General features: G+C 41.6%; 2 protein-coding genes across 3 annotated transcripts; both read right to left on the reverse strand.

The window, feature by feature from the left end:
• Window positions 1-4,641: 4,641 nt before the first annotated feature.
• Msmo1 (methylsterol monooxygenase 1) lies at window positions 4,642-17,418 on the reverse strand. Its single transcript, XM_042701812.1, has 6 exons — window positions 17,333-17,418; window positions 12,265-12,549; window positions 10,581-10,729; window positions 9,220-9,346; window positions 7,327-7,481; window positions 4,642-5,650 (listed from the first exon to the last, which is right to left on the reverse strand). The coding sequence occupies exons 2-6, from the start codon at window positions 12,517-12,519 to the stop codon at window positions 5,458-5,460; spliced, it is 879 nt and encodes a 292-aa protein (XP_042557746.1). The 5' UTR covers window positions 12,520-12,549; window positions 17,333-17,418; the 3' UTR covers window positions 4,642-5,457.
• Window positions 17,419-21,392: 3,974 nt separating this feature from the next.
• On the reverse strand, window positions 21,393-100,069 carry Klhl2 (kelch like family member 2). Of its 2 annotated transcripts, XM_042700713.1 has the most exons (15): window positions 99,757-100,069; window positions 85,295-85,420; window positions 76,206-76,312; window positions 71,816-71,937; window positions 52,824-52,986; window positions 46,280-46,389; window positions 43,123-43,239; window positions 41,779-41,928; window positions 35,872-35,989; window positions 33,152-33,349; window positions 32,616-32,717; window positions 31,309-31,437; window positions 30,291-30,431; window positions 24,092-24,235; window positions 21,393-22,507 (listed from the first exon to the last, which is right to left on the reverse strand). In XM_042700713.1, the coding sequence occupies exons 1-15, from the start codon at window positions 99,780-99,782 to the stop codon at window positions 22,479-22,481; spliced, it is 1,782 nt and encodes a 593-aa protein (XP_042556647.1). In that variant the 5' UTR covers window positions 99,783-100,069; the 3' UTR covers window positions 21,393-22,478. The 2 variants fall into 2 exon arrangements, with proteins under 2 accessions (XP_042556647.1, XP_042556657.1); XM_042700723.1 differs by lacking the exons at window positions 71,816-71,937; window positions 85,295-85,420; window positions 99,757-100,069 and having other exon boundaries at window positions 76,206-76,295.
• Window positions 100,070-125,770: the final 25,701 nt, after the last annotated feature.

Consider the following 125,770-nt stretch of genomic DNA (forward strand, 5'->3'; position numbering starts at 1 on the left):
CCATTAAAAAATAGTGGATGGGGCTGGTAATGTGGCTTAGTGGTGGAGTGCTTGCCTAGCATGCATGAAGCCCTGGGTTCGATTCCTCAGTACCACATAGCCAGAAAAAGCTGGAAGTGGCGCTGTGGCTCAAGTGGTAGAGTGCTAGCCTTGAGCAAAAGTTCAAGGGCAGTGCCCAGGCCCTGAATTCAAGCCCCAGGACTGGCTAAATAAATAAATAAATAAATTCTGTCATGTGCAAAAGCATGAAATTAGAAGTTGGAAGACAATTTTTTTTTGTTGCTTTTGTTTTGATTTTTGGTGCCTCCTTTAGTATCTGGTATGTTCTATCCTCTCTCTCTCTCTCTCTCTCTCTCTCTCTCTCTCTCTCTCTCTCTCTCTCTCTCTCCCCCTGACCTTAGCATGAGTTGTTTGCTTTGCTGGGATGACTCTGTCACATTCATTTCTCAGTACGCTTTGTCATTCTCATCTCACATACACATTACCTCCTCAGGGAAGCTTCCCAGACAGCCCCCACTACGTAAGAAATACCCTGCTGCTATGTGTTCCCAAAGCAACTTATGCCTCTCTCCTCTTTAATAAATACTTTCAATAAGTACTAACTTAAGAAGCCACACTCTTACACCACACATTGTGTCAAGGCAGAAATATCATCTCTCACGCCCCCTAGTGTAGCTACATAGAATTTGATACAAAAATGAAAAGTATTCATTGACTAAATGAATATTTAACTATTGAAATTTGTGAAGAGATCAAGCTATTCCCTCAATTGAAATCTGTTTCTCTGCCATTTAAATTACTCCAGCAATCCCCAGGGGCTGGGTAGATAGCTCTGTGGTAGCTAAACTGAATTCAAAAGGTGGTGGTGGGGAGGAAGGAAGGGAGGAAGGAAGGAAGGAAGGAAGGAAGGAAGGAAGGAAGGAAGGAAGGAAGGAAGGAAGGAAGGAAGGAAGGAAGGAAGGAAGGAAGGAAAGAAGGGAGGGAGGGAGCAAAGGAGGGAAGGAGGGAAGGATGGAAGGAAGGAAGGAGGGAAGGAAGGAAAGGAAGGGAGGGAGGGAGGGAGGAAGGAAAAGGGGGAGAGGGGAGGAAGGGAGGGAAAGGGAGGGGAGGAAGGACAACTCTATCTCAGCAAAGGCCAAGAAATGTGCTGTGACATCCCTCATGTGCTCCTTATTTCTGGAAAAGAACCTCCTTCTCCTCACAGCTCTTGGCCAGAATCGGGTGGTAACCACTGCCAAGTTCTCAGTCTTGGACTGTTCAGGCTGTAACAATTAAAGCCGCCAAAGCAGCAGGCGTGGCGCCACACTGCTGGGGATATATCTTAATAGTGGTTCTCACGACACAGTTGCCATCCTTTTGCTTGTCTTCACTGCTGAGTGAGCGCTTGCAAGAACGCTTACTCAACGTTCCTGGTCTCACAGCCTTTCCTATCTGGGCTGCCTTGGAGTATCAGTCCTCAAATCTCAGCCTCCTGCGTAGCTAGGATTACAGGTGTGAGCCACCAGTGTCCAATTTCAATTTCTTTTTAAAATATGAAATGACTTCATTTTAGCAGGGCTTGGTCCTGTAATCCCAGCATATCTATAATCCTTGAAGGATTATATAGCGAGATCAGTCTGAAAAATAAAGGCAAAAAAGTCCCCTGGATAAAGTAACAATCACCTAGACCACTTAATTCCAGTTATCTTACTCTCTCAAACCACTATAGAAAAAATAACTTTCATTTTAGATGTGTTATAAGAGATGCTAGACAGACAGAAAGGGGTTAAAGATATGTTTACAAACATGTTTTTAAAAGTAAGATATGATTCATTCAGACTAAAATTGGGAAGATGAATAAAAATTGTGAACATAATTTTGTTTTTTGTCAGTCATGGGGCTGAACTCGGCCTGGGCACTGTCCCTCAGCTCTTCAGCTCAAGGCTAGCGCTCTACCACTTGAACCACAGCACCACTTCTGGTTTTCTGACTAGTTTATATGGACTTTTCCTGGCCAGGTTGGCTTTGAATTGTGATCCTCAGATCTCAGCCTCCTGAGTAGCTAGGATTACAGGTGTGAGCCACCTACGCCTGGCTTGAACAGAATTTTAATGTAAATTTTCCAGTTGAGCCGAAAATAAAATGGACCAAGTATTTATCTCTAAGCAAAACTACTAAATTATCTGCTATGAACTAACAGATAGCTTAAATATGCAATTGTACCCATCACATTTTATATGAAAGGTTTTCAAAAGCTATATGTATAAAAACTATGTCCACAGTGAAATACTATCACACAACAAAAAGGCTCTGCGGGGCTTATTTTCTTGGACCAACATTTTGAAGTAATTAAAAAAATTAAGCCTCAGCTGCTTTCCTTACTTTTTGCCACTCTGTTTCTGAGTTGGGTACTCTGCTAAGATTTTTTTTTTTTTAAGTTAACTGTGTTTAATTCTTAAAACCTTTTTTTTTTTTTTGGTTGGTCGTGGGGCTTGAACTTTGGGCCTGAGCGCTGTCCCTCAGCTCTTCAGCTCAAGGTGAGTGCTCTACCACCTGAGCCAAAGTGGAGGTAAGTTGCAGGGACTTTCCTGCCTGGGCTGGCTTTGAACTGTAATCCTCAGATCTTAGCCTAAGTAGCTAGGATTATAGGCGTGAGTCACTGGCACCCAGCTAATTCTGAAAATCTTTTGAGATAAGCATTATTTCCACTTGACTGAAACAGATTCAGTTGGAGAAACTAAGGCAATTCACACGGTAATTCACAATAAATGTAGTTCCCGCATCCTTTGGGAACCATAGCTCCAGAGAAAATATTGTCACCCGTGGACAAACAGCTGCTAGGTGCTGTTTCTCCTCAGTGCTTTCAGTATGTCTTTTTCTACATTCGGAATATAGACTACTACAGTTATTTAGCATATTCAGTGTCTTCTAATATATTCATAAGGTGTGCCCACATTGCTGCAATCTAGTTTTATTTATCAATTTTGTGTCTGTGTGCCAGTACTGGGGCTTGAACTCAGGGACTGGGATACAGTCCTTTAACTTTTTCACTCCAGGCTGCCTCTACTTTTGGTTCCCCATTTCCTCATCTATGCAATAAGGACCTCAACCCTTAAGGAGTTTGTGAGGGATATGATGTTCATGTATGTGGCATAAAGAAAAGTTAGCTGTGAATGCTCAACCTCTCTAGCCATAAAAGAAATGCAAATCAAAACATTGGGGAACCCTACTGCATTGTTGCTGGGAGTGTAAACTTGTTCAACCACTTTGGAAAGTAGAATGGAGGTTCCTCAAAAGACTTCACATAGAGCTTCCCTGACCCAGCAATCCCTCTTTGGGGCATTTACCCAAATGATCACAAGCAAGACCCTACTAAAGCTACCAGGACCAACCCAGCTATCAACCCAGATGCCCCTCAGAAGATGAATGGATCAAGAAAATGTGGTATATATACACAATGGAATTCTGTGCCTCCATCAGAAAGAATGACATTGCCCCATTTGTTAGGAAATGTAAAGACATGGAAAAAAATTCTATGAAGTGAAGTAAGCCAGGCCCAAAGAAACATAGGCTCCATGGTTTCCCTTATTTGTAATAACTAATGTATGTCTGAGACAAGCAGAAAAGGTCAGATATGTTGATGCTAGGTGAAATGAACCTCAAGATAAGTATTCAAATGTTTTTTACTTTCATGAGTTTCTAACGTATTTATAAGATGATTTCTTTGTTGCTTTGTATGTCCTTCCCTCCTCCCCCTCCATATAACCCATGCTTTCACTGTATTTGATGTTGGTATAATTCGTGGAGAAGGGAAAAAACAAATCGTTTAAATAGGGATACAGGTGGACCCATTGCAACAATGAGATGTACAAGTCATTATGTCAAAAAAACGAACTTTACAACTTTGGCAGGGCGGGATATGGGAAGGGATAGGAAGGGGAAACAAAGGAGGAGGCTACAATGCTTGATAAGAAATGTACTCACTATCTTGCCCATGTAATTGTAACTCCTCTGTACGGTATTTTCAGAAAGAAAGAAGAAAGGAGGGAGGGAGGGAGGGAGGGAAAAGTTAGCAGTGACTCAAAACTCCCTGCATTTCTTCATGGTGCTCACCTGGGCCTGTCATTCTTGTCTTTCTTCCCAAGGTCTTCCTCTTCTTTCAGATGAGAGAAATCACTTCCGCTCTCCAGCATATACCACTTCAGATTGCTACCTCTCCAACAAAGATCCAATGGGCAGCTGAACTGCCACTCCCACCCTAAGATGCTATTACAAACATTGACTTTCGCCAGGTTCACTGGCTCACAACTGTAATCATTCTTCTATCTGGAAAACATTCAAAGACGTATCTTCTATCTTCACTGGCTCAATGAAATGTCCCAAAACATAACCCTGATGGCTGGGTGTGATGGTGAGGCCTGAAATCCCCTTTCTCAAGAGGCGGCTGGGAATCTACAGTGGGAAGACAGTCTGGGCTCCAAGGTTATGATCTGGTCTCAAACAAAACTAAAAGCAAACTCTGATAACCACACAATGAGACCACCATCAGAGTAACAAAGGAAGCATCAAAATCAGAATCATTCCTTTTATAGAATAATTTAATGACCTGCATTTTTCCTTATAAGAATAAAACATGACAAGCTTACGTTTCAAAACTGGAAATCAGATAGACAAAAATCACATTTATTTCAAGAGCTCAAAGTGCAAATACAGGACACCAGTTCACAAATGTTCAAGTTCTAGCTCTAAGTTTTACTGAAAACCTGATATACAAAAATGAAAGGGTAAATAGCAGAAAGCGCCTTAATTACAAAAAAAAAAAAAAAAAAATCAAAAGTCTGAAAAACTTTTAGACTAAAATACTCCATTTTTATTAAGTCAGAAATCTTGAATTTGTAGATGCCAGTGGTGGACCTGAAAATGACTCTCCAGAGAGGTCATCCCAACTTTCATTGGGTCAGCTCCAGACACGAGTGGAAGGTTTTGGCATTGATGATTCCTGACCTCATAGCTCCAATCACCCACTGAATTGGCTGATGGGGTTTAATTCATGATATTTTTGTTTTAGGCAAATTGTAAAAATCTTTAAGGCCAAATAAAAGGCCAATGTAATTACTGCCAGTTTTCCAAAATGACCAGTGCATACATATCTAGAAGATTTAAGGACTAATGCCAATCTCAGGCCTCTGGCAGTACTGGGGAAAAGACAGATAAATACTTTTTCTGTTGCTTCAAACCTTTTGTAAGGTTAGAAGCACGGCCTTCAAGACTCCCTCACGAAAACCGTACTTAAATGGACTCCTACACATACAGACCTCGTAGAAGTAGGAAAGGTCCCAGGAAGACAATTGAAGGTGGTTAATGTTCCCTATCACTTAGCAGCCAAGACACATGGTGATTTCTGCTCTCCAGAAGCAATGTTAGCTACTAGCTTCAATTCAGGGGAATGTGTGTCTTTGGAAAGGCCTGAGAAAAGAGTTATTCCATCTTCTTCCTAGACTTCATCTTTTCATTATAGGCGTTATACTGAGCGTCAGTTCCGAAGATGGAATCCCACCAGGTAAACGTGGATGCGTAATTTCCGATGAAGTTCATATGGTGGAAATCGTGGTGCCGGGAGCCCGTGTAGAACGGGATGAGGTGGAGTGGGTTGAGAGGAATATCATAGCCACTGCAAGATTGTCAAAGTGATGAAGATTACTGAACTGTGGAACAGATCAATGCATCTCAGCTAATTGACATTTTAATTCACAGTCATGTGCTCACTAACTAGTTCAAGTAATGTTCCACCATGCCTGCCTAACTTCACTTATTTCTGACATGGTTATGAAAGGCCTTATGGAAAAAGGTGAATGTTCCACAAACCACTCTAAGAAAATTGTGCTTAGAAACCTAAAACAATCTATGCAAATGGAACATCAGGAAATGAAAGAGAGGGGGCTAAAGTAATAAATCTTGAGATCACTTTTGTGTGGCTGGGAAGTGGCTCAGTGGTAGAGTGCTTGCGCCTTGCATGTATGAGGCCCTGGGTTCAATTCCTCAGCACTACATAAACAGAAAAAGCTGGAAATGGTGCTGTGGCTCACTCAAGTGGTAGAGTACTAGCCTTGAGCTGAAGCGCTGAAGGGCAGTGCCCAGGCCCAGAGTTCAGGTCCCATAACCAGCAAAAAAAAAAAAAAAAAAAAAAGAATCACTTTTGTTTTAGAGGAGCTATTCTACCACAATCTAGAATAACACAACTTACATGTTTCAGGAAAAGGTATGTAAAATTAGCATCAAGTCTGAAAAAAAATTTCTGCTTAAGAATCATTGAGAAGTTATCGTACCAAACCCATTAAAATACCATTGTGCCTTACATAGCTGGGAAAAACACATGATTTAAAAGAATCCCACTGCCGGGCACCAGTGGCTCACGCCTATAATCCTAGCTACTCAGTAGGCTGAGATCTGAGGATCATGGTTCAAAGCCAGCCCGGGCAGGAAAGTCTGTGAGACTCTTATCTCCAATAAACCACTAGAAAACCAGAAGTGGTGCTGTGGCTCCAGCGGTAAAGCGCTCGCCTTGAGCTGAAGAGCGCAGGGACAGCGCCCAAGCCCAGAGTTCAAGCCCCACGACCAACAAAATAAATAAATAAATAAAAGAATCCCACTGAAGAGTACTCCTTTGAGATCTAAATTTGGAGTATAACACTTAGAACTTGAAATTTTTGCATTCCTGAGTATACTTCAGTTCAAGCCAAATTGCAGTAAAAACAATTTTGTAACAATGAAAAATTAAGAGTATTGAGTCATTCAATATAATATAAACAATTTACAAGTTGTCTTCCAATCAACAGAAGGATTGCCTATGGTAAGTGCTTTTATTCGTGCTAGACTATACAAACTAGAAATAGTATTATTCTGTGAGAGCTGAAGGCTTCAATGTATTTTCAATCAAGAGTTAGGTTCAGCCAGGCACTGGTAACTCATGACTGCAGAGTACAAGCCTTGAACTCAAAAGCTCAGGGACAGCACCCAGATCTCAAGCCCCAGACCAGAACAACAATAACAACAAAAAAAAAAACCAAACTGGAAGTGGCACTGTGGCTTAAAGTGGTAGAGCACTAGCCTTGAGCAAAAAGACAGGGACAGCACTCAGGCCGAGTTCAAGCCCCATGACCGACAAAAAAAAAAAAAAATCCATTATTTGACTTTTTCTGTAATGATTATCTCCTATTCTCTTAAAAGTAGCTATGTGAAAAAGGTTAACTTTTCCTAGTAGTCTACTTAGAAATACAAATAATCTTATAACTATGAAAATAAAGATATTCAATGATACCTCCCACCCAAACAGAAATTAAAACTCACCTGTGCACATCAATGGTTTCTATCAAGCGAACGGTTACCCATGCCCACAGGAGAATCACATGATCGCACAGCAGCACAATCCCAATGAAGAAGCCAGTTCCCAGAATCAGCGTTTCCAGAGGGTGTGCGTACTCAGCTTCCATGCCAAAGGGAGCCTAAAGCAGAGCAAAGCAGTCCTCAGCACACTGCTGGGGTTATGGTCACCTTGCTGGGTTACCCTCACGCCCAACTGTGTGCCATGACATGTTTCCATGTTGCAGCCAAGGTATTTTCTAGATGCGCTTGTATTTACTCCATAGACTTTGAGTAAGGGAGACTCCACACATTTACTTATCCTCACACATTTACTTATCCTATTTTACAGCTTTACAAAATTATTGCATTGGCAATGTTATCTAGTCATATGTATATAGTAGTTTTCAATAAATGTATCTCTTTAACAAAAAAAAAAAGTCTAGGGATATAAAGGACATCTTTAGTGTTTCAGAAGGTGGTAAGTAATTGACATGAATGTTCATTTTTTTTATTTATGTTTGTGGTTTGTATGTCAAGAGATCCTTGATTGTTACATGTTCAATAAGTTGTGCCTCTTTATACATGGTTGTTTCCTGAGACTATATTTATCCACTGTCATCTACTGTCTGAAAATTTAAATGGAAATTCCAGAAACAATCCATATGGTTCAAATTGCGTGTCATTCTGGGTAATGTAATAAAATATGATCTGACCTCCCAGGGAGTGAACATGGCCTGCACAATGTATCCACACCTTATACACTAACCAGGCCATTAGTTATTTAGCAGATATCACAGTGATTACTGGGGCGCTCAGGAGCTATCCCCTGGCATACGAACAGAATTGAGCTGGGTGTTGGTGGCTCATGCCTGTAGTCCTGGCTTCTCAGGAGGCTTGAGATTTGAGGATCACAGTTCAAAGTCAGGCTAGGCTCTTTTGTTGTTGTTGTTTCCTTTGGGTCCGGTCGTGGGGCCTGAACTCTGGGCCTGGGCACTGTCCCTCAGCTCTTCAGCTCAAGGCTAGCGCTCTACCACTTGAGCCACAGTGCCATTTCCAAGTCTATGAGACTCTTATCTCCAATTAGCCACCAGAAAACTAGCTGTGGCATTGCAGCTGAAAGTGATAGAGTGCTCCCCTTAAGCTGAAGAGCTGAGGGGCAGTGCCCAGGCCCAGGCCCAGAGTTCATGGCCCAGGACTGACAAAAAAAAAAAAAAAGTGGTAAGAGCACTGGTGTTGAACAAAAGAGCTGAGGGACAGTGAGTAGGACCTGAGTTCAAGCCACACAGCTGACCAACCAAAATAAAAAAGAAGGGAATCAAGAGCAGAACATACTGGCACAGCCCGTTTTACAACATCAAAGCAGTTCTGATTTCCAAAACAACTAAAATTGTTTCTTAAAAGAAGTCTGTTTGTATGAAGAGTTTGCTTTGGTGATAAAACTATGCTAAAAATCATTTTAGGGTCTCATTTCAGTGACTCTAACACTGAGACCTAGAGCCACCACCAATCTGCCAATAGAGCACTCTGGCCAAAGGATGAGTGAGTGTGAATTATTCCCTGTGATATTTTTCTCTGTGGTGTCAACTTATCTTCAAATTTAGATAATGGGAGTGGTACCAGTGGCTCACATCTGTAACCCTAGCTACTCAGGAGGCTGAGATCTGAGGATCACAATTCGAAGCCAGCCCGGGGAAGAAAAGTCTATGTGAGACTCTTATCTCCAATTAACCACTCAAAAACTGGATGCTGTGTGGCTGAAGTGGTAGAGCACTAGCCTTGAACACAAAGAGGTTCAGGGATAGTGCCCAGGCCCTGAGTTCAAGCCCCAAAATCCCATTTCAGTAGTGGAAGTCTGAAATACAATCCTCACTCACATACCTGAAATTCATGATGAACCTTATGAATGTATTTGTATATCTTTTTGTGATGTAGGAGCCTGTGTAGGAAGTAATGCCAAGTATCTTCAATGACTGCACAGCCAAAGCACCTTGCCAAGATCATATACCTATAAGAGAAGGCAGCAAGCATTCATTAAGCAATCTAGACTCTGCACAGCAATGCTGGAGATGCTACAGAATCAATTACCCACGTATCAGCTTGACCTGATACATTTATCAACAAAAATTCTCAAAATACAGATATGGCCATAGGACAGAACCTGACATGAGGGGATACAGACCATTATTTGTTTTCCCAAAACCCATACACATAAACTCATAGTTAAGTGGGGGAAAAAAACTCTTCCAAGACAATAATTATAGAGAACAGACTAGGTGCCCCTCAAATCCAGAGCTTTATACAAAGCTATACAGCCCTTGCATATAGCCCAACACATCTTATGCAACGTTCTGCGTGTCTATGTGTGTGCCAGCATGGGGGTTGAACTCAGGCCCTTTAGTTCATACTGAGCTTTGTAGTTTTTTCCACTCACAGCTATGGAGATAAAGAGTCGCTTGGATTTATCTGTTCAGGCTGACTTTGAATTGTGATACTCACCTCTCAGCACAAGCCACCATCACCTAGCAAGATACAAGATTTTTTTTTTTTTTTTAAAAATAACTTCAATCTGTAGCTGGTTGAATATGGGTATAGAATTCAAGGATACGGAAGGACAACTGCATCTGTACATTGGATATCTATATTCAGTTTTGCAAGGATATAATTTTATCAACTAACTATTGTCTTATATTTTTTATTCATTTTCACCTTAAATGTCATGCTTTTTTTTCTTACAACAAGCACATATATCTATAGGCAATCATAGAAAGGTTGTTACGGAAATTTCTGAAGACACACTTTAGTAAAACAGTGCGCTGAAATCCGGAAAATAACGGGGACATTTTAAGTTCTCACGGTGGCTTCCAAACTTTGCAATAAACACGAACCAAATGCAGAAGATACACATTAAAAATAACTAAAATTGCCAGGCACAGGGAGGGGAGGGGAGGGAGAGGGGGGTAAGGGGTACTCATGTCTGTCTTCCTACTCAGAAGGCTGAGCTCTGAGGATCACAGTTTGAAGCCAGCCTGGACAGGAAAGCCTATACAACTCTTACAAAAGGCAGAAGTGGAACCATGGTTCAAGTGGTAGAGCTCCAGACTTGAAAAAAAAAAAAAAAAAAACAAAAACCTCAGGGAGTGCCCAGAACCTTTGTTCAAGCCCCAGGATTGGCACAAAACAAATAAACAAACAAAATCATGACTGATTATAAAAGTCAAGTCAAATTGTTCTCAACATACCATCTTGGCATTTCTTGCCAACCATAAGGAATGTTGAAATATTCTGTAAAATAATAGGTTCCACAAATCAGGGGCAGCTGGATACAGAAGTGGTTAAAGACAAGTACTTTAAAGCATTTCCATTGGCCTTTGAATGTTTCTGGTTTATCCTACAAAGAAAAATAATATTCAACATTAGTCTGTTATCCTCTACAGTTTGGCTTGACAACTGTAAGAGAACACTGACTTTTTCTCCAGTATGTCTAACAGACCTTAATTCTGTGTTATGCTGATTTGATGTTATGGTCAGGCTAAGGTTTAGACTTACAGCATCTTCCGTTCTAAATTCTTGACAGCACCTTTTCGGACAGGGGAAGAGACAGCTGGCTCACCAACCCAGATAGGACTCAAAAACAACCAAAGCTTTTCAGAATAGGTTTCTGGTCTCTGCTGCCTAACGATCACTCGCTGTCCACAAGCTTCAGAGTGATTATGTGTCTCTAAGACTACAGGTGAGGGTCCCTGTGGTGTGGTTACACACCAGCTAAGCTTCACTACCCAGACCCATCAATTCTTCCAGCAGTTGGTGGCACCATTACAAGAAATCAGTATATATTGTTCACGTTCACTGGCAGAATTATGAAGCTTCTGAGCTGGAGGAACTTCAAAGACAAATAGGGCCTTGTGCTTTTGCCCTAATCAGCCTGACCTACATAGCAAGACACTTGAGTCAAAAAAACAAATCCATGGGCTGGGAATGTGGCTCAGTGGTAGAGTGCTTGCCTCACATGCATGAAGCCCTGGGTTCAATTCCTCAGCACCACATAAGCAGAAAAAGCTCGAAGTGGCGCTGTGGCTCAAGTGGTAGAGTGCTAAGAAGCTCAGGGATATTGCCCAGACCCTGAGTTCAGGGACCCAGGACCAGCAAAAACAAAAAACAAATCTGTAATACTTGGAAGGTAGAGATTGGAAGTTAACAATGTCACAACATACTTCATCAGTCAACAGTTGACCATTCCAGCATCTTAAAGTAACCACCACATGTATGAGAGAGGTAAAACAGAATCCTCACTAGTCCTGGCCAAAGTCTTTGCGTATGAATCCTATTAGTATCCACTCAGGTTTGTTGGGACATTAACAAGGGGGAGAATGGCAAGATAATACCCACAAACCCCCACATTTTTCACTTCCAGCTAGTTTTTCTTTATGTATGTGAGGGTAGGGGTGTGTGTGTACAAGCTGAGGATGGACCCCAGGGTCTCACACATGTGCACACATTCTACCGTGAATTCAATTTAAATCCATAAACACATGTTAACAAACACATCCTCTTCAAGTTCAGAAAACAGTTCTCAAGACATTATCAATAATGGTCTGAGGCCATGTTGTCCAGCACAGCACAAACTAACACATAGCTACTACCCACGTTTATGAGATGGGCTAAGATCAGCACAAAATACACTGAATCCAAAGACTTCACCGTTTAGATACATTGGGTTCAATAAAACCACTTTTGAAAGAATTCCATTTCTTTCTTACTTGGGGAAAAATATTCTATTTTAAAATTTAAAATGATGTATGTGGCTTTGTTACATTTCTATTGATTGGATAATACTAATTTCAAGGGTCCCCAAACCAATCTACATTGCCTTTAACAATATTCAACAACATTACTTAGAATCAATTTCAAATCTATCAGACTCACCTTTTGAATTTTATATTTTTTCATAAAAGGTAAAAATTGAAATAAAAATCCAGGCAAAGAGAACAAAAAATAAAGGGCTTCATGAACTATCAGGGACCCCCACGTGGCAATCTGGAACTTGGTGTAGTTATCCAGCATGTAATTCCACGCATTTTTAAAGGGGGCTTGCAGAGGATTCCCGGGCAACAGTGAATCCACATACTCCACCGCCAAAGCCGCAGAGCCAAAGACTGCAACACTGGCATTCACCGCCATGCTTCAAGTCTCCAAGGGAGCCTTACGGTTCTGCAAGAGCAAGCAGACACACAAGCCAAGCCAGGTAACTCTAAGGAACAGTTCTTGAAAGAATTTTTTTATTGTAAAGGTGATGATCCACAGAGGGGTTACAGTTACATAAGTCAGGCATAGAGAACACTTCTTTACAAGCAGTCTCATCTTTTCCCTTTTTTTCTCCCAGATTTTTCCCTCCTGACCCTCCTCTCCCCCAAGTTATGTAGTTCATTTCCAACATAGCATGTCTGAGTATCAGTGCTGAGTATCATCCTCTGGGCCACCATTTCTGTGCTGCCCTTTCCCCTCCCAAAATCAGATAAACATATACAGGACAAAGGGTACAGGGGGAAAAAAACCAGTAACAGAAGGGAATAAACTAAAGAAAAAAGGAAAGAAGAAAAAAAATCACAAACAGTACAATTAAAAAAAAAAAAAAACATCTTGTTTCCATTTCTTGAAGTTCATTGAAGTTCTCGCATCCTTTTATATGATCATATGCACATAGCTATTAAGCCTTCGAATGGTCCTCTCCTAAGAATATCCTCCTTTGGTCTGACTATGTAAATGTTTAGAGTCCTGCTTAATTTATCACGTCAAGTGTAATTTTTTTTTTTTTGTCGGTGGTAGAGCTTGAACTCTGCCTGAGAGCTGTCCCTCAGCTCTTCAGCTCAAGGCTAGCACTCTACCATTTGAGCCATAGCACCACTAAGTGTAATTGTTTGTAAAGAACAGTTTTAAAATACATCCTCAGTTAGCTCTTAAGAATTATAAACTAGTGCCAATTTCTCAGTTGCTAAATACATGACTGACAGAAAAGTTTGTTGAATGTCGTCACCATCTTAACTAGTAGATACTGAAGTAAAACTGTAAAAAAAATATAGCCTAGGCCGCCCAATGACACCCCATCTCAAAAATCAAGTAAGCATTTAAGAGAGAAAAGGTCAAAAAGAAAGTAACTTCCTGAAAATGTTCACTGCTGTACCTTTTTTTTTTTTTTTCTTTTTTCCGGTCGTGGGGCCTGAACTCTGGGCCTGGGCTCTGTCCCTCAGCTCTTCAGCTCAAGGCTAGAGCTCTACCACTTGAGCCACAGCACACTTCCTGCTTTTTCTGTTTATATGGTGCTGAGGAATTGAACCCAGGGCTTCATGCATGCAAGGCAAGCATTCTACCACTGAACCACCTTCCCAGCCCCTGTACCTAATTTATGAATTAACAATGATCCATTTGAGTCAGACGCAGGTGGCTCACACTGTCTGACAGCACTCAAGGAGACAGTGTGCAGAGAAAAAAAAATCTGAACATTCCTTTCCAGAGAAAAACTGTTCTATCCCAGCACTAAGGAGGCTGAAGAAGGATTAGGAGTTTGAGGCCAGTCTGGGTTACACAGTGAGACCCTGTCTCAAAAGAAAAAAACAAAAAGAAAGTCTCTTAATTTCTAACCACTGTTGAGTCAAGATGGCAAAGCCTCATCTCACTAACCCTAACCCACCAACTTCTTGGTCATCAAGTGCCAATTCCTGCCAAATACTGGCAGCTCACACCTGTAATCCTAGCTACTCAGAAGGCTAATCTGAACATTGCCATTTGAAGCAAATTGAGGCAGGAAAGTTGATGAGACTCTTATCTCCAATAAACTACCAAAAAAAAAAAAAAAGCTGGAAGCTAGCTGGTAAAGCGCTAGTCTGGAGCACAAATGCTCAATGACAGTGCCCAGGTCCTGAGTTCAAGCTCCAGGACCAACAAAGAAAAGGGGTGACTCCTCCCCTACGTCCTCACCCACACTAATTGGCCTTCAAAGTTGCAAAACCTGACAACTGCTCCAATTTTCATTTTTCTTGAGATTATCACAGATTTGGCAATGTTGACTCACACCTATCAGTCACGTATCCTGGAGCAAATTATATAACCCAAGTGGCAGTTCTATAAATAGAAATTCCTCCATATAAAGTACAAGACATCACAGGTGGCTCACACCTGTAATCCTAGCAACTCACTAGGCGGAGATCTGAAAACTATGTTTCAAAGCCAGCCTTGGCAAGAAAGTCTGTGAGACTCACCTCCAATAAACTAGCAAAATGCCAAGTGTGGCAAATAAGCCAAGAGAAGGCCCCGAGTTCAAGCTCCAGGAATGGTTTAATTTATTTATTAAAAAGTAAAATCAAAATAAAGGAGTACTCCCTGAGCACTATTTCCCGAGCTTTTTTCTTAAGGCTAGCACTCTACCACTTGAACCACAGCTCCACTTCCAGCTTTTTTGGTCGTTAATTGGAAATAAAGGGTCTCACTGACTTTCTTGTCCGGGCTAGCTTCAAACTGCGATCCTCAGATCTCAGCTTTTTGAGTAGCTAGGATTAGAGGTGTGAGCCACCAGTGTGTGGCCTCTGAAGAGTATGCTATAGAGCTGTCTCCATCTTCGCCCATATATATATTTTTGAGGGGGGGTGGGGTGGGGCCGGTCGTGGGGCTTGAACTCTGGGCCTGGACGCTGTCCCTCAGCTCTTCAGCTCAAGGCAAGGACTCTACCACTTGAGCCACATCACCACTTGCCATTTTCTATGGTTTATTGGAGATAAGTGTCTCATGGACTTTCCTGCCCAGTATGGCTTTGAACCGTGATCCTCAGAGTAGCTAGGATTACAGGCATGAGCCACCAGTGCCTGGCTATAGTTCTTTTCTAGAACTGCAATCTGTTTTCCTTCCCATCACCCAGCTGCAGTTACTCTCATCGAAACTCAACAGATGTTTTTGCATCTGTCTTGGGTCCTGGGAATTAACTAAAAACCCTCCAACTTTTTATCTGTGCCTCCTGCTCTGAGCTATTCTCTGCTGTGGTCCCTTTGCAACCACCTTGTCTGCAGAATAAAAGAGAAGATTCAGTGATAACCATTTTGTGTGGATAGCAAACCATCCCTCAAGCAAGTAATGCCTTCCTGTCATGTTAAATCAAACAGCCCCAAGCGCGGGACCATCTTGTTCCTGTTCTGTTCCAGTAATAAAATCACTAACTTCTCAAAACTCAACCAAGCCACACAGCTCTGACCAGGGACTGTTTTAACCACAATACCTTTCCCACTCCCTGTCCTCAATTCTCCTTATTTAACCTAAGACCAAAGACAACGAAAGATGTACTAGTGCTGTCTTCCCATCATCATTTTGTAATTTTTTTTTTTGAGACTTCTCTTTATTTAGCATACAGGGGAACGTGGCTGGACCTAACTTGGAACTCCTGGATTTAGAGCCCGGGGTTTAAAGACCAAAACCACTAAGGATCACCTAAATGCCAAATCCAGCAAACATTACTCCTTCCTCTCTCTCTCCTTGTCTATTATCTTCCCTTCTCTTCCTTTCTTCCACTCTCTTTAGCTTAATACAAGGAAGGATTTCCACACATTATACATAACCAATATTCTTGAGAATCCATTTTACCTAAACCATCTCGAAGACTTGATACTTCTTTCCTTGATATTCCTTCTTGGTTCCTGGACATTATATGACCTCTGTCACTAGTTACTACTCTCTACTCCTCAAGTAGCTGTCCTTACCCCGACTTCCCCAAACAGAAAAGGTAGTGAGGAACACAGACATAACCAAACCACCATTCTATGATGGGACAAGAATTATAGAGGAAAGAATACCAGGACTCCAGGGCACAGGGGAGCAGAGAAATTGTTGAGAAACATGCTAACTACACAGGAGCTCTGAAACCTGGAGCCTGAGGGTACCGTAATCAGATTACAACAGTCACTGGGGAGTTACTGGAGAAGTTGTGACCCAGGCAGCACTAAATCAAAGACTAAACCAGGAAGACCTGCCAACTGAATCTGTTAAGTTTTCAAGGGACACTTTCCCTTACTCCCTTCTAATTATTGTACATGACCTATTTCCTGTTTTAAAGTAAGCGGACGGCCAGCTTGCTTCCACTCAGGTTCTCGCTGGGTGATGGTGGTGGCTCAGGCCTGTAATCCTAGCTACTCAGGAGGTTGAGATCTGAGGATCACAGTTCAAAACCCGCCCAGGCAGGAAAGTCCATGAGACTCTTACCTCCAATGAAAACATCACTGTGGCTCAAGTGGTAGAGAGCCAACTTTGGGGGTGGGGGGGAGGTCAGGGGCGGCACCCAGGCCCAGAGTTCAAGCTTCGGGCCTGGCTCCTCCGGCGCGCGCACACACACACACGCTTCCAGAGTGTTCAACACTGACCCTCTCCGCCCAGTACACACCAGGCCCAACTTCAACCCCACCCGGGACGTTCCAGCGAGCGCGTCCCCCAGGCCCGTCCCGAATACTCCCGCAGCCCACCCGCGTCGCCATGCCCGACACCGTCCCCGCTCCCCGGAGGAAAGTCTCCCGGCTCTCCCTCCGGGCGGAGACGCCCAGGGCTGCGGGACCGATGCGCCTGCCTCTAAGACCCACCTCCCCGGCAGGACCGGCCTGGTCCGCGGTAAAACAGTCAGTCCAGGGCCAAGGGTCCGACTCCCGTCCCGGTTCCGCGATGCCCCAGAGGCCCGGCCAGGCCTCCCTCACCCCGCGTCCCCCACCCGCCATCCTTCCGAGGCCCAGGCTTCCAGCAATCCCGCGCGGGCTAAGCAACTCCTATTCTTCCCTCAGGAACCTCGGGCTCCCGGCCCCGGCCCATCCCCGGCCCAGGCAGCAGTCACACGCCTCCTCCCCTCCCCCGCCCCGGCAGGGCCAACCCGAGTCCCACCACTGAGTGTGACGGCCGAGACTTCAAAGCAGTCTGCAACCTCCGCCGCCCGGCCCGCCCGCCGGCTTCCCCGCGCCCCAAGTCCACTCACCTGCACGGCCGCGAGGCCACCTCACCCACGGTCACCCACCACGAGCAGGTGCTGCCGCCTCAGACCCTACTTACCCCGGACCGGGGGTGGAGTCTAGAGGCCACGGCCGGTTCGTTTTTCCGTTATTGGCCAGCCTTGTCTCCAGCCCCGCCCTCTCGACTCGGTGATTGGTCAGCACCGTACCGGCAGCGTGTGACTCAGGTTAACTAATCCCTGGCGGTGCCAGCGATTGGTTCCGCGGATGGAGTGAGGATAGTGAGACCCTGGAATCCGACCAATGGTCGGCGCTGTCGCACATCTGGAGGAGGGGACAGCACGAGCGCGCGTGACGGCGCGAGGGGGCTGGACGGACACCGCCTCGGGCATCACCCCGCGTCGCCTAGGCAACCGCGGTCCTCACCCCACGGAGGCCCGGACCCACCGGGTCTTTGATGAACCCTCCTAATGGAAGATGGATTTCAGAGGCCCGGCGAATTCTGGCGGGAGAGAACCGCGAGCGCGCAGGCCCGGCCCCGAGGCGGGACGCGCGTGCTCGGTGGCCCCAGGCCCGCTCCGCCCCCTCTCGGGGCGTGCACGGGTGTGCTCCTCCCGCGGATGAGAGCATCGCGGGTGGATCGAAGCCTTTGATACCATCTCTTAAGAGATGTTTTTAATTGCATTGTTAGGCAGATGAAGCCGGCAGCCGAGGAAACGAGCACCGCGGGTGTTCAGTCCCCGACTGCGGGCCGCCCAGGCCAAGCCCGCACTGGATGTGGGGGTGCACCACCCCGGACGAGCCTCCAGACCCCCTCCTCCCCAGCACGACGTCGGCGGCGGGCCAAGGCAAGGATGTGAAAGCCCAACCTTTCACTCCCGTCGAGGACTCTGCTTGACTACCTCAGCTACGACTCTCACTTCCTGATGGTACAGGTGACTCACTGTGCTGAAGGCCGATTTCCTCCCCACCCCCGCCCCAAACCTGCTGTCCTATCAAATGTGCACCAGGAAGAACTTGGCGGGGGGGGGGGGGGGGGGGGGGAGGGGACCTGGTGGCTCACACCTGTAAACCTAGCTACCCAGGAGGCTGAATGAGGATCACGATTTGAAGTCAGCTTAGGAAGAAAAATCGGCGAGACATCTCCAATTAACCACCACCAAAAAGCTACAAATGGAGCTGCGGCTCAAGTTGGTAGAGTTCCAGCTTTGAGCTAAAAAGCTAAGGGACAGTGCCCAGGTCCTTAGTTCAAGCCCTAGTACCAACACTGTGCACACACACACACAAAATGAACAAACATCGTGATCAGACTTACCAGGCTTAGCCATTTACTAGTACTATCTGATACGTGAGTGTTCCTTGTAAGCTAAAGGTGTAGCTTCACAGTACAGCACTTGCCTACCATCCCTAGCAACTCTCACACACACACATACATCTGCTCAACCTGCTCAGTGCATGTTGGTTACTATTGCTCATTTAGAATTCTACCGGGATTGTATTTTCTAAATCAAAGCAGGCGAGTCTGTGTGGAAGGGTCCCACACCTTGAAGATGTGGAGCTGGACAGGAATGCAGGCAGAGATCCTCCACATTTACAGCAGTGAAGAACTGGTAGGCTCAGAAAACAGCAACACTGTAACTTAGAGGGCTCTGACTTTCAATCACATTTCACAAGCAGTATTTTTTCCCCTTGTCTCTTGATAACGTTGTAAGAGGTATAACACTACTGTTGTCATTTTAGTGGTGACAAAATAGGTTAAAGGGTTGACTAATACACTGAAGAAGCCACAGCTAACAACTAGTACTCAAGAGCAGAACACAGATGACTTTCCCAATACTGCAGTTTTTCCTTCTTTTAAACTGTTCAAAACCCAGGATTTCCCAGAACCTTTGTGTGTGTGTGTGTGTGTGTGTGTGTGTGTGTGTGTGCCAGGACTGAGGCTTGAACCCAGGCCTTGGTACTGTCCCTTAGCTTGTAGATTATTTGGAGATAAGTCATATACCTCATATCTGTGTGGGCTAACTTCAAGCCAGGACTCAGATCTCCACCTAAGTAGCTAGCATTCCGGGCCTAATATGCCACTGGCACTCAGCTAGAACCCCAGAATCTTGAGGGTTAAGTTTTCCCATGTAGACTTCTCTCCAGAACAAAGAATTAGCAGTCATGAAAGTCAGTAAGAGGCAATTTTCTTAGGACAAATCTTGAACAAGACAGTGTTCCTGCTATGCAGCTGAGATCATGAATATCAAGGGCCTCCATAGTAACACAATGCATGGAGATAAATACTGGGAATTGTACACCAGAGGCATATGGAACAGGAAAGAATGGGAACTCTTGGCAGCCCACACGCCAGGTACCTGACCCCAGATTCAAGCAAAGGAAGGCAGCAGGGATCCAGCCTTGAGCCCTGCTTCTATCTGTTTTCTTGACAAATACTCTTTGCCTTAACATATGATCTCTTTTTAATACAATAAGAAAATTAGCTGCTAGGAAGACCTCATTTTGCCACAAAAACATAAGACATTTCAAACTTGACCAACTGCCATAGGGTTAGGAAGATTGTATGTCCAAAGCACGTAAAATCAAAGTTATGTGTCCGGCTATTGACAAGCCTTGGCAAAGCACGGCATGGCTATTTCCGCTTCAAGGAGATTAAGACGCGTGTTTGATGTGTCAAGTAGTTCAGATTTTGTTACCCTAGACTGAAATTTTATTTCAAGAAAATCTTTGTAGATACATCTTGATAAGGTTGTTTTTCCTGGAAAATTAAGTGTTTGTAAGTGTGAAATGAAGTACACTTGGTCTTGACCCAACACCCCCCGGAATTTCCTGCTAACAGGAGTGTCCTGTTTCTCACTGAGCCTCCTTTGATCAGAGGAGTTCATGCTAATAATTTGGACTGGGGTCCTTGCCACCCTCAGAAAGACCAAGTGCATGTGGATCTGAGGTTAGAACTCTGAGCGCCACCCAGAAACTTCAGGGAAGTGGGAGATTACAAAGGCAAGCTCTATGAAAATTCTGGAGTAAGACAAGATAACCTTCTGGCTTGTAAGCATGTGAAGGTGGTGGAAAGGTGGCGTGAAATTAAAACCAGAGAGGAAAAAATAAATAAATAAAACCAGAGAGGATGGGCACAGAATCTGGCGTGGTACCCATCGGTCACAAGTACCAATGGCTTTAATACCCCGCCCAGCCAAGTACAAATGAGCCAGTGGTACACATCTGCAAATGGCACGCTTGGTGAGGCTGAGCCCACAATCCAAGGGATCTGATACTCTCCAGGTAGGTTTCCCAGGAAGATAGCGCCAGAACCAAGTCCACACACACCTAGTCCTGAAAGTGCTGTATGTTGTGAGAACACAGCATGGCCAAGGAGAGATGAGGACCTCACGTTCCAACAATAGCTGAGAGAACTCCAATGAAGTGACCTATTTCATAATGGAGGTGACCTATTCCAAACTGACCAGCCAATCTGTTAACAATGGATGTGTGGTGCAGCCACATGAATGAGAAATTCGTTTTTCAAATGAAGTTGGGTTTTCATTTACAATGAAAAAGTCAACTGCGTGACATGGTTCTGTTTCAATTTGAACAATCTATACTAAAATGTTAGCATACATTTCTTTTTTTATTTTAAGGATTTCTTTTTTCTTTTTTGTTGGTCCTGGAGCCTGTACTCTGGGGCCTGGGCACTGTCCTTCAGCTCTTCAGCTCAAGGCTAGCGCTCTACCGCTTGAGCCACAGCACCACTTCCGGGCTTTTTTTGTTTTTGCTTATGTGGTGCTGAGGAATTAAACCCATGGCCTCATGTTTGCTAGGCAAGCGCTCTACCACTGAGCCACCTTCTCATCCTAGCATACATTTCTTAACTCATGATCATCAACTGTTTTGTGAACAACTCATGCTAACCATTTAAATCCCTCTCCTAAGGAACGCCACATCTCATTGATTATTAAGACAAGAAACTCAATCTATAGATTTGTGAAGTTAGGCAATGCACACTTAACACAAGAACAAAAATATTGAACAGGCAGCTTTCTGAATAGTAAGCTAACTAGAAAAGAATAAAGAACATTGTGGAACAAATAATATACAAACTTTTATTCAAAGAGAATTCAAGAAAGACATGTTTTGGTCATCTTTAAAGTGAGATTCGTTGATCTCAGAAAAACTGTATCTGATCAGCATATGGCTACTCACAGAAAGCTCTCGTCTGTTAATAGCAGCTAAATTTATACACACAGAAAAATTCTTAAGACCATGCAAATTCAGTTAAATTCCATACATTCATTATATTCATCAAAAACCTGCAGGTATGTTCATGCCAAAGTGTTACTTTAAGAAAATAAACATAAAAACACACATTAAAACATGACCAAGAATAAAGTAAAGAAAATAATAAATAAGCATAATTTATATTTTATTTTAAAAAGTTTGGCATCACACATATTCAAGTGTGTTACACCAGATCCATTCCTCAGAAGTGGCATGTTAAAGTGTTAAGCATTGTTAAATATCAAAAAATACAACTCTGTTTTACAATGTGGTACTGGCATAATTCAAAGTACTGTGCCGATTATAAATAGTATAATCAAGTTTCAAACATGTTTTCAACATATTTAAAGGAAAGCATATAGACACACATTTATATGCACACAATTTATTATATTCATGTAATCAAAGATATTTAGAAAAGCAAACAGTTTTATCCCTCCACAACTTCATATACTTACGCTGATTCTCAGTATCTGTTTAAAGATTTTTCAGTTCCTGGGTATGCAGATTTTTCAGGAGAGGGAATAAAGGTAAAACTCAATTTTACAAGAACACACATTAGCTTTATTCTCCTTCACAAAAGAATCCATAGTCTTTCAGAGCTGATAAGGAATGGTCTTTATGAAAGCGACTGTTGGCTAAAGACTACAGAGTCAGTACTGCAGTCCAGATTTCTTATGAAAATTCAGTCAGCTGCTGCTCCTTGCAGAAAAAGCCTACACGGTGCTTCTGCCAAAATTAATCTTCAGGATCCGAGGCCTCTAAAGGCAGACGATCATAGCTTCTGCTGAGACTCAAAGTGCAGCGACAAGTGGAGAAGTGCTAGATTCTCAGTCACTTCAGAAATACTTGAAGCCTGCTTCTCATGTATAAATGTGCCAAAAATGTCCTTCAGGCTCATAATGGTTTATCAATAACTGTGACCCCTGAAAAGGAGAAGAAATTAAGTAGGCATCACAGGTAGCATTCTGCACCTCTGAGAAAATACTGAATTCTGTATTACTAAAGCTGTAGGGACTGAGCACACGTTCCTTCTTGGGAATCGCTGCCTTACGGTCATACAAGAGCACCAGCACTGATGTCTATGTGATCTCTGCTTAGTTCTGAACCAAGTCTACATCAACTGTTTAATCCAGGCTCGTCTTTTGCTCTTTGTAGTTACTATTTGGAGAAAGTAATTTTATTCACAAAATACTAAGGTTCACCTAATAACGAGGCAAAAAAAAAAATGGTGGGGTGGGGATAATGGCTATGTTCATTGCCTTGATTGTGACAATGGTTTCATGGATAATGTATATGCTCAAAGTATAAAACTGGGCTGGGAACAATGGCTCTTGTCTGTAATCCTAGACACCCAGGAAGCTGATATCAGGAGAAATGAGGTTCAAGGCTAGCCTGGGCAAAAAGCTCATGGTAGCTCATATTAATCAACAGCTAGGCAGAGTGTGGTACCCCTGTCATCCCAGCTACACAAGAAGGTGAAGTAGGGGTAGAGGGAATCACAGTTTCAGGCCAGCCCTAGCAAAAAGTTTGTGAAACTCCATTTTAATGGAGGAAGCCTGGGCATGGTAGACATGCCAGTCATCCCAGCTACGGCAAAAAAAAAAAAGTACAAAACAACATGAATGCAGTCCATGTACTGGGCAAGTCACACAGTAAAATCCCACCTAAAAACAACCAAAAAGGCTGTATAGTACCTGTGTAGCAAGCATGAGTACCTGGAGTTCAAACCACAGCACTGACAAAACAACTTCACCCAAAACTGAGTTATGTTATTCAGGTTCTACTATGTGTAGTTCTTCTATGAACTATTGTTTTGGATAATACATAAACAAGGAGGACTTATTAGTATAAACTTTTTTTTTTTTTTTTGGGGGGGGGGGGTCGGTCGTGGAGCTTGAACCCAGTTCCTGAGTTCTTTTACTCCAGGTTACTTTGAGCCACTGTACCACTTCCTAGTATAAACTTCTTTTTCCACTGTTGGATCAGTTTTGTTAAACATTCTAACATTGTAAATATCGGATTATATGCAGCATGCAGTTTTAAAGACTGACTGTTATGTAACTAAAGATTATTTCTCTTATTAAGAGAAACATACCAAAAATTATGTAATTCAAACCAACACTATGCTTCAGGAAGAAAACTCATGCTGATCCTGTGTCAGGGGCATTCCCCAGCCAGGAAGGACGCAGGTCACACTTGCTGGCTCCCTGAGGAGTTCAACTCTTGCCACACAGTGAATTCCTTTCACTGCACACAGATTTGAATCTACAGATAATAATTTATTACTCAATTCTATACTGCAAAGATTTGGGATTTTAACTAACAACTGTGTAATGACAAGTTAATACTAAAGCTTGATTTCAGGATCTAAACAGCAAATGTAGATTAAAAATATGCTGAAGGAAAGGACTTCCTTCTTGTAATGAAGGAAGCTGTCAACAGTCATGAGGTCTCTGCTGCATGGTAGGAGAAGCATGGGGAATGGGAGCCGTGGGCGGCGTTATCACCTGCATAGCTTCTCCCCGTGCTCATACAGGATGACACAACCGTCCACTTATCCGTGGTTGGGTTGTAATATTCTACTGACGCCAGGTTACAGGAGCCGTCGTCCCCTCCAACAACATATAACAGACCATTCACGGCACAAACTCCTTGAAAAGAATTACACGGAGAGACAAGTTATTTCAAACCTTTGGGTGACTATGAAAAGGCTGCGCATGCTTGCTGAGGTGATGCAGGGAGATTTCTTTCCTTGAAAGAGGAAACAGAGATGAAGGATATGTAAAGAATCATTTCATGTAATCTTACTTTATAGGTTAGGACCTATGCTCATCTCTTTTTTTATTTAAGAATCAGAAAATTAAAAGTCAAAGTAGTAACTCCACCAAAGCCAGCTTCTTAGGGAAAATGAAAAGAAAAAAAAATATATTAATAGAAAGTAAACATTATTTTTAGTTTTTATTTTAGACTAGTTATTTCATTTCTTTAGAAAGAGAAAACAGTCCAGGCACAGGTGGCTCACACCATAATATACAGACCACAGTGGGGAGGGAAGACAGAGAGATTTATTTGCTAGAAAAACTCATTTGCTTTCGCAAAAGTTAAAAATCTTCTAGAAGAGCTGAGGGACAGTGCCCATGCCTAGAATTCAAGCCCCATGACTGACAAAAAAAAAACCTTCTGGAGTAATCAACATTAAAATTTGGCTCTACTTTGGTTAACTGTTCCGTGCATATATACCTAAGAACTTCCAGCTTTAACCTCAAGACAGCAGATACCACACCCCTCCTGACAACATTTCCTCCAGTTAATAAATATCTATCTCATACATTTAACATTCTAATTTATACTTTTACTGATGGATAGTTAGTTGTTTTCAGATTTTTTTCTTCTTGTCAATGGCAATAAGTAAGAATCCCACTTCATACTCATTTGAGCATTTGGTAATTGTTTCTTAATATAAGTATTTAGAAAGAAACTGCTGGATCAAAAGGTAAACATCTCAGGGCTGGGAAGGTGGCTCAGTGGTAGAATGCTTGTCTCACATGCATGAGGCCCTGGGGTCGATTCCTCAGCACCACATAAGCAGAAAAAAAGCTCGAAGGAGTACAATGGCTCAAGTGGTAGAGCGAACTGGAGTTGAGGAACAGCGCCCAGGCCCAGAGTTCAGACCCCATGGCCAACAACAACAGAAAGTAAACATCTGGGTGAGAATCACAGCACACCCCTATCATCCTAACGCTCAGGTTGCTGAGGCAGGAGGATTATAAATTCTAGGCCGGTCTGGTCACTATGGTGGGACTGTCAGAAAACAAAAAACAAACCAACAAAAAACCCACTTCAGCCTTCTAAAACAAAAAGCACCTTCTAACTAGCTCCTTGTTTCAAAATCTTTTTTGTTGTTGTTTAAAGTGTATTTAGTGTCCTAATAAAACTTCCTGTATGAGCTGGTACTGGGGGCAGAGCCAGCAGGAGGATGTTGCTCACACCTCTCTAGTCTGGGGATGTCTTGCTCACCTATATGAAGAGATGCTTGCAGATTTTTTTTTTTGGTTTTCTTTTTGGGGTCCGGTCATGGGGCCTGAATTCTGGGTCTGGGCACTATCCCTCAGCTCTTCAGCTCAAGGATAGCACTCTACCACCTGAGCCACAGCACCACTTCCGGCTTTTTTTCTTTTTGCTTATGTGGTGCTGAGGAATCGAACCCAGTGCCTCAGGCATGCAAGGCAAGCGCTCTACCACTGAGCCACCTTCCCAGCCCTGCTTGCAGATTTTTAATGTAAAATAACAGCAGTTAAGAGTCTACTCTAACTGGACCATCTGGATTGCTTCCAGAAAGCACCAACCTTGTCCCGTCTCTCACCAAGGGGCAAATATTGTTGCCATAGGGGACACACAACCGCAAAGAAACAAAATGGCTGGCAAGAGGCAATGGGCCAAGATCACCTAAAAAGCTTGCCCACTCACACCTATGAGGAATGCGCAGATTAAAGAACACGCCACTACAAAGGATATCAACTCTACTAATCCACGAATTCTTCACCACATTAGGTTCTTTTTGGCAGACAGAAATCAAGTCACTTCAACAAAAGGACATATCTTCCAGCATGTTTTATGCTTACAGGCTGTGGGTTTATTTTATCACAATCAAAAATGTCTAGAGAACCTATTAACCAGGGTGCTAAAGATAATATGGCCACTTGCCACCTGAGCCATAACTCCACGTCTGGTTTTGCTGGTGGTTAATCAGAGATGATAGTTTCATTGACTTTACTGCCAGGCTTGCTTCTAAGTGCAATCCTTGGATCTCAGCTTCTTGAGTAGCCAAGATTATAAGTGTCCCAGTTCATTTTTGTTTTCCGTTGCTTGTCTGGTCTTCAGACAGTTTTGGTATGTAGCCCAGGCTGGTAACAAGAACGCACAGTCCTCCTGCCTTAGTCTGCTGAGTATTGAGAGTACAGAACCATGACACCATACCCAGCTCTTCTTTTTCTCTACTCTTTTTATTTTTTTGGTCATCACAGGGCTTGAACTCAGAACCTGGACACTATCCTATCCCTAAGCTCTTTTGCTCAAGGCTAGCGCTTTATCATTTTTGAGCCATAGCACCACCACTTCGGGTTTTCTGGTGGCTAATTGGAGATAAGAGTCTCAAGGACTTTTCTGCCTGGGCTGGCTTTGAATCGCCATCCCCAGATCTCAGCCAAAGTAGGTAGGATCACAGGCATGAGCCACCAGCACCAGCCCTGAATACAGTTTTTTAAAGTTCTGTATTTTAAAACTTCATGTCTTTATCTCATAAGTTAGTAAAATTGCTGGGCTTTTGATAATCTGGCCTATGTATGTGTGAAAAACATTTCTTGTGAAAACAGAGTATGGCTATATCACTAACATGTTCACAGTATTAGCAAATACTATTTTAAATTAAGTTGATGAATGCTAGTGTGAAAAATTAACCATGAAAATACATTTTATTTTGCGAGCCACCAGTGCTGGGCTTTCTTCTACTCTTGGTGTCTTAGGTCACTATATGAAATCTGAAAACTTCTGATATCTGACTTGTAAGTTTCAAATATACACACTGCTCTCTCTCTTCCCAGCTAACCCTGAAAGCACTTCCCCTTCCACTTTTCCAGCTGGGTCATTCTCTCCCAATTCAGGTGCTTGGATCAAGTTCTTGCCCCAAGGCAATAGATCTTTTTTTTTTTTTAAATTAGAATTTTTTGGTTTTTTTTTTTTTTGGATCCAGTTGTGGGGCCTGAACTCTGGGCCTGGTCGCTATCCCTCAGCTCTTCAGCTCAAGGCTAGCACTCTACCACTTGAGCCACAGCGCCACTTCCGGCTTTTTTCTTTTTGCTTATGTGGTGCTGAGGAATCGAACCCAGGGCCTCATGCATACAAGGCAAGCACTCTACCACTGAGCCACCTTCCCAGCCCGGCAATAGATCTTAATATAAGTTTGTTTCAGATTATCAGGAAAGAGTGGGCTACTTTTAAAATATTAGCACTGAGCTTATGTAAAAGTGTATTCAGTGGGGCACTGGTAGCTCCCGCCTGTAATACTAGCTACTCAGGAGGCTGAAATCTGAGGATCACGGGTTCAGCCCGGGCAGGAAAGTCTGTGAGACTTATCTCCAATCAACTACAAAACAACAACAACAACAAAGCTGAAGAACTGAGGGACAGCACCCAGGCCTGGAGTTCAAGCCCCGTGACTGACAAAAACAAAACAAAACAAAAAAATGTATTCAACTAGATTATGTTGTGTCTTGTGAATCATTCAATTCTATTATTTACATGTAAAATAAATATACGTAAATTAACTGAGAAGGAAAAACGCAGTAAGGATTAAGATTTCAAACTTCCCTCCTCCTTTCCTGACAATTACCACATAAAGTTTGATAAACTATTGTCCAAACCAAAGTCTGTAATAACTTTTGAACAGATTCAAGACAAGTGTCTTTGTTTGGGCAGTGGAGGTGGGAGTGGAGGAGGTTTGAGTCTTTATAGAAGCCATGCTATCCCCCCATACATTTTTTTGTAGGTTAATAGCAGCTTTCTGTGCACAAAATATCTTCTAAATCTGCTGGCTAAAATTTTGAAATACGCTAATTTTCACTTGAAAAACAGTAAACATATATACAAAAACATATGATTATTCTACTCTTTAGGAAAATAATAATGAAAGTTTCTGTTGCTAATAACCCTAATTCTTCCCAATCCTGGAAAGCAAGTATACACATATATCAACATTAACTTTTTTAGTTGTTTTTTGTTTTGTGGTGCTGGAGATTCAATCAAGGGTTCACACATATTATACAGCTCTACCACTGATCTTCCTCTATGGTTTTCTATTTCAATACGTACCAAAGTCAAGCATTCACTCTAAGGGCCAGAATTAGTGGTCTTACTTCAATTTTAGATGTATGCAAAATACAAATGATTGGATAATGTGCAATGTCAAATGGTTATTATGAATTCTGCTCTGTTGCTGATGGTCCTTGCATATATTTGGTCTATCCTTGGTGGTCACATTTAAAGAATATTATGAAAATTAGCAAGAGCACCGAAGCAGGGGTGTCTTCTTGGAATACAACCCAATGGTGTATGGTAAGATTTTTTTTTGGGGGGGGGGGGGGATTTGTTTTCCTGCGTGTGGGTGTTTTTATCCCCCCCCCCGCCAGTACTGGGACGTGAATTTGGGGGCTTCTGCACTCAGCTCTCCCTCCTACCCGCATTCTACCACTGGCATTCTACCACTTGAACCACACCTCCATTTCATGGGGGAGGGGGGGTTGCCGGTTAATTGGAGATGTCTTTTGGAATTGTCTGACCTGACAAATTCAAGTTGCCTGAGATCTCAGCCTCCTCAGTAGCTGGGATTCTAAGTGTGAACCACCAGCACCTAGATTTACTTTTTATAGTTATTATACAATGTATTTCTTCTACCGAAAGAAACACTGTAAAACAGTGTGACATGTTACTCAGGCAGCAGACTCAACCATCTTGTATTGTGCTTGTTTTAAAAAAAAAAAAAATCAGAAAGTCACCTGGAGTGAATGACCAACAACAAACAACATGCCTCTGTTACTAAGCAACCATGACTGTGGCTGGCTCTCTAACCTTATCTGTGTTCTCAAAATTAGTTGTTGTTACAGCTTCCTCCCCATCCCCCATTTTCTGGAAATCTAGAACTGTATGAAGTTGGGTTATATCTTCACATTTCCCCTTCCAAGTCAGAGAATCAACTAGCTTTTCTATCTGGTACAAATATGTGCTCAACTAGCCACATTGCCTGAGATCCAGGCTTTCTACTGTGTGATATGTGGTTGACACTAAAAATGTTTGTGGATGGACTGGGCAAAAGTGTGTGTGCCTATAATTCCAGCTACCTGGGAGGGAGAGACAGGAGGATCAGGCCAGCCTTGACAAAGGTAATGAGACTTTATCTCAAAAATAAGGGTAAACAAAGAAGGAGGCTACAACGCTTGATAAGAAATGTACTCACTATCTTGCCCATGTAATTGTAACCCCTCTGTACAATATTTTCACAATAAAAAATTAAAAAAAAAATAAGCTGGGTATGGTGACACATGTAATCTCAGCTAGTCAAGACACAGGGGTAGGATGATTGAGGTGCAAATCCAAGCTTGGCCAAAAATAAAAAAAGACCCTTCCTAAAAGAAAAAAGGCTAAAAGCAAAATAATTGGGGAATGCGGCTCAAGTGGTAGAAAGTTTAACCAGTAATCCCTAGTACTATTTTTTTTAAGTTTGTAGTAAAAATGTAAATATCAGTTAAGAAGAGCTCTACCCTTAACCAATTAGTCTTTAAATTCATCACCAAAAAGTAGCTGCTAGCAGAGGCTTCTACAATGTGCTATGTTTTATAGTCTTGTCTAATGGTGATAAAATAGACAGATCAAATCCAGATACTGTGTTAAGCTGGCTTTTTTCCCTTTCCTCTCTCTCTCCTTTTTTCCCTCTCTACTGCTATAAGACCTTGTGCATTCTAGTCAAGTACTCTATCACTGAGCTATATTCCCAGCCCTAAATATTGACTTTTGTAGGATTATTATATAAATGCCGCCTTTAAAGAGCTCAAAGTCTATCAGAAAGCCTGGATCAGCAAAAGAGTGGAATACATAGCATACTAGTAAAACTGCTTCTAAAATTCAATGTTTTGTCATTTTAAACCAGACAAATACCTGCATTCCTTCGGCACATGTTCATGTCTGCAACTTGTCTCCACGTATTTGTGGCAGGATCATATACTTCAACACTTTTTCGTACTAAAGGGCCATCATGACCTCCTACCGCATATAATAAGTTGTTTAACACACCAACACCTAGAAAACACAACCAATCAAACTATAGGAGTACAACAGGGACAAGAAATTTATAACATATCAGGGTTTATCTAAATGTTTTGTATTTACACCTATGAGTCTCAGTAAGAACTATTTTTTTTTTTTTTTGGGCCAGTCATGGGGCTTGAACTCTGCCTGAGTGCTGTCCCTCAGCTCTTCAGCTCAAGGCTAGCACTCTACCACTTGAGCCACAGTGACACTTTTCTGACTGACTTATTGGAGATAAGAGTCTCACGGACTTTCCCTGCCTGAGCTGGCTTTGAATCGTGATCCTCAGATCTCAGCCTCCTGAGTAGCTAGGATTACAGGCGTGAGCCACCAGCGCCCGGCCAAGAACTGTTTTTCTAAAAAACAAAGAGAAATAAGTCAAAAAATAAAGATAATATGTAGTAAAACAGAAGTCTGCAAAAGCTCTTTTTTTTTTTTTTTTTTGGTCCGTCGTGGGGCTTGAACTGGGCGCTCTCCCTCAGCAATTCAGCTCAAGGCGAGCGCTCTACCACTTGAGCTACAGCGCCACTTCCGGTTTTCTAGTGGTTTATTGGAGATAGGAGTCTCACGGTCTTTCCTGCCCGGGCTGGTTTTGAACCGCGATCCTCAGATCTCAGCCTCCTGAGTAGCTAGGATTACAGGCGTGAGCCACCAGTGCCCGGCTGCAAAAGCTCTTTAATATAATCCTTTTGAAAACAACTCCCTAAGAAAAGTAATTGGTCTATTACCACTATCTACACAAGAAGACATTAGTAGGGCCATGAACTCAGCATGTTTTCAGGTAACAGAGAGATATCTATGAATCATTTCACCTGTTAATTGTTTTCCATCATCCCCTGCTTCAGCCACCACCTGGGGTCCCATTTACCTGCTCCGCTGCGCCTAGTGCCCATTTCCGCTATGTAGGACCACTCGTTCGATGTAGCATTATAGCATTCTACTGTGCTAAGACACTGACGTGAAGCTCCATCATAACCCCCCACAGCATAGAGCAAACCTAAACAAACGTATAAAATGTAAAATTATAATGTATAATTAATTATAGCCTTGCCTAGCAGTGAAAAGTGTACTGATCAAATCCCACGAACATGGACAGGGTGTATAAGATAATGCTTGTTTTATATATTCATGAGTAATCTAACTGATAGGGCACAAAGAGTATACTCACTATGTCCTTAGAAAATATTAGTTGAAAAGGGGACAACTTCCTAGGAAACAATTAAAAATACCACAGTAATCTTAGTAAGTAGACTGGGGTAATTATTTTGAAATAAAAACCCAGGAAGTATTAACGAATACTATACCATCATGGGCAGCACTGAAAATTGATCTGCTACTGTCTGACTTCATTTATATGAAACCAGAAGAGAATAAGCTGTGTAGTGACAGGAAGTAAAGACATAGTTGTCAGGTCTGGGGAAGATAAGATTTGCAGCTACAAAAAGTATTGGGTGGTTGGAGGGGCCATGAAAGTGTTCTAAAATGAGTTGTAATGTTGGATGCACACTGAATTGTGTATGTTAAATGGGCAAACTGTATTTGAACTGTATCTCAATGAAGCTACATTCCGCCCACCCCCCAGATCCAGAGAATTATACTCAGAGAAAAAGAATGGCAACCTACAATTTTGCCTACACTACTAGTATGTTTTTTAAGAAAACCACACCCCTACGGCTTTCTTTATGTTCTATTAGTAAACAAAGTAAAATATAAATAAGTTAACTGCAGCAATCCATCCCTTAAATGTTAAACATCCCTTCTCCACATACAAAACTGCTATGTGCCCCTTGGTTTATTTCTACAACTATATGAAGATCAGCTGACAAGGCTGGGAGTTCTATACCCAAACGGTGCAGTGCTTCTCAAATACTCATGGGCTCCGGGTTCAATCCCCAAAACCACAAAAACAAACAAGAACCCACAAAAGGCCAGTTGGTAGACTGATACAGGATGCTTGAATGTACATACACACAAACATTCTCACAGGGTATACAGTGGAAACACTGGACTCTGCATAGGTTAATTTTTGTAAATGAGCTGATTTCAAAAGAGATTTCATTTCTATAGTAATAATTACTTTTCCTTGTGCTTGCCCACTGATAAAGGATTGGAAGAAGCACTCTCCAGAACAAGCAGCCCTCTACCTAGAAATGTCAACCTGGAAGAAGTGCCTACCTCCAACGACACCCACGCCCACACTGCTCCTCCTTGTGTTCATTGGAGCTACATGAAACCACTCATTAGATTTTATGTTGTATGCTTCCACAGATGATAAACCTACAATAAATAAAGCATAATACCTTTCGTTTCTCCTCCAAAGACAGTTCCTTTATATAAACACAATTAAGGGAGACTACATCATGTGTTTTACTTTAGGCTAAAATTAAGGGAAGACAATGGTGAAATCTAAGCACGTGAATCACATGATAGCTAGGAACTGATTTTCTAGAAGCTTCTACCTTAGATGTCATTTTTAAGCTTTTTTAGCTTGACAGCTAACAAATACTGATGTATAAGACAGAAATTAAGCAAAAAGTTTTTGTAATGTAAACTTTTATCATTTAAAGACATTCTTTATGCAATTTAAAAGATCTTTTAAATACAGTATCTGCTAAAACATTCAAATAGGTCCTAATTTTGCCTGAATATATTCGGTGTGGTTTACTATGGTAATGGGAACAGCAGTGTAGGAAAGATGAGGAGGAAATTACCTGTGCTCCCGTCAAAGCCCCCCACTGCATATAACAGTCCATTTAGCACAGCAGCTCCCAAAGTGCTTCTCCGGTCTCGCATGTTAGCAACACTGGTCCACTGGTCTTTCACAGGGTCGTAGGAATCCACAGTGCGAACTCGTAATGAGCCATTAAAGCCACCAACAGCAAAAACCAGTCCTGCCATATACACCATCCCTGCAGAAAATGCAACATTTGATGAGGACTATGCAACCTCATCGCTACCACAACCTGAAGATACCTGCAGCTATGACTGGAACATATTACTGGAAGTGTCCTGACTAAAATAGATCCTAAACATACTAGTCATTTGCAAGAATATATAATTCCAAATGCACAATGATACATGTATAGGGAATTTGCTGAAGTACTGTTTATAGTAATGTAACATTAAAAGTAGTTTTTATTTTGGGTCTTTTTTTTGGGGGGGTGGGGAGCCTGGTCCTGGGGCTTGAACTCCAAGCCTGGACACTGTCCTAAGCCTTTACCACCTGAGCCACAGCATCACTCCCAGCTTTTTCTGAGTAGTTTATTGGAGATAAGAGTTGCATGGACTTTTCTGCCCAGACAGGCCTCAAACCACAATCCTCAGATCTCAGCCTCTTGAATAGTTAGGATTACAGGCGTGAGTCACCAGCTCCTGGCTTAAAAGTAGTTTTAATGTTCAATTGCCAACTAAAGGGCTAGGGATGGAATTCAGTAGTAGAGTATCTGCCTATCAGGTAGGAAGCTAAGCACCTCAAAAACAAAAACTAGCTGTGCGTAGTGGCTCAAATCTGTAATCCTCATTGTAAGAGAGAGGCTATAGTTAAAGACCAGCACCCCCCCCCCCCAAAATGAGGGAGGAAAGGTAAGCAAATGCAATCCTAATATTCAATATATATTATCTAATAACTGAACTATAAAACTTGAGGGTAGGGATGGGAGGGAGAAATGGAGAACGATGAAAGAGTTGACAGTGATCAAAATGTTTTGTACTTAACCTGACTTATGGAATTGTAAACTCTTTGTCCAACTACTTAATAATTTTTTTAATGAATACTAACTTTGAAACAAAGTACCACTTACGATGTCACCATTATTATGATTAAAATATCTATAAAGGACCCAGATGCCTTTAATCCTAGCTACTCAGGAGGCTGAGATCTGAGGACAGCAGTTTTAAACCAGCCAGGACAAGAAAGTCTGTGAGACTCTTATCTCCAATTATCCATCAGAAAACCAGAAGTGGAGCTGTGGCTCAAAGTGTAGAGCACTAGCCATTAGTGAAAAAGCTCAGGGACAGCTCAGGCCCTGATTTCCAGCCCCATGATTAACAACAACACAAAAAAAAAATCTATAAGAAAAAAAAAGAAAGTATTGATGAAAGAAACTATTAATAATCTAAATAAAAGGAAATCGTATATTTTATTACATATAAAGCATATCTTAAAGATTAAAAAGTTTGAGACTCCAACTTGACCAATGATTAGTGTGGTAGCTTGCATCTCTAATCTCAGCTACAAGCCTGTTATGTTAGCTATACGCTTTTCATCTCAGCTACTGGGTAAAGCACAAAGGCTGGGTACAGTGGTAGCACCTTCCATCCCTGGGAGGCAAGGAAGCACAAAGAGGAAGATCACAATCCAGGTCAGCCTAAGCATAAAGCAGGACCCTTTATCAAAAATAACCAGCACAAAGGGACTTGTAGAATAGCTCAGGTGGTAGAGTTCCTACCTAGCAAGTATAAGGCTCTGAGTTCAAACCTCTTTCCCACACCTCCCTCCCCCCAAAAACCCCCACAAACAACAGAAACCTAGAATAGCACATCTAAAACAATATAAAGTAGTAGCTAACAATTTTGTGATGTTAGGAATCAAATGCAGAGCCTCATACATGCTAGGCCAATGTTATATCAGAAGCCTCAGACAGCTGGCCACTTTATCTCTTTTTACTTTAGTTATTTTTTAGATACAATCTTCTACTTTCTTTTCCCTAGTTGGCACAGAACTGCAATCTCCTACCTTCATCCCCCACATAGCTGGATTGCAAGCATATACCAACAAGTACCAGCTTGTTCTTTGAGATGGAATCTTACTAATATTTTAGCACTTGCTGGCTTTGAACTTTAACCCATCCACATGGTTAGTAGTTCATCAACTCACTGACAGGCTTGGTTTCTACACAACTCTTAAAGATGAAGTAACTCTAGGTATACTGGTATGTAACAATCTCCAAGATACACTGTAGAAGTTCTACTATTATAGAAGCAATCAGTTCTATTTAGAACTCAGTTCATTACTGGAGACAGGACACTTAAGAGATCTAAGTTTTGGTCCCAGGAAAGCACCTGCACTGGCTTCTTATGATATAGTTTTACTAAATATGGTCAACAAATACTTCCAAAACATGTCTGGGTAAAAGAACTGTGGCTTACAGCTGAGTGAGACATCTAGAACTAGGGTCTCAAAGCTAAAGATGTCCTCTGTTGATATTTCATTGAGGTAGCTAAGCTTCTGCAGCTTAGAAGATCAGAGGGCTATCCCCTCCACCATCAGTGTCTTCAGTGAGCTGTTGGAGGCCCTGAATCACTGTTTCACCATGGCTTCCTCAATTAAAGCCTTTCTAACAGACATTTTTCCAAGGAACAAAGTTGAGACCTGAGAAAGATACGTTCAAAGACTGGCAGCAGAGAACAGGCCAGAATGCACTGTGCTTACCTGCCCTACACCTCCTGGAAGGCAGCTCTGCCACCTGGTGCCATCGTTCCTCTTTAAAGTCATAGCATTCCACACTTCGGATAGCCTTTGGGGCTTGGCCCCCAACCACCACCATCAACTAGAAGGGCAGAAATGTAAGCACTTGAACCAATAACCATTACATATTCAGAGACTTAATAATGCCCTACAAAGACATCAGTGTGGGGTGTTAGGATGAAGATGGTAGGGTGAGCTAGGGGAGAAAAACCCACCTAACCAACGTGTAATAAACATCCACAAGGGGGCACATGTTAGAACTGTGATTCTATAATCTAGCACACTTAGTCAAAAATAAGGATTTCAGAAACTCAGTTTCTGATCCTTCAAGCAAAAGCAGTCTTTAAGCCAAAAAACAGCAGGCAGTTGGCACCGGCAAGGCTGCAGTGTGTCAGGGGGCTTGCTGGTAATCAGATCTGGGTCTGCTGATGACCAGGCATTAGGCCCCCTATGGTCCAGGAAAACAGAGAAATGAAATTTGTATTACCAGGTAAGTGAGGTGGAAAGGACACTAACATTAAAAGAAAAATGGAAAAAATAGAAAGAACAAGTAAACAAGAGCACAGATTTCTGGCTGTCAAGGAGGAAACCACCCTTGATGCCCCACAAATAAAACCAGGAAGACAAAGAATGGAGAAGCTATAAAACACAATGAATAAATGCACTGCTGAGAATAAATCAGATCTATTGATGTCTTGAATTCAATTCAATAACTCTTTACTAAGTGCCTATCATCTGCATCTGTCCAGAACTGTGGTAGCTAGGTATTATACACAAGAAATTTAAGACATGGTTACTATCTGCCAACAGCTTACAGACCTCAGTGAGAAAATCAGAATGAAGAAGTATGCAATTATATGTGATCCAAAAGCTATTTGATTGCTACATACTAACTGCTATTACTTATCAGATAATGGAAAGGTGCAATAATTCAGTGAAAGCTTCCTGAAATGAGTGAAACTAGTTTTGAGAGACGGATGGAATTTAGAGACCAATATGCTGTCTTGTTGTAAGCCTCCACAGGCACATTCTAACAACAGTGAAAATACACCTATCAAGTCAAGAAAGCATTTAATAATGTCTTCCATGGATAACTACAAAGAATGGTGAAGACTTTGGGGGAAAAAAACGGTGAGATGATGACAGAAAGGACAGATATTAAAAAGAAACAAAAAATCAAAACAAATAGAATATGAAGTAACTCATACATTCCAATATGGAAGGTCTGCAACCTTGACTAAGGAATGACCTACCTGCATTTAGAACTATAGCAAGATGGGTACAAAGAAAATAATACTCCTGAACCAGATCAAATCTCAAGTTTCCAAAAAGAAGCTCATGTTTAATACTTGAACAACAAAGAATCTTAGAGATCCAAAATAAAATAGAACAGAGACCAACCATAGAATTTATTATAGGTTTGTCATTCTTCTAGTGCTGACTTCATACAAATAAAATGAAGAGCTAACAAAGAAAATCCTAATGTCCTTGCCTTTCTAGAACCAAAAAGGAGGGGGTGGGAATGTTAAACCTCAAAATTAGTATATATGCACCAAAATCAACCTTGTATGCTGAAAACCTAAAAACTCTGCTTACTAGTTACAATGTATTATAGCAGTTAAAGATTTATTTTTAAAAAACTGCATAAAAGAACGTATTTTAAATCCTTGATAGATAACACTGACTTACAGATTATATGATTAACTCAAGCTCTGAAGCTCATGATTTCTATGCAACAGATCAAAATAAGAATGGAAGAGAAAATGTGTTATTCCAAAAGCAACATGTAACCTTTACTCCTCCCAGAAAGAAAAAAATGCAGCGGGAATTTTGGGCTTTAGAAACCAGCAACAGAGGAGACAAGGAGAATGTAGAGTAGTAGGACAAGAAAGCAGGCTAAGAGATAAAGGAGCTGAGCTAAAAACTAATTTGCAGTCTGCAAGAGTTGTTACATGCTGATAGAAATACTACACTACTTATGCAATGAGGGAATAAAATCCTACACAAGCAAAAGTTATATCTAACACTGGTGGAGACAAGAAGCAAGGAGTCAAGTGAATTCAAGTGATCATCTTGAAACATAGGTCAATTAAACGATGCAGTATTAGTTTAAAATTTCTCCCGCAAAATCAAGTTTCCTGGATTGGAGGCATGGCGCAGGTGGTAGATTGCCAACCAATGAATGAAAATGTCAGATATCCAGTTCAAGTCTTGGTCTTAAAAAAAAACAAAACAAAAAAACAAACTCAAGTTTCCTAATGTGTGTATGTGTTTACATGGGCTTGAATTCAGAGGTTCATCCTCTCACTCAGCTTTGGCAGTCAGGACTGGCACTCTAGCATTTAAGCTATATTTGCACTTCCAGCTTTTTACTGGTTGGAGACAACAGTCTTGGATTTGTCTGCCTGGGCTGGCGTTGAACCAATACCCTCAGAGCTCAGCATCCTGAGTAACTAAGATTGTAGGTGTAAGCCACTGGTGCACCTAGCAAACATCCTAACCTAACTTTTCAAGTCAAAATCTCAATATATACACAAAAATATGTGTTTCTAAACAAGACAACATTTGTAAATTTTTTAATTTTTATTTATTTTTATTTTTTTGCCAGTCTTGGCGTTTGAACTCAGTCAGGGCCTGGGCACTGTCCTCAAGCCTCTCTGTGCTCAAAGTTAGTACTCTACCACTTGAGCCACAGCGCCACTTCTGGCTTCTTCTGTTTATGTGGTACTGAGGAATTGAACCCAGGGCTTCATGCATGATAGGCAAGTACTCTACCACGAAGCCACATTCTTAGCCTAGCATTTGTAAAATATTTTTTAAATGCAGATTTCAGAAAATTGGTTAACCAAATACACTAGCAAAACCTAGATCGTTTCTCATGATTTCCAAATGGCTTACAATATCCTACTAATGTCTGAGAATGAATGCAAAATTATACAGGTAATAAGTTCATAAAATGAGAATCTAGTATTAAAAGAACTAAGTTACTGTCATGGCAGAAATATTACCATATCTCACAAGAATCTCTTCAGTACTGTAATCATAGCTTCTCACTTGATTCATCATGAGTGCAATAAAATTCATAACTGCTATGAAATACATATGCATAAGAAACAGACCTCTACTTTGTTCTCACTTAGTTGTTTGGAATTAATCCTGAATATAGCTACTCTAAAATAATAAAATGGTGCTGTTGAAAAGCTTCCAACACAAGCACCTCTTCAAAAATGTGTGTGGACCAGGCGCTGGTGGCTCACATCTGTAATCCTAGCTACTCAGCAGACTGCGATCTGAGGATCACAGTTCAAAGTCTGCCCAAGCAGGAAAGTCTGTGAGACTCATCTCCAATTAACCACCAGAAAAAAATGGAAGTGGCCCTGTGGCTCAAAGTGGCAGAATGCTAGCCTTGATCAAAAAGAACTCAGGGACACTATTCAGACCCCAAGTTCAAGCCCCATAACTGACCAAAAAAAAAAAAGAAAAGAAATATATATATGTGTATGTGTGGACTTATAAACAGCAAGAAGAGATCATGAAAGTAGATTACGCAAAAATCAAAGCCATAGTGTGGCTCACTGCGAAGTGTTGCTTCTTGCTATGTATGTCTTCTGCCCCTCCTCCCTAGCCACCTCAAGGAAGCAGGATAGAAGAGAAGTTTCATGGATCTATGTATGTATCACAAAATCCAACCTAAGGAACTGAGAAATCCAAAAGCGTAACATCTTTGGATGGGGTGCATTACACTAGAGAAGTCTAGAAACACTGTAAACTAAACAGACGACCACAGCTTTACCAAATAGAAAATACTTTGAAAATGTTTTCCCAAGTGCTCTTCAGATTAACCAAAGTAATGTGTTTAAAACTTCTACATATTAGAGGAGAGAATTCATTTTCACCCTAAAGGTCTCGCTGTAGCATATCTAAAGATGCCAAAAGAAGAACTATACAAGTTAGCAGGGTTTTTGTTTTGTTGTTTTTTTTTTTTACAAATATGAAATGTTTTTACAAGTATTCAGTGTATAAACTGGAAAAAAAAATTTAGCAAGACTAGCATGAAAAGAAATGGTAACTCTAACATTGATGGCCAAGAGTTTGACACTACAAATTGATCTCTGTAAGAACAAAAAACTGACACCAAACAATATGGACAAATTAAGAAGTAATGAAAACTTATAAATATGGCTATTTTTAGAAGCAGGTAAAGGAATATTTGGAAAACATGACATTGAAAATCAGCAGACCTGCTAGCATGCACACTAAGGTTCAGGGAACTAGCTGGTGTACTTACTGAGCCACTTACAATTATTTTTGAAAAATCTTGCAGAACTGAGGAGAGATCAGAACATTTTAAAAAGGCAAATACCAACTTTCAAAATAGAGCAGGTAGTGAATGCCTTGTAACTATCTTTTGTTCTGCGGCAATAATTCTTAGTAAAAATTTAGAGTATTTTGGGCAAAGCACTGTAACTTCTAAGGGGTAATAAAATAATGAGTAACATGCAGAACAGGTTTTTTAAAATTCATGCCATTTTTTTAATCCATTTCGCCTGACCAATTGTTACATGTCACATTACTCATTTTTTTTAATCAGATACTAGACACAATTATGTAGACAGAAGATTTCTCCAAATGGGCTGTGTCTTGGGGTAGATATTTTTACTGAGATGTCACCGAGGATTTTATTGGTGTGTTTTGATTTGCTTCCTTGTCTGAAACAAGGTGTTGCTGTGTAATCTAGGCTGTTCTGGAACCTGAGTTCTGGAACTCGGCCTGCAAGTGTTGGGATTATTGTTGTATGCCATCACACCAAACTTATAGTCTATTTTAAGTTAAAATGATAAGAAAAGCAAATAACTAACAATGGCAAAAACTGCAGTTAGCTCTAATTTGAGAACTAATGTTAACCCTGGGCTAAAAAACAACAACAAACAACACCAATTTAGATGTGAAGCAATTAAACACGTGGACTCTGGAAATAAAAGGTGGGAGAACAGCAAATAAATGCACTGAGGTGAATGAATATCAAGACATACTTGAGTGGAAAAGATAAAATAAAACTAAAGGTGATATAAGGATAACGAATTCTTCTTAATCTAGCATTGCTCCGAACATATGAGTTAAAAGGAAAGGCATTAAAAAAAAAAGCTTAACACTATGGATCATTCTGTTTAGACTACACACAAAGTGGAACTTCAAGAGTTGGTCTATAAGATGCAAACAGAGTAGACAGAATTGCAAACAGGGGGACAGAAATGGTGGGTTATATTGTAAGAAAAATTAATGAGTAAATCATGAATGACCACAATTAAAAACATGGAGAACTTATGCACAAGACAATGTGTACACTGGAGCTATGGGAAGACATCTGGGAAATCTAAGCTGGATGGCTACATATAAAATGTGGGACACCATCAAATAGTATTGGTGGATAGGAAACAGAGGAACTGAAGATGCTATCTTATCCTTAAATCTAATATGTAAGTCTATGAAACTACCAAGTTTTCAGATATATGACCACCTTGTTTACAGAGAAATCTTTCTGACAATCTGACTTCCATCTTCTGACTATAGGTACTGCTTTCTACTATACCTAGAGCTTTAAAATTCAGAAGGGGAAAAACAAAACAAAACAGGTAATTTCCACTCCAAAAAGTGATATCATGCAGTATATAAAAATTAAATAACAATCTCCACCCTTAACCCATAAAATCAGTGAGAGGGATGGCATCAAACACTCTACAGTGCATTCTTAAGCATATTTTCTCTTGCAAACTACAACAATGAAACATGGGAAGTCAGATGATCAAAAATATTATCAGCTCACTGTAAGCCTCCAGAGAAGTTCTAACAAGTACGAACAATAGATCCTACTTTGGGAAGGTTCATGGGTGTCCTCAGTCGCGTTCGGACGCTTTTCATTAATATCCGCTGTTCTGTTGGTAGCAAATGATACTTCATAGCTTCAATGAGGTAATCTTTGCAAGCACTGCTATTCTTGACCAAAGTTTCCTCTTCAACCCTCTGCAAGAAAAGAGCAGACACAGCCCATGAGGGGCAGCTATTTCATGATAAAACTTCCAAAGAAACACAAGTTAAAAAAAAAAAAAAGGGAAAAAAGCAATAACTATCCTCTCTAGATCAGTCTCTGTATCTCTGCTCAAGTATCTGGTATACAGAGAAAAACAAGTAAGTAACAAAGACAGCTGCAATGAAAGTTATACACTCTTCAATGTCAGCTAAAGAAAATGATGAACTCTTTACATGGTTATATTCATCTTGGCCTGATCTTTAAACATCAAGTCAAATAGTTTTTTAAAAAGAAAAAAAAATTAGGTGACAAGTTTTTCAAATAGGTTCAACAGTATTAATAAGTTAATGATGCTTTTTACAAACACAAGAGGTCAAATGAAATATTTGGAAAAAAAAACATAAAAACAAAACAAAAATCCTCAAAACATCACAAATAAATTTTATCCTGGCTATGCTTAAAATCCTATACAGGACAGGGGTTTTGGGTTCTTTATTTTAATACCAGATGACCAAAATAGATCACATCAGATAACAAGGCTTCAGGGAACCCAAAATACACAGATCCAATCTTTTAATAAAGAAATGTGTCTTTGGATGGTTTCAGTTACAAAAATAATGTTGTATGTTCCTAAAAGGATTGATAGTTTAAAAAAAAGGATCGATAGTTAAAAAAAGGAAAGAAAAGTTTAAATACTTCAGGGACTAGTAAGAATCTTTTAGTCTTATTTATTTCAAATAACCTGTTTTCCTTCAGCTTAGAAACAAAGAAACCACATACATGTCACTGTGAAATTATGAAGTAGGATTAAATAGTATTTGGGTCATATCTCGAAATTCCATTCCTGCTGGGGAATCAGAAGAGGCTATCAAAAGAAAAGAGCAAAGAAGATGTAAAGCAGTAATACTGAGCCACAGGCACATTTATTCACATGTTCTTAAGTTACAACCTCAAAAAGCTCTACTCTACTTGTTTATCCAAACCAGAGATGTTCTAAGAACAGGGAATGGTCTAAAAAAGGCAGCAGCTACCAAGATGGCATGCGCCTTTACTGTCCTTTTTCCTGTATTTCAGGGAACTTTATTCTGGAGTTCTTATCACTGTGGGGGCGGGAGGGACGGGACTAGTCATCATTAGGTCAATGACACGACACTACGCATACTCGTAAGTTTTGCATGTGCATGTACCTGAACTAAATACTCCCGGGGAAGCAAAGGTAACCGCACGTGTTCCATCAGCCGAGCCATAAACTCCTGCCTCACATCCTTGTCATGGTTCACCCAAGCTATGACAGCTTCAAACACCTTGGGAAAATATGGAGAAAGGAAGACATGTACATACAAGGCATGTATATAAAATACTTTATTAGCATTCAGTAGGTCATTTCCACACATACATGAAATGTATCCCAATCAAGCTCATTTTATACACATAATATTTGCATTTTACATACAACACTTGCAAAGACATCCGAGTTTATCCATGGTTCAATTTTTTTTTCAAAATCCTGATGTGTGATGAATGAACATATTCTTTCCACTTTTTTCTTTCACCTTTTAATATATGGAATTTAGCAAGTACTTAAAAAGTACTCTTTCATTTGGTATTTACTAAGCATTTTATGAGGTATATTATCTAGGCTTCCTTGTCTTGAAGAGTAGCTATGATATGGTGACACATATCATATTTCACTAGTTGTAAGCTTACCAAATTAAGTTAAGTTCTACTTACACAGATTTGAACCTCAAGTTCCTTTAGAACAAAGTACCCAAAATAAGTAAAGCAATATTATCCTGCAATGAAAATCACGTGCCACTACAAGTAACTTTTACCTTTTTTGGGGGTTTATACGCAAATGTCAGACCACAGAATTATAAACCCCAGGGCTAATAGAATAGGTTGATACCACTCAGACATATAATAGAATATACAATATCATGTTTTGAATTTTTTTACAAACTAAACAGGAAAAGCATACTATTCAAATGTACTTCTAAAACTAATAAGCTAATATGGAGACAGTGTTTTCCTATATAATCTCCTCTAGAATGATGAGTGGACTATCTGAGATTATCAGGTAACTGTAGAAAAATGTATGACCATATGCAAATGTTTGATTACTAGAAAATAGGTTATTTTGATACAATGAAAGAGCAGTACACATTACAATGAACATCCTTCTCAAATTCACTGTCAACAGTATTTACTAAGTATTTCTATGTGTGAGGTGCTAGAAATAAAGAGAACAAGGTAGTTTATTTTCTGCTAATTCTATCTACAGCTTCTCAGTTTTCTCTTCTCCCTGGCCCTGCTTCTACCTTCCCTCACCACATTGTCTGGCCTACTGACATGACTTCAATATCCTCCTACCAGACTCTCACTCTATTTTAGGCTCCTTATAACCACCATGCTATGGAAATTCGAGCAAGTTACAGAAAAGAAAGAGAAGAGAAAGGGACATGGAACCCCTCACCCCCAAAAGCAAGGCAAGTCAAGAAAGAAGTACTCTAGGCACACAAGATACCATATAAAGAAATGAAGCCTCTTATCTACAGCTGCAGTAGAACCATGCAGGTATCTGCAGACATTTGGACCACCAGGCTGACACCTCAGACACTGGAGGTGTCCCTGTTGTGCCTTATATGAAATATAATAGACATAATAAGATGGCTACTGCTTATGCCACATTTGGGGAGGCTTGTCAGGCAGCAGCAATAAAGCAAAATGGCCCTCATGATATTTCTTTTTTTTTTTTTTGGTCCGGTCATGGGGCCTAAACTCTGGGCCTGGGCGCTGTCCCTGAGCTCTTCAGCTCAAGGCTAGCGCTCTACCATTTGAGCCCTAGCGCCACTTCCAGCTTTTTTCTTTTTGCTTATGTGGTGCTGAGGAATTGAACCCAGGGTCTCATGCATGCAAGGCAAGCTCTCTACCACTGAGCCACCTTCCCAGCCCATGATATTTCTTTAATGCAGGTCTCATGGTATTTTCTCTTGATAAAACCCCTGAGAGACTCTTCATCACTACAATAAAGTTAATGTTCTTTAACATAGCCAAGAAAATATGCCATCTTCTTATTTCATTTCCTATCACCCTCCTAAACGTATTCTAAACTCCAACTGAAATAAACTGCAATTATGAAATTATTCTGTTCATGCCTGTTAGTATTTGTAAATTCTATTCCATCCCCCTGGAATGTTCTTCTCATTCCCACCTATCCCTATTTCTCTGGCAAACTCAAACATGCCATTCTTGTTTTCTTTTTGGTATGGTATTCAGAATTGAGAATGAATTAAGGCCTTGTACTTGCTTGGCAAGTGCTCTGTGACAGAGATACATCTCCAGCTCCAAACCAAGCTGAATGCTAATCCTCATTCCCATCCCAAGAAAAATCAAATGTTCCATTGATATCCTGACAGTATTTATTTACTCCACTAGTTGCCTTATCAGTCTATACGTAAACAAAACTATTTCATTTCACACCTTGGACTGAAAATCAGTGTCAATGGCAGACACTCAGTATGTGTCTATTAAATGAGAACAGTAATACAATCCTCTGTATTTGTAGCATGCTAAGGTTATACACATCAGTTTTAAACGTCTTCTCCTATTGCAGGAGTATGATGTAAGTATGTCTTTTTATCCCACGTGGGATGACTGTCCTGAGAGAGAAGAGTGCTTCTAACTTTAAATGCAAAATACATGAAAAGAAAAACTCCTTCCATTTCCTTTAAGCATAATGTTTTCAGAAGCTTTTCTGTCTCAATCCCCATGTGCCAACCAACCACAAGCCCCCCAAGGAAAAGAAACAAAGAATGGCTTACTAAAAGAAGCTTCTCTCTCCAGCTATACAAAAGGTGCCGCATCCAGAGGGAGGGGGGAGGGAGGGAGAGCAGGAAGATGTGCTGGTAAGGATGAGGTTTAAGTTGCAGGAAACCAAACTCAAGGAAGACAATCAAGGGTGTTCAATCAAAAACTACCCGAAACTCTGTCCCTGGGAAATTTCTTTCAATTCAAAACGTGGTAAAATCACTTTAGTAGAAATACGGAGTTTGGACCACAATCCTTACAGTTATATGGCTGTACAAAGACACATTTTCCCCAAAAGGTAGTTATTTTAGATAGCTTAATGTGTTCAAGCTATTGCTGTGGGTATCAAGAGCAAAATTCTAATGTCCAATCATTCTAAGAAGTGATTTGCATAGTGAAGTCAACAACTTCTACATCAAAGATTACTGGCTATCACTCCTCACCTACAGTAACAAATTTATTAAATAAAAAGAAATAAAGACAGGAAACTTTCTTATACTGGGTCACTATACATCAGGAAAAGAAAAATATACATACCTTCTCTTCTGAGGAAATGGTAAGTTTGTCACTTGAGATTAAGCTGCACACTTGCTCGATGCCAAGGTTGAGAAATTCTTCACTAACTACAACATCTGCAAAATGTTGCTCTGTTTGAGAATTAAAAGGGAAAGTTATTAACAAAGACGTTAACATTTCACAGCATGTTTCTACTGTGGTGTTTTTTTCCCCTAGTTTTTTAAGACAGGGTCTCATTATTTAGCCCAGACTGCCTAGAACTCACAATGTCACCCAGGCTGGGCTTCAACTGGACAATCATCCTGCTTCAGCCTCCCGAGTGCTAGGATTGCAACTTGCCCCGTTGTGCTTGGTTTAAGAAATGTTTCTTAACCTAACCCAAGAGTGGAAAAACCCAACCGCACTTCCTGTGGGTAAGAACTAACCTCAACAAACCCAGAGATCCTTCAGGAAGTAATCTTGCTGGATTTGGGGTTTGGTTTGTTTTTGTGGCAGTCTTGGGACTTTGAACTCAAGGACTCACGCTTGCTGGGCAGATCACTACACGCCCAGCTGTGCTGTTTGCAATGCAGTGGAACAGCAGCAGAGCTGGGAAGGCTGCCCTGATGGAAACTCACTTTAGTGGAATCACCCCTGCTCTATATGGCACGTTTTAGAGACCAAATAGCCCTTCCATGGTGAGGACACTATCAGTATTAAAATGTGTACAACTGGGCTTGGAAGCATGGTTCAGGTGGCAGGGCACCTGCCAATGAGTGTAAACACTGAGTCCTGATCTCAGATTTAAAAAAATATGTATAACCTTTGGATCACATAAATCATAAAAGTATATGGTGTCACATAACCACACACTTGAATGTGTTACATAAAACATTAGAAGCCCATAGAATATCACAAAGTAGGGAAGAAAATTCTGCTTTATTTGAAAACCATACAAATGATTTTTCTTTCTTGCGATTGTTTCTAACATATTTATAAGATGATTTCTTTGTTGCTTTGTATGTCCCTCCCTCACAGTATAACCCCTGTTTTCACTGTATTCGATGCTAGTATAATTTGGGGAGGGGAAGGGAAAAAAACAAATTGTTTAAATAGGGATAAAGGTGGACCCATTGCAACAATGAGATGTTATGTTGAAAAATGAACTTTACAACTTTGGTGCGGGGGGGGGGGGGGGGGGGGGGGACAGTGCCGTGGGGAGATGGGAAGGGATGGTAAGGGTAAGGGTAAACAAAGGAGGAGGCAACAATGCTTGATAAGAAATGTACTCATGGCTAGGAAGGTAGCTCAGTGGTTGAGTGCTTGCCTTGCATGCATAAGGCCCTGGGTTCGATTCCTCAGCACCACATAAGCCAAAAGAAAAAAAGCCGGAAGTGGTGCTGTGGCTCAAGTGGTAGAGCGCTAGCCTTGAGCTGAAGAGCTGAGGGACAGCGCCCAGGCCCAGAGTTCAGGCCCCATGACTGGATCCCCACCCAAAAAAAGGGGATATACTCATAACCTTGCTTATGTAATTGTAACCCCTCTATACAGTATTTTCACAATTAAAACATATTTTAAATGTTGGCCAACTAAATACATAACCAACAGCTTTAAGAAAAAATGCTGGCTTATTATACAGATGATTCTGAATTCTAAAAAGTACTTTATTTGGAGATAAAAATTATATAGCTGTATACCTCAATTCCTTCCCTGAAACTAGTAAAATGAGTAATTCTTAAAAACAAAACTCTTTCCTTGATATCCCAAGTATGTCCACTCTTCCAAAAGATGGGAAAAACTCTATTAATACAGTTATTTTAAAACTCACAAAGAGCCAAGCACCAGTGTCTCATGTCTGTAATCCTAGCTACTAAGAAGGCTAGGATCTAAGACTCAAGCTTTGAATCCAGTCTGGGCAGGAAAGAGCATGAATTTCTTATTGCCAATTAGCCCCCCAAAAGCCAGAAGTAGAGTTATATAGCTCAAGTGACAGAGCTCTAGCCTTAGGCAAAGAATAGTGCCCAGGCCTTGAGTTCAAGATCATGTACTGGCACCAAAAACAAAAACAGAAATACACAAAAAAAGAAGAAATCATTTACAAAAATAGCCTTTCCTATAAAAGCATCTCTAACTCATAAAGGATAGGCTTTGTAATCAGACACCAGATATTTGAATTCTATTTCTGCCACATGTTAGCTTATCCAACATTGATCAAATATGTAATTTCTCTAAAGCTTAGCTTCCACATCAGTAGAGGATAATAAAAGTATCTTAGGTAATAAGATCACTGTAAGAGGAAGTGGAGTTGTGGCTCAAGTAGTAGAGTGCTAGCTTTGAGTAGCGCCCAGGCCTGCAGTTCAAGCCACAGGACCAGCACATACAAAAAAAGCTTCAAGACTGCTGTAAGGAGGGGAATGTTGGTATAATTTGGGAAGGGGAAGGAAAAAAACGAATTGTTTAAATAGGGATACAGGTGGACCCATTATAACAATGAGATGCACAAGACGTTATGTCGAAAAACGAACTTTACAACTTTGGTAGGGGGGAGAGGTCAGGGATGCTAAGGGGAAACAAAGGAGGCAACAATGCCTGATAAGAAATGTACTCATTACCTTGCTCATGTAATTGTAACCCCTCTGTACAGTATTTTCACAATAAAAAAACATTAACAATAAAAAAAAGAAGAGAATGACCTAATGATTTAAAAAGCACACAGAATTCTATCTGGTAAAGAATATGAACTAAACAACTCAGTGCTATTATGTAATAGCTTATTGTGATTCCTAAATTCTACTAATAAAAATTCTAGGTTATCTTCTAGATTTTCTAGCTACATTCTAATACTTTTTTATAGTTGCTATTGCTGTTGGTTGTAGGGCTTGAATTCAGGGCCTGGACACTGTCCCTGAGCCTCTTTGTGCTCAAGGCTAACTCTACCACTTCAGCCACAGTGCCACTTCAGGTTTTTGAGTGGCCAACTTGAGGTAAGAGTCTCACGGGGACTTTCCTGCCTAGGTTGGCTTCAAACCATGATCCTCAGATCTCAGCCTCCTGAGTAGCTAGGAATAAGACATGAGCCACCAGCACCCGGCTCTAATAATATTTTTTTCTAATAATATTTTAACCAATATTTTCTATCCAGGCACCGTAGCTCACACCTGCGATCTCAGCTACTCAGGAGGTTGAGATTTGAGGATCCTGGTTTGAAAGCAGCTCAAGGAGAAAATTTTATGAGACACCATCTCCAATTAGCCACTAAAAAAACTGGATTGAAAGTGTGATTCACGTGGCTGAGTGCTAGATGTGGCTGAAAAAGCCTAGTGAGAACACAAGGCACTAAATTCAAGCCCCAGTACTGCCACAGAAAAAAAGGAATGAAGGACAGGGAGGGGGAGAGAAGGGGAGAGGAGGTAGCCAGTCATGCATAGTAAGACATGTGTAATCACATGTTTTGGGTGGCTGAAGCAGGAAAATTGTGAGTCCCAAGTCTCCAATACATTTTAAGTCTAAATCAAAGAATTGGCTAGGCTCCTTATATATCTAATAAGGGTAAATTTGTCTCCTCAATTATTTTGTCACAAGGATGATAAATGTACACAACAGCTATGGTCTAACCTGGGCAAGAAAAACTAAAACTTTCATCTTACATCTTCCTGGATAGTATTAAAAATATGGTATTATTATTGAATATACCCTAAACCAAATCCCAGTATCTTTGGTAGTTTGACCATTGCAAACCTAGTATTTGTCTAAAGTTCCTCCTGCTTCTTCATAGGATATAGTAAAACCTGGCAGCTACTACTCAAGGCAATATGTTATAAAAACAGAACATGCACGAAAATACAAGGCTGAAGAGTAGGTAAGACACCTCAGAGTTTTCAGTCTGTTTCCTTGGCTCACATCTACAATCTTGCTTTACTCACCACCTCTAGTTCTGTTGCCAACTCAACCATCGCTTCCAGTCCTTTTGCCCACATATTGCCAAATTCACTGCTTACAACACACAGCTTCATCTTGACATTGGTAATTTCCCATTAGTAGTTTACCACTAAATATAGCTTAAGTAGCTATAGACACGTAATGTCAGTCTCTTTCCCTGAGCAAATTGTAGTAGTATCTGCAATGGAGCATAATTTCTAGACATATAGTCTGTGCTACTGATATGTGCTATACATTATACATATACACGGCATATATGTCATCTGCATATAAATTCTTCCGTATGTGTATGTATGTGTATAAGAATTTCCCTTTTCTGGGCTGGGAAGGTGGCTCAGTGGTAGAGTGCTTGCCTTGCATGCCTGAGGCCCTGGGTTCAGTTCCCCAGCACCACATAAGCAAAAAGAAAAAAGATGGAAGTGGCTCTGTGGCTCAAGTGGTAGAGCGCTAGCCTGGAGCTGAAGAGCTGAGGGACAGCGCCCAGGCCCAGAGTTCAGGCTCCACGACAGGACCAAAAAAAAGAATTTCCCTTTTCTCTCTAAATCACTTGAACTTTTCTCTTTGCTTCTCTCTAACAAATAAACTTATTAGCAAATGAAAGATAATCCCTAGGATTTGTCACATTGAGTGAATAACTTGTCAGGTCTCTTATCCTAAAACAACTCCAGTGAAATCAGTAAGTGTAAAATCTTATTCTGTTTTGTATCCTGTCATAAGGTACATAGTACCACTTTTATTTGATTTCTAAATGCCACAATGTCTCCACAATCTCTAGGTCCCACCTAAGATAAAATCCCATCAGAGGGAAGAGAAAGCAACTGCATGAATAACAACGGTGTCTAAGAGGTACAAGCACCCCACCCTTCACAGATAAAGAGTGCTCTTGGGAAAATAAATATATGCATGATTGTCATTTCCTAACTATTATAATGAAGTGTTAGGCAAGGTAACTAATAAGCTTCCTACTTGTGCTAACAATCTGTGATTCTCTGTTTCTCAATACTATGAATCTCTAGGGGGAAAACAATCACATGTACAGCTACATTAGTTCAATTAACACAGGCAGTTTGGGTGAAACCTGAAAACAGCTAACTCATCTCACCCAGAAAAACTGTCAACAAAGCGAAGACGACATGCTGGTAACTAAGGCATAAATGAAGAGCACAAAACAGAAAAATGATTAATGCCTTTAAGAAGTATCATTCAAGTCAGCCTGAATTCAGTTAAGAGGTGCTATATAGCATCCTTTATATAGCACCCAAGGAGAGGGGTTTCTGTATCAGTCAATGAACACTGAAATAAACCCTGGACTAATCAGTTTCTATTCTTTAGTATGCATATCACATTGGAAAGGCTAGCAATACTATTATTAAAGCCACTCACTCAACGTACGTTGCTGTCAACAGAGCAGTATTCAAAACAGATACTCAGGGCTGGGAAGGTGGCTCAGTGGTAGAACGCTTGCCTTGCATGCATGAGGCCCTGGGTTCGAGTCCAGCACCACATAAGCAGGGGAAAAAAGCCGGAAGTGGCGCTGTGGCTCAAGTGGTAGAGCGCTAGCCTTGAGCTGAAGAGCTGAGGGACAACGCCAAGACCCAGAGTTCAGGCCCCATGACCGGACCCAAAAACAAAACAAAACAAAGTCGAAACAGATACTCACCCTAAGCAACCATTGCTAGTCTAAATAACAGAAGGGTAAACAAATAAAGGAAACTTTTTTGCAGAAAATATTTTAAGGATAACTATTACAGTGAATAAGATACAGTCTGAATACACTTAATTCAAATGTGTTTTTACTAAAACTGGACTATTTTAAACAGGGGTCTAGACACATTGAGACTCCTTGTTACCTTCTACCATAGGGGTTTGCGCACCCCTAGCCTGTTGAGTTGTAAATAGCCAAGCAGAGATACAAATCCTCTGCAACTGCGACAGTTTAAGTTGACACAGGAAAGTCCCCAAGGTCCCAACAGTAGATTGTAACTGCCACCAGGCTTGTCTTCCAGAAAGATGATGATAAACAAAACAAAACCTGGAAACCTCCAATATATAGTTTTAATGTTTATAAACTCACACACAATCCTCAGCAACCTTTGGGAACTCACAACAACCTCTTCCCCACAGTGGTGGAGCCGTGGGGCCTGCAGAGCAGCACTGGCTCCCTCACCAGGCCGGCCACAACAGCCGGGCGTGGAAAACCTCAGGACAGGGTGCCCACGGATGGGACCTCCTGGACCTCCTTTCCTACTCCACTGCAAGACATCTACATTGTACTGCTCTGGAGATTTTCAAGCTCTGAACTATTCTCATGGATGCAATAAAAGGTGTAAAGAATATATATATGTAAAGACATGAACACTTTCTCACACACCTATTCATTAGACAATCAGAAAGAAAAATACATAGAAAGTCAGTATTTACAACAACAACAAAAAAAAAACTAGCTAATCTTTATTCAGTCCCAATACCAACTTACAAATGCTTTTAAGTTCTGTATTTCATGAGTATGTTTCAATTTTGCAGTGCTACTATTCTAAGATTTTAAATGTATTGTGATAAAGACCAGATCCAGATCAGGATGTACCTTCCCCATGTGACGGAAGAATTGTACCCAAAGACAACAGTGAATAAGATCTTCTCTACTTGCCTGCGTAGGTGTTGGCTTTGTTCAGAAGGTCTGAGCATGCATGCATGTCAGCAAAAGCCCGGATTCCTAAGCAGTTGACAGGGTGAAGCTGGGATTCTAAAAATTCACAGCAAGTCTTCTTCACATCCTGTAATTGTAACAGACCAGCTGCTGGGAGAAGTACCTGCAACATACAAGTGAATCTGCTTAGGCAGCTGGCTGGGAAAATGCTGTCTACTTACCTCTTCTCCTAGAGTACAAGAGGTCTACAGCTATGACCCACACTAAACCCAAATATCCTATAGGAAACAAATGGAACAAACATTTGCGGGAAAAGATGATGACTCTTCATACTCTCCGTGGAATGTTTTAAGGGTGGTCTCTTCACAAGAACCAAAAAAAAAACTAGCAGAGCTGGGCACTGGTGGCTTACACCTTTAATCCTAGCTACTCAGAAGGCTGAGATCTGAGGATCACAGTTTAAATCCAGCCCCAGGAAGGAAAGTCCATGAGACCCTTATCTACAATTAGCCACCTCAAAACTGGTAGTAGAGCTGTGGCTCAAAGTGGTAGAGCCCTAGCCTTGAGTAAAAAAGCACAGGGACAGAGCCCTGGCTGTGAGTTCAAGCACCATGACTGACTTAAAAAAAAAAAAAGTATCAGATCATATTACTACTGGTTCATTTGCTAAGTATGAGTTGCTATGTTCCTTTGAATTTTAACAACACAAATTAGGATGCTAGAGGGTGCTATGGTTCAACAGAAAGGGATTTGCTTCCTTGCTGCAGGGTGTTTGTCTGGTAGAAGGTCTATCCTCCCACTATCTGACTAATGCCACAAACTGCTTCCTTAAGGCAGGACAAGTCTAAATTCAACAGGGGTCTCTAACTACCTGCACTATCTCTAGAGTGCGATATATGTACTAAAAAGGAACACATAAAAGGTAAATACTTAATATCTTTAAATCTATGAGTAACTCTAAGCAATTTTATATTATAATTATAGGTTATTCTGTAGGATTTAACTAGTTTTGTCATAAATACTACATCCAATATCCTTTTCAACTAGGCCTGTAAGTTTAGTATGATCTCTGCGATGGTACCATCCTCATTACTTACTTTCATCCAATTAGGGAGGAAAACCTCATTTACAAAGTTATTGAATAGGTGCTTTTTATAAATAAAGGCCAAAAAAATCAACTATTAGAAAAGCCAATTTTAGAAAAGATTACATCAGCATAAAAAACAATTTTGCAAATTCCTTTAGGACTTATTTTCTATATACCATCTTGCAGCACAAAAAGAATAATTATGTAACATAATAGTTTATGAGTATCTTTTAGAATTGTCCCAAATCTGTATAATAAGATCTAAATTGAAAGAAGAAAGAGAGGACTACTAGATGTCCATGTGGCTCATGCCTGTAACCCAAGCTGCTCAGGAGGCTGAGATCTTCAGATCCAGGTTCCAAGCAAGTCCAAGCAGGAAAGTCCATGGTTATCTTCAATTAACCACCAAAAAGGCAGAAGTAGAACTGTGGTTTAAGTGGTAAATGCTAACCATGAGCAAAAAAGTTCAAGGACAGCACCCAGTTCCGGTGTCAGTCCTGGGGCCTGAAAGCATAGAAGCTTTCATTCTGGAATTCAGAGGATGTATATGTGTATATATATACATACACACACACACACACACATATATATATATATGTGTGTGTGTGTGTGTGTGTATGTGGTATACACATTATACACAACAGTATAGTCTTTAATTAGACTTTTTATGCTTTAGTACAACTCTATCATTCTCTGAAAAAAAAAGGAAACAGCATCTAGAGATAATAATGTCTTTCCCTTCTGAATGTTAAGTAAGACAAAGTGTAAATAATGTGGTTACAGCCAAACCTTTTGCATAATATGTATGTTATGAGAATGAATCTCTATGGAAGGCTTTAATTTGCTGATAATTTTTGGATTGGAAGCTTCCCTGTGCTGGTATAATTGTGCTCCGAAGCAACGTAAAAGCATATTCCAATATGCTTAACAGTGCAGCCATTTAATTCAGCAAACATACACAATCCAGAAAGTGGTCTTCAGCGTAATATTCATCCTGTGAAATTTCCACAAGCAGTAACAATCACCCATCTAATCAGCATTTTCCCATAGACAACCCAGCACTGTTGAATAGCATTCAAAGTACTTGAGAGCCCAGAAACACAGGGAGGAAAAAGTGACTGAACAGAAACAGGTCTGCTATACGAAGCTGGTGGGAGTGCACACTGATCAATGTTCATGAAGACAAATGCACATGTATTCTGACTCAGTAATTAACTTATCAAGTCCCGATCTACCTTATCAGGATATGCAAATTGAACAAAATTATAAAATCACAGACCTAGAACACACCTAAGTCCTCAAGGGTAGAAGTATAAAAGTTATTTTAGGTTGGGTGTGGTGGCTTATACCTATGATATGAATTACTTGGAGGACAGAGATGAGAAGAATGGAGGTTTGAAATATGAGTGTGTGAGTGTGAGTGAGTGTGTGTGATGCCATCTCAACCAATAAAAGCTTGGAGTGGTGGACCACACCTCATCCTAGCTCCATGGAAGGCATGAATAGGAAGATCGTGATCCAGGCTGGCACAGCAAACATGAAAAGCCCTACTCAAAAGATGCCTAAACTCCTTAGTGATGACAAATGTGCCATATGAGTAGGAAACTTCCCTAATACTAGGAAACTATGGGTAATGTGTACATAAGGGATTCTCAATACCAATTTTGCAGCTTCTTTGTAGATCTTAAAACTATACTGGAATAAAATGTATATTTAAATTTTAAAAAATGCCTAAAGCAAAAAGGACCTAAAGCAAAAGGGACTGAGGGAGGGCAAAGGGGAAAGTATCTGCCTAGCAAGCGTAAGGCCCAAAGTTCAAGCCTTAGTTCAGGAAAAAAAAAAAAAAAGTTTTAAGTTATTTCTATTGTGAGGCTAGAAATTTTACATATAATTTCTTTTTTTTTCTTTTCTTTTTTTTTTTTTTTTTTGGGGGGGGGGGTCAGTTGTGGGGCTTGAACTCTGGGCCTGGGTGCTATCCCTCAGCTCTTCAGCTCAAGGCTAGTACTCTACCACTTGAGCCACAGCACCACTTCCGGTTTACTGGAGATAAGAATCTCACATACTTTCTTGCCCCATCTGGCTTTGAACCATGATCCTCAGATCTCAGCCTCCTGAGTAGCTAGGATTACAGGTGTGAGCCCAGCTTTTTTCATATAATTTCTTACAAATGGCAGTAATGAGTCAAATGTTTCTAGGCTTGGTAAATATTAATCATAAGTATGAACTGAATATATAACAAGTTTATTAGCATTTTTCTTTTGTCAATAAAGCCTTTAAAACTGCCTCACTTCTGTGATGTAATTTTACTAGGACTGAACTGTAAGAGCTCATAATTATGCAATTAATTACATATATCTTCAAGAATAAATACTAATTGTCTCAACCTGCTAACATGACGTGGCCATCCATCACACATAATAACAGGAAAGCAGCTAGGGCCACACCAACTTCCTCGCTTACTTTATGCATTAAATAAACAGAATGAAATGTTCACCATTTCAGATGAACCAAATATTCCATCCAAACCCCTCACAGGCTGCCTGGGAGCTGTATGACTAGGGATCAAATGATGCCTCTTGATTGGTCTGATAAAGAAACCCAATTCAAGAGACATTAATCACATTTCCAATTCATATATCCACTCATAAAAAGTGGAGATACAATCAAACCAGCCACCTCTTTAGTCTATTATTCTAATTTCTTCACTAATCTCTAGGTAAACAAGGACAGTGCTTGCATAATTTCTAATTCTCCATTGTTCTCCTTTTCATCAGGTTAATAAAAACAATCACCATTTCAACAATACATTCTCACAGTCTGCTACTTAGTGAGTAATTGCTGGCTTAGGCACAGCCTAAGCACTTGTCAGCCAACAATACTTCATTATCCCCATTATACACAAGTGAATACAGAGGTTTGTGTAAGCTGGGTAACCTGCCTAAGGTTATGTACCTGGCGTGAGGAGAGAGAGAGAGCCTACTATGTGAGCAACATTGACTACTTCAGACAATACACAGACATCCTTGTGTTCAAAGGCTAAAAATATAAATGAATAGAAATATATTTTAATAGTTACCTTCCATTTTTATATAGTAATATAAAAATATATGGAAAACTAAGTATATTCAATAATATAGGCATTCTTTCATAAGAAATTTCTGTAAGCAGAAATTCAGTGTAGAGAAAAATATTAAGCATTTCAATTTATTCACATCCTGACAGTGCCACACAAATGATTGAAATCTGGAAACCTCTGATCTATGAGATCAGATTTTAAACATCATTAAAAAAGAAGATCATGCAATTGTCACCCCATGGCTTATTTTCGACTAAAACAGATAAACTGTGTCATCAGTAATAAAATAGAAACCACCAACCAATGTACTCTTATTATGCTTTTCTTTTTTTTTTTGGGTCCGGTCATGAGGCCTGAACTCTAGGCCTGGGCGCTATCCCTCAGCTCTTCAGCTCAAGGCTAGCACTCTACCACTTGAGCCACAGCGCCACTTCCGGCTTTTTTCTTTTTGCTTATGTGGTGCTGAGGAATCGAACCCAGGGCCTCTTGCATGCAAGGCAAGCACTCTACCACTGAGCCACCTTCCCAGCCCCTTATTGTGCTTTTCTAAAACTACGTTGAACATTGATGCTAATTAAATAAACCTAGTTTAAAATGCTATCATTCTGTAAAACAGAATTTGTTTTCATCTTTACAGATATGTTGATTTTCAACACATTCAGACAAATTAAAGGCTACATACTATATGCAGAAGATGCCTTCAGTAATAAAACAAGGAGAGGGGACCACTGATTAGTAAAGACAAGCAGGATGCCGGACAAGGAAGACACACCAGCCAAACAGCCAGCATCTATGTGACACCCTTACACCAGCTGCACGTTTTAAAGTAAAATGCTTTCATCCTACTCCGTGTTGTTTGACAAGCCAAATTACACATAAGATGTTTCTCTTAGACAAGCACATTCCTTCTGGTTGGCTATTAGGATCTGTAGTTTATTTTCAACTTGGCACTTACTCCAGGAGTAGAAATCATTTATGTAGGAAGTCTTTTAAATCCTGGGTCATTATCAATTGTTTATTAAAAAGAGATCAAGAGATCTAGCGGCTCCATACATAATGCGTCCAGATGTCTAAGAAAACATGCAAACGTGAAACTCATCACTCCTTCACTGTTAACTTCATTTTAAGTGTATTGCTGAGAAGTGGATTTTTATCCGTCATTTTACATTTATATCAGAAGAATAAAGTTTATTTAAAGTGTCAGGAATGACCTGAAAACAAACAAGGAAGAAAACTGTCCAAAGGGAAGGGAATTATTTTTGTCAGTTGTGGGGCTTGAACTCAGGGCCTGAGCACTGTTCCTGGGCCTCTTTGTGCTCAAGGCTCTACCCACTTGAGTCACAGTACCACTTCGGGGTTTTTGAGTGGTTAATTGGAGATAAGAATCTCATGAGGACTTTTCAGTCTGGGCTGGCTTTGAACTGCAATCCTCAGATCTCAGCCTCCTATTGAATAGCTAGGGTTACAGGTGGGAGCCACTGGTGCCCAGCTATGCTTTTTTTTGGGGGGGGGAGGGGTGGGTTCGGTCATGGGGCTTGAACTCTGGGCTCTGGCACTGTCCACAGCGCCACTTCCAGTTAATTCTGCTTATGTGGTGCTGAGGAATCGAACCCAGGGCCTCATGTATGCAAGGCAAGCATTCTACCACTGAGCCACCTTCCTAGCCCCCATGCTAATTTTTTTTTGGGGGGAGGGGAGGGTTCAGTCGTGGGGCCTGAACTCTGGGCCTAAGTGCTGTCCCTCAGCTCTTCAGCTCAAAGCTAGCACTCTACCACTTGAGCCACAGCGCCACTTCTAGCTTTTTTTCCCCTGCTTATGTAGTGCTGAGGAATCAAACCCAGGGCCTCATGCACGCAAGGCAAGCACTCTACCACTGAGCCACCTTCCCAGCCCCATATGCTATTATTTTTAACCCAAGGTTTCTCTCTAAACTGCAGCTCCTTTCACCATGGCTCAAGTTGATAAGACAACATCTACCTTGCAGCACAGTTGTTGGAAAAACTGAATAAGCTATACGATCATCTAACCATGATTAGGTCCATGGCTCCTAACCATGTGAGCATCAACAGTTCTAATTCAAGACTTTTTTTTCTTGGACTGAATTAAACACTCAATCCCCTGACAATGGAATATTAAGACTATTTCTCTTCCCTCACAATATCCTGTTCCATATCACTCATATTAAGGTAGCTTTCTCTTTAGATAAATATTCCAAATATTAAAATGTAATCAGGTAACTTACAAAAGCAACATAATAAAGCAGCATAATAAAGATAAGAAAAGAACCTCATGCTTCATTAATTATCAAATATAAATAGGTCTGGGAATGTGGCTTAATAGAATGCTTGCTTACCATGTATGAAGCCGTGGGTTCGATTCCTCAGTACCTCATAAACGGAATAAGCCAGGATGCTAAGCCTCAAGTATAGAGTGCTAGTCTAGCAAAAGAAACTCAGGAACAGTGTCCAGGCCCTGAGTTCAATCCCCAGGACTGGAAAATAATAAATTTTTAATAATATATGGTATAAATATATGTAAATTAGAATAAGAAAGCAGTTTATGACTACTGAAACAACAATTTTTATAAACAATATACATTCAGGTCAAGATTTGGTCATTGTTGATCTCTAGCACTTTTTTCTGGATGGTAGTATTGGAGGGGGGGTATGTATGTTAAAATATGACAAATCAAACACTTAAAATATAGACTATGTAAAGTACAGCACACTGAAGGAAAAAACTTAAAACCCACAACTAAGGGCTGTAGATGAGCTTAGTGGTAAAACACTTGCCTAGCACTCATGAGGACCCAGGTTCAATACCTGCAAAACGCGCGTGCATACACACACACGGACCCAGGTTCAATACCTGCAACACACACACACACACACACACACACACACACACACACACACACACACACACACGGACCCAGGTTTAATACCTGCAAAACACACACACACACACACACACACACACACACACACACACACACACACACACACACACACACACTCACTCCACTGGCAATATGTTCAAGAGTTTGAGGCCAGCCTGGATTATATAGCAAAATACTATGTCACACTATCTCAAAAATCTCCACCCTACTCAGACATTAACCAGAAATCAATTGATTTTTGTGTGTATGTGTGTTGGTACCAAGACTTGAACTCAGAATCTACTTTTTCTTTCACAAGGCTGGCACTCTATCACTTAAGCCACATCTCCAATTCTAGCCTTTTTATGGTTAACTTAGAGTCTCATAAACTTTCCTGCCCAGAATGGCTTCAAACCTCAATCCTTAGATCTCAGTCCCCTAAGTAGCTAGGATAACAGGCATGAGCCACTTTTTGTGGATCTTTAATTCCCATGTTATGTAATACTAAAATAAGCCCTTTAAAATAAATCAATTTCAGGGCTGGGAAGGTAGTGGTAGAGCGCTTGCCTTGCATGCATGAAGCCCTGGATTCGATTCTTCAGCATCACATAAGCAGAAAAAAAAAAGCCAGAAGTGGAGATGTGGCTCAAGTGGTTGAGTGCTGGCCTTGAGCTGAAGAGCTGAGGGACAGTGCCCAGGTCCAGAGTTCAGGCCCCATGATCAGACACCCCCAAAAAATAATAATATAATAATAAAATAAAATAAATCAATTTCATTTATAAGCCCTGAAACTGTCATAATAAAACACATTAAAAAGTTATTAAAAAGTAAACTATTAAACAGTTTTTAAAATGGAAAAACAAAGAATACAAAATGAAAAACACATAACAAAAAGTTAAGCCCAATATGGTAGCACTTAATGTAGCACATGAATACAATCTCAGTTGCTCAGAATGATATAGCAAGAGGACCACAAATTCAAAAAAGAAAACAAAATAAAAATATTCACTAATACTATGAACACGTTAGTGATACAGTTATACTCATTTTCACAGGAAACAGTTTTCACATATTGTGGCTATCTGAGAGTAAAGGCAAAACTGTATGTAAACCAGATTATCAAAAGCCTAGCAATTTTACTAGACTAACTCTGTGATGAAGACATGAAGTTTCAAGATATAGAACTTTTAAAAAACTGTATCCAGGCCTGGTACTGGTGGCTCAAGCCTGTGATCCTAGTTACTCTGGAGGTTCAATCTGGGGATGGCAGTTCAAAGCCAGCCCAGGCAGGAAAGCCCTTAAGACTCTTATCTCCAATTAACCCTCGGAAAACCAAATGTAGAGCTTTAGCTCAAAGTGGTAGAACACTAGCCTGAGCAAAAGAGCTCAAGGTCAGCATATCCAGGCCCTGAGTTCAAGGACTTTCCTACCTGGGCTCTTCAAACTATGATCTCAGAGCTCTTCCTCATGAGTAGCTAGGATTAAGTCAGCCATACCCAGCATTTAGATAAATAGATTTTTTTTGTTTTTGTTTTGTTTTGCCAGTCCTGTTTGAACTCAGGGTCTGGGCACTGTCCCTGAGCTACTTTTGCTCGAGGCTAGCACTCTACCACTTGAGCCACAGCACTACTTCTCGATTTTTCTGTTTATATGGTACTAAAGAATCAAATCCAGGGCTTCCTTCATGCTAGGCAAGCACTCTACCATTAAACCACATTCCCAGCCCAGATAAATGCTTCTATATACCACAGATGAATCTCAAAATGAGCCTATCTTCAAAAATCATATATTTTAAGGATACAAATCTAACAGACCACTTAATTACTAACGCTACTCAAGTACCTACCTTTGTCTCAAACAAGTGCTTAAACTCTTCAAGTCTGATACTCACATCACTTTATAAGATGATATTGTCATAAGAACCCTATGTTTCCTACTAAGTAGCTGACCACAACTGACTTCCACACTAAATTTTAAAAACAAACCTTAAAAAAAATATTTTCTAGGGCTGGGAAGTTGGCTCAGTGGTAGAGCGCTTGCCTTGCAGGCAAGAGGCCCTGGGTTCGATTCCTCAGCACCACATAAGTAAAAAGAAAAAAGCCGGAAGTGGCGCTGTGGCTCAAGTGGTAGAGCGCTAGCCTTGAGCTGAAGAGCTGAGGGACAGCGCCCAGGCCCAGAGTTCAGGCCCCACGACCGGACCCAAAAAAAAAAAAAAAATCTTTTCTATACTCTAATATGGAGTAAAATATAAATGAAATGGTCTAACTAGGAAACAGATGTTCTAGTTAGTCAAACATTCTTTTATCAAAGTTATGATTTCCAGCTAGAGGCATGGCTCAGTGGGGAGAGCACCTGCCTTGCAAGGAGTATTGAAGCAAACTTCAGTTCTAGAAAACTAAATAAACTAAAATTATGATGCCCAAATTCAGATTTAAAAGATAGTAAGATACTGCCAAGCAAGCATGAAGCCCTGAAATCAAACCAAATGCATACATAAATAAGCTATTTATATCTTATTTTCTATTTATTTTATAAATATGAAATTTTTGTATTTATATGTTGTAGGGCAAATGAACATCAAAACCAAAGTGTAAATAGCTTAAATGTTTTGCTTTTGTATAATAAACTTAGGTACCCACTATTCTGGTATTGTGACAAAACACCAAGTTAAAATATTTTAGGGCATTACAGTATCAGATATATTCACTAAAATGACAGAATTTCCCAATGATGTCTCATTAACAACCACTAATTAAGAAAGTTTGGTTAAAGAGATTTTCATGTGTGTATGTGTTTTTTTTTCAAGATCTAACCTGTGTTTTCTAAGCACACCATCTGTGAAATGATTTTGCTCCCAAATGCCTTACTCTATATCTCATAAGTAAAGGAGAACACAAATGGAAAAGCAATAGCCATTCACAAACTCCACTGGGAAAAATATCACTTTTTCTTCAGCCACTACATGTCAAACCAATGGAACAAGTTGTTATAAATCAAAGATATGGTATAGTAACACAACTGACCCAGAATGCCATCTCCACACTCACTCAAAAATGTAAGATTCATTGACCTGAGAGAACATTAAAGAATTTATTTTATGTACTTAAAAATTTGTTTTATAACCAGGTGCCGGTGGCTCACACCTGTAATCCTAGCTACTCAGGAGGCTTGAGATCTGAGGATCATGGTTCAAAGCCAGCCCGGGCAGAAAAGCCCGTGAGACTATTATCTCCAATTAACCACCAGAAAACCAAAAGTGGCACTGTGGCTCAAGTGGTAGAGCACTTGAAAAAAAAAAAAATTTATGTTCTTGACTCAAAATAAAAAGAGTAAGGGAAAAGCCAAAGGACTCACTTCTTCCTAGTATTCCAATCTTACTGAGGTTTTTTTCTTGTGGTCAAGTTTTTCTTTTTTTTTTCCACTTTTTTTTTGGCCAGTCCTGGGGCCTGATCTTGGCCTGTGCAGTGTCCCTGAGCTTTTGTGCTCAAGGCTAGCGCTCTACCACTTGAGCCACAGCTGTACTTCCAACCTTTTTTTTCTTGTTTTGTGGTTAATTGGAGATAAGAGTCTCATGGATTTTTCTGCCAAGCTGGCTGCAAACTACTATCCTCAGATTCCATTTCTTATTTCTTCCTAGTATTCATGAGCCTTTTAATATTTTTGTAAGTTTTAATTGGCTCATACTAGCACTTCTATGATGTAACAAAGCATTATTAGCTTAATTTAATAGCTGACAAACAGAAAGGTTAATGTCTTAGTCAAGGATATGCTTAAGGGGCTGGGAAGGTGGTTCAGTGGTAGAGCGCTTGCCTTGCATGCTTGAGGCCCTGGGTTCGATTCCTCAGCACCACATAAGTAAAAAGAAAAAAGCCGAAGTGGTGCTGTGCCTCAAGTGGTAAAGTGCTAGCCTTGAGCTGAAGAGCTGAGGGACAGCGCCCAGGCCCAGAGTTCAGGCCCCACAACTGGACCCTCCCCCCCCAAAAAAAGATATGCTTAAAATCAACAGTAAATTCAAGAGTTGATCTCATAATTCTAATATGATAATTAGTCAGGGTCTACTGGCGTGAATCTTTGTAGCAGAGGACCAGTCGAAGTGCTTACTATTATTTTCTAAATTGTTCAACAGCAATTTAAATATGCAACACTACGCACTTGATTTAAATGATTTTATCCTGAGACCAGAGTAGATGTTTTTGTTCTCCTTGAAGATAAGCATCACTCAAGTGTTAACTCTTCTCATTCTTGGGAAACTTTTAACTATATTATCTCACCAAGATGACCGAAAAGCAACACTGGAGGAGCAGATCCAGAACACAATTAACTCAAAACATAATCGAGGCACTGGAGATACACAGCACTTGTTTTGAATACATGAGGCCAAAAATGTAATCCTTAGCACTACAAATTTTTTTTAATCCAAGTTTAATCAAGTGTACAATTATAACCTCTTTCAGAACACTGTTGTTTGTAGTGTGCTTGTGTGTGTGTTTTGTTTTTGGTGACAGTCCTAGGGCTTGAACTCAGGGCCTGGGCACTGTCCTTGCTTTTTTGCTCAAGGCTTGCACTCTACCACTTGAGCCACAGCTCCTCTTCCAGAGCTCCACTTTGTGACAAGTTTCACAGATTTTCCTGCTTGTCTCCTAAGTAGCTAGTATTACAGGCATGAGCCACCAATGCCAAATAATACTGTTCTTAATATAAAATACCAGGCCTCTGCTCTCTGATTGAGAATCACCATATCAATGAGCCACTACAACTAGAAGAGCTGGCTACATCCTCATGTGCTTGGGAGCAAAACCAGACAACTACTGGATGGTTAAAAAGGAAAGATGGCGGGGGGGCGGGGAGGGGGGGCAGGGTGTAGAAGAGGGGAGGCAGTGGTGTATCTGAAGGACAACTTATTTTTTGGTCAGTCCTAGGGCTTGAACTCTGGTCCTGGGTGCTGTCCCTCAGCAATTCAGCTCAAGGTGAGGGCTCTACTATTTGAGCCACAGCACCATTTAAAGTTTTCTGGTGGTAATTGGAGATAAGAGTCTCACAGACTTTCCTGCCAGGGCTGGCTTTGAACTGTGATCCTCAGATCTCAGCAGCCTCCTGAGTAGCTAGGATTACAAGCGTGAGCCACTGGCACCCAGCTGAAGAACAAGTATTTGTCAGAATTTTTTCCACCCTAACATCATGTTATATGGAGAGACACAGGACTTCATGGTTCAAAATCACTGGAAACAGTTTTTTCACTAATTGTTCTGTAGGGTTCTCCCTCCTCGCCCTTCTAAACTAAGCACCTTCCCAATGAATGCACAGTCACTCGATGATCCTCTAATTACAACAAAATCTGCCATCTAGGTACCTAGATTCCAAAATAATGCACACAAGAAAAACCTGTGTGTACGTGTGTGGCAAAAAAAAAAAATGTGTTTCACATTTCTAGACCATGTGGATATTCATTTCTATACAATGCCAACTCACATGCCAACATGGACTAGTTGAAGCTATTTCTCAGGAGTCTGATCACTGCTAAAGGAGCTGACAAAGTAGTTTCTAGACCTTCATACTAGTAGGAAAGCCAACAGGATACAAATCCCAATCAAAGTGTACATTCTATATTAGGCTTTCTACCTTGCTCATTTTTTCTAGCACAGAGCCAAGTGGTTGGCAGATATGCCCATCAATGTCTGTTTAAATGATAGAGTAACTTCCTTATATATCCATTTTTAAAACAATATCCACTGGATTAATGTCAATGTGTATGTATACAACAGAATAGAAATATACAGCACAAGGACTCTTAACATCCTCTACTTAACCTACGTACCTGATTAACAACTCTTCTCATGCCTTCAGCTACATGTACCCTGTAATGTGCTTGCACGCTTGTGTTCCTCGAGCTGAACTACAGTTTACCAACTCACAGGTTTGATCTGTTTATGACAACTATGCTTGTTATTGAAATTACACAGTTTAAATAATTATGTCGCAGCCAATGAAAAGTGAATGTAAATTCTTTCTTTGAAAATTATGTTGATTGCTTTAGTGAGACTACATCATTTGTGACTGCAAAAAAAATTCAAAAAAGGCGTGGGAGGAATTAAAAAGAAATTATATAATTCAAAAAAGCCTCTGCACCAAGATTCCTTGTCAAGAAATTCACTTTAAAAAAAGGAAGACTGAAAGATTAAGGCTGATGAATTTCTATAGTGGGTTTTGTTCAAGAAAGAATATATGGGTGGGGCTAGGATGTAGCACAGTGGCAAAGCGGCTTACTCAATTTAAGCTGAGGTGGGTTTGATCCTCAGTACCAAGAAAGAAGAGAGAATACAGTTAAAAAAGAAAAAAGAAAATATGAGTGTCTAATCCACTGGTCATACTTAGTTTTAGAGCAAAAGACTGATGTATAATTGTACATTTATATCTCTCAGATTGAAATAGATAGGATACACAGGAATTCCTCTTTGATGACTTCTCTAGAATAATAGTCTTGTTGAGATAACTTAACCAAAACTTTTCTCAACCATGCCAACAAGCCAAGCACCATGTAAGCCCCTTTGCCCTTCATGAAGTAATGCCACAAGAGTAAAATGACACACAACACACTTTTAGCACTTCAAAAACAACCTTCCCTATACAAATAAAATGGACCCACTACATTTTGTTCCCTAGTGTACTGAGATTCTGCTAAATACTGTTTATTACCAATAATTGATTTTAAGTATCTCTTGAAAAACTCATTAAAATTCTGTCCCATCTGTAAAGAAATATTTCTTTCTCAAGTAATTCCTTTTTATGCAACACCTAAATTTCATGAGCTGATTAAAACTCATTCACTCTAAATTCTCAAATGTTTCTTAAATCCTTCTGAGGTGCTCAAAATTCTGTCACAGACTGAATCTTCTGATGAACATTCATGAATTGAGAAATAAATGCATTACCAGTAGTGGTACTTTATTAATATGAATTTAGAAATTCATGTTATTAATAAATTCACTGTTTATTAACATTCTTAGCTTTGTCTCTCATGCTTACATCAAGTGAAAAGCTTACCTATTTTATGCAAGCCAAAAAAATACTTAAAGATCAGAGACCAAAATAACAAAACTGCAAATCTAGCAATGAGGTAAATGCTGTAAAAGAAAATTATGATTAAATAAAATTTTAGGGGTTGGAGGCATAGTTCAGGTGATAAGAGTGTCTGCCAGTGAATGTAAAGCATCAGATAGGAGATGGAGTCTCAGTCTTAGACAAAAAAATTAATATGCTTCTTTAATCCAATAATTTTTTAAAGTTTTTCTACAGGGAATGATGCTTTTGAATGTATAAAATCTCTTTGTGTTACCAGTTAAGACTAACCTAATAGCTGCTGTGTCATATTAAACAAATTCTTTAATCTTTTCCCAACCTGTTTTTTCAATGGTAAAATAAGCTAATATCTGTATTACATTACATGGTGGTGCAAATACCAAATTATGTGTGTATAGATACAATGGCTAGCACACAGATGGAGGTCTACCCATTGGAAAGTGTTTTTAATACATGTTCATACACACATATAAAGTCACATTTTTATATATAAAGCCAAGTACTATAATTGAGTCTCTGAGCATTCTAGAGACTGAGGCAGAACTCTGACTTTGAGGACAGCCGGGCTGGGCCACTGCCTTTACAAACGAATTTCCAAAAGAAAACCAATCTTTGATTTTTATCTTGCAGGGAGGGAGCAATGTCTCGCCACACAGCTCAGGGTGCCTGGAACTCACCGTCACACTCAGTCTCCCAAGTATTCTTAGCAATGAGGAAAGACAGACGAGGTTCAATGATTCTCTGAAGTGTGTCAAACTTAGTATGTAGGTGCTTCTATTCCCTATCCTTCGGTAAGGGAATGACATTCTCAAAAGGATGGATGGCCATTTATTGTCTCTATTCCCCAGATCTAAAAAGTGTATCAAGTTTGTTTCAGAAAAAAATTTGAAATAGCTCTTCGGCTTATGCAATGCAGTAATAATTGCTCCTTCTTAGGAATTAATTTACAAATTACTCATGCTCATTCTGACGCAAGTTAACAACACCTTCGCCTCAAAAAGTAATGACATGCTCTACATTCTTGAAATAAGGAAACTAGACGGTATCATGAGAAGAAACCAACTAGGAATCGGGGGAAGCAGAGCTAATTCTATTCTGTCCAACCAAATTGAAGACAGCTGGATCTCAGCACACTATGGTGCTATGCTCTTACATGGAAACCCACTGTCCCAAAGACACTCACTACCCTAATACTGAACTTCACCACTAAAACAGAAACTGACAAAAGGGAGGTCACCTAGCTAAAATTTTGATTCATTTTGCCAAGACTGTAAAGGCATAGGTACACACTAAGAATAATGCCAATGTCAAGTGGTGACTACTTAAAATGTCAGCTTAATATTAATAAGAACACTGAACACTTCTATTGAACTGTTCCTATCCTTAAGGTATGCAGATAGCGCTGTCTAATATTTATGTTGGGCATGGTGATTCATACTTGTAATCCAAACACTTGGGTGGCTGAAATTAGGAGGTTCTTTTGCAGGCCCAGGCAAAAGTTCAAAAGCCCTCCATCTCAACAAATAAAAAGCTGGGCACAGTGGCAGGTACCTGTTATTCCAGCCACACAGGAAGTATAAATAGGAAGATCATGGTCCAGGCCAGCCCAAGCAAAAACAAAACCTATTCAAAAAATGACAAAAGCAAAAAGGGCTGGGAGCATGGATCCAGTGGTAGAATGCCTGTCTAACAAGTGCAAAGGCTTCTGAGGGAGAGGGAAAGAGGGAGGAAGGAAGGACGGGAGGAAGGAAGGAAGGAAGGAAGGAAAGAAGGAAGGGAGGGAGGGAGGGAGGGAGGGAGGGAGGGAGGGAGGGAGGGAGGGAGGTGGAGGGAGGGAGGGAGGGAGGTGGAGGGAGGGAGGGAGGGAGGTGGAGGGAGGGAGAGAGAGAGAGAGAGAGAAGGAGGGAGGGAGGGAGAGAGGGAGAGAGAGAGAGAGAGAAGGATGGAGGGAGGGAGAGAGAAGGATGGAGGGAGGGAGAGAGGAGGGAGGGAGAGAAGGAGGGGAGGAAAGTTAGCTTGACAAAGTACCAATAAAAATAAAGAAACCAAAGGAAAAAGCATTGTAATTATGATGCAAAGTATATTTTTTAGTTTATTGAAAAATACCTGCTGGAAACAAGAGGTTTATTTTAACTGTCTCACCCTCCCTGCCCAACTGCCTTTTCCAAAACAAGTTATTTGGGACCTGGACTGTAAAATATGGCTTTATATACCAGGATACCCTTGTGCTAGAGACATTCTTCCCCTAATGAAAGTACTATACAAAAGTTGAGAACAGGCAACTGTTAGGATGTTCCTATCAGAGCAAAGTAATGTACAGAAAAGGCATTTATCACAGCAGGAGAAGTTCTGAAGGGCTGTGACTAGTATTTCAGGACTAGATCCCAAAGTTATGAAAAGCAACATGAGGGCTGGGAATGTGGTTTAGTGGAAGAGTGCCTGCCTAGCATGCTTGAAGCGCTGGGTTCAATTCCGCAGTGCCACATAAACAGAAAAAGCCAGAAGTGTCGCTGTGGCTCAAGTGGTTAAGCATTAGCCTTGAGCAAAAGAAGCTCAGGGCAGTGCCCAGGCCCTGAGTTCAAGTCTCAGGAGAAGAGAAGAGAAGAAACATGAAAGGCGCTCTATTCCTAACAGGCCTGTGTTCTGACTGTATTCACTGCCCAAAACAGATGTCAGGCCACACACACACAGTTCAGTCTCATAGGCCTGAATCATCTCAACAAAGTCCCCCCATGTGACCAATTACACACATCAGTAATTCACTAGATGAAAGAAATCAGTAATTTATTTGATGATGGTAGGTATAATCGAATGTCAATGAGGCTAATGCACTAAAATTAATTTTTTCAAGTGTAGCAGAAAGGAAATAAGACCAAATTTTTGTTGGAAAGAACACCCTAGAACCCTGCAATTAGTTTAAGTAGACAGAGAGGTCCAGAATGAGATGGCGATGTCAATACCATTATTTCACTTCTCCCATGTAAACCGTGTTCATTTGGCAGATGATTAATACAATATTTTATTTTATATATAATCCCAATTGACCAGGGTTTTTCAAGTGCTTTACCTCACAAACAAAATTTCCAGGCAAAGTGTGAAAGAGCAGGTTGAGGAAAGGGGGGCTGGGAATGTGACTTAGTGGGAGAGCGCTCTTGCCTAGCATGAATGAAGCCCTGGGTTCAATTCCTCAGTACCACATAAACAGAAAATGCTGGAAGTGGCACTGTGGCTCAAGTCGTAGAGTGCTGGCCTTGAGCAAAAGAAGCTCACAGACAGTGGCCCCAGGAGTGGCAATAAAAATTAAAAGGTAAAAATACTTCTCAAATACATATAGAATAATACCCAAAGAATAAGCAAAACCTACAAGTACTGACATATCAGAAAAACCTCAAAGATTCTTCATTCAGAGAAAAGAACAAGTTATTGAATAAGTGTAGAATAAACATACTTATAAAGCAACGTGTGAGTATGCAATACAACGTTGACATGTATATTAGAAGTGGTCTGAATGGGTTCATCCCAAGCAGATAAGAACGCTACAAAGCAGGGCTGGGAAGGTGGCTCAGTGGTAGAGCGCTTGCCTTGCATGCATGAGGCCCTGGGTTTGATTCCTCAGCACCACATAAGCAAAAAGAAAAAAGCTGGAAGTGGCACTGAGGCTCAAGTGGTAGAGTGCTAGCCTTGAGCTGAAGAGCTGAGAGACAGTGCCCAGTCCCAGAGTTCAGGCCCCCCCACCAAAAATAAACAAAAAAAAAAAGAAAGCTACAAAGCAATAAATGGGGAAAGTTATAACAAAGCTATAAATGGGGAAGGAAAGTGGATCAAGGTGTGGGAGATGGGACAGATTCAAAAAGGAAGGGGATGCCAGCTGCCAGTGGCTCACATCTGTAATACCAGCTACTCAGGAAGCTAGGATCTGAGGATCACAGGCTGGAAGATAAGTTCATGAGACTACAATCTCCAACTAGCAAAAAGCCAGAAGGGAGGTATAGCTCAAGTGATAGAGCTCCAGTACTAAGGGAAAGCATTCTGGCCCTGTGTTGGAGCCCCAGTACAAGCACCAAAAACAAAAAAAGAGGAAAGATGGAAGTATAAGACTTTTACTCTTTATTCAACATCTATCTGTATAACTTAAACATTTATGCAAATATATAAATATAAAACATTTTCTCTTTACAGAAAATAAGAAAATTAAAATGTCAAATTTTGCTTAAGTCCAAAATTACTTACGGACGATACTGAAATAGTAAAAGAGCTAAAGACAATTGGCAGTCAAAAACACTGCAGACTTCATCCTTCGAAGGAATAAAGAAAACTTGTAGGCAGCACCATTGATTATAAATGAATATGACAGTGTTGTCATGAAAAAGCAATCATCATTCAGAGAATGAAAGGGTTTGTATCTTAGAGACTGAAGGATATAAAAGATATTAAAATCAGAAACACTATTATAAAAGATATAATCAGTCCAAATGTCCTGTAGAAACAGTTTCAATAATGAATCCTATTACTGTGGAACAAAATTGTATGCTGTGTGGGCATCTTACTTTTATTTGAAAAACTGGAGAGTATAAGGATCTAAATAGTGTGAGGCAGCTAGGTGTCAGGGGTTCACATTTGTCTAGCTACTCAGGAGGCTGAGGTCTGAGGATTGAAGTTTGAAGCCTGGACAGGAAAAGTCTGGGAGACTCTTATTTCCAATTACCCGGCAAAAAGGCAAAAACCAAAAAAAAAAAAAAAGACTCTGGGGTGCTAGCCTTGAAAAAAAAAAAAAAAAAAAAAAAAGCTCAAACACCCAGGAACTGAGTTCAAGCCTCTAAACTGGCACACACACACACACATACACACAAAAAAAAGTGATGTATTTCTCTTACCTGTACATTTTCTTCTGTAACCTGAATTTCTGCGGTGTAAACATAATCAATTAGCATCCTCAGAGTCCATCCATCTACCTCTTTTATTCGAACTCGCTTTGCTCGGCTCTCACTCATCTCACCTAAAACACAGAGTCCATCACATTATAGCAAGATACTGCTATGGAAATCCCACTTAAATCCATACCAACATAGACCAATGCATGGCATAACCACTCACTGTAGGCAGATAACATGATCAGCCATTTCTTGCAGACCTAAAACACTCTTCTAGCTCTTCCAAAAGCTTAGTTGATCAAATATTAAATTTTACTTTTGTCACCACTTGTGCCTAAAGAGCACATCATAGCAATAAACGTGCTATGCGTCTGTATGAACTCCAGTTCCTGCAGTTGTAGAATCTGTGCCTGATGCTGTTCATGCTTTCTGTTGTTTTCTGTATGGCTTTCTAGTCATGCCTGGAACAGTTATGACACCACCATCTTTGGCTAATGGCAATGAGCATGTGCTGAACAGGACTCAGTTGGTTAGTACTGTTCATTCACAAAGCACACTAATGCTAGCCAGGGACCTGCATGGCTTCTGCCAGGAGCAGAGGCTCAGTGGTAAGCAGGCAGTCACAACCCTCAAGCAGGAAACGAGAAAACAAATTGCCTAAGAAGCTGAAGTTAGTCAATGTCAAAGCATATGACTGATCTTCTGGTTCAAAGTCAGTTCCTGTCTGTCCTGCAGTAACTTCAGCCTGAATTCATTTTCAAACCACCTCTTCTTACTACTGCTAGGTATTATTTTGCATGGGTGGTTGACAAAGAGTACAGGATCTCTTTCCTAAAACACATGAGGGAGAAAGTAGAGAAGCAGAAGGAGATGAAGAAAAGAGAAAAAATGGTCCTTTAAGCCAAGGAGTTAGGGAAAACAGGAAGGAGCCTTAGGTATATATGAGTGGACAACATTGAAGACTAAAATAGGAGACAAACTATTGAATGATGGGGAAAGAAAACCTCACTTTAAAAAAACGTCCAAGAAGCCGGCACCGGTGGCTCATGCCTGTAATTCTAACTACTCAGGTGGGTAAGATCTGAGGTCCAAAGCCAGCCCAGGCAGGAAAGTCTGTGAGACTCTTATCTCCAATAAACCACACAAAAAAAAAAAAACAAAAACAGAAGTGGCGCTCTAGCTCAAGTAGTAGAGTGCTAGCCTTGAGCTAAAGAGCTAAGGGACAGTGCCCAGGCCCAGAGTTCAAGCCCCACAACCCCCAAAAAAAAAAAAGTCCAAGAAAAACACTATGTGCCATGGAACACTTGTAGCAAAAAGGTCTAGTTCTACTACATTTTGTACTAGATACAGTTGATTAGCTCATGCAAATCTACCGTCATAATCAACTTGACCGAGTTGTCTGCATCTAAGTTTGTCAGCTTCTTGGGGGCAGGAATGAAGTCTTTTTTAGTACTATATCCCACAAAGCTTAAGACAGAGTAAGCAAATAAATACTAGTTAGATGAATAGCTAGATAAATGAAATATAAGAGTGACAATTTAAAACTTAGTAGCAGTATTGTAGGTGAACCAGGAGTTAGCAGAGCCATGTCTGAATAAAAGATCTGCCATCCACTGTTAAAAAAATAAAATAAAATATACCTAAAGTAGAGGGGAAAAAACAACAACAACTTAGTAACACGGTGAAACTAAGTGGTCTATCTATGAAAGATTTCATCAAGAAACATTTATTAAACAACCACTCCTCTATATTCTAGACTGAACTAAATAAATACTTTTTTTTTTTCCGGTCATGGGGCTTGAACTCTGGACCTGGGTGCTGTCCTTGCACTCTTCATCTCAAGGGGAGTGCTCTCCCACTTGAGCCACAGTGCCACTTCCAGTTTTCTAGTGGTTTATTAGAGCTAAAAGTCTCACGGACTTTAGCCCCAGCTGGCTTTGAACCAAGATTCTCAGATCTCAGCCTCCTGAGTAGCTAAGGATTACAGGCGTGAGCCACCAGCGTCTGGCTAAACATTTTCTTGATAGCAAATTTTGTACCATCTCTACTTTGAGAAAAGAAATAAAGTACTCCATACAGTAAAAGCTTAAATATTTATATACATATATATATACACACACATATGTATATATGCATATATACATATACATACACACACGTGTGTGTGTGTGTGTGTGTGTGTGTGTGTGTGTGTATGAGAGAGAGAGAGAGAGAAAGAAAGAGAGAGAGAGACTCTTAAAACACTTCCATTGCAGAGAATTTAACCAGGACTACTGAGGTCCTATTAAAAAAAAGAGAGGAAAGACTGGAAATGTGGCTTAGTGGTAGAGTGCTTGCCTAACATGCATGGAGCCATGGGTTCGATTCCTCAGTACCACATAAACAGAAAAAGGCAGAAATATCACTATGGCTCAAGTGGTAGAGTACCAGCCTTGAGTAAAAGAAGCTCAGGGACAATGCCCAGGCCCTGAGTTTAAGCTCCACAACTGGCAAAAAAAAAAAGAAAAGGTAATCATCTGGGCACTACTGGTAGTCCTAGCTACTCAGGAAGCTGAGATCTGAGAATAACAGCTGGAAGCCACAGTAGGGATAAGAGACTCTTATCTCCATTAAATTATCAAAAAAAAAAGCTGGAAATGGAACTGTGGCTCAAGTAGTAGAGTGCCAGCCTTGAGCAAAAGAAGCTCAGGGACAGCTCCAGACCCTGAGGAATTAAAAATCCCAGGGCTGGCACACACAAAAAAAGTAATAAGCCAGGTGCTAGTAAGTCATGCCTGTAACTAGCTACTCATGAGGCTGGTATCTGAGGATCACAGTTCAAAGCTAGCCTGGACAGAAAAGTCCTTGAGACTCTTCTCTCCAATTAACCACCAAAAAGCCAAAATGGAGATGTGGCTCAAGTAATAGAACACTAGCTTTGAGCAAAAAAGCTCAGGGACAGCACCCTGGCCCTGGGTTCAAACCCCAGGACAGACACACACAGACACAAAGTAACCTTATCTATTCAAAACACAATAAATCAAAAGTAAATAGATTTAAGAAAACAAACCCTAGGACCAATTCCATTGAAAGAATTCTATGACTCTAATTTCCATTATTGTGTACCAATAAAAAAAGTTTGGAGGGCTGGGAAGGTGGCTCAATGCTAGAGTACTTGCCTCGCATGCATGAGGCCCTGGGTTCAATTCCTCAGCACCACATAAGCAGAAAAAGCTGGAAGTGGCACTGTGGCTCAAGTGGTAGAGCGCTAGACTTGAGCTGAAGAGCTGAGGGATAGCGCCCAGGCCCAGAGTTCAGGCTGAACGACTAGCAAAAAAACAAACAAACAAACAAAAAAGTTTGGAAAAAAAAAAAAAGTTTGGAGTGGGGGAAAGGGAGGGAATCTTAAAAATAGAGAAGCCTGGATTACTCTGAGACCTTAAGAAACTAATTACCAATTAATAGCTACATCTAATAAGCAAATTTTATTTCACTACTTTTCAAGTTCCACTTGTCATCTGGTGCACAGGCAATTTCAGTGGGACGAGGTGACCCAGCAGTCTTTGTCTAGGGCTTTAACCTCCCAGTTCTACAGCTAAGCCAAGACAAACAGGTACGTTAGCCTTAAACCGTTTTAGACTGGTGTAGGAAAAGCTTCTTTCTTGGAAAGGTTTTCTAGCTACTAAAAATGAAAGAAAACAGAGACAGGCAATCCTCCTTCCTCAAGAGAGTCTATATCATAGGGAGAACCAGCTTAAGATGCTGCTTTTACCAACGGTGGCAGGGTAAACAGACACAGTGCCAAGGTTCCTGAGGAAAATTTCCAGTTGCAAATCCAATGGTGTTGAGTACCCCCCTACTTTCTTACAGTTTAAACCAGTTTGAATGGCATTTCTATTAAATACATCTAATATTTTCTCTTCATACAAAACAGTCTATTTCATTTTCTTCAAAGCAGCTACTAATATCAGAGTTCTCTTTTCTGCATGAGTTTGATGACTTTCTAAACCTCCACTGCTCAACTAGCATCTTGAGAAGGATTTATCTTCATGATCTCCAAAGCCTAGAACTTCATCTAGCAAGTGGAACATGCTCAGTAAGTATCTCTTGATAAATGAAATAAACCTTAGACAAGTACAACTTTGCAACAAATTTTAAAACTACTTTTTTTTTCAGTCAATTGTGGGACTTGAACTCTGGGCCTAGGCACTGTCCCTCAGCTCTTCAGCCCAAGGCTGAAGATAACAAGAAAGCACACTTAATGTTTATAAATAGAAATGAATAAAACTAGATGTTTACTTATTGCAATGATGACAAAGATAATGAGTAGGAATTGTAAATGAAGTGAGTGCATTTTCTTGTAGTTCTCATCTGAATAATTTAAAAGAAATCTCACAACTAAAACGTTTCATACCTGTAAACATGGCGTGAAAATAAGGACTACAGGCAGCCAGCACCACTCGGTGAGCAGAGATTTCCATGTCTTCTGCCACAATTGTGACATCACACAGCAAATTTTGGCTATTCAGAAAATAGAAAGATGTAAATAATTCCAATAATAAATGCTTCAAAATCCTTTCCAAATTATTAGAATAAAGCCTACTTTACTAAAGACTAACTGGAGAGACAGCCATCCTCTAGAACAAGGCTCTAAACACGAGAAAGAGAAGATGGTTGTAATCAGGGCCAATGGCCTGGGGTCCCTTCACTCACAATCTTGCGTTGGATTAACACAAAAATCTTTCCAAACATTCACTGATTTCCCAATGTGAAGAAGGTACTGGTAGCAAACCATCAATGGACTATAAAAGGAGAGGTAGCCTGAATATGAACAAGATGGTGAAAAGTGGCAGATGGCAGTCTGACATATAAAGTTTAAGAAAAAATAAAACACATGTACAAAACTAAATTAACTCAAATACTCCCCCTCCAAAATTAAGAAACATGTTCAAAATAACCCTAGATCATCAGGCAAACATTACACTTGAGGCTGCTTAAAAGCCATTTGGACATCTGAAGTTTAACTTAGGACAATTTACCAAACTACAACACCACTTACCAAATTAAAAACCATTTTATTACCTTAAAACAACCCATATTCAGCCATCATAATTATACCTGTAACTTTAAAACACCCATTTTAATTGCCTTTAAATCATGTAGAGACACTGGATATCAATGGCTCATCCCTCTAATTCTAGTTACTTGGGAGGCTAAGATCGTGATTTGAAGCCAGCCCAAGTAGAAAGTCCCTTAGACTCTTATCTTCAACTAACCACCAAAAGAGCCAAAAGTAGAGCTATGGCTCAAGTGTAGAGCTAAACTAGGCTTGAGCAAAAAAGCTCAGAGACCATGCTGGGCGCTGGTAGCTCACGCCTGTAATCCTAGCTGCTCAGGAGGCTGAGATTTGAGGATTGCTGTTCAAAAGCCAATCTGGGCAAAAAAGTCCATGAAACTCTTATCTCCAATAAGCCACTCAGGAAATGGAAGTAGCGCTGTGGCTCAAGTGGTAGAGTACTTGCCTTGGGCTGAAGAACTGAGGGACAGCGCTCAGGCCCAGAGTTCAAGCCCCAGGACCAGGTGGGGGAAAAAAATACAAAACAAAACCAGCTCAGAGACCATGCTCATGGTCAAGCCCCAGGACCGGCACCAAAGAAAATTTAATAATTAATTAATTTTTAAAAAGTAGTGAACATTTTTTATTTGGTATACATGGTACTAGATTAAACTCTCTGGGCAATTAAGAAAGTCACAAAAATCTTGTTAGCAAAGTAAGTTGCTGACACTCCAGAACAGGTACAAAGAGTTCTCAAAGCTCTGCTCCAAACCCGCCTTACGGTTAGTCACATCATGAATGACTGGATGTGTGCGGCACATGCAAACACCCTCTCCATACCCCCAATAACCTGAGCACTAAGCTTCTGTATCCATAGAGAGTAATAAGTTACACTCGGCCCCTTCCTCGATTATTTGGTCTATTTCCTATTAGGGTAACCTGCTAAATCTTTAATATCCTAGTTGCTCACAAGCAAATATTTTCACAGGAGCTTAACCAAGGCTTTGAAGTTTCCACTTCCCATACTGCTTACAGACTCATTCCTGTGGGGCTCACACGGAAATCTTTGGAGAGTCTATTAGCATCTATTCTTCCCCTAGCCTAGGAGAAACCTGGAAAAAAGGCCCACCCCAGCACTGGAGAGGACTGCATCCCAGAGCTTCACGACTGATGAGTTTGCTGTGCCATTTAAGCTGAAGTGTGGCTCATAGGTGGTACTGATTTAAGAGCTCACGAAGCTGTCTGAGACATCAGGCAGGTTCCCTGTTAGAGTCATAAAAAGACAATGTCTGTCATTAAGTTGGAATTTCTCTAGATCGTGTGGAGAGCTGACAACATCTAATATCAAGGCTGAGAGGGGGAAAAAAAAAAGCCACTCTGCTTTCTATCAATTCCAAAACCAAAGTGAGAAGAGACTGTGCTGTCTGGGGGAAGATGTTTACTTGCATGTTGCTTTTTAGTTTGCCTCTACCCCGGGATCAGGTAGGTATTATTACTACTTTGATTCCCACTGGGGAAATCAAGACTAAAGACAAACATCCCAGGGCTGGGTGCCGTGGCAGAGCAGCCCGCTGTGTAAGGCCCCTAGGTTTGATCCTTAACTTGCAAATAAAAATGAACAACCTGTCCACGGTCTTCACAGGTGCTGAAACCAGGATTCAAATCCAGTCTGGCTCTAGAACCTTTATCCATAACACAAAACTGGGTACTTTTAACATTCTAGTATTCTCTCCACAGAATATATAGGGGGGAAAAAAAATCAAAGGAGAGCATCTAAGTCTTACTCTGCAGTAAGATACTGACTGAAGCTAAGTTCTGTAAGTAATAGGTAGATCAAAAAGGAAGAGGAAAATCCCAAACAGAAAGAACAGGGTGGGCTGTTTTGTGAAGAACAAGAAGAGCAGGGAGAAAGAAAGGTATGAGTGAAAGAGAGGAGGAACACAAAGCGGGATGAGTAGTTACACAGTCTAGGAAGGCATCCAGGGTTTTCTATAGGCACCAAGATATCCAGATACAGCTCAAACATACCTCCAGTGCATCCCCATATCTATTTTCCTTTTGTCAATAAGCCTTCCTACTGCTCTAATTTCAAGATGGGTCTTACGTGGTATTACACTGGATGCCTAAAAAAATTATATTATATTCAGCTCCAATTTACAATTACTCATCGATCCAAACCTTCTAGCATAACACCTGCTGGCAGTCACATAATGAGCCTGGCCTAACTGACTTATTAGCTGACCTCAGTAACTAATGAGGTTAAAACATTACCAAAATATAATGAAGTAACACCCTGGGTTGGGTCACAGCGAGTCTAAGGACCACATCACAAGTCAGGGGCATACTTCATTTCAGTGTTTGATTTTCTGTCTGTTTCCAGCAATAACACACTTTAAGACAGCACTCAAATATAACAGATGACCAACCTTTTTACCATTGTGTGTCACTGAGTGTGCTGTGTGAACAAATAAGTGTGCAAATCAAACCTGACCCTGACCTCTTTCTAAATGTGCATTCTTAACAGAAGTTGAATGACTCTGGCTACCAATTAAAGCCTGGCAATAAGAACAAGAGAAAGATATTTTAGCAGTCCGAACCCACAGTCTTCTACAGTGAATCTGTGCTCATGTTTACACTGTTTGAAATCTAATGAGGGAATGGACTGTAAAAAGAAAACGTCTTCAAAATAAGCAAATTACTGTTGATATTCACAAAAACGCATTTATTCATGCCTCAAGTATCCAGAACATGTCAACTAGATACCAAGTACTATGTCAGCTTACAAAAAAAAAAAGCCATCAAGATGATCTCCTTGGCCACAAGTGGTTTACAGGTGAGTGAGGAAGACACACACAGAAACAGGTGACAAGATTAATCCATGACTGAAACAATGAGGAAGTGCAGGGTTTCAGAAACACAAAGGTGAACCCAGGTCCAACCTATGGACCTTCAGAAAGGAAGCAGCTTCTTAGCTCCAATCTAAAAAGAATAGGAATTATATTAGAGAGGGGGAAGAGAGGGAAAGGAGAGGGAGGGAGGGAAGGAAGAAGGAAGGAGAAAGAGAGAGAGAAAAGAAGAAAGCAGGTAGGCAGGCGCTCCATCTCCTAAATAAAATAGTCATAAAATGTGGTGCTTCTCAGGATACACAGCACTTTGAAACGATGAACTTGAACTGTATCAAGACATCTTGGTTTCCTGATATAAAATGTATGAACCACTAAGAGTAGAAAAACCTAGCACTGCTTTTAAAATATAGTGCCTGTCTTCTTAAAAGTAAAATGTGCCACCAGGCTCTGAGATATCAAAAATAATTAGTTGTCACATTAGAGAACTGATTTGTGACTTGAAGCGGGGGTGGTAAGGAAATTTCACGGCAGCTGCCCCACCAGGGTGGAGGAATGAGCTGTCAGCGAGAACCCTGGCTGAACACATCCCAGAGCGAGGAAAGTGCTGAGAGTCAGCACCCCGGAACAGTACAAGGCACCCAGAGCACAACCTTCAACAACAGGAGGGAAGAGATCAGAAGCCTAGGAAACTAAAAGGTGGTCAGGAGGCAGAGGGTGAGCCAGTGGGAGCCACTGGCTCTGGCTGCAGAGAAGGGAGGTGGTGGGGTAAGGAGGTAAGCTGCTTTAAAGGCTAAAATCTTCCTGTTGATTGAGTCATATTTAATTAAATTTCCCACCACTGACGGTGTCAGTTAATAGACAAGGTAGATGTACTCTGTCTAAAAAGTCAATAATCTCACAGAGCAAGAGAACTTCCCAACACATGTGGCTGCCATCTTCCTTCCAGAAATCATGATGGAAGGAGGTGGCACCTGTAAATTTCTGAGGCTGTTAAGCACAGGCAAAGCACATGCTGGCTTTAGTATGACTTAACCACTGCACCACAAGTCCAGAAAGCTAGCACAGCCTCCTAGGGAGCCTCATAACTGCTGAGATTTTCAAAACAAGCAGTCAACTTGGGAAGTGACACTACCACAGTCAATGAATTAAGGGGGTGTCTTCTTTTTCTTTTTTCTTTTTTTTTTTGGGTCCGGTCGTGGGGCCTGAACTCTGGGCCTGGGCACTGTCCCTCAGCTCTTCAGCTCAAGGCTAGCGCTCTACCACTTGAGCCACAGCGCCACTTCCAGCTTTTTTCTTTTTTCTTATGTGGTGCTGAGGAATCGAACCCAGGGCCTCAGGCATGCAAGGCAAGCGCTCTACCACTGAGCCACCTTCTCAGCCCTTAAGGGGGTGTTTTAACCTATACAGGATTCTGGAACAGAGTACTTCTCATTGGGCTAAAACAGAATCAAGGCAGAAGAATGAGTGTGAAAAAGGACAGGAAAGACACCAGCAAAGCAAGCTGCTAAGGATCTGGAGAGATGGCTCCAGACTTTCAGACTTGCAAGAAGACCTGGTCACAGCCAGGAGGAAAAAGATGGTTTATTTAGAAATAAAGTGGAAAAAGATATCAAAGATACAAGAAAGATGGTGGTCAAGGCAAAGTGGCGAGATAAGGGAGATGGAAGGTTCTGGGCGGGTAAGCAAGCGTAGAAAATGCAGAGTATTTATAAAGAAAGCTCCCTCACTACATTTCTGATGAAAGAAATCATTAGCAGATACTCAACTCATTGAGAGGCTTAGAGACAGAGCTGAGTCCCTGAGTTCAAGCCTCAGGACACACACACACACACACACACACACACACACACACACACACACACACACACACACACACACACACACACACACTTTATACCCTCTGTAATTTTCTAGCAGTCCTTTAAAAATAGTGGTATAAAGCTCACACACACACACACACACACACACACACACACACACACACACACACACACACACACACACACACACACACTCTTTATACCCTCTGTAATTTTCTAGCAGTCCTTTAAAAATAGTGGTATAAAGCTACGAAAACAAAGTCAGATTCACTTCAATTCAGTCCATCTCATTTACTTGCCATCTCAGTATGAACAACCAGAAAGTATTAATACAAATTCTTCCTGGATGCACAACACAAAATCTAATCCTAGCAGGGTTGATGATACACACAATCCTGGGGGAAAACGATGAGCATTTCTTTAAGAGAGACCTTCAACCTCTTCTGTTTAACTATCTTCTTCATTGTAACAACTGCTGTTCACACTCGGCAGCTAGCTGGGGATTAGGTAAGACACAGGTGAACACTAGAATATTGTGAGATGCAGGTAAACACTAGAATATAAGTGAATCACAATTTATTCTTACAGAACACTTTCAATTCCTAAATGTAACTTAAGGAACAAAACTACATTCTTTCTAAATAAAATCAGTAAGTTGTCCCTCACTAATATTTATGAGAAATTCACTTTTTATTTCACTGTAACTGACTGTCGTATTACAAAGTCATATTACGATTTATGCATATAATGCAAGACGATTAAATCAGGCTAATTAACATATCAAGTACCTATCATTTCTTTACTTATTATATAGCATCAGCTAGTTGTACAATTGAAATTTTTAAACATCAAATAGATCCTTAAGCCATAGAAAACAGAAGTTTTTAACTTTTTAAACTTGTTTTAAAACAAATGCTTCTTTTTTGATAGTTTCTCTCTTAGTCCTCTAAAAAACCTGTTATTTAGGGCTGGGGGTAGACATTTATACCTGTAATTATTTGGGAGGCAAAGGAGGGAGGATTATTGTTTGAGGCCAGCTTGGTCAAATGTTAATCAGCAAGACCCTTTCTCAAAGAACCAACTGGCATGTTGGTACATGTACTCCCAGATACATGGGAATCATAAGTAGGAGGTCTAAGGTCTGAAGCCAACCCAAATGAAGTTATCTGAAAAACAACTAAAAGCCAAAAGGTATGGAGGTATGGAGATAAGGAAAGGTAAGGTAAGGTCAGGTCAGGTCAGGTCAGGTAAGGAAAGGGGAAAGGGGAAAGGAGAAAGGGGAAAGGGGAAAGGAAGAGGAGGGAGGGAGGGAAAGAGGGAGGAAAAGAGGGAGAAAAAGAGAAAGAGGGAGAAAAAGAGAAAGAGAAAGAAAAAGAGGGGGAGGGAGGAAGAGAGGGAGGGAAAGAGAAAGAGAGGAAGGCAGGGAGGGGGAGAAAGAGGGGTAGGGAGGGAGGGCGGCATCAATCTATAAGGATCTATACATTTGTTTTGACATTAGTGTTTCCTAAAAAAAAGCTTTCCCCCACCTAAGTTTGAGAGAAGAAAAGAGTTGCATTTCCTGCCAGACGGGATGCTGACCTACAGCCTTCCGTCTCTAGCTCTGACAAGTTGCTTCCTCAACATTCCCAGTCTTAACCACACTATTCCTTTCTCAAAAACTTTCCGTGCTGTGGAAAGGAAGGGGAGGCATTGTCCAAAAAGAAATGTACTCGTTAGCTGACTTACGAAATGGTAACCCCTTTGTACAATTCCTTAATACTAACAATCAAACTGTATTAAAAAAAAAAAAACTTCCCATGAATTCCACTGCCCAGTGGAACCTGAATTCCAGTTTCAAGTTTATCACACTACTCTGTGTGCCACAATTCTGTCCTCTTACTTGCTAACCTTTTCTAAATGGTCCCCAGCAGTTCTTGACTTATGTTACTCAGCAGTTAGATCAGGCCATCCCCCACTAGGTGCAGTTAAACTGGGAAAGGTCTCCACTGTCTGATTCCTGAACGAATCTCACTGTATTACCCATCAGGCCCCAGCGAAGCCCATTTCAGTGGCCACTGAGGATTCTCCTGTGATCTTCCTTTTCAGTACCTACATTCTGCTCAACAGTGACTACTCCACCCTCTTCTCCATTGTCTCCACAGCTGCCTAAATACAAAAAGGATGCTGGGCAAGTCTGACACTGTTCTTGGATCCCAGACAACCTTTCAGGCATGCAAGCTGATTCCAAAGGAGAACCAGCTGCTCACAGACAGTGAATAAAATTACAGCTAACAAGTGACTGCAACATTTTTAAGCTAAACAACTTTCCATTATTCCAGCTCAGACTGGGCTGAAATATACTTATGGTTCTAGAGCTTCTTGATTCAAAATATAATTTGGTTAGACAAACAGTAAGATGTCCTGGTCTTTGTCTATAAGAGAATTTTAACTCTAACTTAACCTCACATAATTCCTATCCTTCCACCCATATTCCCACAACCACACCTTATACTAACTACAAATGAAAGTGACTACAATGCTATCAGCCACCAGCACTTAATAGTTAGAACCCAAGAGCAAAGCAATGAGAACAAAGAACTTCTCCCTTCCCACAAGGCAGGAAACCACTCCAGCTAACCTTTCCTGGCAACAGGAAGTTGACGCAAGGACAGGAAGTAATGCTGACTTTCAGCTGTACAAAGAATAGGCTTCTTCAGATTTTTTTTTAATTACACAAATTGGCTACAAAGGAAAAGAAGAAAATTTTTTTAAAAAGGTTCTCATGAACCAAAGATGGTTTCTTTTTGAAACATTATTGGGAACTGGATGCCACTGACTCACCTCTATAAACCTAGCTACTCAGGAGGCTGAGATCTAAGGATTACAGTTTAAAGCCAGCCCTGGAAAGTCTGTGAGACTCTTATCTCCAATCAACAAATGAAAGTCTGTGAAACTTTTATCTCCAATTAACAAACAAAAAGCTAGAGGTGGAGCTGTAGCTTAAGTAAAAGAGCAACAACCTTGAGCAAAAAAAGCTAAAGGACAGTGCCCAGGTCCTGAGTTCAAGTCCTACAACCAACAACAAAAAAAAAAAGGTGTCATAAAAAATATACTTGCATTTTAATTTTCTAATTATTCAAATCAGCTATTTTTTTTTTCTTGAGGCAGTGTCTCACAATATAGAGCAAAGTTGGCCTAAGCCTCCTGAGTGTTGTGATTACAGGCAAGCACCACCAAGCCCAGTATATTGTAATGGCTCTTAACATATATAAGAATTACTTATGCATCACATAGATTACATCCCAAACTGACTGAAACTACCACCACCACCACCACCACCACCACCAAAAAGAGAGTTACCATCTTCTTTCCATAGTCTTTGTGATAGTAAATTAGAAGCCTATAGCAATGCTATCTAAAGAAAATAAAATGCCAACTCACAATTAGTCTACTTAACATCAAATGTCTAATACAGGGCCATTTTAACATGTAATCAATATTTATTTTGCAATCTTTCTTTGCACTGAGTCTTAGAAAGTCACTGTATATTTTCCACTTCTAGAACATCTCAATTCAGTTTAGGTCCAAGTTGACTAGGGGCTACCATATTGGACAAGAGAATATTATTCCATCTATACTTTCGTAAATTACTATACACTCTTTCTTCATATCAAAAAAAAAAATCCTGCAGGAATTTTCTCCATATCAAACAAAGGAACACCAGGGAAGGGACTTATATTTGCTACAAACTGAAAACTAAAAGGAAAAGACCAACAGTTATATATAGTTAGTGTGCTGATACCTTCTTAATTCGTTCATGACTTTAAAAGCTTTCTTCATGTGCCAAGGATTCACTGTCACTGGGCAGTGTTTTTCAGTATTATCATCTTTTGAATCGAGTGGCTTCGGATGACCCTGCTTTGTGCATCTGTACATAAAAGGAAAGAACAAAAACAGAAAAAGATCTTATTAAAGATAATTTCGCTCTGGCTTGTCAAGCTACAAGAGATAAATTAACTGCCTCCCTCCCCTGCTTGCTTAGAGGAAGTCTCGCTTGAAAGGATAGCCCCATGGAAGATTAAGACACAATTCACAGTACTTTCTGATGGTCATTATGGTTTCAAAAAAAGGGGGAAGGGGTAATTACCCTCCCTGGCATCAAAGTTCTGTCAAAGAGGAACGCAGAAAACACAGTAAAAGAGGTTTAACAGAGAGCTCCAAACAAAAATGCTAGAAAATGATCTCTGTTGGAGATAAACTCGCTTTACAATTTGCTATAGTATTTGGCGAAAAAAAAAAAAAAGATAAGAGCAGGATCATATCTTACACAGACTTCAGACATTTAAAATCCAATTTAAATTTTGCTCTCTAGCTGCAAGATACTTACCCCATATTTTGGACCTACACTAATAAGAGATGTGTTTTTCAAACAGCAGTCACTGACATAATAGTACACATTCACTATAATCTTCACAAGTCTGTATGCCAACTGCCATTACTGACTCCATTTAACTGATGAAGAGACTGAGGAAAGTAAATTTGGGTAATTTGGTAAGTGGTAAAGCTGGGTAAGAAAGAATATAACAAACCTGACTTGCCATTCATGTTTGATAATATTTCCCAAATGAAACAAAAGGTACTGAATTTCATACTTAAATTTACCACTTTTAAGAGCACAAGTAGTCTTAGTAGTGTTCTAAGATCTAGGGGCTAATGTTAATCAACAATGGGATGCGGGCAGAGAATTAACTACAAATTAGTAGGCACAAGAGAAAATTCTGAAGTAATGGCTACCCAACTCTGGAATTTTAATTTAAAAAATCTTGATTGTGCAATTATAATGGACAGATTTTTATGGCTTAAATTATTTCTCAGAAAATTATTTCAAAGAATCAGAGTACCATACTTGTGCTAAGTGCTGGTGGCTCACACCTATACTACTCAGGAGGCTGAGATCAAAGGACTGAGGTTTGAAGCCAGGCTGAACAGGAAAATCTGGGAGAGATTCTTATCTCCAATGAACCACTCCCCAGGAGTGTCTCATGTGTGGTACAGCACTAGCCCTGAGCACACAAACCCAGAGACAGTGACCAGACAGGTACAAAAAAAGTATGCTAGCAAGTAAACATGTATTGCTTACATTTCCTTTCTTTAAAATACCATCTTGTCCTTTGATACTTCAGTCAGTAATGTTTTAGTGTCAATCATTTACCAAGGATTGTTTTTAATGCACTTGGAATCTATTTTCCCCTTCACTGGGTGCCGGTGGCTCATGACGACAGTCCTATCTACTCAGGAGGCTGAGATCTGAGGACTGTGGTTTAAAGCCAGCCCAGGCAGAAAAGTCTCTTCAACTAACCAGCAAAAAAACTGAAGTGGAAGACTGCCAGCCTTGAGCAAAACAGCCAAGCAAGAACATGAGGTCCTGAGTTCAAACCCTCATGCCATCACAGAGTAGGAGGAGGAAAAAGAGGAGGAGGAGGAGGAAGTGGAAGAGGAGGAGGAAGAGGTGGAGGAGGAGGAGGAGAAGGATGGAGGAGAAGGAGGAGAAGGAGAAGGAGGAGGAGGAGGAGGAGGAGGAAGAGGAGGAGGAAGAGGAAGGAGAGGCAGCATCAGTTCTACTTTGTTTCTACTTGGAAATTTTTTAGAAGTCTACCAAATGACTCGCCACAAGACACTATCCAAATGGAAAGCACTGCAGAAGTGAGAGAAAGGAGACACTCTAGGTAGGACCTGAGGGCATGTGTGGGAACCGAGTTAAGAAAATCAAGAAGTTTTCCGGGTGCCGGTGGCTCAGGCCTGTAATCCTTAGCTACTCAGGAGGCTGAGATCTGAGGATCACAGTTCAAAGGCAGCCCGAGCAGCAAAGTCCATGAAACGCTTATCTCAAAAAAAAAAAAAAAAAAACACCAGAAAACTGGAAGTGGCACAGTAGCTCAAGTGGTAGAGCGCTCGCCTTGAGCTGAAGAGCTGAGGGACAGCGCCCAGGCCCAGAGTTCAAACCCCATGACCGACAAAAAAAACAACAACAAAAAGTCGAGAAGCCAAACAGCAAACCCACACTAGAAGGGGGCTGGAGAAACACTTCACAACGGAAGACCACTATGCTCCTTCACACTGTAAAGGAAACAGTAGGAAAGCCGGGAAAAGGATATGAAGCCCACACAAGCTTTCTGTCCCTGTAACACTGTGTGCCGACACAGACGACAAGATAATATTTACCCATTTCCCCTACACTTTAATAACTCATAGATCCAAACAGAGGAAAACATCACACTGCCAACCAGAAAAATTATCACAGGAGATGTTCTCAACGTTCAAGCGAAAGCAAGTCTGCCTGAAAAAGAATACTGTTATTTCAGGGGCCAAGTTTCCATATTTGCTTACGAAATTAAAAGACTAAAACTCGCAGCATTACAGCATTAACTATAAGGCAGCTGCCGTCCAGCGGTTGATGTCTATACATGTGGGTTCTCTAAGAGCTATTCTCAGCTCCTGTTTTTGTTTTTTTCTTTTATGTACTCCAGAAACTCGGCAAAGAAAAGACTTTATTCAAAGATCTAAAAGAGTAAGTAAGAAATAACAGTGAGTTTCCTTTCTAAGTGTTCCTTGTACAGAGAGCCACTTACAAATACAGCACCCCTGCTGCACAGGGCTATTTTCAACCCTAATGCCCTTTCCTCAATTCTCACTTCGTATGTGGCTTTGTGCTAGCCGTCTCTCAACCAGCAGAGCTGATTAACGGAAAATAATGCATCGTTCTAAAACTATAGACGTTAAAAATGTGCATATGGGAGGAGCACACAGTTAAGTGGGAGGCAAAGGCTTGCCCTAAGTTACACTTTCCTCTGCTTCCCAGCTGAAGCACAGGAGCCTTTTCCAGAAAAGCTTCCATTTCTGAGAACTGCCTTCTAAAAGTTATCAAGAGGAACTGGGTGCGGGTGGCTCACGCTTGTAATCCTAGCTACTCAGGAGGCTGAGATCTGAGGATCAAGGTTTGAAGCCAACCCAGGCAGGGAAGTCCACGAGACTCTGATTCCAATTAACCACCAAAAAAAAAAAAGCTGGAAGTGGAGCTGTGGCTCTAGTGGTAGAGTACAAGCCTTGAGCACAAAAGCTCAGGAACAGCTCCCAGGATCCTGAGCTCACGCTCCAAGACTGGCACTCAAAAGGAGACACTTTTTCAAGTTGTTGGTACCTTAGAAGTTTTTCCCCAAGTCTCACTCTACAACTAGTCCTATTTGAGCAGAGTTGAGATTCCAAGGGCTTGGATTCCAGTTTACAGCTATACTTATAAGACATCAAAAAAATTTTTTTCCTCCAATTACTGACTTGAACAAATTCTCAGCTGTGGAAAAGGCTGGCTTCTCAGAGAAGATGACTGGGTCCCACTAAGACCACCACACTGTTGGTAGTAACTAAAATTCTAAAGAAGAAAATAAATGTGAACAGGGTTGTTTTCTTCAAATGGTTGAGATTTTGTAACAAAGCAGAAGTTTTCAATCTAGTGCAACAATTCCCCCGACACTAGGGTTTGGCCCCGGGGATTTCTCAGCTTGCTTGCTCACCACTAGCTCTCTACCACTTGAGCCACTTTTTCTGGTTAACTGGAAATAGTATCTAGAGGCCTTTTCTGCCCAGGCTGGCTTCAAACCTGGGATGCTTAGATCTCAGCCTCTCGAGAAACTAGGATTTTAAGTGTGAGCCACCTGCACCTCGCTGGTGGACATCTTAGAAATGAAGAATCATTTATTAGTTACTAGATATGTATTAGTTACTTTGGAACAGTGATTTCCAATAAGGAGGATCAGTAAACGCCAAATGAACCCATGCAAATTTTTTCACCTTATGCATAAACATGAAATCAGCCAAGCTCTTTTCAGAACTATTTTCAGAGCTATGTATCTCAGAACAATAGCATCTCCCAGGGTAAGAGTGAGAGCGGCTCTGCACGATTAGAAACAACAACAGGTGATATCATACACCCCACCCCACCCCACCACCCGCTCACCTCCCACCCCAAGGCAATCATCCCAGATTGAGAAAGAGCACTTTCGAAAACAGGGCTGCTCCTATTTTTAGGGTTTCCCCGATAGAAACAATTCATGCAGATGCTACTGCTGCAAAATGTAACAGAGGACTAAAGACACTACCACACTCAGAACATAAATACTTGGCCCCTTGGTGGCCACCAGCTCTACTCTCCGCTGGCTGCATTCACCTCAGAAACTGCAAGACTCCCCTGCATGTAATGACTCACCTACCATTACTCACACGTCTCTGCCAAGTTCACGTCAGCAGCTGTTGTTTTCAAAGTCACCATCCATGCTGTACTGCTTTGAAAGTTTCCCATTACTTTCTTTCTCCTCTTTTTTCTGCTCTTTCCGACTTCTGAATTCAGAAGCTGGCACCTTCACGAACATTCTCCCATACACAAATCCAGGATGTCCGAAGTGAAGATGTAACTATAACTCGTACCTCAACTAATAATTGTCATCCTACCATTTTCCAACAAAATGTTCTCACATCCTTCACCCCCACCTACTAACCAACATACTGCTCAGAGACTGTGAAAGAGTGGATTTGAATTGGGGATGTGGTTCAAATGGTAGAGGGACTGCCTAGCAGGCTGCATTCAAACCCAAGTACTACCAAAAAGAAAGATGAAAGTTTTTCCCAAGAAATACATTTTGGGTTGTAGTTTCTGTTTCTGCAATTACCTAAAGGCAAAAAGACATATGGCAAATTTTACCTATATGAATTTAAACTTTTATTAGGCATGAGGCCAATGGATGAACTGTAGTCTACAAATTTATGGCCCAATTATCAACTAATGATGGCTTTTTAAAAAACTGCTAACATGTCAAATAGACCCAGAATTTGGGTTAGGCTGAGGATGCAGGCCAGTGGTACAGCACACGCCTAGATGGGTTGAGTTCACTGAGTTTCATCCCTAACTCCACAAAAAAAAAAAAAAAGATCTTCTATTATGCTTTCAGTATGTAGACCCTTAGAATGGGCTATGAGGTATTATATGAAATACACACTTCCTATGTTGTATCAAGCCACAGAATGCCAAGATAGTATCATAATGACACTAAATATGTAAGTTACAGTTTTGTTTTGTTTTTTGTCAGTTGTGGTGCTTGAACTCCGGGCCTGGGCACTGTTCCTCAGCCCTTCAGCTCAAGGCGAGCCCTCTACCACTTGGGCCACAGCGCCACTTCCAGTTTTCTGGTGGTTTGTTGGAGATAAAGAGTCTCACAGACTTTTCTGCCCGGGCTGGCTTTGAACCTCAATCTTCAGATCTCAGCCTCCTGAGTAGTTAGGACTACCGGCATGAGCCACCAACACACGGTTACAGTGTCTATATTGTTAAAGTTTTATTTCTGATTTCCCACAGGTGGAAAAGAAACATCTAGAAAAGGAAGAAAGGCCCAAATTTTATTAAAACAGGTTAGCAGCTAAAAAAGCAGGGCCCTGAGTCTCTGGGCACAGAGGAAAGCTAGCATCTCCTTTTTCTCCCCCGGGACTAGATGGCTTTGTGTTGAGGGAGCTGAAGCACCGGCAGGAGGAGGTGGCTGGCATGTCTGAGGTGGAGAGGTTGATGGAAGTTGGAGCATAATTGTGCTCTGATCTGTAGAACAATAGAGCTGTAAAAAGCCCTGCTTCAGTTCAACTAGCTCGCTCCCTCTTTCCCTCCCACCTACATGACAAACAGCACAATCAGGCACTTTTTGTCCCTGACAGTGACTATATTACCAGGAAAAGGACTGTGGCAGAAGCATTATCTTATGCAAGATCAATCTTTTAGAGACTATTTCGTAAACAATTAACAAAATACTGTCAGTGGGATGCTTGTGAGAAGCTAAAGTAGAGACAAATATCTCCATGTCTCTTACCATATTTCTGTTTTTCTGTTGCCACTTTCCACAGTACCATCATCATTTGGTTGGTTAAAAAAGAGCAGCAAAGACATGAGCGCCGGTGGCTCATGCTTGTAATTCTACCTAATAAGGAGGCTGAGATCTGAGGACCACAGTTCAAAGCCAGCCTGAGCAAGAAAGTCTATGAGACTCTTATCTCCAATTAACCACCAGGAAACTGGAAGTGTTACTGTGGCTCAAAGTGGTAGAGCACTAGGTTTGAGCAAAAGAGCTCAGGGACAGAGCCTAGGCCCTGAGTTCAAGCCTCAGAACCAACAAAAAATAACAGTAGTAATAATTAATCATTATAATTAATAAGCAATACAACCCAGTGATTCAGTTGACAGGCATATATTCTAGCAACTGATAGAAGAGGCACTAGAAGAGGAGCATAATCAGGTGAAAGACCTCAGCAACAGTCCTGCCTATGCCAAATATTAAGCAAGGGAACTTGGATTACTCACTTATCCTCCAGCAGTTTAGACTGCTGACTTATAAAAATTTATTCCATGAATATACCTCACGTAAACTGTAACATTAAATATAATATGCCCTCACCTATTTACCTTAGGGAGCTGCATAAGCATTAAACACCATAGGGCAGCCAGGTGTAATACATCTGGAGCAGGGGGCTGGTGGCTCACACTTGTAATCCTAGCTACTCAGGAGGCTGAGACCTGAGGATCGTGGCTCAAAGCCAGCCTGGGCAGGAAAGTCTATGAGACTCTTATCTCCAATAAAACCAGAAGTGGCACTGTGGCTCAAGCAGTAGAGCTGAAAAGCGCAGGGACAGCGCCCAAGCCTAGAGTTCAATCCCCACGACCAAAAAAAAAAAAAAAAAAAAAAACCTGTAATCCCGGCTACTCAGGAGGATTGAGGTTTAAGAGAAAAAGTGTTAAGATTCCCATCTCATGTTAGGAAAACGAAACCTCAAATATGTATTTTAATGTTTTTGTTTCTTTCATGCATGTATTTCTAACGCATTTATAAGATTATTTCTTTGTTGCTTTGTATGTCCCTCCCCCACAGTGTAACCCCCGCTTTCACTATATTTGATGTCAGTATAACATGTGGAGGAGATGGGGACAAACAAGTCGTTTAAGGATTCAGGTGGACCTGTTGCAACAATGAGAAGTACAAAATGTCATGTCAAAACCAGCTTTACAATGTCGGGGGGGGGGGGGGGGGGGGGTATGATTGGGTGGGAGGGAGGGGGGAGGCTGGGAAGGGAGGTGAAGGGTAAACAAAGGAGGAGGCTGCAATGCTTGGTAAGAAATGTATGCATTATCCTGCCCATGTAATTGTAACCCCTCTGTACAGTATGTTCTCAAAGAAAATAAAATAAAATTTAAAAAAAAAAAAAAAAAAAAAGATTCCCATCTCAATTAGTAAGTCAGGTATAATGGCAAGCCCCCCTGGAGGTTCTAGGTAGGAGGATCTCTGTTTGAGGTTGGCTCTAGGCAAAAACAGGAGACCCTCTCTGAGAAATAACTAAATCAGATAAGGGCTAGAAATGTTCATCTGCCTAGTAAGTTCATGACCCTGAGTTCAAGCTCCAGTACTGTCCAAAAAAGCAAACCACAACAAAACAGCACACAGAAAAGCATACAAAGAAGAAAAATGTTGAGGTTAGGAACTAAACTGAATGTGGAGATGTGTTTTCATTTATTTTTATTGGCCTTCAATTTTAATTGCAGCACTCTCAAAAGTTACTAGTAATTTGCAAAATGGCCAGAAGCTGTTAAGAAATCAAATATGTAAGTGCTGCCTAGATGCCTACTGCAAGTACCAAACACTGGGAAGCATGCAGGTAGACTGAACCCAAGATCCTTCTCCAGTTTTCCATCTAGCCCCAAGGAATGGCACAAGTCAGTTCGGGGATGCAAGATTTCAGACTAAAGATTAATCAGTTCTATAGTAACACAGCAACAGGTCTGACTTTGCGAGGGGCTGTACCTGGGCACTGGTGGCCACACAATTGTTTTAAAGGGGGTCAGGAGTATGAAAGCAATAGGAAAAAGCTGGAAATTTCTGGTTTATGATAAAGCAGAGTTCAGCCTAGGAGGTTAAAGTATATCATGACCTTGGATATGAATAGAGAAGGTCAACATGATGGACAGCTGCCAGGGCTGTCTAGCTGAGCATCTTGTTTTGGGAAGTCATTTCACATGACTACAATGTTAGGTTAAAGTAAGTAGATTGAACACTGGGGAGACAGCACACAGAATTCACAGTTCAAGACTACCATGAAATCCATTTATGAAAATGGAGTCAGTTAGATGACACTTAAGGCTCTACAGATACTGGGGACTAATAGATGTGGGAGACAAAGAATGAGAGAGAAGGTAAATGTGTTTCAATGTGTATCAAGGACCAGGAGAATGGTTACCCACCTGTTACGTGGAAAGATTTATAAGAGAGAACCAGTTTGTGAACAAAGATTATGAACTCGTTTTAGAAACAGAGTTTTACTTAGAAGCTCAAAATTCCAGACCTATGCAGATTTGAGTGTCGACTTAAGATACAGATAAAGCCATAATCGTGGATTAACAGTGGACTCACAACTTGGCCAAAGCCTCAGCTACTGCCTGTGAACATAGAGGCTATATACAGAAGATAGAAAATGGTCAAGAGGGCGAGATTGGAGGTCCTGTTTTCCAATATTTATTAGCCTGGGAAAGTAACTTAACCTGTATTTCCTCAGCCGAAACATAACATTAATGAGATATACAGTATAAGACTGTGGATAAGATTATAATTAGTAAAGCATGTAAATTACATTCCGAAACCCAAAACCGAAAAGAGGAAATCATGCGGTATTATGGAAAGCAAAGCCCTATTTTTCAAGGAGGCATCAGTGAAAGAAATACTTCAGTAAATGTCAATCCAAAATGTCAGCAAGTGGATATAACACACAGAAAGTCTAGACACACTGACTAGAGCCTTATCTCAGTTGGGAAAGAATGCAGTGCCCTTCCACTTCCTGTCCCCTCTACCTGAAATACTGCTTCTCTCCAGAGTCTGCTCAATGAGCAGCTCACCGAAGACATCCTGACTCTATCAGAACTCCTGCTTGCTCCCCCTCCTCCTTCTCTACCACCTCCAATAGTATATGTTTGTTTGCCATTAGTTTCAACCATAAAGGGAAAAAAAGACTTAGATTCTGACTCCAACCAACAAATATGAATATAAAACCTAAACTGCCTCATCATGAGCAGTAAATACATTTGGAACTTGATAGGATTCAACAGAAAAGGACCCGAGCCAGGTATGCTGGCACATGTTGGTAATCCCAGCTGTGGGGACGTGAGAATTCAAAGTCAGACTGGGCTACATAATAAGTTAATGGCCAATATGCCTAGAACTGTCTTTAAAAACAAACAAAAAGTAAAAACCATAGAAACCTGAAAGACGATTTCCCTTTTCTAAACCAAGTGGAAAGACTATAAGAAAAGCCATATGGAAACACCACAAAGAAACTCCTGTGAACAATATGCTAATAAAAAAAGCTAATTCTTAAAGAATAAAAAGCCCAATGGTTTTCATAGACACCTCTAGTGCTGCTTCATTACAGCCTCATGACTAAACGGACTGTCATCCTCAGAAAAGAACACTTAGATTTACTGAATGGCTATCACTGCGTACATTACAGAATATAAATAAAAAACAGGGGTCTGGGGCTTTTTGGTTGGGAGCAGTGACTACCCAGACTGAGATATTTTTAAGACTATGACACAAATGCTACCTATTTCCAAAACCCACTTTTCTAGTTCCCAAATGCACCTTCAAATTATCCCCACAGAGAACACTTTGTTCAGCACAACTCACTCAACTGTTCTTCTTCGTTCACAACTGAAATAGGGGCCATTCCTGCTCTAAATATTTTAAACATCTTTGCTGGGGACATTCACCTCTGATGTGAGAGATACTCATCCTATTTTTAGGACTAATGGAACAAAACTAAGAGCACATGCTAGTGCTCTTTGTAAAAAAGACAAATGAACACTGGAGTAATCAACAAGATTCCAGATTCGTAGTAATTCAATCTTATAAAGTACAGGAAAGCCATCTGGTCCGGTGGACTGCAAATCTCAAGCTTCAATAATTTTTTACTTTCAAAACTAGGCTAATGCAACAGGTGTTCATAAAACGTTTATCCAATTGAAGGACAGTTCCTTAATCAGCAAGTATGTCCTTTCCTGTATATAAGGAGGGGCATCAAAATGCCCTTTCATAAAAATAAAATTAAAAAAAGTGGTAGCCAGGTACCAGTGGCTAACGTCTATAATCCTATCTTCAGAGATCTGAGGATGGAGGTTTGAAGACAGCCTGGGCAGGAAAGTCCTTGAGACTCTTATCTCCAATGAACCACCAGAAAACAGAAGTGGCCCTGTGGCTCGAGTGGTAGAACACTAGCCTTGAGCAAAAAAGCTCAGGGACAGTGAGTGCCCAGACCCTGAGTTCAAGACCCCCCACAAGTAATAAAAATTTTGAAAAAGTGGTAGTAGTTGGTAATTATTATTTGGGAGGGTTTTTATTTTTATTTTTTTTTTGTCTGTCATGGGGCTTGAACTCTGGGCCTGGGCGCTGTCCCTCAGCTCTTGAGCTCAAGAATAACGCCCCACTACTTGAGCCACAGCTCCACTTACGGCTTTTTTCTGCTGAGGAATCGAACGCAAGGCCTCATGCATGTGAGGCAAGCACTCTACCACTGAGCCACCTTCCCAGCCAAATTCCCTTCTTTTTTTTTTTTTTTGAGACAGGATCTATCTCACTATCTAGTCAAAGTTAGGTTTAACCTCTGGATTCTCATGATCTCATCATCCCAAGTCCCACTATACCTCACTCAGCAATTTCTAATCAATAATTATTTTACTTTAGCTAAACAAGAAACTTAGCAATTCTACACTAGACTTCTATTTTAAATTAAACCAAAAAAAGGGGGGGGAGGGGATTCAAAACTCCTGCTCTAATATATATAACCAATCTGCTGTTGCCTAAATTAGAGCATGGTCAACAAGTTGTCTGCCTATGTTTGAACACCTCTGATGACAAGAATCCAGTGATGCGGAATCACTAAGACATGTCAACTTGGTTGTGTGACAGAAAAGCAAAGCCTGAAGAAAGCAAGCTGATCTGGGAAAAAGGAGCCAGGAGGAAATCAGGGCCAAGACAGTCGGTGAGGGGAGGCCTAAGGAGTGCCTGGAGTCCTGAGCCTCAAAGTCTCATTTCAAACTAGTAACTATAAAAACCCATGCAAGAAACTATAAAAACTAGAATCTTTGCATACAACATTCCTGAGGTCAGAATTGCTCAGCCTCGCTTCCTGTTACATGCGTTGGTTTACTATCTGGAATTCCTTCACAAGTCTACACCTAATTTTTAGCTTGGATTCAGAAGCAAGTATCACCTGGCCTTAATAGTCTACAGACCCCAAGATGCACCCAAATCTAAATGCCACAAATACTCAAGGATGAGAAAGCAACATAAAAAACATAAAGTCGAGTGACAACCGGAGAACCATAAAATTTGGAGACAGGAGAAGATAAGGCAGGAAACAGAGAAGGGAGGTCAATGGGGTCATCGTGAAGGTGATGAGCATAGACACAGATGCCTGATGCCCCTCCAAGACTATGTACTCAAAAAGAAGCCTGAGCAAAAGCACCACCACAGGGTGCCAGGCAAAGATAGGCCTTCAATATTTGCATACTGAATGAATAAACCACACACACACACACACACACACACACACACACACACACACACACACACACACACACACACACACACACACACACACACACGGAGACAATTCTGGATCTCTGCTTTCAACTGTATCATCCAAGGCACTTTTAAGTCCAGGATAAAAAAAATTTCTAACTTTAGAGCTCAGCTGAAAATCTAACCTTGTGAAAGGCCGTACTTCTCACACACATCAGTCCTAGCCCAGCTCCAGCAAGGAGGCCCAGCCTCCCTCCCAAGACACTATCTGTATTTCTCAATTCTAGTATCCTTGGGTCCAGGCTGAATGGAAGTCAATGGGAGTGGAGACAAAGAGATGGGAACATGGGAAAGAAAAAAAAAATGTATGTTTTTATTGTTGTGGCTGTTGTGAGGTTTGAACTCAAGGCTTTGTGCTTGCAAGGGAGGTGTTCTGCAACTTGAACTATGCCTCCAGCCCTTTTTGTTTTAGGCTATTTTTCAGAGAGGGTCTAACTTTTTGTCTGGCGGGCCTGAGATCCTCGTACCTATGCCTCCCCAGAGTAGCTGGGATCATAGGCATATATTACCTCACCCAATTTATTTCTTAAGGTGAAGTCTCACTTTTTGCTAGGCTTGGCCTTGAGCTTCAGCCCTCCTGAAACACCTCCAGAGTAGCTAGGATTCAGGGTACCACGCTTGGCCTGGGAGGAGGGGGGAGAAGAGGCAGGGAAACAACTATTTCTGCTCTACAAAAAAAAAGAAATAACACTATACCAAATTCTGGAATTAGGGTTAATTCTGGATCTGCCAAATAAAAATAAAACCTACTGGTATTTTTTGTTAAAATGATACAAACAGTGAAAATGTCTCTGAGACTTTAGCCAGCCATGATCGAAAGGCATTTCAACAACACCGGCATTCCAGATTTTCCCTTGTATCTCAGCTTCTCATTGTTCTAAAGCAGTTGGTGGAGTCTCAATACTGAACAATTGTGCTGGATAGCAAAATCAGGCTTTAGTCGCTCAGCCCTATATTCAGTCTATCCATACTAGCATGTACACAACTATTTGGGGGGGGTTCCCCCCAATTTAAATCATCCTGTCTCGACTCCCTCCTTTCAGAGCCTGCTCTTTTCCCCACCCTTCTTTCTAACTGCTTCTTCAGAGCCTCTTGTTCCCTCCTTTAGTTGGCTCTGGCGCTACCGTAAAAAGGGGCTGCAGAGAACTGATTCAAAACGCACGCAGCTTTGGCGCACATAACATGTATGACAACACGCGTGTGATCCCAGCGGACAAGCACATCCCGTCCTGATGCCTCTCAGCCTGGACAGAAAGAACCCTCACGTGCCGGCGCTGTGCTCAGCAGCTGAGGCTGATAATTCACCACCGTGTGTGTTTGCAGGGGTTCTGGAGTCTTCTCCAACCTGCCGGAGAGCACGCCTGCCACCGCACCGAACCTCACAGCACAGCACAGCACCATCAAGCATCTCTGAGCCTTCGCTTTCTGTATCAGCCCAGGAGATGGCAAAAGATGACTTTTGTCACTGCCTCCTCCGCTCTCCATGACCTGTTCCATTCAAGCAGGAAATTCCCTAATGTACTTTTGGAAACTAGTTCCAGAATCCTACTCGTTCTCCCAAAAGGATTCAACATCCCCAAAAAATAAAATGTGATTTTTTTTTGTTTGTTTGTTTTCATGGCCAACCCATTATTCCCCTCTTAGCTGGAATCCTGCCGACCAGCCAGACGAGGCCGGCTGCACCCGCACGCCGCCGGGGAGGGAAGCTGGCCCCGCGTCGGTGGGAAATGCTGGGGGGGGGGGGGGGGCTCCGGGAATCGGCCGGGCCTGAGCAGGTCCACGGCGATCTCAAAGTCCATCCGCGGGGCTCCCGCTCCGGGTCAAGCCTCAACTGAGGAAAAGCTGATGGAAATGGAAAATTTCAAAACTCCTGGGCCTTTTCCGGTCGCCTCCGACCCAGCTGCCTCTTACAAAGAAACGCAAAAGCCCCGCCGAAGGAGAGGCGCGCAGAACCACGCACCCCCGGCGTCTCCAGCTGGTAATGATCTCCAGAAAGTAGTTTCATTGCAGGCGACGGCTTGGCACTTGGGCATCAAGAGAAGGAGAGGGAAACAAGACCAACCCCGCAAGAGCCACCTGTGTCTGGCCGGCCGGCCCGCTTCTCGCCGGCCCCCGGGTACCCGGGTCACGACGTCCGGATTTCTGGATTTGAAAACCAGGATCGGGGTTTTTCCTCCAGGGCCAGATAAAGGTCACCCGCCCCGAGGGCCGCCGCTCCTCCCCGGCAGCCGGGAAAGCCGGGCGGCCGGGCAGCCAGCAGCGCCCGAGACCGTGAGCCCCGCGGGGCGCCCGGTTCTCCCGCTGCGGGTCCCGCCGCGACCCGAGCCGGCGGCCGGCCCCCGGGACGGGCCCCGGACCAGCACCCGCCTCCGCTCCCCCCCCCCTCCTCCCGAACCTTCCATCCGCCGGGAGGCCAGTCCCGGCCGGCCGGCTGCGGGCTGAGTTCCGTCCCCGTCCGCCTCGGGACTGCGGCCCCCGCGCCTCGTCACGCCCCGCATCCCCCGGGGTCCGCGCTCGCTCCGCCGCAGCGCGACCCAGCCCGGCGCGCCTCACTCACGCGGGAGGCAGCGGCGCGGTCTCCATTGTGGCTCCTCTCGGGCTTCAGAACGCAGGCACCGACCGCCGCCGCCAGCACCATTCCAGCCGCGGACGCCGGCACCGCCCGCCCGCCGCGCCGCGTTCCATCCGCCCCGGAGCGGCCGCCGCGCTCGCCTCACCGCGCGCCACCACCTGCGGCGGCGGCGGCCCCCGCGGCCATGGCCCCCGCTCGGCCCCGCGCGCTCCGTCCGTCCGTCCGTCAGCCCGCGCGGCTCCCGCGCCCGAGTGCGGCGCCCCCGGGGGCGTCGGCGACGGCGGCGTCCGGACGGGCGATGCGGGCGGAGCGCGCGCGCGGGCGGCCCGGCCACTTCCGGGTTCGGCCCCGGCCCGCGCCGCCGCGGTGACGGGACGGCGATGCGGCCTCCCGCGGTGGCGAGGACGCCGCCTCCCTCCGCCCCCCCCCCGGCGCCGCCCCTTCCTCCGCCCGCCGCCGCCGCCGCCTCCCAGGCCGCCGCTCCGGCCGCGCGCCGTGTGGAGGCGGGCGGGCCGGGGGCCGCGCGCGCCCTTGGGTCCCCGGGACCCCGCGAGCTGGAGCCCGGGACGCCCCGGAGCCCCGCGTGATGACGCGCGCTGAGCACTTACTGCTCGGGTTCCCGGGCGTGGCGCCCTCCTCCTCCTCCTCCTCCCCGGACCTCAGCATCCTTCTTCTGCCCCCGGGAGGTGGGCTGGGGCGCCATCACCCCCCCCTGCCGCTCCCGATGGCGAAGCCGAGGCGGAGGAGACACGGGCACGTGCCTGTCCGGCGTCCCGGGCCCCCCGCGAGACATCGGGGGCCCCGCGGACCCCGTCCACTCCCGGCCTGGGAGAGGCAGGGCCGGGGGAGTGGGAGCCCGGGCCGGGGCTCTGCGCTGGGAGCTGTCCGTCCAGACGCCGGGGGGGGGGGGGGGGGGGGGCGGAGTGGGGTGAGGAAAGACCGAGAAGGAAATCAGGGCTGAGCAAGAGAGGAGACATCCAGGAAGGCCTCTCAAAGATGTCAGCCAAACAAAGATGGAATAATGGGAGCTTTGAGTAATGCACAGAATGCCCCAGGGCCGGAGCAGAGCTGGGCACCAGTGGCTCACGCCTGTAATCCTGGCTACTCAGGAGATCTGAGGATGGTGGTTCGAATCCAGCCCGTGCAGGAAAGTCTATGAGACTCGAATCTCCAGTGATCCACCACCAAAAAGTCAGCAGTGGAGCTGTGGCTCAGGTGGTAGAGCACTAGCCTTGAGCACAAAAGCTAAAGGGCAGTGCCCAGACCCTGAGCTCAAGTCCCAGATACCCTCCTTTCCCTCTCCCCACCCCACCCCCCAAAAAGCAGCTCAGTCTCCTAAGCAAGAACCTGCCTGCACATTGAGAATGTGTGTGACTGGGACTTCTCCAGGTATGCCCTGGGACAGGAGCACCTCAGGAGCTTGTTAAAAATGGGAATTCACCAGTCCCACTCCCAACCCCTGGCCTCTGGAGCCACAGGTGCAGCCAGCAAGCCCCACCCCCACCCCACGTGGTAATGGTGTCTACTAAGGTTTGTTTTGTTGGTCATGGGCACTGTCCTTTTCACTCAAGGCTAGTGCTCTACCACTTTGAGCCACAGCTCCCCTTTCAGTTTTCTGGTGGTTAATTGGAGATAAGAGTCTCATGGATTTTCCTGCCCAGGCTGGCTTAGAACCACAAACCTCAGATCATGGGTGCTGGGCTGTCCAGTAAGGTGTGAGACACTGCCCCCAGCTCCCCCCACCTCCCCCCAGCAGCTGAGGCAGAGCCAGGGAAGAAGCAGCCTTGGGAGTTGAGCGGGAAATAGCTGTGGATCACATAGGCCTTGTAAACTGTCATAAAATATTTGGTTTTTTTTACCAAGATTAAAAGCAAATGGAAAGTTGTGAGCAATTTGATCTGATTGTTAAGAGAGTCTATTGGGCATGGAGGAGGATCAAGTAGATGAATAAAGATTGACAAAATGTTGATCTCTGAGGCTCAGTGAGGGATAAATGGAGATGGTCTCCTCATTGTGTTTAGGTATTTGTTAAAGGCTCATTAAGTTACTGTAACAATGATTTGCTGCATGGGTACTATTCATAAGAAAACAAGACAGCAAGCGAAGAAATTAGCTTGAGTAAGATGCGAAATAAAGATGGGACTAGACCAGCATTGGAGTAATGGAGAGAAGTGGTCAGATCTTGAATCAGTTTAGAGGATACACACACCAGGGAATCGCTGATAGATTCCAAGTAAGAGGAGTAGGCTCAGATGATCGTGAGGGTTTTGATCTGATCTCTGGGAACAATAGCTAAGATTAGGGATATTGAGAAAGAATAAATGGAGGGGAAGTATTTGAACTCTGATTCACATATGGTAAAAAAAAAAAAAAAATGAGATCACTGTTAAATATCCAGATGAAGATAAGGTGTAGACAATTAGGTAAGTGTCTAGGGTTGACATCTATTTGGAGGGGGTCACGCGTAGACAGTATATAATGTCATTGGGTTGGTTGATATCAGCTAGATAATGTGGCTAGAGAAAAAAAGAGGATCAAGAAGTAAGCCGTGGGGCACCCACCATTCAGAAAATGAGGTGAAACCGGAAATGGTGGGCACCTTCACATTTGCTGCTTTAATTTTGTCATAATTTTCAGCTTAAGGGATCCAAGTCTTCTAGCATGAATTTTTCACTCACACATCCATGTGTAGGATTCACAGTTGAAATGGGAAGGAATTTTTCTTTTTTACTGATAGGTAGTTCAATCTTGCTTAAGGTTAAATGTCAGATACAAGCTCCAGTGTCCTTATAGGGTATCTCTAAGTAGGTTTGAAGATGGCCCGTTCCTCTCCCATATCTCTACCCTGAATCCTGTTTCCTCCAGACAGGAGGAAAAGTTAAACCCTGAAATCTAGATCGGACTTGGATTTAATCAGATGTCTCTTGTAAGGAAGGCTCTTGAAACCTGCCTTGGTTGTTTGGTGCAAAGACTGACAGGTCACACTTTCCGTCTTCATCTCTAGGCAGAGCAAGTAACTTCACAAAGTTGGTTCTTAGCCAGATTCAGCCTCCACACTTAACACTGCCTCCCTATGCACAAGAAAAAGTAGAAAAAGTAAACCAAATGCTCGATGGGATGAACACAAACCCTATGAAGATAACTTGCTAATGTTTCCCTCTTTTGTCAGCTTCCATTTTAGCAGCAGAGACTCAAGCCCACCACGATATTCTAGTTTCTCTTTCTCCATTTTTTTGGAGGGGAGAAGAGGTGAAGGGAGGACAATATGGAGTATGGAACCCAGGACCTCTAGCTTGCAAGACGAGTGGTCTCAAGTGCCACTCCACTACTGAGTTAGAATCCTAGTGTGTCCCTGTGTGTGTGTGTGTGTGTGTGTATTGCTATAGATGGAACCCAGGGCTTTGAACTTACCAGGTACACACTCTGTCACTAAGCTATACCCTCAGCTCTTGATCTTTTGAGACAATGCCTCACTATGTAGCTCAGGCTTGCCGAGAACTAACTGTATAGTCCACAATGGTCTTGAACTTGGGTTTTTCCTGCCTCAGTTTCCCAAATGCACAGATCACAGATGTGAAGCACCATGCCCAGTGTCTGACCATTCTGTGCATTAAACTCTTTACCCCTAACAGAAGGATGAGATCTTACAGACATCCTTTGGTTATGCTATTGAAATTCCTTAGGCATATTCATAAGTAGTGGAAGTAACCAGAAAATATCAATTGTAAAGACACATGGATATACAAGTCCTTTCGTTTCTTTTCCTTTCTTTTGGATGATACTCTACTATGAGAGTCCCCCAAATCCAAGCTGTGAGACCCGAAAAGATTGGGAGGATGGAAAGCCTCCTCCCAACATGAGCTCTCAGAACGCTGAGAGTTGGCTGAAAAGGTCAATCAGTCCTGGCTTGTTGGGAATACAGATTTCTATCCTGGGTGTAGGCTAAGTCCACCCCAAACTTCCTGGGATCTTAGAGATAGACAAAAATCTATGCAAATTGTAAGTTGTTATTTACTGTTTATACCTGCTTCTTAAGATAAAGAAGTTGTTTATTCCTTGAGTAAGATTATACTGTATGATTGGTATTTGTGACTTCAAGGATATTGTGATCTCCCCTTCTGCCCGTATACCCCTGTACCCTGCTCAATAAATACCTTGTAAAATGGACCATCTGAAGCTGACGGAAGGCCTCTGATACCCCAAACCTCCATTCCACGCTCTGGTATCCGTTACTGCCTTGTCGCCAGTCGCTGTGGGTTGCCACACTCTACCTCTTGAGCCACACCTCCATTTCCAGCTACTTGGAGGTTGATTGAAGATAAGACTCACAGACTTTCCCCGCTCCAGCTGGCTTCAAACTACAGTCTTCAGATCTCAGTCCCCTGAGTAGCTAGGATTATAGGTGTGAGCCTCCAGTGCCAGGCAGATGTTCAGGTCCTTGAAAAAGTAGCAGTAGCAAAAATTGCTTAGACTGAACTGAAATTGGATTTTGACATAGAGCTAATGTGATGACAGGACATAGCAGGCACAAACATTTCATAGCAAGAACCTAGGGTCTAAGAATCACTCCTACTTCCCCCCCATTCCCCCCAGAATAGACTTAACTTCATGAAAGAATTTTAAACTGTTAGATCCTACATTTGAAATTCCTTCCAATGTGAAGATGTCAGAACAAGTAGATACAGTGAAGCTAGGTGTAGTGATGCATGCCTGCAATCCCAGTAATCAGGAAGTGAGGTAGGGCGATCTGGTCTAGCCAAAGGCCTGTATTCCCAGCTACTAAGGAGGCTGAGGCAAGAGGATTGACTAAGCCCAGGAGTTCAAATGGTAAACATAGTGAGATACTGTCCAGGAAAGGAGAGAAGAGAAAAGAAAGGAAAAGAAAAGAAGGGAAGGAGAAGAGGAAAAGAAAATCGGAATGGAGAACTTCTAAAAAAAAAAAAACAAGTCTGGGCTGGGAAGGTGGCTCAGTGGTAGAGCGCTTGCCTTGCATGCCTGAGGCCCTGGGTTCAATTCCTCAGCACCACATAAGCAAAAAGAAAAAAGCCAGAAGTGGCACTGTGGCTCTAATGGTAGAGCGCTAGCCTTGAGCTGAAGAGCTGAGGGACAGCGCCCAGGCCCAGAGTTCAGGCCCCAAGACCGGACCCAAAAAAAAAAAAAAAAAGTCACCTTTTCTGTGTTACATTTAGCCTAAAGCACATTATTTAAATTGCTTGCTTAATTTTAAATTGGGACACTTCATTTGGAAGCAGCTTATTGTACATACTATATTATGAAGCATTTCAAAATACTCTTGGGAGAGTTTGCTGTTGAATATTAAGGTACATGTTGTAAGTTTTTAAAGTAGGGTCTTCTAATCTAGACCAACAGAAAAATCACTATTTGAAAGGTACTTTTGTTTCCCTGAGTTCAAATTACTCTGCAGATATTTGCTTTTTTTTTTTTTTTTGGGAGACTTTGAAATACCAACATTTCATCTGTCAGACCACACCTGCCCCTCATCCTCTTCCTCAAGGACCCAGAGAAATGAAAGAAAAGTTTTTTGCTGTGAATTTTTAATTGAAAAAAATCTATTTGACTTGGTATAGATAGTATCCAAAAATAGGTTTCACACTAAGGTATGTCAGGTAAGCAGTTTCTCTGGGCTTTTATTTTTAGGAAAAGTAAAGGAAATTTACTTAATCTATTTTTAGTAGTTCGTAGTTATATAGTATCTATTTATAGGGTCTTGTGACATAATACCTCATTATAGAATTATCTAGGACTAAACATCTTTCTACACAGCAGTGCAAAGGGGAAGCAAAGTCAAGGAAAAATTCTTGATAAATTATGCAAAGCGTTATTAGTGTGTCATTCATCTCACATTATGCATACGCTTGAACACACAAAAACTTCCTCCCACAGCCTCTGCCAATCAAAGGCTGTTAATATAGACGGCCTAAGCAAGTTGTTTTGGCATTCTCATTTTCCTCTCTCTCTTTCCTATTTGGATTTATACATCTTTCACCTCTAACCCTCACCATCTGCAGCTCTTCAGAATCCTTTCACCACCCCTATGAAAACTTAGGTATGATCTGATACCAACTTAAGGAGTCATTTGTGAGATACCCTTTGCTGTAAATGGCTTTGAAACGTGATACCAACTTCATATTGGTATTATTAATGTTATTATTTTGTCAGTCCTGGGGCTTGAACTCAGGGCCTGGGCACCATCCCTGAGTTTTTTGGCTCAAATCTAGAGCTCTACCACTTTGAGCCACAGTACCACAGTCTTACAGACTTTCATGGCCTGGCTAGCTTCTAAGCCTCGAATTTCTACCTCTGAATAGGTATCATTACAGGTGTGAGCACCGGCCTGTGTGTGTGTGTGTGTGTGTGTGTGTGTGTGTATGTGTGTGTTTGAATTCAGGGCCTGTGCACTATTTCTGAGCTTCTACACTCAAGGCTGGCTGCACACTACCATTTGAGCCATAGCTCCACTTCCAGCTTTTTTTTTTTTTTTTGAAGGGGGCCCTCGGGGGTTAATTGCAGATAAGAATCTCACAGAATTTCCTGCCAGGACTGATTTCAAAACCAAATCCTTAGATCTCAGCCTCCTGAATAGCTAGGATTGTAGGTGTCAACCATCAGTGCCCAGCTAGATATTGGTATTATTTTTAAATAACATCTTCATTCTGGAAGGCCTCTTCTCTTTACTCTTAGAATGTATCCCAATATAATGTGTTTTAATCACAAAAGTATCAATGACAAGTTGTGATCTTGAAATGCTATTGTCGTGCATAGAGTTAGTACTGGTAACACTGAAAAGAAGGCTTTACTTTGCTGAAGAACAAGGCTGAGTATAGAGCATGAAAAATATTCTTCCTGAACTCTAGACCTTTTTAGACCAATCCCCCAGGACTTTGTGTTACTTATTCATAGTGTTCATATGCTAATGTAAAATAGATAAGCCTTGAATGTCCACACAAATCCTCAAATTTGAGCTCAGCTCAAATCTTGGAATTATTATTTTCTTTTTCTTTTCTTTCTTTTTTTTTTTTTTTTGCAAGTAAGAATCCTTGGCCAAGAAATTCCTTCTGATTCTTCATCTGGTACCAGTGAGTTTCTGGATTTAGGGAATCATGTTTAATGCAAGATGTAAGTGGTTGGTGAATTCCTGAGTCATCTATATTTCTTCATTTTCCTTGTTAAGAGCTTGGTAATAATCCAACCCAAGAAGCAGAATTGACTCCAGGCTGCATATGTATGAGAACTGTTCCTCATTGAACTGAAAATGAACCTGAGCTGCCATTTTGGAAGTCCTTGTTAAAAGCCAACTAAAATTAAATCATGAGAGGAAAAAAATAGTTCTAGTCATACTTTCTGAGGCAAACTGATTCAAGCTAATCTTAATTATATTATACTTAGCTATATTGACTCTTGTCTATGCTAGAAGGGAAAATACTGGCTACTCTATTTTAAATTATAACTATTACCCCATAAAACATACCTCTTGATCTCCTTAAACACTTATTCTGATTTATCATATCTGATAGTCTATATACTTATCTATTCACTTATCCGATGTCCTTTCCTCTGGAATGTAAGCTCCATGCCGACGTGGGCTTTAATCTGTTGGCCACAGTCCTGTCCCAGGGCATCTAGGATAGTCACTGTCTCAAATGAACTGATTCTAAAACATTTGCCTCCTGTAGCAAGCATCACAATGCCAATTTATGCAATGTGTGTTTTAACTGTATCTATAAACTTGGGTTTATTTATACTCTTTTTGGGGGGGCTCCTGGGGATGGAACCCAGGCCGTTACACTTGCTAGGCAAGTACTTTGCCATCGAGCTACATTCCAGCCATATACTTTTGAAAGCACATAAACCGTGCTGCCCAGAACTGAGGAAAGCACAGAGAAATTTTCTTCTGTGGCAGTCACTGGATCAGGCAACATTGCAGGAATGCCTGTGGGAGGGGGAGTGAGGAAAAGGATGACGCTGGCGGCAAGGATTCTGTCTTTAAGATACTGTAACTCATAGCCGACACAAAAAGCCAGTGCAACAGATTCAATAAAACAGCTGAAAGCATGCAAGATAATGAAGTCCTCACAAATAAATACTGACTTTGGTATCCAGGAAAAGGAATAGCACAGAATGAGAAAGAAAATATGTTCTGTTGACAGTAAAAAGGGATTTTTAGAGAAATGATTCCAAGAATGAAATATTAAGAATATGTTCAGGGTGGGTATCAGTGGCTCATGCTTGTAATCTTAGCTACTCAGGAGGCTGAGATCTGACTATCTGATTTTGAAGCCAGCCCTAGTAGAAAAATCCATGAGATTCTTCTCCAATTAAGTACAGAAAAAGCTGGATGTGAAGCTGTGGCTTCACTTTTGCCTAGAGCAAAAAGGAGCTCGGGGACAGCGTGCAGGCCCAGAGTTCAAGCCCCAGGACAGACCAAAAAAAAAAAAAAAATATGTTCAAGTCAGATGTTGAGTGGATTGCAGACTTTGTATGGAGCAAACGATGGTTAATGGAGGGATGTATGTGTGTGTCTGCATGTGTACAGGTGTTTGTCCAGGTAGAATCAACATAGTACTGTAAAAACTTTTAATCTGACATGAGTATACAAAACAATTAGCAAACAGGAGAAACTGGAAGCACTCCTACAGAATTCCTGTAGGAGATAAGAATAGCTTGAAGTGGTGTGGTGTAAATAGAAAAGCAAGACCCATTGACAGAAATTGAATTAAACCCAACTCAATGACTAATTGGTTAGAGTGAGCAAAGAGGATAAAGCATCCAACATAGTGACCAATTTATTTATTTATTTATTTGTCGGTTGTGGGGCTTGAACTCTGGGCCTGGGGGCTTTCCCTGTGCTCTTCAGCTCAAGGCAAGCGTTCTACCACTTGAGCCACAGAGCCACTTTTGGTTTTCTAGTGGTTTTTTTGGAGCTAAGATTCTCACGGTGGTGTTTCCTGCCCAGATTGGCTTTGAACCGTGATCTTCAGATCTCAGCCTCCTGAGAAGCTAGGATTACAGGCGTGAGCCACTGGCGCCCAGCACCAATTTTATCTATTTTAATTAAGAAAGTCCCATGGGGTAGATGATATGTTTGGTTTCAAGCTTGAACAGTTTATAGTCAGCATGAGATATTCCATCAGAATATACATCAGGTAGGTATAGATAAGTCAGGACAAAGACTCCTGGTACAAAGATTCAATTGCTCTTCTAAAGTTACTGGGCCTGACAAAGTTGATCATGGAAACTTCTGTAGTGAGCTATCTTGTGAAACACACATACACAAACACATTTCTACATTTCTCTGCATAGGATAACATCCCCACTCTTGCCTTCTTAATTGTTCATTTTTTCTAATTAAGCAAATAATACATGGCTACATTCTTACACTAAAACACTCAAACCATCACATGAAAATTCCCATTACCCTTTCCCTGAATCTTCCCAGCAGAGGTAACAGGTTAACCATCTAATCTGAGTTTTTTTCCAAACACTTTACTATGCCTGTTGTATACTCAGGCAATATGTCTGTCTTTGTTTCAGGTAAATGGAATCATGCTGTATGGTTCCTTCAGCCATTAGCAGCTGCCAGGGAAATCTTCCTGCCAATTTGCTTGTAGCTGTGGGAAACCTATAGGCAGGAAGAACTCAGCTGCCCGGTGCCAATACATCCAGGGATGATTATGAACGTCAGAAGGTTGACTAATGCATTAGGCTAAATAATACACTGCTGGGTGAACATTTTCATTTGCATCTGCATACCATAGACAACTTCTCCTCCAAACACACTATCTACTCCAGTTCCCCAGTGAAGACCAGGGCTTTGTTATATTTTACATCACCAGAAATACTTAATACTTCCAGGTTCTCTATATCTTTTCTTCCAGCTTGAACTGTTTACTTTTCCCATGATTGTTTTTTATTTCACCTACTTTTTCTAAGAAGGGTCGGGAGGCCTGAGTTATGGTGGATAGCATTCCCTGTATGTTGGTCAAAGATGCAGAAATTGCATTCTTGTGTTTTTAGTTCCTGGTGAAATCTTCCTAAAACCATAGTAATTTTATGCCTACTTATAATAATGATTTACTTTAAAGCATGTTTAAATATTGCAAAAACATGCTTTTTATTTAGCACAATCCATTTTTAAAGTTCTCACTGTGGGAAGCTATATAGATTCATAATTACAGTTTATTTGAATGTGTGATATTTTTGGAACACCAAAGTACCATACTTTGGGGAGGTGGAATGAAAATAATTTATGTATTTTTAAATAAGCTAAGTTCTTTCATTTTTAGTGTCGAGGATAATTTTAAAATTCATTGGTTCTGTTTTATATTATAAGCCATGAATAAAAGTATTCTTATACAATGAAACTCTGATATCATCTATGATACTGAGTATCATACCAATATTTTTACAAGTAGAAATGTCTTTCATAGGACATGCTAAAATTATTTATTGTTCATTAATAACTAATTACAATCACATTAATCACCTTCTTAGACAAGTAGAGTTGAAATCATCTTGCAGAGTCAACTAGTCCATTCACCAAGTTTCAAATAGAAATGTGACTTTTTGTTATGCTTCATTTGGGGTTGTGTCTGTGTGTGTCTGTGTCTGTGTGTGCATGCTCTTAACTTTTTCACTCAAGGTTGATGCTCCAGCCACTTGGGCAACACCTCCATATCCAGGAAATAAGACTTTTTTGTTGTTGCTGGTCATGAGGCTTGAACCCAGTACTTGGGTACTATCTCAGAGATCTTTTGCTCAAGGCTAACAATCTATCTCTTTAAACCACAGCTCCACTTCTAGTTTCCTGGTGGTTAATTGGAGATAAGAGTCTTACAGACTCCCCTGTTGTGGCTAGGTTTGAACCACAATCCTCACATCTCAGCATCCTAAGTAGCTAGGATTATAGGTATAAGCCACCAGTACCTGGCTGATTTTTTTAATATATAATTTCGTTGCTATTATTAAGGTATTATGCAGAAGACATACTACTTTCTAAACCAAGTTATGACTTTAAAAAAATCAAGCCAGGCATGGATGACTTAGTCCTTTAGTCCTACCTACTCAAGAGGCTCAGATTTGAGGATTTCAGTTTGAAGCCAGCCTAGACAGGAAAGTCTGTGAAACTCTTACCTCCCATTAACCATCAAAAAGTCCAGAAGTGGAGTTATGGCTCAGGTGGTAGAGTTCAAGTACCAGGACCTACACATACATACTCAGAGAGACAGACAGACAGACAGAGACAGAGAGAGACAGAGACAGAGACAGAGATTCAAAAACTATCCTGGGCTCAAAACTTTCTCCAATAACTCACTGCAGAATTTCACAATCCTCTTCCAGATTCAGTACTTAGCACTGTGTTTGCTGTGGAGGCAGATTAAAAAAAAAAATTAAGAAACCTGCCAGGAACAGCCTGCCCACCCCAAGGAAATTTTAGGTATATATCTAAAATCACAGAGGAATGTGATTCATGTGTGAAAAAATAAGTTAGGGTAGGATTATCCAGCCGTACTTTGTGGAAGAATTAGGCTTTGAGGTGGACGTGGGACATGTAAAGAATTAGATTAGTAGAGAAGACAGAAAGCAAGTTCTCACATAGAGAAGGAAAGAACAGCGTTGAGCCTACCAGAAAGGATGAGCTCCCCACCCAACTCCAGAGTTGAAGGTACCAGGTGAGATTGGATGGCTAAGAAATTTCCTCAAGAATCCCCTGAAGTTTGGATGGTTTGAAGTAGATCAAAGAGTGGGCACAGGTATTCCTAACTATCTGTATTCCTAACTACCCAGAGGGCTGGAGTCTAGGGATCACGGTTCAAAGTCAGTCTAGGAAGATTCTTATTTTCAATTAACCAGCAAAAAACTGGAAGTGGAGCTGTGGCTTAAATGGTACAGAACCCATCTTGAGTGAAAAGGTAAGGAACAGTACCCAGGCCATGAGTTCAAGCCCTAGTACCAACTTTTTTTCCCCCCAAGTTGATCTAGTAAGCTAGAAACCACTAAAGTTTTAGAACAAGTAAATAACATAATAACATATTCAATCATTACTTAAGTGAAGTTGATCTAGCTGTAGTGGACAGACTCAGTTGGAATTTCAGAGAGTGGTTTGTTTTGTTTCAATTTTAATTAGCCATCATCATCATCATCATCATCATCATCATCATCATCATATTTTGCGGTGCTAGATATCAAACCCAGGGTCTTGGGCATGGTAAGCAGGTGCTTTATCATTGAGATAAATCCTCATCACGTTGACAAGTAAGAGTGTGGATAAAGCAGTCATTACATATGCACCAGACTTTTCTTTATAAAACAGACATAGCTCGTGACACATTGATTCTACTTCTAGGAATTTGTTCTAGAGAAATAATTAGAGCTATACATGAATCAGCTACCAGAATGTTCCGTACAGCATATTATGTAACAATAAATCAAAGACCCAAATTGACCAACAAGTGGTAAGCTAAATATTTATTATCATATAAATGTTATTATACCATCACCACATAGTAGTCAACTATGCGCCCATTGTATCGAAAATGTAAGAATACTTAATGTCAGTAAAAGATGTCATTGTTTAAAGGGAAAATCAAGATACAAGATACTATATAGTGTGATCCTATGTATGTAAAAGGAAAGTGTGGATCTGTGCATTTGTGGGAGCATCTCTGTGTAGAATTATCAAGTTGAAGATATATGACACATCTTAAATGCATAGGAAATGTGATTTTTATATCTCATTTCCTTTTTTTTTTTTTTTGTCTGTCGTGGGGCTTGAACTCTGGGCTTCGGCTCTGTCCCTGTGCTCTTCAGCTCAAGTAGACTGCTCTACTGCTTGAAACACAGCACCACTTCCGGTTTTCTAGCGTTTTATTGGAGATAAGAGTCTCACGAACTTTCCTGCCCTGGCTGGCTTTGAACCACAATCCTCAGATCTCAGCCTCCTGAGTAGCTAGGATTACAGGCGTGAGCCACCGGCGCCCATGTGTGTTTACTGGCATGAATCTTTTCTTACCCCAAGATGAAATGATGAACAGGTCCATGACACTCAGGTAATAAAAAAAATCCTCCAGGCAATTTTAATTCTAGCAGAGCATGGAGATACATGCCTGTAATTCCAGCACTCAAGAGACTGAGACAAGAAAACATGGGTTTGAGGCTAGGCTGAATTATATAGTGAGATCCTATTTCAATTAAAAAAAAAAAGAAACAAAAAAGAGAGCATATATATATATATATACCCACACATACATACATATATATATATATATATATATATATATATATGTTTCTAATGTGCCATGATTTAGTCTTAAGTAGTAGTTAATTCCAAATATAACTTTTTTTGGGGGGGATCCTGTCCTGGGGCCTGAACTCTGGGCCTAGGTGCTGTCCCTCAGCTCTTCAGCTCAAGGCTAGCGCTCTACCACTTGAGTCACAGCGCCACTTCCGGCTTTTTTCTTTTTTCTTATGTGGTGCTGAGGAATCGAACCCAGGGCCTCAGGCATGCAAGGCAAGCACTCTACCACTGAGCCACCTTCCTAGCCCCCCAAATATAACTTTTTGTTCATGTATATCCTCTCTCTGATTTTTTACCTACTTCAGCCTAATTCTTAATTGTAGAAAAAGTAGAGAAGAGGGTGAGCTCCCCCAACAATACTCTTTACACTTAGGATCACTAAACAGAAAATTTGAATTCTAGAAACCTACCCTCCCCCCCTCCCTGCCTCAATCCTTAGGATCTGTAAACTCCCCACTCCAATTTGTCATTACCTGTGTGACAAATGGAGCTAGTCATATTCCAGCTTCAACTTAACTGGAACCATCAAATGAATTTGTTTAGGGAATTTTTAAAAAGTGGTTTGGCAGTACATCATGAATCTAACCCGCAGGACTAGGGACTCAATGACCAGATACTTTAGGAGCCAAATGAGTGATGGAAGTGATGAATTTGGGCCAGTTAACAGATGATCTTGAGGTTGGGGAGACAGCCACAGTGTGAATGGCGAAGGCTGGGGAACCAGAGATGGAAAATGCCTGCAAGCAAGAGGAGGCAACGTCTCTTTCCAGCTCAGCTCCCACTGCCACATGCAAATATAGGCCATGTTGCTAGAGCCTCTTCTGATAATTAAGGGAAGCCAGAATTTCTGATCTTTTATTTAAAAAATTCCTAATTTTCTAATGTTGATCATTGATTTACATATCAAGCACTGTGTAGACCAACAATGTGTGTTAAAAACTAATAACAAAGATGGACACTGGTGGCTCATGCCTATAATCCTAGCTACCCAGGCGGCTGAAATCTGAGGATAGTAGTTCAAAGCCAGCCTTGGCAAGAAAGTCCATGGGACTCTTATCTCCAATTAACTAGCCAAAGTGGTAAGACACTAGCCTTGAGTGAAAAAGCTAAGGGGAGAGAAGTACCCAGGCCTGGAGTTCAAGTCCCAATACTGGCACAAACAAACAAACAAAGTGGAAAAGAAGGAAAAGGAGGAGGAGAAGGGAAAAAAGCTAAAGGAATAGGTATGAGGATAATAGGATAGGGGAATGGCTTAAATGGTAGAGTGCCCATGTAGTGAACATGGGGCCTTGATTTCAAATGCCAGTATTGCCACCACCCCTGCCCCCCAAAAAGGGATAGATAGAAGAGAGTCTAATGAGAGCTGAGCTAAATAAAAACACGATCTTTGTTTTCAGTGTCCTACTGGATCTCCTGTGATGAGGCTCCACTTGTCCAGGTGAAATGGGTAAATCAGACATTGGACTAGGAGCACCAGAAGCATGGTACCTAACTCAGGGCAGGGCTGTCGGAAGAGACTTCCTTCAGCTGTGACTTTTCCTTTCATTCTACAAAACATCTACGGAGTGTTTACTATAGAATATACTGGCAAACAAAGCAAAGGTCCTCACGGCTCGTGAAACTTATATTTTAGTGAAGAGTACAAACATTGGACATAATAAATTAGAAAACCATGTAGCAGATTTAAACAAACATACACAAGGAGTGCTGGTCAATTTGCCAGCCAACAAGGATATAACCCTTAGTCAATCAAACATGATTGTAGCTGGGCATGGTGACACACATCTGTAATCCTAGCTATCCAAGAGGCTGACACAGAAGGATTTGCTTGAGCCAAGGACTTCAAAGTAACTCTGGGCAACATAAGGAGAGCCTGTCTCAAACAAATAGGAAAGGGAAAAAAAAATCCACAAATGTAGGTGTTGCTGAGCAGGCTATTCTAGATCATCTAAGTGTGGCTGAGTCATGGTTTGGAAGACTTCACAAGTAGAACTGAGGCTTCCCTGAAAACCAAGCAATCCTGCCTAGGGATTACATCTGAGGCTGAGGCTGGGAATCTGGGCATGCCACTTCTCACAGCCTGCGCAGTGGATTGTGGTCCTGCCCAATCAGCCTCTCACAGTCTCATAAACCATTTCCTTGCTGGGTGTGTGTATATATGTGTGACAGAGGTGGAAGTAGAAACAAGGTAGGAGACTGTGGGAGAGCAATGTGCAGTCAAGTTGTGACATTAAAACCAGCCTCGGTTTCATTGAGAAGCAAGATTTGAACAGAGAAATGAGAGGTTTCATCTTTATATGTCTTGTGGACCTTTGGAAAGACTGGTTTTTTTATATTTGAAAGAGTTAGAAATGATATTTTAACAAACAAACAAAACATTGCAAACCAGGCACTGGTGGCTCATGCCTGTAATCCTAGCTACTCATCAGGCTGAGATCTGAGGGTCACAGTTTGAAGCCAGCCTGGGCAGAAAGTCCATGAGACTCTTATCTCCAATTAACACCCCCCCCCAAAAAAGCCAAAAGTGCTATATTGAGCATAAAATCTCAGGGACAGTGCCCAGGACCTAAGTACAAAGTTCAGGGGACACACACACACACACGCACACACACACACCACACACACACACACACACACACACACACAATTGCAATTTTTATTCTTTCCTGGTGATATAATCTGACAAGTTTTTTTTTTCCATTGACAATAACTACTGTGTTGAAAACAGCATGTATGGGGATGAATTGTAAGAGCACAGACCAGGAAGTGTAACAGGGTATTGGAAGAATCCCAGAGACATTGTGCTAGTGATGCAGAATGGAAGTGTTTCACGCAGACCTGACACAGTGTGGACACGTCTGACTGGTTGGCTCCCATGCACTATTAGTTGTCAGATAATTGGGATGTCCTTGCTTGAGGGACATAGAGGACGTGAACAGTCAGTGGATGAAGAAGCCATATGCAAAGGCTGGAAAACTACCAAGGCTCAACCCATTCAAGAGTTGCCAAGATGATGCTATGGCTCAAATGAAGGATAAATATCAAATAACTACAGGCATTCCATGTTCCAGACACTTCTCTAAATATTTTCCGTGTGCCATATAAAAATGCATTTGTCATTGTATGTATCAGATAACTATTTGCTACATAACAAGCAACCCAAATTTAATAGCTGTCTCACTATATATTTATTTGCCCGAGTCTGTGGGTGGCAGCTTGCAATTCAACTCTGCTCCCTATGATGGCGCTCGTGTGTTTGTAGTCACTTGGCCGGTCCTCTGGAGGGCTGGCTAGGCCCCCACAGTTATATGTCTAGTGGTTGACTGGGGACATGAGACCACATGGGGACAGGTGTCCCCTCCCCCACCCCGCCCCCCCAACCTGCAGGCTAAATAAACTATAGACTTCTTCAGGGGTGGGCTGGGTCCCCCAAAGTAGTCAAAGCATAACATAAAGTACATGCTTGTGCCAAACCTTTGCTTGCACCACTGACCAAAGCGAGCACACAGTGAAGCCCCAAACCAACGTGGCAAGGGCTATCACAGGAACTTAGGCTCAGCAGGATTCGTGTTTGTCCTTACTGCACGGGGGCACCACGCTCTTCCTCCAAACTGTGTGATAAACGTATTCCTCACATCTCCATTTTTAGCCAGGCATGGTGGGTGTGTACCTGTAGTGTCCGCGACCAGGGAGGCTGAAGCACGAGAACCCAAAAGTTTAAGGCCAGCCTGCGCCAACAATAGTGAGACCCAGTCATATTTGGGGTGGAGAGGGGAAGAATTCCTTGTTTTGCAGATGAAAAACCTAGGCAGCAGTGGATGGCGCACTTGTGGGTTGGGAATCCTGAAAAAAAAAAAAAGAAGAAGAAGAAGAAGAGAGAAAAGCTTGAGGCAGAGAAAAAAAAAAAAAAAGAAGAAAGAAAGAAATCCAAGTCATGGGCTGAGAGAAAACCCTGTATCGAAGTGTGAAGCAGCCAGAGCCAGAAATAGAAGTCGGCATCTCAGAAGTCAGCCTGCAAAGAGGTGCAGAGGAAGGAGTGTATGCTCAGCGGCTAGACATTAATGCTGCATCTTTGGGATGAGGTGCACCTAAAAACTGATAATCTATTTTTGGAGACATTAGTCTGGAATTGTGGCCATCATAACAAACCCAATTCAGTTTTACTCCTTTTTGGTAAGAGTGCGGGTGTACGAAAAATCCCAGAATAGTGAATGTACTTAAATAACAGCAAGTGCTTTGAACAGCCTCTGAGTATATTTATAGATATCAAGCACACGAAATACGCCCACATCAAACACCCTCTCCCCAGGAATCTTGGATTTATGAAGGATAATACAAGGTGTACGGTTAGCAGTCTGTGCCACACACAGGGTACCTGGACAGAATCGTTTTTAAAAAAAAAATCTGTTAGTGTACCTGGCCAGTAGTTTACCAAATAAAGTATTAGGGGAATTGATTTGAATGGAAGATTTTTGCTGTTGTTATTGTTTTCAGACCTTGGCACTGATGCCATCTGAATCTCTCAAGGTCAAGATGGAGTTTGCTATGACCTCTGGTGAGTGGATTGTTGCCAGGGTGGCATTAGCTATATTCCCAGACAGTTCTTTATCATAGATTATTTTTTATAATGTGTGTGTGTCAGTGCTGGGGCTTGACCTTAGTGCCTGGTCTTTTGTGTTCAAGGCTGGTGCTCTACCACTTGGGCCACAGCTCTACTTTGGGCATTTTGAGGGTGGTTAATTGGAGATAAGAGTCTAATCCTCAGATCTCAGCCTCTTGAGTAGCTAGGATTACAGGCATGAGCTACAGATGCCTGACTTCCTTAGCTCTTTTTTATTATAAAATGTATTGCTTTTTTTGATCAAGAAAATCATTTGATTTTATTTTACTCATCAATCATTTATGCATTCATTTGAGACAGGGCATTGCTACATAGCCAAGGCTAACCTTAATCTGCCTGCCTCAGCCTCTTGAATGCTGATACTACAGGTATGTCCCACCACACCTGGCTAAGAAAACTTTATCTTAAAATTGAGTAATAGCTAGACACCCGTATCTCATTCTTGAAATCCTAGCTACTCAAGAGGCTGAGTAGCTAGGATTGTGGTTCAAAGTCTGCCCAAGCAAGAAAATCAACAAGACGCCTATCTCCAATTAACCACCAAAAAGCCAGAAGTGAAGCTGTGGCTCAAGTGGTAGAGCACTAGCCTTGAGCAAATATACTTGAGACAGAGTGCCCAGGCTCTGAGTTCAAGTGCCAGGACTAGCACAACACATACACACACACAAAATGAGCAATCGACTTTCTAGACACAGCTGCCTGGCTGTGGGTGTGCAAGAGAGAGGTCCATGAAGAAGAACAGGAAGGTAGATACCTCCCAAGCAGCGGGGCGGGGGGGGGGGGGAGCGGAGGGAATCCTGCTGCTCCCCACACACCCACAATGTGGAAATTAAAACCTTACACGGTGGGATTATTAAATGACAACTAATAGCTTATTATTCTAAGCAGTCATCTCATAGGGATTCTGAAGAGCTTTGCGATTCCTCATTTCTATAGACATGAGGAAAGACAGCATTTACCCGAACACCACTTGTTCAATCAAAACAAAACAAAAAAAAAGCAGGGGAGTTAGTGTGGAAGCCTGGCCGAGAACAGACAGTACGAAGGCCGGCCGCAGCTGCTCCTGTCACAGCTTGCAAAGTGCACAGAACAGAAGAGATTGGCAGATACGGAAAAACTCATATGAGACATGACACGGCCACGTGGTTGCCTTCCTTATACAATGTATGCCTCAAATGTCTTTTCTTTTTTTCTCTTTTTGTGCCAGTCCTGGGGCTTGAACTCACAGCCCGGGCACTGTTCCCGAGCTTCGTTTCCTCAAGGCTAGCACTCTACCACAGTGGAGCCACTGCTCCACTTGAAGCTTTTTCTGGTATTTAATTGGAGATAAGAGTCTCATAGACTTTCCTGCCTGGGCTGGCTTTGAACCACGATTCTCAGATCTCAGCCTCTGGAGTAGCTAAGGAATACAGATGTGCGCCACTAGCACCTTGCTTGGATTTTGCTTTTTACTTCTAATCTTGCATATCTGATTTCCCAAGAGTAGAAGCATGCACGAACAATCATGTTATCTGTTGGGACAGAATCAGTGACTTCTCAGGGTTTCTAAATTCACAAGTGCTCACCAGAAAGAGAAAACATCTCTTTCTGAACTATTAATTCCTTCTTTAGGTACAAATTATCTTTCTCTCTTTTTTTTTTTTTTTTCTGTCGCATTGGGCCTGAACTCTGGCCTGGGCACTGTCCCTCAGCTCTTCAGCTCAAGGCTAGCACTCTACCACTTGAGCCACAGCGCCACTTCCAGTTTTTTCTGCTTATGTGGTACTGAGGAATTGAACCCAGGGCCTCATGCATGCAAGGCAAGCGCTCTACCACTGAGCCACCTTCCCAGCCCTATCTTTCCTTTTTTAACATAATCTTATAGTAACATTGCTTTGAGCCTTGCAATAGCAAATGTTTCCAATCCATCTTCCCTTACATACAGATCCCGCATCTGGCTAGTTTGTCTGGTTCTGTGACAGTAATCCACACCTCTCTAACCACGTTGAGATTGTGTCCGTGGCCAGCCAGGTGGTCACTCAAAGGCAAAGAGACTGCTGAGGTTGCTTGCCTTCTGTTTTTCCACCACGGATCCCTAGAATTCTTTTCTCTTTGCATTTGCAATCATAGCATAGAGGGAAGGGAAAATGCTCCGAGGGAAAACCTTCAATAATCTCCTGCCTGCATTCATAGCAACAGGGAGAAATAAAACAAGTTAGATTTATGAAGGTCATCTGGTGAAACAGAGAAGGGATGAGGCCAGGAAACACTTCTTCCATTTGTCTTCCCCTTGCAGAAGATGGCTGTTCCCTACCTTCACAGGGAAGGGCCCTGCCCTCCAATGTGTTTCTCTCCTTCCCTCACTTAAGCAGGTATGTGTCCCAAGGACCACCCAGGACAACAGGAAAAACAAAATAAAACTTGCCATTTTAAATTTGGACAGGGTTAGTAAGACACATGTCCATTTAAAAAATAATTGTTTTCTAAATCTCTTGTTTGGGTACCAGTGGCTTGCACCTGTCATCCTATACCTACTGAGGAGGCAGAGATAAAGGAGGATCATGGTTTGAGGCTAGCAAACTATTCAGGAGTCCTCCATCTCAGTCAGTATCTGGGTGTGGTGGCATGTGCCTGTCATCCTGCTATGGTGGGAAGCATAAGGAGGAAGACTATGATCCAGGCTGGTTTGGGCAAAAATTTGAGTTGCTGTCTCAAAAATCACCAGAGTAAGAAATGTTGGAGGCCTTGAGCAAAGTACCTGCCTAGCAAGCATGAAATCCTAACTTCAAATGTCAGTATGGCCAAAAGTAACAACAGTAGCAGCAATGGTATCTCTTGGGAATCATTTACTTTATGTCCACAAATTATTGTGGTCAGACCCATAGTCCTGTTAGTTGACTGAAGACTACATGAATTAGATATATACACAGAGATGAGCAAAATAAAAATATGAAGTATTGTGTAGAGGCCCTGGGTTCGATTCCTCAGCACCACATAAACAGAAAAAGCTGGAAGTAGCACTATGGCTAGCCTTGAGCTGAAGAGCTCAGGGACAGGGTCCAGGCCTAGAGTTCAAGCCCCATGATCTACATATCTATATCTATATCTATATATCTATATAGAGAGATATATATGCCAGTTCTAAGTTCAAATTCAGGGTCTGAATTCAGGCTCTGAGTCCCTTAGAGGAACGTTGGTTAATACTTGCCTAGAAGATGCATGTCATTATTTTTTTCACCTTTCTCTGTTTCCTGCTGTACACGCCTGTCACCTGACAACGCTGTCACCGTGGACATAAGTGTATTTGCCAGCTGCAGCCATGCTGCTACACAGACACTGTCTATGGTTTCGTGGCTGTGACATTCCTCATGCGCAGGGAGTTCTGGGAAGCCGATCTAGCCTGGATTTGCTGGGCAAAACTGTGCTTTGCTTCTTCCTTTCAACCTTAGCAGGCTGAATGTAGGTTGTTCTTGCTATTGCTTCCAAATGTTGTTTTGGACTATTACCTATCCACACCGGTTTATCTTGCTTACATGGGAAATGATACAGATAAATATTCACTTAGGAAAATCAACAACAATAACAAAAGAAACTGACCATATTTTCCAGAACCCCGCTTAATGTTAAAATAAATGTCCTAGAAATAGCTGAAATCAAAGCATAAGGAACTACCATCTGGACTCCCCACACACACACAAAGCTTAACTACATGACATAATTACCTTTCCTGTGACATAGAAGTAACAACAAAGATATTAGTGAAGGTAGAGGGGTGAGGTCGACCCAGATCCTTTGTGTAAAGTATACATTGTACATGTGTGTGGATATGTCACAGGCAAAACCCCTTGTACAACCAATGTGTGGTAGTAAGAATCCTTTTATGTCCATACTAGGCTTGAATTCGGAGCCTGGACACTCTCCCTTAGCTTCTCAATCAAGGCTGGCACTCAATCACTTGAGCTACAGCTCTACTTCTGGCTTTTTTGGTGGTAGTTAATAAGAGATTAGAGTCTTCCTTCCTGGATAGGCTTTGAACCACGATCCTCAGATATCAGCCTCCTGAGTTGCTCTGATTACAGGCATGAACCACGGGTGCCAAGCCCTTTATTTCTTTATAAACTTAAAAATCGAGATTTTTTTTTTTTTGGTCAGTCGTGGGCTTGAACTCTGGGCCTGAGCACCATCCCTCAGCTTTTTTGCTCAAGGGTAACATTCTACCACTTTGAACCACAGCTCTACTTCCAGTTATTAGGTAGTTATTAGAGATAAGTATCTCACAGACTTGCCTGCCCAGACTGGCTTTGATCTATGATCATCAAATCTCAGACTCCTGAGTAGCTAGGATTAGAGGCATGAGCCACCAATGCCTTACAAGAATATTTTTTTTAGCCGGGCGCTGGTGGCTCACGCCTGTAATCCTAGCTACTCAGGAGGCTGAGATCTGAGGATCATGGTTCAAAGCCAGCCCGGGCAGGAGAGACCGTGAGACTCCTATCTCCAATAAACCACCAGAAAACTGGAAGTGGCGCTGTAGCTCAAGTGGTAGAGCGCTCGCCTTGAGCTGAAGAGCTGAAGGACAGCGCCCAGGCCCAGAGTTCAAGCCCCACGACCAACAAAAAAAAAAAAAAAGAATATTTTTTTAAATTGATTCTCTGTACCAGAACTCCCTGGTCCTCTCCCTCTCCTCTGCCTCACCTCCTCTTTGTCCTCTTCCTCTTCTCCTTCCTCCATCTTTCTCCATCTCTCCCTTCTCTTTCCCTTCCTCTTCCTCTTATTACCAAATCTTGCCTTTGAAATTCACTTTCCTAGTCACCTGTAACCCAACCAAAACCCCTAAGCTTTTGCAATAGTCACTTGGCACAGACCATGCTTATCTGTTTCAACTCTGAAAGGCAGTGCCAACTATCTCAACTTAGCTCGGCCTTTAATCAAGCTAATCAAGTCACAAATGAAGCCATCCAGATTCACAGCTTGCTCATGAGCTACACAAGTATGGGATGGAGGAGGAACTGGCACAGAACACTGGGTACGGAGAGATCCTTCGCGTCCCTCTCCACCTCTCCAACCAAGAAATTGTTCTTAAGCTTGAAGCTAAATGACCAGTCTTTTGCACTCTCCTGCCTTTGCAATAATTTTCATTGTGTTGGTGATTCTCCATCTTTTTTTTATTCAATCTTTCACACCCAGGGTTGGTTTTTTTTTTTCCCTCCAGAACTTTACTTTCCACTTCTTTGTTACATAAGTCAAAATGCTTCTTCTGAAATAAAACTGGAAATATTGAATTTGTTTTGCTGCTGCCTCCCACTCCCAGAGGTTCTCATCTACCCAGCGAGGAGTGGAGGGGGCTAGGTTTGACTTTTCTCTTTGAAAATCACCAGTCTATTTGTGCTGCCTGTTGGAGCTTGCTTAGCAAGTCAGCCACAATTGGGAGAGAAATTCCAAAGCACAAGCCATTACTGTTGCAGACATTCCAGACTGCATTAGACCAAGAGTGTGAGCTATAATATAGGGATTTAGAAGTGAAATGAACCCCAAGATAGGGACACAAGCGTTTTTTTTTTAATATGTCACTGTTGTTTTTAATGTACTATGTGATTTTTTTGGGGTCTCTTTTGTATGTTCTTCCCCCATGGTATAACCCCTGTTTTCACTGTATTTGATTCTGGTGCCCTGCATCTTGTATATACATTTCTCTGATTTGGAGAGGGGAAGGGAAATAACAAAATGCTGAAACAAGGATACAGGTTGATGCCTTGTAACAATGAGATATACAAGACACTAGGTTGAAAATAAACTTTACAACTTTGGGGGAGGGGAGGTGGGGAGGGAAAGGATGGTAGGGGAAAAACAAAGGAGGGGGTAACAATGCTCCATAGGAAATGGACTCATTACCTTACTCATGTAACTGTAACCCCTCTGTACAGTATCTTTACAATAAAAAAAAATTAAAGAATAGGAACTTAGCTGGTCCCAGGGGTGAAAATGATCATAGTTCTAGGAAGTTCTACAGCTGGTACTAGAATCTTACAATAATGAACTTAGATTTTGCTACTAATTAAAAAAAAAGTAGCTACAATAATCCTTGTGCTTCCAACTGTGGGAAGGAGAAGTGAGAAAAGTTTGACTAGTCTAAACAAGTTTTCTATCTTTAATCCGCTTTCCAAAATAAGTGTCCTGTGTTGCATTTTTCTACTGAATAAGACTGTACATGTTATTGAAAAAAATGAGACCCAGAAGTTAATGACTGACTAATGGATAAGCCCGGAAAAACTTAGAGCAATGTGGTAAATTTGCCTCTTCCTCTTCTTTTTCCTCCTCCTTTTCCTCCTCTTTCTTCTCTCTTCTTCCTAAAGCTGAAGGGTTTTTGTTCTGACCTTCACTAAACAAAGAACCATCCATGAATGTATAACACTGAAAAACTGAAAACATAAAAGTTTCCGTGCTCTTTGTATTTGGAGGACTTATAAGTTTGCCTTTTTCATTCAATAGACAATAAACATACCCACAACATGCTTTCCTTTTAGCTAAAAAAAGGACTATAAGTATTAACTCATTAACCCTTACTGCCCCCTTGTGGAGTGTGTATCAATATATATATCTCTCAGCTAGGAGCTGATGGCCCAAGCCTGTATCCTAGCTACTCAGGAGGCTGAGATCTGAGAATCACAGTTCAAAACCAGCCCAGGCAAGAAAGTCCATGAGACACTTATCTCCAGTTAGCCACCAGAAAACTGGAAGTGGCTCTGTGACTTAAAGTGGTAGAGTGCTAGCTTTAAGCAGAAGAGCTCAGGGACAGTGCCGAGGCCCCCAGTTCAAGCCCCACTGAGGGGAGGGGTCGGGGAGAGGGAAATCTTCTCTCTCTTGTCTCTGTCTCCACACAATCCACTGCCCCAGGTGGAAATAGAACTATCATAGGGTTTGAGGTTTCTCATTTAGGACAAACGTCTTCAGAGGGTCTCTGTTGGAATCATTACACAGGGGGAAAACGACTGTCTAAGTGATTACATAGGAAAACGTTTAAGACATAGGAAGCTTGAACTCACTGTTTGCTGTATTGTGCCTGAGAGACACGAGTGCAGAATAGATTCAGCTGGGAAGGGCAGACTCTGTTCTAAATTACTCCCATTCCGTCCAGAACTTACTGCCTGATACAGTCCATTTTCAGTCCCCATTTTATGGCCAAAACTATGTGTCTAGCAATGATGTTCAGTGTGCTTGGCCTTGCTGTACAACTAAATTTGGGCTCTAAGTATAAACGTGAGTCTCTCTCATGGAGTTAAACATAACTTGGCAAAGACGTTTTTCCTGGACTTGCTATACACTAGTTTGTCTACGTGTGTGTGCACACATGCGTGTGTGTGTGTGCCAGTACTAGGGCCTGAACTCAGGGCCTGGGCACGGTCTCTTAGCTTTTTCACTCAAAGGTGTGACTCTACCACTTGTACCACAGCTCCAGTTCTGGCTTTTTGGTGGTGAATTGGCGATAAGCGTCTGGAAGTGGAGTTGTAGCTCAAAGTGGAAGAGTGCTAGCCTTGAGTGAAAAAGCTCAGGGATGGCACACAGGCTCTGAGTTCAAGCCCCATAACCAACCAAAAAACTCCAAAAATTATCCCAAGAGTCGCATGGAGTTTCCTGTCCCCCCCCCCCGCCCCCCCCCTCCCCCCCCCCCCCCCCCCCCGCCCGCCCAGGCTGGCTTTGAACAGTGACCCTCAGATCTCAGCCTCCTGCGTAGCTAGGATTACAGGTGTGTCCCATCAGCGCCCAGCAAAACTTTTTCTCTTCAAAAGTTTGTTGCTGCCTAGCTAGTGTTCTGTTGAGGCACAATGAATATCAAGTCCTGGCTAAGAACCAGGCACTGGCTGGGCAGGAAGAAGGGTGGAAACTAAGCTAAAAGGAAACAAGCACTTGATCGACACAAAGACAGGTATCTGTATGGCTCATTTTGTGGAGCTAAATTAGTCTTGTTCCAAAACCAGATAAGGATGATTCAAGAGAGAACAAACAAATTCTAGGATCATTTTACTTATGAACCCTAATAAAATATTAGCTATTGAATCTGTGTAATTAAAAAGCAATATATTGTC

Source organism: Dipodomys spectabilis, unplaced genomic scaffold (genome assembly GCF_019054845.1).
Source record: "Dipodomys spectabilis isolate Male_0828 unplaced genomic scaffold, ASM1905484v1 ptg000009l, whole genome shotgun sequence".
Taxonomy (NCBI): domain Eukaryota; kingdom Metazoa; phylum Chordata; class Mammalia; order Rodentia; family Heteromyidae; genus Dipodomys; species Dipodomys spectabilis.

What these genes read in the sequence shown, in the direction of transcription:
- Klhl2 (XM_042700713.1), bottom strand. Translation starts at nt 99,782, where the DNA reads ATGGAGACCGCGCCGCTGCCTCCCGC. An exon ending in CAAAGCCAACACCTACGCAG is followed by an intron (nt 46,390 to 52,823) that starts GCAAGTAGAGAA and finishes ATTCTCAAACAG; the next exon opens with AGCAACATTTTGCAGATGTT. An exon ending in CATGTGCCGAAGGAATGCAG is followed by an intron (nt 24,236 to 30,290) that starts GTATTTGTCTGG and finishes ATTCTTTTCAAG; the next exon opens with GAGTTTGTGCCGTGAATGGT.
- Msmo1 (XM_042701812.1), bottom strand. Translation starts at nt 12,519, where the DNA reads ATGGCGGTGAATGCCAGTGTTGCAGTCTTTGGCTCTGCGGCTTTGGCG. An exon ending in AAAAATATAAAATTCAAAAG is followed by an intron (nt 10,730 to 12,264) that starts GTGAGTCTGATA and finishes TTTTCTTTGTAG; the next exon opens with GATAAACCAGAAACATTCAA. An exon ending in GAAACCATTGATGTGCACAG is followed by an intron (nt 5,651 to 7,326) that starts GTGAGTTTTAAT and finishes ACAATCTTGCAG; the next exon opens with TGGCTATGATATTCCTCTCA.